Below are 118,800 nucleotides of genomic sequence, written 5' to 3' on the forward strand. Positions count from 1 at the left end.
TCACAAATCAATGTCAAGCGCATGTTTTGGACTACGAGTAAAAATCTGAGAAAATCCACACATAACAGCACATTCAGACTCTACAGAGAAAGGTGGCTTCACCAATTCTTGAATGACAGATATTCTCGCTCTCCATCAATGTGTGGACTATGGAGAGTGTATTTAATACAGGCAGATTTATTTGCTGGCAGATTAATGGCTGGTTTTACTGTGTGTTTGATACTTGGTTATAATTCAACAAACTACTCATGCTATATTGAAAGAGCTCAAAAAGCTAAAGACTAAATGTCAGCTGTGTTTAAATTACACCCAATTCTTCAATATGCAGCATCATCAGTTTTTAGTGACTATTTCAAAACTTTGAAATAGCTTTTGTTTTTGAAAAAACTTTCAAAAGTTTGAGATTGGGCAAAAGATAAGTCTTTTGGTAATACGGCTTGTAAAAATCCGCAGTGTAAAGCATGTTTTTCTCATACTTTTTTGCATTTTGAACTGTAAGTTGTGCTTGATTGCTTGGCTAACTTCAAAAGTGGACTGGAAAAAAAGTGAGTGCGCGTTATTCCCTGTCGGAGAGCTGAAAGCGGCGCAGCAGCGGTGCAGCCATCGGCTCGAAGTGTGAAGAAGCGGCGGTGCCGTGCGAAGCTGCAAAGCCATCCATCACATCCACAAACCTGTTGAGTGTCTGTCTGTCTGTCTGTTTGACGCTTCTATGGTGTTTTCCACCCTTTTCCCCCTCCCCGGGAGACTAAAGTGGGGGAAAGAGAGCCTGTGCTTGCCTCCCTCGACAGCTCCCCTCTGCCTTGCAGTTGAGCCATCAGCTGACTGTAAAACTATCCTGCTGAATAACAGGTTAACACTGACTGCGCCGATTCTGGAGCCATGGCTCATGTCAAAGAGTCTCCTATATCACCCAGGTCGCCTTCGCCGAAAGAAAACGGGGACACGCTTTCCGGCTAAAAATACCTGTCTACGACTATATTTGGCTTGGCTGGATCACAATCGCGGGGCTAAAATAGCCGGGCCCGCCCCGGCACAATGAATGGGCTCTCTCTGCTATCTCACTCTGCCTCGGTCCAGGGGCTAAATTTAGCAACAAGGCTTGCGTCAATCACGAGCCTCAGTGCGTCAAGGCTTTCCCCGCCCCCCAGGGCTCGTCATTGGACAGAATTAGGACGTTGGCTGAAAAAAACGCGCCTCGTGATTGGCCGGAGAGGATTATTGTGCTCGGCAATGGCAGCGGCGCAATTTAACTTTGAGGTTGCTGAGTCCGCAGGCGGGATGGCCGACATCCTTTTAAAATCTGAATTACCACGTTGTTTACCTTATTTCCTCAGGCGACAATGTTTATTTAGATTTATTTCAAAGCCACTTTCGGGCCTCGAGCCAAGAAAAATTAACTCTGGCATACATTCAATAGGTTTGAGGGTGTTGACTGATGAGCCTATATGCTGTTTACATAATAGATGAAATATATAAACATAAAATTACTGTTTACAATAAAATAGGCATTTTTCAAAAGGACAGTTAAACACCAGCCCTATGACCTCTCTGTAGTTACCCCATTTATAACTACTGAAGTATCATTTTTAACAAATCCTGGACACATGCCACTGTTTTGACATAAGACTGGTAACAACATTTTAATCTACTTGACAATTATTTTTGAATAAGCTTTAAAGAAGCCTATTTGTAATGAAAATAATTAGATCATTTATTAGTATAATTACAGTTATTGCAAAGTTATCATAGAATCCGATAACTATTATAATTATTAGTTACATTGATGTCGCTTGGCAAGCTGATTTGACACTTAAATACGATGACCTTAATGTGCTGGGTCTGTACGAACGCTTTAAATATGCACTGCCAGTCTCAAAAACTCCTTTCAGCAGCATTATAAAGTGTTCAGCTTCAGGTACCAGGAAGGAAATGCATCATTAAACATGCAAACCCTTTAATTGGAGGTTAATGCACTATATCTACAAGTGGGTTTAAAAAAATGGCTTCAGTTTTCTTTTCTGAGTGAGATCACAAAAGAAACATTCAATCTTGTGGCATCTGAAGTTTTGCTTGAGTAGATAACTTATGTATGTGAGGAAATTCAATGTAGATATTTAGTTTTGATGTCAGGTTCGATTTAGGCCGGTTTTATTCATACGACCACAAAAATAATTTCACATTCCCTGATTAGTCCGAAAAGGCTGGAGGAGAAAATAAGATTAGAACAGGATAAACTTTCTTTTCCTAGGAGTGACCTTCAGTAGAAGCAGACTCATGGCTCCACCTACCTTAACTAGCTGGATCAGTGCAGTCAAATTTCTCTGTTTATAAGCATCCACTGTAAAACATTTCTAGTAATATGGCGAATAATCTGTTTTATTTTTATTCAGTGTGGATGGAAGATATCACAATAAGCGTTTTGTTCAATAAATAGTCAAAATAATGAGTCACACTTTGTGGTCTATAAAAGGTGTTCAACTGGATAGCCGTGTGCCACTAATGAAAATCCTATTTAATGCACCACCCTCATGTTATTGCAATATTCTTTCTGTGGAGGTATTGTGCATTCATATTTTAATGTTTATACTTTCCATTATTTCTCTATAGTTCTTATTTTTGATTTGTTCTTAAATGAACACTACTTTACACAATGTGACAGTATGGACACAATAATCTGGCCCAAATCCAAAACATGCTGAGCATTAAAACATTTGATTGGCTTTCGGAGGTTTGTCGAATCCCTTTAAAGATATGTTTTTATTTTAAATTTTAATATTTGCTTTAAGTAATGAAAGTTATTTCCTTGTAACTAGTAAAAGCAAACAGTGTATTCTCTGGAGTCAGTAGCGCGTGAGCTCGCCCGCCTGCTGGATCCCCCTCGGCTTCCTGCGCCGCAACCATCAAACCAACTCGCTCTCTCTCTCGCTGTGTGCGATACTCTCTCCACCAGCCTCCCTCTCTCGTTCACTCTGGCACGGCGCGCGGGGCTTATGTGTCCAGTACTGTACGGAGGGAGAGAGAGCGAGGGGCGGTGACGTCACCTCTCCCATGGCGTCACATTGACGTAGCGGCATACCAGGCGCTCTACGTGGAGGCAGAGCCACATAAATGCTCTATTTGACTTTCTCCCCTCAGACGGCGCACATAAACAAACCCGCGTTACAACCTCACACTTTGCAAAGCACCCATCAGCACTGACACGCTCGGTGCACGGGGACGGACGCAGACACGCTCCTCGCACTCGGGAGTTTCATTTTTATTTTTTAAATTTCATTTTTTTCTACTTTTTTATACTTTTAGAAAAAAAGTAAGAGGAAGAACGCGAAACTTTTTATTCCGATGCCTCTCTAAAATAACTAAGATTATTTTTTACATTTTTATATCACTTCAACTCTTGGTGATATTCTGGATGGAAATAGGATATTTCATACGAGGTTCTTACCACATGTAAAGACGGAACCGCTACAGCAATCCAGTAAGTCAACTGAATGAATGAATGAATGAATGGATGGCTGAACGGTGGACTGTCAGACTCGTGCAGAACATGAGTACCGTAATGTGCGCGTGAGCTTAACAGTTTTAGAAACTGAACGATGTTTCGTGCTGAAGGTGTACTCCATCTTCGATGCTCGCGGAGTCCAACTTTGAGCGCCTATAACCTGTTGATATGTCAGCCTCCACAGGCAGCGCGCACAGCTGCTCATACTGTCTGTGTGTGTGTCTGTAAGAGCAAACGAGGCTGGAGTTGAATTTAATTTGCGCAGGGAAGGTATCATATCCTTTCCGGTTGTCATGGAAATGAGATGTCTCTCATTCACACAATGAATAGTGGAGTCAGACACACAAATGGTCTGAGTGGTCTAACCTACATTTAGACAGGAGCCCAGAGAGAAGAGTTAATGCTCTTTGATTCCATGCCATGTGTGTGTTTTTCCAGGGCAATATGGGTTTTCAGTGGCGATCTGGACCTAAATGAGTGATTTATGTACAGTATGCGATGTGTTCTGCTCGTGTGTGTGTGTGGAAAAGTGGGTGTGTTTGTGTTGATAAAGCATGCCGCTGATAACTCCCTTTATGAGTAGCTTATCACAGAACACCTTTGATAAGCTAAACCTGCAGCTTTTTAAGGATTAAGATTCCAGTGCCAGCTTTAATTCATATATGTATACAATCTTCAAAGCAGGTCAGTCTGTCAGCTGACTCCACGGCCACTGCCTTCCATGTGATGACACCATGAACAATAAAGTCCCATCAAATCTGTGAAGCCCAGATATTTCCTGGACTGATCAAGAGAAAATACACATTCAACTACTCCAACAGTCAGTATAGTTCATGACAAGATACTCCCATTGCTGAGTTGAGGTACTTGAGTAACTTGCTGATATTACCTTTTTTTTCCCTCTCTCACATCCTGAAGTTTACGCACGCACGCACGCACGCAGCCACGCACACACACAGGCACTTCTGACAGTCTCCCTCTCAGAGCTGATTTACAGTACTCACATATTTCCCTGGTCACTCCTTTATGTCCTCTCCTTTCTCTGTCTCTGTTTGCTGGAAGCCTTGCGCTGTCCGGGGTTATTGGTGCGAGGGGCTACCGGGGGCTACCGGCGCTCCGGGGCGCGTGCTTTGCAGCTCTTCTGTGGTTCTCTTGGTTACCGGTGCGCGCGGGGCCAGAGCCCCGGCGGCCAGCTCGGTCTGAGGAGGAATCGAGAGGTGGATCCATTTGTTCAGTACAGAAAACATACTTGAATGCGTCCCTTTACATTAGATTTGATTTTATTTTTTCATACATTCTCAATTCACGGCTAAGATCACACACGAGTTCACGAGTTCGTGCAAAAATAGAGCCACTGACTTTTCTCTGAGATTATTTGATTTCTTCTGTTACTGTGACAAATTCATTTTTCAGGCGCAGAGATTTTTTTGTAGTCAAGTGGCTCCATGCAAAATTAAATAATGGCTTAACTGTATTAAATCAGAGCTAATAAAATACATTTTAGCTTCACTTGTTTGTTTACTCTCGTTGGTCTTCATAGTTTTTCAAAAAACACTTTTGAGGCACATCAGATCTGTCATTTATAAAAAAAAAACAAAACAAAAAAAAAAAATACATATCTGACCAAGAAACCATCAGAGGAGGTCACTGAGGTCTTGGCGTTTTTTTTGTTTGTTTTTGTTTTCTTCTTCTGAGAACTGACCTGTAAATTGAGAGTTCAGAGAAAAGTGGTTGTGCTGGATTAGTGTGATCTGTTAACACAAAGCTAAACAGCACAGCCGGCTGCAGGTGCCTGGAGTCTTCAGAGGCGATCAGGAGACGCGCACTGGAGTGGTCTCTCAAGAAGAGAGAGAGAGAGAGAGAGAGAGAGAGAGAGAGAGAGAGAGAGAGAGAGAGAGAGAGAGAGAGAGAGAGAGAGAGGGAGAGGGAGAGAGAGAGAGGGGAGTGCGTCTTTATAACAAGAGTGTGTGTGACAGAAAGGGGGCGCTCTGGGCCTTGAAATCCGACCGCCACGGTGAGCCCTTCTGCAGTGAGAGAGGGGAGTTGGAGGCGCGCGGCGCACAGGAGTCCGTTCGTTTAGTTTCAGGTCCGACTCTCCAAAATTCCTGGGTCTGCGTCTCTCTTCTGGATGAACCCTGAGCAGGCGAATACGGTGTTTATCAGAGGCAAGAGAAGCGATGGCTTGGAGGCGCTGGCACAGACTGCTTTCATAAAAGTTGTCACTTTTGTAGGTCTGTATTTTTTTTTCTAAGTACATCGTTTGGCTGATTGAATTTATGCTTTGCATTAAGTAAAAAAAAAAAATAATAATAACATCGCACACTTTAAAGTTAGAATGAAACCTGTCGCCCACGTCAGTCAGTTTTGAGATGAGCCCAAAGGCTTCAGTTGTGGGTTTTCTTTTTTTTTTTTCTGTACTTTCTTTGCAGCATAGATTCAATGACATATCTAATGCCAATTTTGGTCGCTGTTAAATGCAAATGTGTAAATATCAACTTTTCCTTGAGATTCAATATGCACGAGCAGCCTGATTCTAATAATCTATAGATGACTGTTTCGACGAGTCCTGTCTTGTTTTGACATGCGCTCAGTTTATGTCCACTTTCATCTCTCCCTCTCCTTTTTTCACTCATCTGCTGACTTTATCCGGTAGGCAGTGGAGAACTTTTTTTTTTCTTTTCTTTTTAAAAGTCGCTTATTTTCAGGTAAATGTGCTCTTTGGTCGATATCGTTAAAAACTGCTGCCTTTGCATAATTTTTGGGTTAGGAACGCTTTCTCACCTCACCTGTACTTGCAAAGCAAAGTCAGTAAAAGCAAAAGAAAGGTGAGCTTTCTTGTCTGGAAAAAAAAAATCATAAAAAGATCGTTTATCCTCCAGAAACTTTGGGCATTGATGACTGTCTTATGTGTTGCATATGTCTGTTTGGTTTTTGTGTTTTTTTTTTTTTTGTTTTTTTTTTTTCCAGAATCAAACCCGGATTTAACCCCAGAAATCTCTCCCTCCCGCGTGCAGGCACAGGTTCGGAAGAGCGCGCCCGGCCGAGCTCGGAGCCCCAGCGATCCGACACTCCCTCTGCGACGCCCGCCGAGTCCTCCCTGCTCCAGGAGCCCTGTCCCGGCCGCAGCCACGCCACCCCTAAACCCCGGACACCCAGCACCATTCAGCGCGAGGCTCTTTCACCAGGTACTCCCTCACTCCTCACACTTCAGCTTTGCTTTTTAATCATTTTTCTCTCTTTCTGTTTCCCTCTCTTCTTCTCTTCCTCTTTTCATTTTCTCCCCTTTTCTCTTTCTTTCTCAGTTTCATCTAATATTTTTTTTGGAGAAACTTAAAATTCGAGTATCCCCAGTTACTCTGGCGGGTTTGGTGATAATTTATTCTACAAAAACGAGCAATAATTCACAGAAAAATATACAGTTTTTTTTTTTTAAATCAATCAACCTGTAGTGGTTTTATTTTTATTTAGCTTTTTTTTGGCATTATTCCGTCATAATATCAAATTTCAGCAGAGAATGAGCTGGGATTATTTTTCTTTTGGTTTCCGGTTCTTCAGTCCGTGTGCGTTTGTGCGTGTTGGCGTTTCAGCTGGCAAGTGCGGACTCAGTTGACATTTTATTTTGACCTTTTACTCACTAAGATGAGATACTTCTGACACTATGCACACCTAAATCCATAATCGGCGGACTATTACCACAAACCAGACATCGATACTCTTTGTGACTCAACAAGGCTTTCGAAAGTAATAATGAGAATTGAAAAATTATAAATTATATTTATATAGCTATGTAAATTGCAACATTTTTGAAAAATTTGTAACTGTAGCCTATATTTATATGTGGATGAAGAATTTACGCATAATTTTGGTCCTTGATAAATTTAGAAAATCCTGTTTCAATATAAATTGCCCAAATCCTCACAGGTGATGTGATCTTTGTTGTGCGTGCATATGAATGAAACTGCTTCACTTGCTTATCAGAGAACACTGATTTCAACAATCTGCCTTATCAAATCACTGAAAGAGAAATGCATTTTTTTTTTCTATATTTATGTCTGCTACTGTTTTCATTTGTTAGATCTATGGCATTCTGACAATGAACAAGCGCACTCAGTTATTGGAACAGCTGCAGTTTGTCCAGTTGAAATGCACACCTCGAGGTTAGAGACTGTTTCCCTTCACCTCACTATGCTGATCCACCTGTGTTGCTTGGGTTGTCTGTCCCCCTGCTCTCTCTCTCTCTCTCTCTCTCTCACACACACACACACACACACACACACACACACACACACACACACACCTTGCATGCAATCTGATGGTGGTGTTGGAGTCAAGAAGGTTTGGTGACATATAGGAAGAAACATACTCTAACTTGAATGTGTGCTACATGATGCAAACCTGTGAGTGTGTGTGTGTGTGTGTGTGTGTGTGCTATTGAGCGGAGGTTAGAGTCGTCACCCGATGTAAAGGGTGAGACAGTAGTAGATGCAAGTGGTTCTACAGGTTCCTTTCAGGATAAGGGTGACTGTTTTTAAGCAGGAGCAGAACATACAGGCCTGTGTTTACATCTGGAACATCATTAAGTGTGGAAACTTCTGTCCATGACACAGTCTCTTCTCTCTCTCTCTCTCTCTCTCACACACACACACACACACACACACACACACACACACACACACACACACACACTTCAACACACCACCCAAAGAAAAAACTAAAAAAAAAAGAATTGAGTTGCACAATAGTTGCAGGTGAAATACCCTATAAGACAGGTGCTTGAACACATGCGCTAACACACTGAAGCCTGGTGATCTGTGGCCTGACCCACTGACATAACACACTGAGCCACAGAGTTCACCACTGTAGTCTCTCTGTCTCTCTCTCTCCCTGTCTGTCTGTATCTCTCTCATAGCTGATTAGCTGAGAAAGTTTTTTAGGTAACCCACAGCCCAAAGAGGCCCCATGACGCCACGTGCCACTTCATGCATGTATTCTTTCCACGTGGGCTGAAGAGGTGGTCACTTGAAGACAAAAAAAAAAAAAAAAAAAAAACAGGTTGATGGCGTCAAATCTACGTAGGCCCACGGTCTGACTCACATCCTTAGTTTGAAATAAACCGGAATTACCATTAAACTTGTTGATAAATTTTAAAGTAAATAATATATACACTTTATTTATTTTTGAAATGTTTATTGATGGGGGTTGTGCACTTATTGTTAAACTCAATTTATTTTTGTATAGCCCAGTATCACAACAACAGTTGACTCAGAGGGCTTCAAGATGTTACATTGGTCGGTAAAAATAAAAACAGTGAATAAGCATAATGGTAATATGTCAATATAAACTGAAAGCTTAGATTAAGATTTCAACCTTATTCTTTTCATTTCAGACGCCCAAATTCAATTCAGAAATAAATGGGTGAGAAGATTAAAAAAGTTAAGTAAGTGAATATGCTGAATTGGATTTTTTTTTTGACTTAATCAACCCTTAGACGTTTGTTTCCCAGCCCCCAGAGCTGAACCCCCCCCCCCCCACACACCCCCACCTCAAACTATTTAACAGTGTAATTGTGTGAGAGAGGATAAATAAATGTGTCACTCTGCATGCGTCCTCGGTTATTAAGAATACATGACCTCATGCTGAAGGTTCCGGCCTGTCTCCAACATTTCACGTGCATGCAAATTACAATTTAAGCCGATAAATGAAGTTTGGGGTGGATAAGTACACACTTTCATTTTTCTAAAAATCCAGTAAAGGGTGCAAATGCATGAAACAAGTGTTTCACTCCCCCCTCCGGGCCGAGGCGAGTCCGCTCGGATGGAGGTATTCGTGAGTGCTTTAACAACAGTCGGACCGATGTGTCCCGTATTTGACTAGACAAACATGACGCGCGGGGAATCGGGGCGATTACGGCAGAGCGCGCGCACGCTGGGCGTCAATGGGAGCAGCGCCGTGTTGACAGTTCCCTGCTCGAGAGCGACGAGCAAACACCACAAAACCCCGGCCGCGCTGACACTCATGACTGATTAAAGCCCGCACACACTCAGCGTGCGCAACGCGACGCGCGCACACACGCTCGGGAGGACGCAAGCAAACGCAGGTGTTGTGTATTATGTAAGAGGTTTGATAAGAGGAGGCCGTACAGTATGAACACACACACACACACACACGCACACGCGCGCGCACACGCGCACACACACACACACACACACACACACACACACGGATGATGGGATGCTTGCCTGTTGCTGGTAGTACAGCAGAATTAAATCAAGGAGGTTGAAACTCAAGACGTGCCGACTGGCGTCTGCAGCAGTTAGAGGAAATATCTGTGTCTGTCTGAGTATAAGTTGTCACTGTGTGTGTGTGTGTGTGTGTGTGTGTGTGTGTGTGTGTGTGTGTGTGTGTAGGAAGCATCCAGCACCACCATGGGGTTCCATTATTTTTTAATGTTATCTCATCTGCTTTGCCATCTGACTAACCAGAGTGCACCCACACACGTGCAAACACACACACACCACATACACACACACACACACACACATACACTCTTGGCTCTTTGCTTCAACCGCTTTAACTCAGCATCGTGCACCGATGAACCACAGCTTCTCTAACCAAACTAACTGTGGGAGAATTAGCCGTGTTTGGGGATTGTGTGTGTGTGTGTCGGTGTATGTGCCTGTGTGCTCCCAACAGTTCTTCTACGCTTTTTCAGTGTAAGTGCAAGGACTGTTAAAGCAGAAAAGTGAGGTAAACACATGGAAAGAGTTGTTCAAAACTTGTCGCTGAAAGGTGCATTCAGAAAAACATTAATAGCATTGTGCAATCTGTCACTAAGCAGAAAAAAAACTGCCTGTTCCAATAGAGCTGTGCAGAATTTTTTAATCATTGACTGTTTGAATGATGCCACTGATTCAAACTACTTTTGTTTGCATGTGCCTGTTATAGAGTCTGCATATACCCTGCAGTTTTACAGTCAAATCTTCTCTGTACTCTGCTTCTACCAGTCAACTTTTTGTGAGAGTCCTGCGTCTGTGTTTATAATAGTTTGTATTTTAATGAAAACCTCTCTCTGGCTAATGACTGTTGTGTCTTCACTAACATCAGAACGGTCGCGTCTGAATGAAAAGTCCGTGGCCTGATGTGCCACGCAGCTCTAACCGGTGCGTGTGCTCTGTTTCCCGGCAGACATGCCCTGTGTGCAGGCTCAGTACGGGCCCGCCCCTCCAGGCTCAGCCTACTCTGGCCAGTCCTTCAGTTACCAGGGTGACAGCTACGGCTCTGACCTCATGACCTCCGACTACACCAAGCTGGACTTGGGTGGGGGCGAGATCTCCGCCGCCGCCACCACCTCCCTCCCGAGCTTTAATGTCTTCGTGGAGGGGAGCTACGAGCCCAAGTCCTCATGCCTCTACCAGATGCCCACACACAGGCCCACCATCAAGAAGGAGGAGGAGAGTTACCCGACCGCTCCCCCTCTGGAGTCCATGCCCTCCTCCTCTATGTACTTTAAACAGTCCCCCCCTTCGACCCCCACCACCCCGTCTCTGCCACCCCAGCCTGGCTCATCCTTCCTGTGGGAGGAGCACTCGCTGGTCCCTCCGTCGCACCCCCACTCCCTGGGCTCCAGCCTGGACACGGGAGCCCTCAAGTCTCCTCGCTTTCCGCATTTCTACCAGCACTCGCCGCCTCACAGCGGGGGCAGCATCGGCGGCTACGAGAGCCTGGGAGGGGGACTGGTCCGCACCTCCTCTTCCTCCTCGTCCTCCTCCTCGTCGGTCTCCCACCCTCACGGTCCTCCTCTGGAGCAGCCCATGTACCAGCTGCACCGCGGTGCAGGTGGCAGCAGCCTCGCCTTCCGCTCCTTGGCTCTCGGGCCTTGCGGTCCTCTATTAGGAGACACCCTGCCCTCGCCTCCCCCGCGCGGCCCCCAGGGAGAGGGGACCTGCGCGGTGTGTGGGGACAACGCAGCCTGCCAGCATTATGGCGTTCGCACCTGTGAGGGCTGCAAAGGCTTCTTCAAGGTAAATCTCTTTAAAAGATAGAAAGTCACATAAAAGGCGCTGACACAGACTTCAAATTTGTAGTTATTTAAAACAACCAAACCTTATAATCCGGCTCATGTCTGTGTCCTTTTTCTTTTTCTGTCTGAATTGGGTCGTTTGCATGATCCGATTTCCTTTCCTATCCTTGTTTTCATTCTGAAATGTCTGGCCAAACTTCTGACCTTTGTAGAAACAAATGCACTCGCCGCAGACATAAACACCTCAAAATATCCCACAGTATATGTGACTTCACTGCACGCCGACTGATGTGACTATCTGAAACAGCTTTCCTGCATTCACCTTTGCACCCACACTACATTTTCTGCATTGTGTAAAATCATCTTTGGAGTCACTGCAAAAGGTCGCCTCTGCGAAAGGTGCGACAAGAGAACGCGCAATGACGAAAACTCATTTTGTTTGTCAGATTGCTGTGTTTGACGCTCCAAACTGAATCGCGGTGAGAACTCATCATGAAAGGAATCCTCCTTGAAATCAAAGCTTCCCTTTCAGCATGTTTGTTGTGAATCAGTGGCCACAAAATTGACCACATTTCACTGACAGCATGTTGGGACTGATATGAGTCAGTTTCAAACTCAGGCCTTCAAATTAGTTAATCAAACGCCTCTGAGCTTGATGCATCCCTCTCCTTGTTATTGTGCACATGCAAAATGCATATTTGCCATTTTTAGTCATTTATTTTTCCTTTTTCTTTTGCAAGTCATGACGCTGAACATGCAACATAAAACCAATCATGAATTTTTTTTCTATTACAGTAAAGTCATACTTACTCACATTCCCACTGTCAAGTAATTCTTTTTGCAGATTCCCTTTTTTTTTTTTTTCTTTTTTTTTAATTATAACAATTTCCAGCACACTTGCACACTTGCTAAGCATTCTACTGGTTGCATGGGACATAAGAGCACAAATTAAGAGACAGCAAGAAGGAGGGTGCAAACGCGGAGGTAATTGAATAATGCCTCTGGTCGGTGGAAATGAATTATCCTTCTTTTCAATTAGTTTCACAATTTGTTTTTATTTGGTAATTAATGAAAACATCGTCTGGTGGCAGCAGGCTGCGGGCTGTCTGCTTTCTGCAGCGCTCTGCAGCCACAACGCCTGTCAAACCTCGCCATGTTTCCTCTATGCACACATGCAAATGCAACCAACCATGCACGCACAACATATGCACACAACCGCACACATAGGAAAACATACAACATGATTCGATTTTTCAGTCTGTTACACAGTCAACCCAGGATGCAACAGCAGAAACTAAAACACGCTATTCACACACCTGCTGTTTTTCATAAATTCTCAGGTACATTACCACCATTATCCTGATGGTCTTATTGTTCCCTAAAAATATTGTCCTGATTATATTTAATTATCCGTGAATAGTTATTCCACATTAAACTATAGTAGAAGCCTGCTGTGAATTATTGTTATTTCATTAATACAATTTGATGCACATTTTCCTTGTGAATTAATTTTAGCTCTTTAACAAGTGGTGTTTCCTGTGTTTGTATTATTTTGACCGAATAATGTGTTCCATTCACCAGTTTCCATTAATTTAGAGGACCTATTCAGAATTTGAATTTTTTAAAATTAAGTACTATCTTAGCTGCCAGTATAATTTTGCTACAAACAGAGAGGACAATGAAGTCACCTGTTTTTATGCGTCCACTACCAACCAGTGACTTACTTTAGCTGCTCTTTCATCAGTCAAAATACACATTCAGCTCAACCCCCTCAGCTCAGTTCTTCTTTGTCGTTGCTTGCATGGCACGCCAGTCACAAAAAAGCAGGAGAGTAGTTTGTCTAGTTTTGAAAGGAAAACAAGTTGGAATACGCACATTTTCATCACTTGAATGCACATATAGGACGAGCACATTAATATACATGCTGCACATGCTGTATGTGCGTGCGAGTGCGTGTCTTAACACTTTAAATGAAAGTTATTACTGTAAAAGAATTTTGGCCCACAGACTCTTACTTATGTTGTTTTTATTTATTTTTTTGCTTCGAACTGCTGTTTTTGCTAAGAGAGATACGGAAAGAGAGAAACAGAAGTCCCAGGCAAGGGAGGGGATGGGATTTGGGGTGAGGGTGGGCAAAGCCCCTGAGGGCATTTAATTTAAGCCGGGGCTATTAGCACATGTTACATGTCAAGAATATGTCTCTGCATGCCTCCATCCAGCCCCTGCAACACCCACAGCATGCTTGCCTCTGGTAGCACCGTGTGTTTATTTGTTCATGTGCTCTAAGCGCACATAACTCATTCCTGTATTCTGACTCTGAGCATTTTACTCAGTTTTTGGCATCGTTTGGTGAACACACATTTAGGTGAAACAGAGGACAGATGAATTTGTAATTTTAATACAGCAAGGCACACTTTGCACTGACTCATTCATAAACTGCAATAGATGAGCATGCAACTTTCAAAGTTGAAGAATTATCTGCTGTCTGATGATCACAGTGAAATGGCCTCTGTTTACCTCACATATGGAAGAAGCACAGAATAATCTCTAGCCTGCCCTGTTGTATTTGGTCAGGCAGGTTGTTTCCCCGATGTGACTCCAGTCATATACCAGTCTGCTTTCAAAGTCCGGAGAAGTCACAAGAATTCAAGGCAACATGCGCGCACACATGCACAGGAGAGATAAAGACAGTAAACAGCAGGAGACAGACCGGCACTAACTCATGAGAGCTCAATTTATCAAAGTTGCAATCAGGCATTTTCTAGGAACCGTCTATCTTATAAATTAAGCCCTGGGATCCGCAGGAGGAACAACTTCGCCCTCAAACAAGAACCACAACTCAACTATATCCCTTTGACCTGTGACCCCTACACTCGGTGCACAGAAACACATGTTTTTTGAGGCTTAAAAACAACATTCCACCCTGTAATCCATTTAAAAAGATTTCCAGTATATTGCATTGAATAAAAACTTAGACGAATCTTAAAATAAATGCCTGTCATTTCACTCAGTTATAAAGGCGTACTTGACTACTGTAGCTTTGTCCACATTTCACTCCGATTCCAGCAAAATAGATTCAATTTTCCCTTGACCACATTAATGACCATAACTAACTTATCCCCGCTTGCATGGGTCGCTGACCATTGAGGGGATGAGAGGGAGACACTCAGCGATCTGCAGTGCCATGACAACGACTCCCATCCGGTGCTTGCGCCTATTACTCGTTAGTTCCGCACTGGCGTTGGAGCATATGGAATAATTGGTGTCTTATTGGTCTCCCGGGGGCACCAGCATGTGTGGCGCAAGGGGTTCCTAATTGGATTTATTTTGATGTGTTTTAGAGGCGTTAAAGAAAAGAGGAAGCTGTAGCAATTTCCGCGCGTGTCGTTTGTTTAAATTACAGTTTGTTTTGTTACTCCAGGACTGGAGAGTCACAGCTTGACAGCATATGCAATGTAAACACTCTGCAAATGACTGTATTTGCAGTGCAAGTGTGAGTTGCCTATGTAATCGGTTAGTCACAGATTTGCACCCCAGGTAAACGCTTGGAGATGTAATCTTGTGTTTAGTCACTGTAATCAATTACACTACTCTAAGGCAGTTATTGTGAAGTCAAACCGGCAAAGTTTGGTACAAAGTTTTGGCTGGTGAAGGCATCTTGAACATGGAGCCGCAGCATGCACCAGAGACAGAGCCAGACCAGAAGAGACAACAAAAGTACGAGATACAAAGGTTGGACAGTCATTGAGGAAGGGCACAATCAAGGAAAGGGATCAGCGGATATATGAAGAACAAAGCAACAAGCAGCCTGAAACACTAAAATTTGCACTGGTCACAATACTAAAACACTGATCATGAACCAAAGTGGACTTGGCCTAAAAAAGGAAAAAAAAACATTATACTGACACCAAGACCAGGACTTTAAAAGACAAGGAGTCAAACAAGAAGTGTTAAAACACAGAAAAGTGAAGACAACACACACCTGACAGGTCTCACTTCCTTAAATGATCTAAAGACACCATCTGACCATACTGGTTTGTGGTTTCACATTAAGAACAATCAACTGCTTCAGCAAAGGGCAGTCCTGTTTTTCCCGCCACACCATGACAGAAAACCGTACAGATCTACTCATTCCATTCCTAAAGCTGCTTACTTCTGTCTTGCCTCCATCAAACTTTGGAAGCGCACTAACGGTCCAGGCGTTTACTACTATCTGGGTTCTTATTGTCTTTCATTCACGCAGTGCACTCACCCCCACGTGGCCCGTTTCTGATTTCATTTTAATAAGGTCAGTAATAATCGCGCGAGCCAGCCAAGGAGAAAACAGCTCCCACGGGGCCCGCGGATGGAGGCGCGCGGCGCGAGGCCCCGGAGGTGCCACGAGCTGACCCGCGAGCTTCACAAACAATCTGATCACGCAGCTCTCGCGGCCGCTGTCCCCCTCCCCATCTCGCGGGACCCGCCTCGGCACGCCACGCGCTCGATCCCCATTGTCAGCTCTGGCGCTAATAAAATTGTCCCTCCTGCAGGCGAGGCTTGTTGGAAAATTAATTTTATCTAATTATACTGATGTCACCGCCGCCTTTCAGCGCGTAATTAAAATCTGACCTGCGAGCTTCTGCTTTCATTCTTTGATGGGAAAGAAGGGAGGGAGGCGAAAAAAAAAAACGAAATTGAATTAAACAAATCAAATATTAGGTGTTGATTGTGTTTGGAGGCTGATTATCTGCGTGCCTGTTTCTTGTTTCTCCAGCGCACCGTGCAGAAAAACGCCAAGTATGTGTGTCTGGCCAGTAAGAACTGTCCTGTGGACAAGAGGAGACGCAACCGCTGCCAGTACTGCCGCTTTCAGAAGTGCCTGAGTGTGGGCATGGTGAAGGAAGGTAAGAGCTCACACACCTGGCAGACACACGCAGACATGCACACGCACGCGCATATCCTGATCATGCAACACAACCCTGACCTCCTCCACCATCATCACAACTTGCGCCTTTGCAATCAGGGTTTAATAGGCCGGTAATGATATGGCCTGTGGTAACATCACACACACAGCCGTGCAGAAAGTCCATCCTCTCTCCGGTGAGGAGGAAAATAGGAAATGCAGCCCACCTATTAGTTCCCATCACGATTTAACCTCCTTAACCCAAGATGAGATTATTTGTACCAAAGCAGAGAGACTGGCCACGGCAATGCAGAAGCTGGCATTCAGTGTGTGGAGTTTGCACTTTATACCTGTGTGTGGGTCTTCTTGACCTGAATGTGACTGTGTGATGCCCAGGCATCCCCTCCCTTTATCTGCTGTTGATGCTCTCTCTTCCCATCTGTGCTGGCTGTTGCTTCACAGCAGAGATGCTCTGTCGGTGTGTAACATCAGACTGTCCTTGTTTCCCTGAGGTTCTCACCTGTCTCACACATCCTGTAATACTCCTCACCCACCTACAAACGTGAACGTAAAACGCAAATAAGCCCACACAGCAGCGCACATGTTGAGTGTGCAGAGTGTGGAACAGCTCCACTGCCATCTGCTGGCATGCTGCCTCCTGTGTTGGGACAGAGGTGCTGCTGGAAAACTGAGATGGGAAAAAAAAAGGGATTTTCTTGTTTTCACTCATAGTTCCACTACTACAAAATACTGATATCAAGTCAATCAGATGAGAGAGAGAGAAGTCTATTGGGCATGAAGCACTGATATTATCTCATTCAGCTGGAATAAGAAGTTTCATTGTTGCCTCTTCTTTCTTTCTTTCTCCGTTCTCAGTGGTGCGTACTGATAGCTTGAAGGGGCGCCGAGGCCGTCTGCCCTCCAAACCAAAGAGCCCCCTGCAGACAGAGGCGTCTCCTCCCTCACCGCCTCTCAGTCTGCTCTCCGCTCTGCTCAGGGCTTATTCCCACTGCACACCTCGAGACCTTGACTACAGCCAGGTATCACCCAACACGCAGTTACCATCAGAGAAACGCCCACTTTTTGTTTTGCTTGTTTAGGTTTCTGAATTGAATGACTCTTTTTTTGCTCTCCTCGTGTCACAGTTCAGTGCTGCAGATCCTCCATCCTCTTCATCAGATGCGGAGCACATTCAGCTCTTCTACAGGCTGCTCACCATCTCGATGGAGACCACACGGTGCTGGGCCGACCGGCTGCCCGGCTTCTCCGAACTCCAGCGTGACGATCAGAACCTGCTCATCGACTCGGCCTTCCTGGAGCTGTTTGTCCTGCGATTGGCTCATAGGTAAGAAGGCGAATGTGAAACCGTCACGACGTCATGGACAAAAAACACAAGTGACATCCTGCTAGGTATTCTCTAATCAGCTCGTATCATTTTGCACGTTATTTCAAGAACGAGAAGCGTCTGATATCCCTTACAGTACAGTGTGTTACTGTGCTGGAAACACTGTGTGCTGCTGTGTTGGTGTATCTCCAGAGTAGGCGGAGTGGAGCTGAGTAATCGCCATATGAACCAAATTATGAATGGAGTCTGTAGCTATGACAGCAGCTACACCCACCAAGTTCCGCTCCTCTCGTCTGATATCTGACGCACAGAGAGCTCTGTGTGTGTGTTCAGCGGGCTAAAACTGTGCTAACATTGTGAACTGTGAATTGACAGGATCAATTCCATCTAAGAGCTAGTCAGCTGAGAAGCTGAAAAGGGCTGTTATGGCGAAGCGAGATACATATTCAGGTCAGCTGACTGAGACGGAGAAGGAAGTCGTGAGTGTGTGTGTGTGTGTGTGTGTGTGTGTGTGTGTGTGTGTGTGTCCTCGTGGATACCTGTGGTGCCATTATGACTGCCCCGGCCCGTCTTTGCCTCAGGATTACCCCGGGTTACCAGTCTGCTCTTGTAAGGCATGCGGCTGGTTAAATTTATGGGGAGCAGGGGGGCCGGGCTACAAGCTCATCCTTTTGTCTGCGCTGTCGTCTAGGGCAGAAGACCAACACGGTCAGACATACAAGCACACTTACTCACACACACTGATGATGTAGAATCCCAGCCGTCCTCCGGCCTGTGTAAGTCCAGGTGCATGGTGGGTAGAGAGGATGGGCGGTGGCATCACAGGCTCAGCAGGAGGAAGGGGGAGGTTTAGGCTGGGACTCTGACTCACTGATAATACTGAACTCATGAGGGCCTCAGTCAGTGCGCGCGCACACACACACACACACACACACACACACACACACACACACACACACACACACACACACACACACACACACACAATGCTCACCTTTCCATCAGCCAAACTCCCACTGCAGAGGAGCAACACACAAACGCAGCACTGTCTTCCATTCTGTGTCTTCCATGAGAGCGAAGGAAGCAGTCCACACTCTGGGCTCATTGTTGCCGCGGCCCTGCTTTGACCCCGCGTTGAACTGAGATGCCTCGCGGACCCCTCCCCACGCGAGCGTGTGCCTGTATGCTTGTGAGTGAGTGTGTATGTTCAGCGTGCAAAGAGTAAATTTGCCTCGCTCCTCAGGGCCGACAATGCCGTAAGTGCCCCGTTACCAAACAGTTTCTGTGGTTATTGGTCGAATGCCGTGGTGACGGAGTCGTCAGGGGTGAGAGGAATGTGTGGCAGACATCCAGCTGTTCGGCTGTGTGCGTGCATCTGCCTCGCCGCTTATCTCACAGTCTGTCTGGGGAGGTTGGCTCATGTGCTACTATCAGACTGACGCCAAATGCTAGTATGAAAAAAATAAAAAGAAATTAACCAGGTCAACCTATTTGTAAGTTACTTGCTCACTTGCAAAAAAGCAGACTTTGTTCGCGGGGTGGAACAGATACTTGTGACTTTCCATTTTAGATGTAATCTCTTGAACTCTGTGGGACCACCTGGCAGTCAGTCAGTGAAATACGGTATATTGAGTCCGCAGAGTTTTTTTTAACACAGCAAAAGCAGTTTTATAAATGTTTTAAGTTGTACTCCATTCATGGGGGTGTAATGCAGCAAACCTTTAAAATCGGCAGAGTTTATGCTACTATAATAAGTAATGGGAATATGCATAAAAGTTGCAAGACAGCGGACTTTTGATTCAACATTCCTGATTTGAACATCTTTTTATGAACAGTCAGAACTGCGGTCGCACCGTAGCATGGGATTTTGCATTTGTTTTTGCTCTGCTTCATCTCCCAGCACATGGCCCTCAGTCATTTCCTCTGAGCTTCCCGTCTTTATATGTCGTAGACAAAAAAAAAATTTAACTGCGATAACTACTGTTAATGGCTTTTGTTTGTGTGGATAACAGAGAAAATATGTTTTTTATAAATGCTTGACAGAGTTAATGAAGTGCGAGCCTCTTTATGCCGGCGTCTGGCTGAGAGTGGGTGGAGTCCCTCTTTTAAACTGTAGTAACGATAATTAGACACAAATGGCATTACATCTTAAGCTCATGACTGCTAAAACCAATGTTTGTACAGGGTGTAATTTGAGGCTTTCCCCCCCCCCTTTTCCCAGTCTCTCTCTGTTCTCACCATCATCTGTTTTCCAACATCACACTTTCTCCTCCTGTGCCGCATCCTGCCGCTCCTTTAGCTGACTCTGACCCCTCGCCTTCCTCATGTAATAAACACTGCGCCAGAGAAGACAATGCATGTCTTGTAATCACTAATAAAGACCAGTCATCACTGTGCGCTCTCTCTCTCTCTCCCTCTCTGCTTGATGATGAAGAAGTGGGATGTTGTGTGTCGTGAGTAAGTGATGGTTAAATACATCTGAGAAGCCTTTTCATTTCCTCATTAAAGCTCTGCGTTTCCACTGCACACCGCAGTCTGGGCACATTAAAGCCATAACTGTTACCTATCTACAAATACACACACGCACGCACGTGCAAACACGCACACACATGCACCCGGAGCAGCCCTCTGCCCTCGCCCTTCAACCCACCCCACCATACGGAAACACAGGAATGTTTTAAAATGCTGTAATTTGGAAAACACAGCGTTAATCAGCTGCATGCTTGTGTTTGATGTGTGTCCCATTTGTGTGTGAGTGCGCACACTGCCAGGTTTTCTCATTGTTTTTATTGTAATTGTTTCCTTGCCCCAGTATCTTAAGCGATATTTACAATACATGAGGGAAAATACAGACTTCCACTGGAATGGAGATTTAACCCGCTCCCCGTGTCTCTCTCTCTCTCTCTCTCTCTCTCTCTCTCTCTCTCTCTCTCTCTCTCTCTCTCTCTCTCTCTCTCTCTCTCTCTCTCTCTCTCCCGTTTCCCAGGTCGATGCTTTCGGAGGATAAGCTCGTGTTCTGTAACGGCTTGGTGCTGCACAGGTTTCAGTGCCTTCGTGGGTTCGGAGAGTGGCTGGACTCCATCCGGGACTTCTCCACCCACCTCCAGAGCCTAAACCTGGATGCCTCTGCCTTCGCCTGCCTGGCCGCCCTCGTACTGCTCACAGGTACCAACACATTCCTCATCAAAAATTATCCTGCGTGTAAAAATAACACTCCAGGATTCGAAACCTCAAAAATAAAACCGGCAAGCTTTTTTTTTCAATTTCTCTATCAGAATCTGAAAAAATCTTATTGCCAGGAATTTGTTTTGGGTTAAAAAAAGACAAGAACGCTTAAACTTACATGTAGTCGCATAACATTTAGTTTTATACATATTCACCTAAAGCCACAATAAAGTATATTAATAATAACATTGCAGTGGACACACAAATTGCAACATCTTTAAAACATACATACATGCTGCTTTGGATACATGTACAGCCTGCTTCCTCCCACATGCACACTGTGAAAACATAAATACACAAATGGACACCTCATCTTTGCTTTTGTTCGGAGCTTTTTTTTTTTTTTTTTCATCGCGACGGTTAGCAGGTGGATGCATCCACTAACGTCACACATACACCCAGAGACACACATGTGCGCTCACACATCTCCGCCTCAAAGTAGAACTCGATACCCAGAAGCACCTGCTGCACCTGCCACACACCTGGTTCCTCTAATCAGAGCTCATGTGTGAAAAATGGAGGGAGAATCGGCGTGCTCCCTGTGAACACACCTCTGAAATGCAACAGAGGTGACGAGGATAGAGTTGTCAATAAAATGCAAAAGAAATGGAACCCGGGGTTGACAGAGGAGATATTGTAATTAGTTTTCACGTTTCGTTTTTCATTTACTTTGACATCATGGTTAGAATCGGTACATTATTAGGCAATGGGTAACCCCCACCCCTGGCTGCCCTCAGCTTCCTCGCTTCACCCTGCCCCCACCGCCTCCTCTCCCTCCACCTCTTTTTCTGTCTGAGCCCTCCAACCCCATCCTCACTCTCTGGGGGAGCACTTAACTCTGTGCCTGATCGACCTGCTCGCCGTGGAGCGCGGCTCTGGAATGGCATCTGGAGCGTTCGCAGTGGCGCTCTGCCACCTCGGCAAAGCACACAGCACAGAACCGCGGCCGAAGCCGCCGGAGCCGCCGGGCGATCGACCACTTCAGAGTGGCCTGTGCAGAAAGGCTGTCATCGATCCCTCCGCGGGAGCTCACACACATAGAGAAAGGAGGGACAGCGAGAGTGGGAAGAAAGACAGGGAAGCAAAAAGTGTGTGAGAGGTCTGAAAGCCGCGGTGAAAGGAGGGCTGGAGTGACTCTGCACCGGCAAACACAACAAACAAAAGAGTCACATAAACAAACAATAAATAAGCTTCAGATAATGGATACCTCAAAGTGAGACTGGTCTCAGTGGCAGCCTCCCTGCAGCACAGACCAGCTGTGTGTGTGTGTGTGTGTGTGTGTGTGTGTGTGTGTGTGTGTGTGTGTCTGTGCGTGCGCGTGCGCGTGCATGCGTGCATGTGTGTGTGTGTGTGTGTTTTGGGGGGTTGGACACCCTGTACTCTGCCGAATGAGTTAGTGTCACATTAAGCCTGGTACGAGTGCCACTGGAGTTGCTATGGGCAGCAGTGTGTGTGTGTGTCTGTATGTGTGTGTGTGTGTGTGTGTGTGTGTGTGTGTGTGTGTGTGTGTGTGTGTGTTCACGCGTGTGCATGCGTTTCTAATTTCATTTGGCTGCTCACAGAGCAAATAATCGGCTAATTGTTGGGCACTTGTGTTTCCGTCACAGTTCGAAATTCTTGAATTGCAAAGATTCTGTGTAAAAAAAATTGTGTTTGTGCGCACACACGTGTATGTATGTGCGCACGTGCGTGTGTTTGCATGTGTGTATGTGTCTGAGTGTGTGTGTATGTGTGTGTGTGCAGTGTGCTGGGGGCTTATTAGGTTAGACTGGGTATTGATCTGTACTGAATGAGACAGGTTAAGGCCTGTTAAGAACATGAGCCATACAGGCTAATGAGGTGGAATTCAATATAAAAGAAGATGTAGCTAATGTTCTTTCAGCTGAATGAGGCCTGATACATCTGTATTTGCGTGTACTTCTTTCTATTTTCTTCCGACTTAATCTTCGGCGTTTAATTAATTATCCCTGTCTTCTTGTCTGTCCACAGAACAAGTCCCAGGTCTAAAGGACTCGAAGCGGGTCGAGGAGCTGCAGAATAAAGTGATTTGTTGTCTTAGAGACCACTTGGGCTGCGGCCCTTCTTCCTCCTCGTCCAAGGCCGCTCCCCCGCTGAGCCGCATACTTGGTTTAAGGGCAGAGCTGCGCTCCCAGAGGACCCAGGGCCTTCAACGAATCTTCTACCTGAAGCTGGAGGACCTGGTACCGCCTCCTCCGTTGATTGACAGGTTCCTGGACACTCTGCCCTACTGACGGACCGGGGAGAATTCACAGAGATAAACCTACGTTATGTCCTGTTCAGGCGCCCACCCCGCTACCCCACCCTGCAAAGGAGCATGCACACACACTCAGAAGAGAAACACACTCCCTTCTGGCCGATGCAAAACAGAGAGAACCAATCATACGCTTCTCCTCAACAGGATAATCAAGCAAGAGCGCCTGTCACTCGAACGGACAACCACATAACGCTTTTCACCTGTATAGAAGACATTTATTCCAACGCTTTACCACTTTTTATTTGATTCTCCTGTTTTTCTCACATGGGAGGGGCGAGGATGATGACGCTGAGATGGACACAAGAGGAATGACTTTTCGCCGTCCTCTCTGTCAGGGCGGCAGATCAATTGGCAAAAAAAAAAAAGGAGCAGGATTTATAAGTCCTGCTTATCTGTGTTTTCACCCTGATCATTCAGTCTCGGCGCATCTTTCTAGAAAGTAGGAAAGGAGGGACGTCGGAGTGGAAGAATGTTTTAGAGCTGTCGATGTTGAACTGAAACACAGGTCACCTCCTGCTGAAAGGAGGAAGGTGGCATTTTCATACTGAGATGGAAGTGTCAGAGGTCAAACACCACATGCCTAGATGGAGAGAGAAAAAAAAAACACATTGCAACGCAGCGCAGATATTTTATAGACACATGGAAGTGACTGTTGAGGTGGGCTCTTAATTACAAGTGCAATTTCTTAAGTGCTATCTCACCGCAGGTGGAAGAGAAGGGGAAGGAATGGGCTAACGTCAAACTCTAAATTATTTTAATACAAAGACTTGTCGTGTACTGTCAGTAGGTAAAAAGAAAGAGCCAGTCTCCATCTGGCTTTAGACAGCAGAGGAGATACTGTGCATTAACGATCGATGACTGAGTCACCCAGACTTGAACTTACTCTACTTTTATTTTATGTTTTTTTTTTTTTTTTTATTAACTCATTTTGCATTTTGAAATCATAGGTCAAGTAGGAGTACAGAGGAGCAAACATGGAAAGATTCAGCTCTTGAAGCACTTAACCCTGAAAAAAGGGCTTAGAAGCACAGACACACACCCGGCCGGCTCGTCCGGAGGATGGCGGCGAGTCAGTGAGAGGAGGGTGCTCGACAGATAGCTGTACGTCCAGGGGGTGAAAACATTCCACATTCATGCTCTTTTTTTCTTTTTCATTTCTATTGCGGAGGCTGTGTGAGAGTTCGGACGACACGGCTGCATACCGTCTTTGTGTGTACGCTTAGAGAAAGCCAGGATCATATGCATGGTGTGTTATAAGCTGTCAAAAGCTGCCATAGCCTGTCGGAACAGCTTGACCTGTGTTTGTGTCTCAGACTGCAGCTCTACGGGGTTTTCCCTGGGCCTCCATCACCCACTCACACACACGGCAGCAGTTTTAAAAAAGAAAGAATTCTATAGATATGAATATAAATATATATATATATAAATATAAATATATATATATATGTATACAAAACTAATATTTTGAAGTGTTTTTAGCTTTTTCAAATATTGTGGTACGAGTTGTGCATTGTTTTTTGAAAAAGAAAAACAAAAAAGAAAAAAAGTTGCTGTTTTTTCAATGTCCCTCTTTGGTTAGAGTTTCATGTTCATTTTTTTTTTCTTTCTCTTTGGTTCACTGGATTTTCTGTTCAGCACTTTGAAATCATAAACTAGTTCTGATTATTCCGACCCACTGCCTCTTGTGTTTTGATTCTTTAACATAGCATTTCTACTTAATATAAAAAATTAACGGTGTTAAAAAAAAAAAAAAAAAAAAAAAAAAAAGACGAAATAGGAACTAATTTAAGACATTTTTCAGAATACATGAGAGTACAGTATGAGGGTCTTGTCAGACACAAAAGCCTCTTGACAAGGCCCTGTATCTCTCCCGAGGAACCCTTGGGCTCTCACAAAAGTAGAGGGGGGATTAGAGGAGGGGAGGAGGGGGAGGAAGAGGGAGGAGGAGAGAGCGTCATGTTAGCATGAGGTCCAGATCAGCCTCCAGCCTCGTTAAACACCATCGATCGCCACGGTGACATTTCACAGCACATGCCGTCTATACTGTCACTGCCATCACTCACTCGCTGTCCTGCACAACAGCGCGAACACACACACACACACACACACACACACACACACACACACACACACTCTCTCTCTCTCTCTCTCTCTCTTCTCTCTTACTTCTCTCTCTCTCGCACTCTTACAGCCAGGTGTGGTGATGAAATTGTGAACAGTTCTGTTCGTCCGTGAGAAAAGAAAAGAGAAAGATGCGCACAAAAGTTACATCCACAGCAAGAGATGAAACAGTGAGCCATATGTAACCGCGCTGCGAGAGCGGATCATCTGTCCAATGATTCAGTAACCTTTTAGATTAGTAAAGTTTTAGAGAGGCAGATTACTGGTCCAGAAAGGTCCAATATGAATGCATTTTCATGTCTGTTAGATGACACAAAAATCTGTCCAGCACACCGAGCATCTTTCAGGGATTGTTACATCTCAGTGTTTGATTAGTATGCAGCAGAAGACCATTCACACCTCGTTTTAAAAGTGATCCCAGCCTGTATGTGTTGAGATGAGTACATGTTAAACACCCTTCTTTGAAAATAACATTTCACAGCTAGAAGTAACATAACGTGACATGAAGCAGAGGGACAGAGGAACAAAATCCACACTTCCAACACGCACGCGCACACGCACACACACACAGACACACGCTTATACACACACACACACAGCTAGCTGTCAGTCTACAAGCCAATCGATCAGTGCTGACAGATAGCAGATACCCAGAGTCTTAATTAGAGGTCCCATTAGAACATACAAATGCACAAATACTTAAACAGTCACACACACACACACACACACACACACACACACACACACACACACACACACACACACACACACTCAAATCAAGTATGTTTATGTATGTGTTGTTCCCACAATTTCAGATCTGATCAGAATTGTAAAAACACAAATTAAGACTAAAAATATATGTCGAAAAATCTCATAGAATAGAAAAGAAATAAACTGACTGTATGTTAAAAGAACTGCAGAGTGAACTGTTGTCATGCAACTGAAGTATGTACTCTCAGAAACATAGTTTTGGTTTTGCAAAGGCGCAGGTGTAAATGAAAAGACTGACGCCGGTTGATGGTTCATGCGTCTGCTCCAGGTTGTTGGTTCATTCTCGAAACGCCACAGCTCTCTGGGTCACCTGTGCAGGAACGTCTGAGCATTACTGTTATTGCTCGTACATGTGCTTCACCAACAACGACGTGTCAGGCTGTCTGCTGAGAAAAGGGCCTGTATCCACAGAGGCATCAGGATGTGCTAATCACACCTGCTTTAAAAACAGTTAGATTCAGGGGGTAAGACGGAGCTCCCACTGGTTTCCTCTCCTGCAGAGAAACTTCCCGGATTAGACTGAAACAAATGGCACCTGACTCATCCTGGGCTCGATGCACACAAGCACTACAGTCACTTTACAGCCGTGGTTCCCAACCTGTGGTCCGGGTCCAGCTTGGACGATAACATGCAAACTTGGGGTAGATGTAAAAATGTCAGAGAAAGACAGAATATGACTTTTTTCCAGGATCTTGAGCAGACCTGAGAAACTGCCCACAGCTATCATTTTGACAGCTTCTGCTTTTGGTTGTTTGTGAAGGTTGGCTTCACTGTAACGTTTTGGAGAATCAGAAATCAGCAGCCTTTCTCAACAGCAACCTGCAGGGGAGGACACGACAGTAGAGGAAACAGATAACAAAAGTTTTCTTACAAATAATACAAAGTTCTTATTGAAGATTAAAACCAATGAAACCACAAAATACAGAAGCAGGAACATGAGGGCAGATATTTTTTGATGATTTGCTGTCTTCTTTCGAAGTTTGCAACTCCAGGGGGTTCCCTGAAGGTGGACAGACACACATGCACATCTGAAAGCACACACTTACACACACAATCACATCATGTGCACAGCAGCAGGGAAAATCCCCTGTAGCTGGGGGTTGTGTGTTTTACTGTGGCCTCTTGCATGAAGCATCCGCTGAGGGAAGAGTGTGTGGGGGTTTGGCCTAAATGTCAAAGGTAAAAGGTGCTGAAGAAGAGAAGTGGAAACATGCAATAGACCCACTCACACTTGGCTGATGTCAGAGTAGAGGAGGGGGAACCCCTCTGTCTCTGTTTTTCTTCTTCTTAAAAAAAAAAAAAAAAAAACAGTGACAAAACATCAAAAATGTTTCTTTCCACAAGAGTGATATTGTTTATACAAGAACACTGAAAAGTCCCACAGAGATGACAACCCATGTGTTGTGCTAAACAGGTACATTTAAAACAGCTCAGTTATATGTTCACTAAAAACAATTCTAACTTTTATTTGTCGTTCAATGGTGAATACAAACTGTTGCCTGTATCATCATTTATTAATACATTGTAATATTCACAGAATCTTGTTTTGCTGTGATCATCGATCAACACATACTTTTAAAGGTCAACCATCCTCAAAAAAAAACAAACAATAAAGATAAAAATAGGTTCACAAACACTGATCAAATCCCCCACCCACCAAAGAAATATCACCCTGCTTTTTAATTGCTTGTTTGCCTCTCTGTTTATTAATATTCATGATGGTTATGTCGCCTGTTTTTGTTGTTATTGTCTGTGTGTTTGTTTGCTTGTTTTTGTTTTTTAATCAGGAACAGGCTACAAAATGTCATTTTTGTATTTTCTGTGTTGGTTTTAAAATGAATTTTTGAGTTTGATACTTGAAAATGAAAGGTTTTTTTCTTCTCTCTCTCTCTCTCCCTCTCTCCTTCTCTCTCTCTCTCTTTCTCTCTCTAGATCAGAGAGTGACAAAATGAATTAATACGTTTTAATAAATATCTGAACAATTAGAAGTGTTTTTGTTTTACTTTGTACCTCTTCTGAAATCATGAATGTTATGATTTCCAAAAAAAAAAAAAAAAAAAAATCCTGTGGTAGCAAGTACCAAATAATTCACCTTATGAAATTATACATTTACAACCATGTAATGAGGGCACAGTGATAGTTATAGACTACAGCTGTCCTCTCTTTGAAAAAAAAGCATAAACTACCTTTTTCCACTGTTCCAGCTTTGAAAGTACACATATTTGGTCAAAAGATTTTAAGTTTTAAATCAACAGGAAAAATGTGTGAGCAGTGTAAACTATTTTGGGATTAGATTTTTTAATAGCAATGTCATGAAGCTTAAGCTGAAATGGTACACTCGATAATAAAAGATGTGACAAATAAACGGAGCAATTTAATAATAAAAAATGAACTAAAAATGTATATAAACTATAATTATTACTACATACTTATTGCCACATGTGTAATTGAAAACATGGTGATAATGTGTCAATATATGCATCCATGCATATTTTATAAAGGTTTATTTATTCGTGTTTTTTTTTTTTCTTTTTTTCGCTACTTCCTCCAGGGTAAAGGGTCACATTGACCAGGAACATTCTTCTGGGTGATGGTTTAGGTCGGAACCTATTCAGTGACGCACTCTGGAACTAGTTGTTGACAAACAAGAAATTGTCAGAAACGAGACGAAATATTGTCTCCGTTCATCTAAATGTAGCAAAACGCTGATTTTTACACCGCGATGGAGTTCCACGGCAGTGTTTGGAGAACATAGACGTCCGTTTCCCGCGGTATTTTCACTGGTGAGTGGATGTGTGTGTAAAGTTTGGCGTTTCAGCAGCTGTTTCAGTTTTATCTTGTGACTCAGGGATCATTTGATTTACACACACGCACGCACGCACACACGTACATGGTCTCGTGAGATAATGACCTCAAAATGAAAGTAAGCAGGGATCGTATTCATTCTGCAGCGTTTAAGCCTCCCATTTACCTCAAAAATTGGCTTTTCGAACAACTTTTACAGTGAAGCATACCATTGCTAGTATCACCTTCTAAATGTGAGCTTTTCGTACCTGCCAAGATTCTACCTCCTCCACATTGTCCAGTGTAAGACGTGGCACAAGTAAGTATCTACACAATGTCCAATGTACACAATGTACAATGTCTTGCAAATGTGAGCAAACCTGTTAAGAAACAAAAGCCACTGAACAGCATGTTAGAAGTTTCCCAGCTGATTTTTATTAAATAGCCTTGAATATGATGGATAGTGTATTAAAAAACAAAGTGACTTGATGAACTCAACAGTGAAAATATGTGTTATTTACTTTAGCTTGTCTGTTATGTATGCGTGTCATGTAGTCCTAAGTCCTTTCAAAAGCCAGATAAAGGTGTCTCTGCTTGATTTTGACTATCCCTTGTGTTAAATATTGTAATATTCTTCTTGGAAACTAAGCAAGTAAATAAAGATCTTTTTTCTTTGAAAGTAGTGTGTGGAATCAAAGTCCACAAAGCCTCGGCTTGCACATCACTGGCTGATATCTGATCAAACATGTTTGTGTATGCTGATGTGTGTCATTATGGCCCATGATGTTGTGTCTGTTGCAGCATCATCTTTCTCTTTATTTTATTTATTTACACAATATAAGAATATCACACCAAAATTACAAGAAAATAAATCAAACTGTGCTGAAGCCCAAGGGGGCTTGTATGAATTTTTCCCCATCAATAACCAAGAAGGTAAAAATAAAAAAGTAGGTAATGAAAATAGTCTCCTAAACCACAAAACATATCAACCTGGAACCAGTAGTATGCTATTTGGAGAGCAGATAAATCATTTAACCTTCAAAAGAGCCAAAGAGGAAAGTGGTTAGTATTAGTAAAAAGAGTTCCAGAGTTGGGGCCCACATGCTTGGAGGCACAGCAAAGTGGGAACTGGCAGCCTTTGGCTTTCTAGTGAATGTCTGAAGACAAGAAGAAAAAGTTGTTAATTCTGTCTGGAAGAGCTTGTTTATTATCGATGAATTAGCACATAAATATTCTTGTTTTTATCATTTATTAGCCAGATCAAACCTTTAGAGCTTTTATTCAATGGAGTCATTAAAGGTCTTATAATTTTAAAGGGTTCCTTATGTCATTGAATTCTTCACATTATGAGAACACATAGTTCTCCCCTCAACCTGTCCCCGCACTGCCAGTGTTCTGTGCTTTTCTTTTTTGATTCTGAGCTTGTATATCCTTATGATCTGACTCAAGCATATATGCAAAAATCTAATAAAGATCTTAAGTACAGCTTTCATACAGGATCAAGGAAGTCTTTATTACCCCTGTGGGACAGTTTCTGCTCCAATCAGCAATAAGACCGAACAATACAGACAATAATAGTCAATAAAACAAACCTCAAAATCCCTATTTAATTACAGTGGGCAGAATAAAGGACCGTTAGCAATAAATCCAACATTGTATAGAGTCATTTAAGAGGCTGTTTGGGATCTGGGACAAATTAGTCACCTTCTCTCACATTTTGGCAGATTGCATCTGCAGCCAGACGGAAACAATTTGAACTCCTTAAATCGGAGCCGTCCATGATCAGCCAATATGGACTGGGATGGACACCTTACTGATTCAACTAACAGTCGTATTTTAGATAAATGAATATGATGATGTGGAAAAGAGCTCTAAGATAATATAAAACAGAGGTAAGCTCCTAAAAACAGTGTTTTGGTGTTTACGTTCAACAAATATCAGTTTTTCATCATCTTAATTGGTAATTTTTTTATTAGTTTCTCAGTTTTAGTATAGACGTTTGACCATACCGTATTTCACTTATTCTTTTCACCGAAAGCATGTTGGAAAGAAAGAAATATTCAGTGACTGCGCTGCCAGTTTTAGATGTGTGGGCTGACTCGCATGTGTCACCAAGTTTATTAATTTGATTTATGTATTTATTAACATCATACTCTGCTGTATTTACACTGTGTGTGGGCGCAGTGAGATAAAGCTGAGCAGGTGCAGCGTCCAAGTTACACAGAGGTGTCGGCTGTGGGCAGTCAGCGGGACACATGGCAGAGGAAGGCAACAAGCTGACACTGAGGCGCCTCGAAGCACCCCTCCACAAGTTCATTAAGGTGGCTCTACCCACGGACCTGGAGAGGCTGCAGAAACACCACAATAACATACTGAAGGTGACGGTTGAAATCTGTCTGTGCATGGGATCACAGTAACCACCAGTCCACTGATGAATAAGTAACACTTGGTTTATTTTTTGCGTGTTGACAGTACCAACACAGCCAGCAATGGGACCGCCTTCATCAGGAGCACATTAACGCCAGCCGGACCGTTCAGGTAGGATGCGATGCTCTCGGAACACAACGGTTCAGCCGGGGAGTGTCTGTTGTCAGTGAATGTGAGGATTGTTTGCAGCTTATTGTAGCTCAGCACCTCTTCAGATTCCTGAAGGCGCGTGACTCTGAATGTGCACCGTATGTTTTTGTGTCCCATACGGTCTGGACTTTCTGAATGCGGCCTCAGGATTATGTTGACATTTGTTGTCAGTTCTCAAATTCATGTTTGAAAATCCAAATTTTACAAAACACTGCAGTATTTGCAAAGGTTAGGTCTTTTATTTACCATTCCGTCATCAGTGCTGTCCTCTTTGGCCTTTGTCCTTAAAGCCTGACTTGATTGACTTTATGTTGTATTGTAGAGACTGAAAGCACCACTCCAGCTCAGTTTAAAGCTCTTTAAATGCTTCTTAGTCTAAACTCACTGGACTCTTTTCACATTTAAGACTGTTCTATCATCAAAAAAGGTGCAATGAACGAGTGCTTCTGCCTTCTTCACAAGGATAGCTTCACCTTTGAATATCTGGCTCTGCTTCAGTGTTACTGTGTGTTCTTGATGGTACTGAGACTGTCATGTTACAGCTGTGTGGATGCTGACTCTTGCATTTGATTGGACAGTTGTATTGAGGAAGTCCTGGGAGAGGCTGTAATGACTAGTATTTGAGCACAAATCTCTATTTTCTGTTATCTTTCAGTGGTCAAGATTATGAGAAGCACGCATGACAAATTCCGCCAATGTTAAAAGGATAGAAGGATAGAGATTAAATGACTTCTATTGATTTTTTTTCTTTATTTTTGCACAACCTGCACGCCCCTTTTCAGGCTTCCTTTGATCCACACCCAGACAGTATTATGGCAACGAACTGTCTTAATAACTGTTGATACTGTACTTCTACTCTTAAAAACAGGAGTATCTGTCCTAAGTTTCCTAAGTTGAGATGAGAGACACTACAATATGCAGGCATATTGTAGAATGTGGATCAAAAGTCAACTTAATGAAATTGAAACAGACAACGAAATACTCAAAAAGTACACCTGATATTTCTAAAGCTTTCAAACAAACATTCATCTGGAGATTGAATTGTGGAGGCAGAAATGATAGCACATGCTTTCACATTTTGCATGGAAACTCAATTTTTCAAAGGAAAAAGAAGAAATCAGGGCATGAAAAGACTGACTGCTAAACCTCAAATGCACATCACTCTGTCTGCGGCGCGTGCGCGTGTGTGTGTGTGTGTGTGTCTACTTGTTCACATGGTGGGTGTGAAATGCCTCGGGGGATGTTGTTGCCTGGAAGCCACCATGTCTCTGAAGGTGAAATAACTCCAAACAGCCACACACCTATCCTCTCACCATTACCCTACAAACCCCCCTGGGCACACGAAGAGTGCTTTCCCATGTCTTCACGGCGTTAATCCAGAGTAGGGGTTTGTCTGCCCTGCTTTAGATGTGGGTGAATGTGTGTGTTTGGGCTCGAAGATGAAAATAATGTTTGGCAGGAACATAGTTAATAGGTGGCGTTTTTTGTGTTTTGATTATATTTTTATCCATTAACCATGCTGGCGCTGAGTGTTACTTATCCACATTGGTCCTTGCTCCCTCTTTTTAACCTCTCCTCGTACTTGTTGACTGGCACGTACCCCGTCTAGCGTGCACCAGGCTAACCCCCGAGAGATGCAGAGGCAGCTCCAGCAAACTGTGAGACGGAAGTGGAGTCTGTCCTGTTTTATCATGAATATCGGTCTCTGTGTGTGTGTGTGTGTGTGTGTGTGTGTGTGTGTGTGTGTGTGTGTGTGTGTGGATGACTCGCCTGTATTGGAGTCACTCAGTGGTTAAGATTAGCTGGTCGGTGTCTGAACTGACTGCGTTGATCACATCAAAGCACTTGTCCACGAGAATACAGATGTTTATTCATGTTCGGTAATGAGCAGGATGTGTTATCAGCTGCACCTTGACCCCCTGAGCACGGGGTCATGATGCAGCCCGGAGGGCTGATGGCTGCGTCCGTCCTGCTCTCGCCCCCTGGGCATTTTGAGTGTTTCCAAGCCTCTTATTTTCATTTTATGAAGCTGAACGAGGCTGAAGCTGTCAGCACCTTGTTTCATGTGAACGTTTCAGAAGAGGGTTATTTCATTCATAGTTCACTTGGATGGTTAGTATAGTGTATTGGAGACACTTATGGTCATGGTAGATGATGGAGTTTGCTTCTTTTTTGCCTTTAATCAAGCATTATTCTGTACTTCTACTCTTTCGTTCTGTCTACCTTGACTGGTCTGAAATCCAAAAAACTGAGAAATCTGCTTTTTCTGTGCCTCTCTGCAGCAACTGAGAGCAAATATGAGAGAGATGGAGAAGCTGTGCGCTCGGGTTCGCCCCGAAGACGCCGCCGCTCTGGAAGCGCTCGTCAAGCCGGTCAGGGACAGAGCGTCCGAAGCTGCACGAGATTTCCTGCTTTTGCACTCCAACCCTTTGGAGACGCCGCCATCCTCGCCCGCCACTCGGCCGTCCAGCGGCGGATCCAGCGATCCGGGCGAGGAACCGGTGTCTGGCCAGCAAATTCAGCTCCAGCTACCAGAAATCCCTCCTGATCAGAGTGCAGCGGAGTCCTGGGATAACCTGGAGGAGGTTTGTTCTTCCGTCTTCTCCCCTGATCGACATGAGCACCTCCAGAGACAGAATCATACATGTGACTATACAAACACTGATAGGCATACAGTGATTGACGTAGATAGATGGATGGATAGTGATCAAAAACAAAAATGAGGGTCATTGTCTTTCAGACCTGCAGATTTAGGATCTTTGAACCTGGTTTTCTCACAGGAATCCACAAATCTGTGCACGTGTATGAATTGTAAGCTGAGTGCAGAGGGAGTGAAACAAATGAGGCGTACAACAGGTCTTCCCCTCGGCACACATTTTGACTTGTCACAGGAGGAATATGGCAGGGACTGCTCATGCCACAGTGCTGTCTCTGTGTCCTAATTAACTCGTACGAATGTAAACAAGGAAATCCCAAAACCGAAGCTGCTGATTAAGATTCCTTCAATATTGTTTATTGCATTATATCCCACTTTGGCTCAGCAAACGTGGAGAAAAGGTTTGTGCTGAAGCAGTTAAAATCATGTACAATAGTGTAGTTTCCATTCTGTAGCAGGAGCTTTCAAAGTGGTGGGTGGGCACCCTCTGCGAAGAACCTGAGAGATCCAGCAGCATCAGAAAAAAAAAAGCTTCTGGGGTATTTCTTTTACTGAAAAGAAAAAAATCTCCTTAAAAGTAGTTTTTAGCGCAAAAAAAAAAATAAAAAAATGGGGTCTTATTCGTTTTCTAGACATATATTATAAACACAGGTCATGTGTAATGAAATCATATTCCAAAAACTATTATTCCAACCACTGTGTGGCCTCCATTAACAGCGGAAGTTTCTACTTTATCGAAAGGATATTTTAATCATAGAAGAATAGATGTTGATGTTATTGATTAAAATCTGGCACTCATATTCCACTGAATTTCTTTAGTCGATACAGTCGAAGTCGCTGACCGTATGGGCACCTTGACTGGTGAATGTGAAATAAAAGCTGTTGGGTTGTTTTTTTTTTTTTTTTTTTTTTTTTGTGCCTCCCAGGATCTGAAGGCGCTGAGTGGTTTGGTGATGGAGTTCTCTCTGCTCGTTCATGTGAGTTCCTCTCATGCGGCTCTGCCGTGTACGTCCCAGCTACCGCATTCATGCTGCAATGCTGGACGCAGCTCTCTCTCTACATGTGAGCACAGCGAGCCCTGCGCACGAAAACAGTGTGACAGTGCCTGTTCGCCTATAGCGTTTCCAGGAAGCGGCGTGTGTGTGTGGATGTGTGTGTGTGTGTGTGTGTGTGTGTGTTTGACCAGTGTGTGCTTGTGTTGCCTGGCAAGGCTCCTCCGAGACGGGGGTTACAGAGATCTGCTCAGGAGTACTGCCGGGGCCCCAGAGGCCCTTCAGCGGGGCGGGAGGAGGGAGAGGGTGGATTTGGGGAGGGGGGGGGAGGACAGCCGGTTGTCACAGGGGGAGGAGAGGGCAGCGAGGGATCCATCAGAGCAGGTGGAGAACAGACGGTTCAGATTATCATGCTATCCTCGGGGATGGAGGGAGCGGAGCGGAGAGGCCGAGCGGAGAGATTAACAGCGGAAGAGAGAAAGACTGACGATGTAGTTAGGGAGGGAGGAAAGGAAAAAAAAAACCCGACGGAGGTATGGGAGGGAGGTGGCAGAAAGAGCATAGACATGTTGTGGCGTCTCAGGAGTGAAAGAGGCTGTTGAGGGAGCAATATTCCAACGCTCAGCCCCTGTGGAAACACTGAGTGAGAGCGTGGTCGTATCGCCGTCTTTGTCATCTCGTCTGTCTGCTTTCTGCTTTTATCTGAAGGCTTCCGTTCTCTTCTTAGGGTTTCTATGAAGGTTAACGCAGAACACAGGTTAATCAGAAGAAATGTCAGACGCGCAGACGGCGCCAAGTTGTCATGGATTTTGAAATATTTATGTTGTTTATATTGTATTCAAATCTGTTATAAAAGAAGTTTTGTGAACCAGACTTTTTTTTTCAGAATTTCAACAGTGCCTCATGTTCATGTTCAGGTGAACCTAGAAACGAGAGAGAAGTAGGTCTCTCATGATCCAAGATTTGACCAAATGACAATGATGGTAAAAATGTAAACTATATAAAATGACTTTTGGCTCCATGTGAGGAGGCCAAAGCAAAAGATGCCGTTTTTAGGAGGAGGAGGGGAAGAAAAACATGCTGGTTGTTGTTTGGTCACTATGTCCATCCAACCCTCACATGGAGAGAGACAGCTGCCACTCTGAATATTTCATGAGACACACACACACACACATACACACCACACACACCTTTACGACCCCACCCTCAGTGAAATTTCCATTGAATATACCTCCAGTCTCCACACACACTCCCCTCTGGTGTTGTGTGTGGCGCCCAACTAGATTTGGCCAAGTGAGATATAAAAACTTTGAGCACAACAGGTGGTTGCTCTTTCCTCTGTATGTGTGTGTGTGTGTGTGTGTGTGTGTGTGTGTGTGTGTGTGTGTGTGTCTCAATATGCTTGCTGGAATATGTGCTCGTGTTAATATGCGCTGGTCTGTGTGTAACCCCCGTGCATCCCAGTCCCAGCAGGAGAAGATTGACAGCATAGAGGACAACGTCAACAGAGCCGCTGCCAACGTGGAGGAGGGGACCAGGAGCCTGGGGAAGGTATGTATAAATGTGTGTGTGTGTGTGTGTGTGTGTGTGTCCTGATGATCCGATGTGTGTGTGTGGTGTTTGGGAGATGAGGAGATCGATGGCACTTTGCCTCCCAGCCATTCCACAGCGTTTGTCCCTATTGATCCGTTCGAATACGGAGGAAAGCTGCAATTAAGGAAATAGAGAGAGGAGAGGGATAGAGGAGTGGAGGGGAGGGAAAGTGATCGAGGGGTGGGATGAGAGCGCCGACGAGAGCCGGCGTGCGCAGCGCCGAGGAGAGGTTTAAATGACTGCTTAATAGTTTTTCAGAAGCAGCATTGTCAATTCAGCGCGGCCGTCCACTGATGTGGAACCGGTGCAAGTCACAAGACGACTCAGTGGCCTTCACACCCACTACACACTCCAAATGTTGAACTTTTTGTCTCCAGAATGAATCACCTGTTTTTCTCAAGCCGCCACACATCAGCGCAGACACACACACACACACACACACACACACCATTTATTTGCCAACAGTAAATAATATTTCTCAGCTGTCGGTGGTGTTTTTGGGGATTAAAGAGAAATGAAAATGTGCTCATCTGTGAGCGGCTGTCTGCTCAGTTGTGAATTTTGATTTTTGTTTAGCTCACATTTTAGGAACATAATGGAAGTGTGAAGTAATTAGGCTGCAATTACCGGCATCCAGAGATAGTGTCAAACCTGTCAGTGTTAAGAGTGAACTGAAAATAAACACACATGAAAGGCTGTGGGGTTTTTTTTTTTTTTTTTTGGTTGTTGTTGTTTTGTTTAGATTTTTTTTTTTTTTTTTCACAGCTGTTGATAGAGTCATCTGCCAACGCTGCCGCTTCCAAATTACAAAAACACCACAAGAGCAGCATCAGCTCATATGAATACCGGGCTGAAGTGGCGCCTGAGATTTCTGTACAGGGATGGAGAGTTTCACCGCCTTGACCACATCCTGCACGCTCGCACACCTCTTCTTTCCCTATGTATCTGAAATTATCTCTTGCAGTTATATATTTTAATAGATATCAAAAAAGTATCTTATTAATGCTAATTATATTCTTTTTTTTGTTGTTTAACCTGAATTTTTATTGATATATGACAATGAGAAGACTCTAGTTGAAACAATAGATCAGTTCTTTTAAACTTGTTGGTTCATTTCATGAATCTCAAACAGTCATTCACAAGAAAATCATTCACATTGTTCTTGAATTTTTCTTTGATTTGTTACATTATTATTTTAACCAAATGTCACTTGAGGGTCAGGTGGCCACAGTGTGGTTACAGTTATTTGAAAGGAGGCTTATCCTCCCACACAATCTCATCTTTTCTCTCAGGGTTACACCATCGATGCCAGAAGTGATGGACAAAAACCAAGTGTGCTTAAACTCCACTGAAATATTTGTAATAAAATTACATTTCATTTTAATGTGTTTATTCACTCTGACTGGGAAGACAGGGAGAGGCTGACCCCTCTGTCAGGTCTCCGGTGGACGTAGTGGGCCGCGCCACGGATGGGGGGGGGGGGGGGGCGGAGAGATGAATCAGATGAGAAGGATGTCAGATGTTTTAACGTGTTTGAAAGCCTGTAATCTGTCATCAGGTCAAACTGCCTCACACACACACACACACACACACACACACACACACACACACACACACACACACACACACACAGAGTCGCAGTTTCCTCCATCCTCCACAACCTGAACCCAGAGTCCTTTTTAACTCGGCTCAGATGAAATTAAAATTCCCTTAACTGCCACAGGGGTTGGGACCAGCAATGCTAGCTTTTGAACTAGATTAATTTAATGGTGAAGTGTTAATCAAGTGACTGTCCGTGTGTGTGTGTGTGTGTGTGTGTGTGTGTCTGTGTGAGGCCGGTCAGAGAATCAGTCATTAATTGCCATCAGCAAAGAGCACCTTCCAGTCTGATGATAACGCTGTAATAACACACAGGCCACATCTTTCTGATTTCTCGCAAATGAAGATAATGAAAAGGCTTTGATGCGGCCATGGAAGTGTCGGTTTACATTTACACATGCAGGCTTGTTTACAGCTTCTTCTTTTTTTTTTTTTTTTTCATTCCCTGCTTCTGTGGGTTGATGTGTGATCATGAAAGGATAGACACATCCAAACTATCGCAGACTGTCTTGAAGCCACAAAGTGCTAATGCCTCCAAAGGTGTGTGCGCTTGTGTGTGCTTGTGTGTGCGTGTGTGTGCGTGTGTGTGTGTGTGTGTTAAATTAAACTTGAACATATCTCTTCCTCCTGTCTCTCCAGGCGGTGGGCTACAAGTTGGCGGTGCTGCCGGTTGCCGGGGCGATCCTGGGCGGTGTGGTAGGAGGTCCTCTCGGCCTGCTGGCTGGGTTTAAAGCTGCAGGGGTGGCCGCGGCTCTCGGGGGGGGCGCGCTCGGGTTCGCAGGCGGCAACCTGGTGCAGAAACACCGCCGAGCTCAAGTGGACCTGCAGATGAAACAACTGACGGCACCACCACCACCGCCACCGGCAGCAAATGAACCGGAGCCGAGAAAAGAGAAGTGACCTGGTGAATAAATGAGGCTGCTGTGATGAGCGGCTGATCACAAGCACAAACTACTCCTCTGGTGGCCCGAGCCTTTTAAAGAGACTCCACGTTAAACTGCAACACCAAGTGTTAAAGCGTTGACGTGAAACTGATCTGTTAACAGCAGCCTTATTTCTGGAGTCTTGCCGTGACATTAACGTGCGTTTACAGGCAGAGAACTTCGTATTTACACTACAGCTTTCTGTGTGTAGAGAGCGTGACGTCACTGTGAGCTCAAGCCTTTTCTAAAAAGAAACTAATAACTCGTCCTGCTCGTTGCTGGTTACTAACAAGAGCGCCCTTCTGTTCCTTAGAAATAACACCCAAAAGGATATTCTGCTGCTTTATAGATTTGTGGATATTTCAGATGTGATTGACAATTAATGTAACAGTATCGGTGATTATTAGTGAACGCTCTGAAATGCAGGGTTATAGTCAGAAAATAGGAGAACTTGATGTTTTGGTCTTGTATGACAACATGGACAGTTCCCGTAGATGAGATGTATTTTTAATTTCAATCTCTATGCCAACATTGGTTTTTTTTTTTTTTTGGGGGGGGGGGGGGTTAATGTCAGGTTTAACAGTGTTTTCTGTTTCTTCATGGAGAAAATCCTGTGACTCACTGTAACAGTTACATGCTCATTGAATTATACTGTATCCAAATTGCACTAAAAGAGCCAAAGTGCCATAGTCCACAAGTGACTTGACTGTGTAAACCTGCTCTGTATTTATCACACAGCTCCTGCCAAATAAAATGTTTTTCATTGTCGCTCATTGAATAAGTGGAATCATAACCGACACACAAACCACCAGACAACACAGCGTTCTGTAAAATGGTTTTTAATTTACGTTTTCATATTTACTTTTTCCTCCCCTCTGAGATGACTGATTTAGAAATGGCGTCGCACTCCCACCCTCTTTGTTGATCAGTGTGTGGGCTGATATGTCGCTATGCAGGTATCTGTTGGCCTCTACGGAAGGGCGGGATGCGCGGTACGAATGTGTCCCCACGCTCATTGTTTGAGCGCTCCACTTTTTCCACTCTCAGGAATCTAAAACTTGTACCAAAACCTCAAAGACATATAAAGAGACAAAACCGGTTTTAAGAGAACTCGTATAAAGTGGCAGACAAAATTTCCACCATTCATCGCAAGGGCTTCCACCTTTTCTCTTGTTCATCCTTTTTTTTTTTTAAACATTGGAAAAGACGCAGCTGTTTGTCTCCCAGCGTGACGACACATTTGAAAACAAGGAACAGCAAAAACAGCCATTTCATAAATCCGTGATCGTGTTGAGATACACCATCTCAAACATGTTTTCCCCCTATTTTGATTCACATGAACACAACCTGGCCTTTTTAATGGAAATACCGTGGCTACGAAAAGTACCCAGCACACATTTGATCTCTTTAATATTTTACCATTTTACAGCTGTGGATTTAATTAGAATTTGTCTTATTTAATTGACATACTTTGTGCAGAAATAGCAAAAAAAAAAAAAAAACCCTCAAACGTTTATCCATTAGTTGCATCTTAAAAATGCTTGAGAGCGGTTTTCAGCGATTCGGCCTTCATCTCACTTCTAGATCGATGTTTTTAATAGCATGTCAGAATTCTTTTTAAAATGACAGCTGCTGTTGGGATCCATTAGAACTTCTCTCAAGCTCAGTCGATGCATAAATTTGAAGTCTTCATATATAGTCTGGAACTGTGGTAGCTGTTCCGTCTACATAAATCCAGTGGTCACAATGCGTTTTAACATCCACTGGGTTAATCGAGAGCTGCGGACATTAAAGAGGTGGCGGTCAACCACAGTGTTCATGTCAATAAGATCATTCTTATTTTGGCAGCCGCATGAGGATCGGCCTGTCACCACCCACCCTCTCACATCTCTTTGCTTGATCGGATTACAGAAGAAAAACCATCATTCTGCCAGATTCAGGTTTAAATTTAAGTCGGTTTTTTTCACAATGCAGGAAAAAGGGTTTGTTTCCATTTCCCTCCTCCTCCGCTGCTCATTTGGCTTCTAATTTGATGCTCAGATTTTCCCTCTGTGCTACTGAACCCGTCGCTGACTGTCACAAAGCGTCCGGGGCAGGCTGCAGCGAGCCTTCACACAGCATGATGCTGCCACCACCAGGCTTCATGCTGGGGATGGTGTGTTTTTGCGGAGCTTACCAGAATTTTGAGTTACTTTGTATGGGGGGAAAAAAAATAAATAAATAAAAAGAAGCTCCAATTGTCTTTTGTGGTGACTGGTGCCAGAAAAAAAAAAAAAAACTATATCCACTAATTATATCCATATATTGTAAAAAAGTAAAACATAAAAAGTAAAGCACTGTAAAAAGACATCATAATCTAGAACCATGGTACCAAACATACCCAGGAGAGGAGACAGGTGGGGGGAGGGAGTGGGGGCAGCATCTCAGCAGCACTGTCTTTTTATCTTCACTTCACTCATGAGCAATGATTTAAAAATAATGCTACTCCTATCAAGTGTTTCATCTAGGCGGTGTGTGGAAGATAATGGAGATGAAGCTACTTCAAACAGACACATCCATCATGACTTGTGCTGTACAAATGAATTAGACAAATGAATCAGACAGGAGTCGGTCATATTGAGATGCAGCCATGAGGTCAGAAAAAAAAAACTAACGAAGCATCTCCTGTCGGACAGGCTGGACTGGACTACCCACAGATAAGAACCATACAACTGGAGTGAGGAAACTGCTCTTGTTCTCTCCCTCTTTCTCTTCTACAAAAAGCAGGGTGATGGAAAAAGAAAATTAATAAAATAAAGAAAACTCTGCATTTAATTTAGACCAACATTGAGATTCCAATGCAGCACAAACATATTTACAACCTCCAAAAAAAAAAAAAAGATAAAGAAAAAAAAAAGTAAAAAGACTCGGTGTCCTAAAGCCTCTACTCCACCCTCCCCTCCCCCCGTCCACACGTTTCCTTCTTTAGCCCCCTCCCTTTTAATTCAAAATAAAATATTACAGGATAGAGTTATGAAAATATAGGTTATTCCAAGATGGCTGTGTCATGGACTGCACTCTCCACCACCTCCCGTTGTTCTTCCCTCCTCTTCATCCGTCTTCCTCCTTCACTCTCTCTCTCTCCGATGCTCTTTCTTCAGTAAGGGTTGTTGGGTGTTGCTGTTCTGTCCCGCTGGCCTGTCCCAACCCAACCCCCCCCCCTTGACCCTGGGGCGTGGCATTCAGTCACAGGACCGCTGGAAGGCCGCTGGGGTCACAGCTCGTCGCGGTCCCGTCCCAGGATGGTGTAGCGGGTCTCGCTGGGCGCCAGCTTCTGGAACGAGCTCTCTGGAGGACTGCTGGCTGCGACGCCGCCCAAATCCTCCTGCTGCAGAGGGGGGGAGGCGTCAAAACAACAATCAAGCAAACAAAAACAAGAACAACCATCAGAGCCCCTCAGAACGAGCCGTCGCTGCTGACTGACCTGTCCGGGCGTGCTGTCTGTGGGGTCAGGGCCGTGGTGGAACTCTCTGTGAAGTTTACCAGAGTGGAGGTCCAAAACAAACTGTCTCAGTTTGCCAGGGATGCTACAAAAAAAAAAAAAAAAACCCAGAAAATATGTTTGTAATTTCATCAAAATCTTGCAGTGTTTTCCTGTGAAAGTCTTCCTTGATAAAAATGGATTTTACTACATTTTCTGAACAATGTCGACTTGTCAGAAGTTCTCAGCTGAGATGAACTCTGGCTTCAGTTCTTAAGTTCAACAGATTCCTCAAACAGTTTTTACAGAGTTACATTCACTACTGTGTTATTAAAGCAGAGGTGAGCGTTACTTTTCCTGAGGGGCCACGTGAAAAAATTAGGACTGCTGTGGATGCTGACTTCACTTTTACCTCAAATAAATATTTCTCTCTGACAAGCTGCCGTTCCCACTCTGCATCAGCCTTGAATTTCTGATTGAGCTCTCTGCTAATGGGGACTCAGATTTTATTGAACACGGCAATCTGTGTTTATCAAGTTCCCCTTTGCGTTTTGATAGAAACTTTTTTAACTTTACTTTTTTACTAAATAAATTGAACACCTTTAAAACTAAATGTAGCTTAAACTGTATTAGATCAACATGAAGGAGCGCATGCGGCCCGCGAGCTTCATGATGCCCACAGTTCGGAGTGGACATTCATTCATAACATTCCTACACATAAATCCGAAGTCAGCTCGGACTACAGAGCAAAGCTAAATTAAGCGGAGATATGAGACCAAACAGCTCGTGGCAGCGGCGGCGGCGGGCATTAGTCCCGGTGGACGTGTCACCGAGCAGCATTAATCCACATCAGCGTCGTCCTGTGAAGTGTTCTTATTAACGGCGGGTCATGAAGCCGTTGTGTTATCACACTCGCCGCGCCGGTCCGCGCTCACAGCGAAGCTGGTGTGTCAGAACAACGCATGTATGGACGTATATATGGATAACATAGACTGCTAATGTAATTACAAGCTGTGTGCCACATGCAGTGGTTATGTGATGTAATTAGGCTGCGCGAGGCTAGTCAGTCCTCGGGGCTTCTGTCTATCTGATCAGACTCTGATTGGGGATGGGGGAGGTGGGGAGGGGAGGTGGGGGGGTGAAGCGGAGTAGTGGGGGGCAGAATAAATAAGGTTAAATTAGATTAGACTGGATTAGTTTAGCACTTATTGCTCGTGCCAAATCATGTCACATTAGCTCCAGTGTCCTGGCCCATTCATAAAGGACAGATTTTAGGAGGCGTGACATTTGTCTGCTGTTGAGAGCTCAGTGGATTATTGTGTGCATCGCGTGTGCGTGAACCAAACGTACTTTGTTTGATAAAAAGCTGATCACATTAGGGATAATTACGCATACAGGAAAATGAAACACATTTAGCCCGTCAGCTTTGAGCAATGTTTCCTGAAAAACACATATTTCAAAAGGACTGAAGGTTATTATTTTGACATGAGATTGATTAATTTTAAATTACAAATAAATCTCTGAAAACGTTCATGGAGTTTTGTTTTGCCTCCGTGAAATTAAAAGCCTGTATTTTCTTTCATAAAAATGTTTTTATGTTTCTACGAGGTTGATGTCGCGAAGGAAACACATTTATCGGTATTGTTTGAAAAGACCATGCAGGTAATCAATAGCACACAGTTAATACTGTCAGTCTTGAAACTAATTGAAACTTCTTTTGGAGAGCAAACGTGGCACTTACTTGACGTCTTTGAAGTCTGGGAAGACATACATGTGTCGGAATGAGTCTATGGCGATGACGGGACAGTCGGCTGGTGTTTTCTGAATGTGCAGCAGAGGATGGCGGAACTTGTCGCAGTCCGCGTGAAGAAAGTTTATCGAGCCTGAGGAGGACAAACCCCTCTCGTGAACAATGTTTCCTCTCAACATCCCCGAGTTGGACAGAGGGGTTTGCAGGTTTACCTTTCTCGCTGATGAGCTGGCGAGCTACTTCTTGCTGGAACTTCTCTAAACTCTCTGTGTCTTCTTTAATATGGAACAAAATGAGGAAAGGGATCCCTTCTTCTGTCAGCTCCTGTTAAAGGCACACAAACACAAAATGTATCAGAGACGGGTTGAGCCGCAGTGTTTTTGCAGCTCAGCAGATGGCCACAAGCTTCAGAACTGTTTTTAAAGCTATCTACAGTACAGTGCTTCGGTCCTAGGCTTATGTAATACAATACTACTCATCCATCATGTAATGTATGCAGGAAGGCACCTGATTGGCTGGAAGTGATGCTGCAGCCTCCACAGAGAGACGGATCTTAACATAATCAAGTCTGTCTGGATTTACATGGAGACAGAAGGATCTGAACCAGACTACATTCACAGAAGATCTGTACTTAACCCTCCACGTCTGAAGAACTGATTCTGTTCTAAGGGAAAATGGTCACGGTAAGTAGTAATTAACAGTAAATTTAGTCTTGAGAGTTAAAAATAAACTATTAAGACCTCATTTTTGAATGGACTCCTGCAGCATTTCCCCAACAACAGTCTGAAACTTTCCTGCACCAATCAAGGTAAATCTAACTTCTAATGTTGCACATGTCACAAGTATAAGTAAAGTCAAGCTCATTTTTTGCAAACTCTGGTAACTAACCTCTCCATTTTCGAAGGTGATCTCCCTAACCAGAGGCACACACTTGTCCTGGGCCCAGGCGTACGTCAGGTCGAAGTTGGTGAGTGAGCCGAGGTAGACCATGTCAGGAATGTTTTCGCCCAGAGGTTTGTAAATCACATTGTCTCCACTGAAGCGCTCAGACTCAGAGACGGCACTGCAAGAGGAGAGACCGAGAAAACGCTGGTGATACCCGGAGCAACAGCCAGCGAACAATCAGCATGCTGATTTTGAAGATAAGCGTTGCGTCTCACCCGAAGGCAGCCAGGAACGTGCAGTCGTCTCGAAGGATGTTGGCAACTTTTTCATACGTGTGATAGCTTTCAGAGTCCTTCTTATCAAAGTAACCAATGATGTTTCTTTTGCCCCTCTAATGGACGAGAAAAGAAAATGTTAAAACGCAAATAGGTGCAATAGACGATCAAAAATAGCTGAGTAGATTGAACTGTGAAGTTCAAAAAAAAAAAAAGAAAACCAGGCAATCCATAACTGAATACAAACTATGAAACTAGCATATATTTTAAATTTATAGCACATCAACTGAAATATATTATTATTCTACTCTGTTCCAGGTTAGCCCCAGTGGATTCATGCAATCGACATGTTTGAACAGACAGATTGTATGCCGTTTTTAACTCAACCTGAGCAGTGGAGGGTTTAGTGCCTTGCTCAGGGACAAGTCCACAGTGGGATTCAAACAAGCTTGCTTATAGCCACCACTAAGCCAGTTTAGCTTGTAAATCGAACAATCATGAGACCGGATGTTTTACCCGGAAGTCATGTGTTAGGAGTGTAGAAATCACTGACAGAACAGTTCAGTACTGTTAAATTGCCACTGTGCCCGTCGGCCTCTTACATCCAGGGCGTTGAGCTCCTCCAACGAGTGCATCTCTTTCACTGGGTCGACCTGCTGCTGGCGGATGAATTCGGCGATGGCTGTCACCGACCTCTGGCCTCTGTACTCCCTCTTCATCATCATCCCGTTGCGGAACAGCTTCAGTGTGGGATACTTGGTGATGCGGTATCGCTGGGCTATGTCCGCTGTGCACAGCGGCAGAGGAGAAGTTAAGCAAAGAAAAGACAAATCAATTGATGAAGAGCGAGAGGCTGAGTTAAAAACACATGGGGATGGGAGGATGAGGAGCGGCGCGGTGACACAGACAGCAGTTAAACCTCAGTCTGAAAACACTGCCTTCAGTCGGCCCTGAGCTCTGATCTCCCACATGAAAGCGGCCCCCCGCCAAGGGTAAATATTCTCTGAGCACACAGTGAATGAGTGTGTGCGTGCATGTGTGGCAGGTGTCAATCTCCCAGCGGGGGGTCTCTAAGCCTCCAGTCTTCACAGGAAGCAGCAGTTTTGTCATTAGTCTTCAAACAGTTTGCAGGTCATCAATAATTCCCTTTAATTTGCTTTATCTCAAAAGGCTGAGGCTGCTGGTTTATGTGTCTGTGCTTTGGTGTGCCGGGCATCTATGTGTACATATGTGCATCAAATATACGTAGGAGTATGTGTGTGGGCCTTTGTTTGTTTTCCTATATGTAGGAGGAGGCTGATGGTTTGCAGCATTCAAGCAAGCAACAGCCACCTCATGTTTCAATTCCAACAGTAAAATAACGGAAATGTAATAACTGTCATCCTTTTATGTGGGCTCGAAAATACAATTTGTCAAATTCAGACATCAATAAAAATTGAATTTCTACGAGTATATAGTATAAATCAACAAACAGAAATTAACACTAAAATGATATTAGCTGCAGAATAATTATTATTTACAAATGAATGTGCTGCCTTTTGAGCCATTTGCTCAGCGTATAAATATATATTAAAAAAAAAAGGGATGAGTAAATATAGTTGATACTCACAATGCTGGTCACAGTCGACTCGAGCAAACACCACCTGCTTGGTGTCCGGAAACTCCTCCCTGACTATGTTAGACGCCTCCTCAAAAATTGGATGGAGCATCTGACTGAATCTGCACCTGGAGGAAGGTGGAGGCGGAAGGAAAACCTCAGAGGGACTTCTGTGCTTTCAGGAAATACTCAACATAACATTCAGAATTTTACTGATCTGTGAAGTTACTACAACTTGCAACATGTTAGCTGTGCACTCATTAACAGGAAGCATATTAAGTGGTGACACAGATAAAATCAATAAAAATCTTTGCAGACGAGATACAGATGGGGTGAAGAAAGTATTTTTATGGCATCACGTGGCATGTGAAGGGAGAAGCTTAATGAGTGGCTGCGTGACTGTGTGCGGCAGTGGGTGTGGACAATCACACACTTACCAGTCTGCATAAAAGTTAACTAATGCCACCCCAGCATTATCTGCAAGGAAAACATCCAAAAACAGAGGAGAGATCAGACACACTATATAGCTTCTACACTCAGGACAATAATCTAAACAACTTACGAGTGCTATTTAGACATACATATGAAAATAACAAAACCCAACTTGAAAGCATCATATTGTATCGATACAAACAAAACCACAGATATTTGACCGAATAGATCAATATGGATCAATGCTGCTTTACTGTTGTGGGAATAATCACTGACTCTTTCAAAAATACTTGAAGATCTTTATGGAAGATGGATAGAATATCACACCACTTGTCTAATGTAATCTTTAATCCCAGGAAATATATTTTATGGCATCCAAAATTAAACACGTTATCAACTCTCAGACCATGATATTGAGATAACAAATAACCTTCTGTTTTTTAGTAAAACATTAAACCAAAGACCAAGGACTGCCAACATGGCCACACCTGCTGTTGAGCATTTCTTTCTAGATTATTCCTTCTGTTCCTCATGGAAAAAGAGATAAAACAACTTGTCGACCTCCCCAAATTCATGGACTTTTTGAATTTCCCTAACTCGTCGAGCCCTTTCTGGAGAACACAGTGGGAAGTCTTACTTAGGATGTCATCAATGTTGCCCGAGTCTAAACTGGTGATCTCTGCTTGTCCAGGAGTAGAGAGGCCCATCACCTGGAGGCACACAGAGCAGAGAAACATGAGTGGAAGAACCAAGACGCTTAACACACACTATTCAAACATGAAGTGGTTCTTCTTGACGTGTCTGGCTGGAGAAACTGGCTTTTCTCTTCAGTATTTGTCTTTGTGCAAACAGAATGGGCTTTGCATTAAAAAATTTAAAAAAAAGGAACATCAGATGTTTTCCTTTGTGATTTTGAATTAAAGAGTCAAGGAAGATAAATACTTCGGGGACAACTACGGCCACAAAGGATCTTGAGTTGTCAATAAAGTAACCAAATCTTCCTTCTCTCAGGGATCTTTCTTAGTCTGTGACGACGCCGTCGGTTATATGTTACGTATAAAATAGATAAATATAGTAATCGAGGTTAGGTGAGAAACATTCACTGAAATATCTACAGACAGAATGAACTGAGCACGAACCGCAAACTGAAGTGCTTGTACCACGAAATGACTGCTTCACATGACGGCCCTATCAGGTGAAACTACAGTGGAAACAAGTTTTCTTTTTGCAGGCCTGTGCAATCTGCATGTGTGTTATGGAGAGCATTTGAGCTGAGCTAAGCAACTCTGCAGAACATCCTTTTCCGACTCCTTTGGTGGTCCAGAAAAGCTGTCATCTCTCCCGTTTCTGGTACCGAGTTAAATATACGGCGATCAGCATCTCCTTCACCCCTACACTACATAACCTGACACTACTGCAGCTTTTTCAAATATCCGTTATTATTTTTTTGTCTTTCAGAAGTATGTATGCACCTCTTTGGGAAGAAACTAGAGTACCTACAGGTATACAATGCAAACTCTGGACAGAAAGGCTCCAAGCCCAACGATGAACTGGAGATACTGCTGAACACTACAACACCGTGCAAGCCAACCAACATGTTTGAACAGACATTATTTTTAGTTTTGACAGGATATTAAACACCCCAGAAAGGTGCAGCATGTTCTCAAATATCTCTAAAACATATCATTTGTAATAATGGCACTTTTTTTTAACACACCCTGTCAGTCTGCTTTCTCGAGGAACTTATCTGCTTAGAAAGCTTCTACAATGTGTGCAATGCTGCAGAACAAAGACAGCGACATTCCAATGAACAGTCATCACGCACACAACTTGAGACTTTATGGAATTCTAAGACTTTTTTCATGTCAGTTCATCAAAATTTTCAAATTACACCAATTCTTTAAACAACAAATGACTCTGAAACAGAATGTGTGGCCAGCTTTTAAAGACTCAAACTGTGCAGTAACCGAGCCCACTGCAGTCGCTATCCTTATCAAGTGTCATTGATACAATCGCAGCCTGAGGAGATTTATTGTGTCTTTGAGAGACGGGGAAAAAAATCTTCCCAGCCTTCACTTTCTTTAATGTAGCTTTTTAAACAGAACACGGATCAAGAAAATGGTTCTAACTGTGATACACTAACTGGGAATTTCTGAATCTCAATTGAGATTTAAACAGTAAAAGAAGTGATCAACAGAGAGAAAACTGAAAGGGATTAATGACAATTAATGGAGAGCAAAACAAGAAAGAGAACACTAGTGTTGAAGCAGTTCACCAAAAAAAGAAGAAGTAAATCTAACAAACAAATAGCGTTTTTGCATCTTGACAGCGCACACTGTCACAGTCACTGCTTTAAGAAGTAGCTTGACAAACGCCTTGTGCTATCTATCAAATCTTCAAACAGGATGTGTGACAAGTCATCCTCCTCGCCCCAAAGTCAGAAATCAACATGGGCTCAAGGGCAGACTGCAAATCATTACATTAATTTTTGCTTACATTGAAGTTGACATCTTATGTTATTGGTGGTATTATTTTCTTTTTTTAGGTTAAACATCATCCTTAGCTTAAAAAAAAGTACTGTCAAATTAATTACTAATGCTCTTCTATCAAACCACCTTATATCATTAATACTCAGGTGAATATATCTCATCAATTTAGCGAAGAAGTTAAGAGTAAGATGTTTAAAAGTGAAAGTTGAATACTCCTGTAAAACAATAAGAGCAAAGCTGCCAATGATAAATTGCTTCTTGCGTTTTTGAAACTCAATTCTCTAATTCCATCTTCTTGAGCACCATGTTTTTTTTTGTGACCTGTTTGCCCAATCACATTACTATAATAGATTTGCTATAATTATGAAGTACTTTAAGGGATGTTTTTTAGTGAAGCACATTATATCTGTAATACAAGGCAAATGTACAGCATAATACAACTTGGGACTTTTTAGAATCCAATTTAAAGAATAACCCAAGCATTCACTCATACCTAGTTGCAAGTATGAGAATAATTTCTCCTCCAGTAAATTAAACAATGTGGAAATCTAGAGCATTATTATTACTAGCAGCAGTCATGCTTCTGCTCAGATTGTCAAAAATATTTTTTTTTTCACAATTTCAACACTCATTTTTTAATTTATCTTTCGTCCATGTGTGTCACAGTGCAGTTATAGTTTTAACTTTGACGCAGGTGCAGATAGATATGAAATACCACGGTGTCTGTGGTGTAAAGAATTAAAACACCTTGCACTGCAGCTAACAAAACAAGTCTAAAGTTTTCCTCCCATGCAAAACTGCTCTACAGCTAGTTCCGGGTTCTCAGCCAATAAGAATGAGCCACAACAGAGGAATTCACCAACTGGTCAGCATCATTTCAGACACATGAAAAACAAAAATCAAGCTTTCATCTTCAACTATTTACTAGAGTTACATATACTGAGCCTGATCTAATACGAAAGCATTTAATTCAACAGCAGTGATTCACAAACCGAGTTAGCAATTAGCAACCGTGTGACTACTATCATTATGTAGTAGCAAGTGATGCTAACCGGTTCTCCTCTCAACAAAGTTGGCGTCGCTCCAACTTTTTCCTGTAGTTTAAAACTTCACTGCATACACTGTGTGGTGTGAGTAATGCGTTGATTATATAAGGTGGATTGTGGCAAGTTGTAACACTCTAGCTAGCATTACTCGACACTGCCGGCTAAGTTGACATTGCAGCAGGATAACTTGATTAGTTCTGGGAGTTTCCAGGTGAAACAGCTGAACGGCCTTCTCCGTGAACCCGCTGCACATTCTGCACTCCCCGCAGCCACTGACCCGGCTCCCGGTCACATTTAATCAGCCACGTCTCACGCCAACAGAGCCCAGTCGGGTTAGCTAGCGGCTAACTCTCGGCTAACATTAGCACGCTGTGGTCGCTAAAAGCGGCTGCGTCGCGAGGCTGAAAGACGCATGCTTACCAGCAGTACAACTGTGACGAAGCAGATATCGAGAGAGGGAGATATTGCTAACAGTTTCATTGTATAGTGTAGTTATAGTGGGAGGTGGTGCTCAGTCTTCCCGGTCTGTCTCGACGCCGCTCTTCTCTCTGCAGCAGGAAACCGACGGAGAACCGATCTCACGGTAACCACGGAAGCGCGGCGACACTTCCTTGTATGCAGCGGGGATTTGTGGGTAATGTAGTTTTTCACGCCAACGCGCGAGGCGTTTGAATTACCGGGGAAAACTGCAACCATGGCGGCGGGCTGCGTCGTCGCAGTAACGGGAGATGTAGTATTTTATCGCCCAGACTGTGGCGATTCAACGGGACGTCTTGGAAGAAAACTTCCCAAAGATTTTCTGGGAGACAAAGTAAAGTAAACGGTAAATAAAACCCCGACGAAGAGAGGCGGCTAATAGCAGCTTTTAAAATGCTACAGCATGAACATTGTACTGGGTAGATTCATCATTGTCACACGTTTGTTTCCTCTATCTTAGCTGCTGCGGTCATGAATAACAGATTTCTCTCAACACGGGATAGTTGCATCATTTTCCCTCAGTGTTTGAAATCGTATTTGCAGCCTTTTTCCCGTCGACATGCCCTACAATGCAGTGTGCGGTGTGATTTCGTGAGTAGAAGCTTGTTTAAAGTAAAAATAAACTTCTGATAGCCAAATACAAAATTCTCCAAAAGCAGTAAACAAAAATCCACATCCAATTCAGAAAAAAACCCAAAACAAAACAAAAATGTTTCTTTATTTACTTTTAGTCATTAAAAGACCATCACTTAAAGTAAAAATGTATCTGTAACTTCCCATTTATTACTGAGGAATTTGAGTGAGACATTGTATGCCAATTATGAAATGCTTGAAAAGGTCACAAACAATACTTTATAAAAGAAAGAATGCAATTAAAATCATTTCCTTCCACTTTTTCCCTGAGTTAAGGCACTCAAGCTAATTGAAAGATCTTCTTTGGATTAGTGAGAAAGCATCTGAATAAAAGAAACAGAAACAACCTGTGAGAGATCCTGTCCCCTCGTCTATAATAAGTACATGAGCTGTGATATGCTGGCAGTTATTTGTGTGAACAGGTGGGCTTGTCTCAGTGTGTGGGTGAGCATCTTTCTCTGCCCTGCCAGGAGCCGGGATCAGGGCGAGTAGGGGACCTGGACGTGCATTCACACCCACTGAGGATGCACTGAACTGAGAAACATCTGCTGAAGTGTCCCCCCTCAACGCAGATATGGTAAGAATCCAATGCACAGGGAGCAGCTCATCAGGCTGACTTTGGCATTTAAATTCCAGAAGTGGCATTTGTTCCACTACTATTTATATTCAATTGTTGTCCTGTTAAGTGATTGTCCCCCTGAACCTCCGGGTTTGCGATGCTCTCGGGAGGCCAGACTTTTGAGACTGAGTAACAAAGCTCACCGTGTATGTGGCAACAACCTAATTGTTAAGGAGATTAAGGTGGAATGTTGAATTGAATCCCAGCATTAATATTTAATGGGCTAAATCTGTCCATAGGGGGTTCACAGTGTGTGAGCCGCTCACAGATGGAGTCAGGAAGATTTCTCTCTGGTGAGGAGAAGAAGGAGCAGGATGTACATGTTTAGTTATGAGTGCAGGTATTAATATGTAATGATTTCTCTTTCAAACAACAGTTTTTTAAATTTTCATCAATATGTAGTGTGTGTTTGCTTGAGGCGTCGTGGTAAACATTTTTCTAATAGTTTTCTTTATTGAGAGTTGCTAAAAATGCTCGCTGATAGTGTACTGTCTATACTTTTTGGATTTAAAAAGAGTTGTTGTTGTTTTTTTGTGTAAAAACAAGCGCCTTCTACTGAGGTCAAACCCAAATCAATGAATTAACCTTTTTTTGTATGGCACCTATCCTACATAAAAATGATTTATAAACACATAGAAAACCCACACACAAATGACAAAATGACACACGTGTTTACATCCATGCTGTTTGAACTGGATAGGCCGTAGATGCTTATAAAAACTGATTTTTATAGCCAGTCAGGGTGTGACAACAAATGAACAAAATTCCAAGCAAATGCTTTGAATGCATATATGTATATCCTAAATGCACCTGCATCAGCTTTATTCACATCGTGGTTGCAGCCCATTGAAGATAATTGGAAGAAAATAGAATAGAATGTGTTTTCCCAGCTACACTGAAACTAAAAAAGGAATGCAGAGTACAACTTCAACAGTTTGCTTTTTCATACATTAGAGCATATTTAGATTATGGAAGGAGGCCAGATGAAAACCCCACATATGCACAGTGAAAACACGCAAACTCCACACAGAGAAACTCCAGTCCAGAATTAAACTAACCATTTCTTAAGTGGTTGTTATTTCTAAAATCCAAAATTGAAGATTAAATAAAAGAGGTCATAAGTTTTCCAGAGATGTATTTCATTATGAGTACCATTGTTCACAAGTCATTATCACTGGATTGCTGAATGATGTCACGATGTCTAACTTTTCCTACCTCAGTGATATCCAGAAAGATTAGCAGATATGTTTCACAAATTAAAAACGAACCAAATGTTACTTTTCAAGAATTTTGTTCAGTGAAAGCATTATAAAATTCTTGAATCCTCTTTTCTTATGTTTCTCTGCTCCAAAACATCATGCAAATCTGTACATAACAAGCCACATCTCCCATTTTCTCCAAAATATGCAGGATGGTGACCCTCATTTACCGAGATTCAACATTACTGAGTGAACATTCCATTAATGTTTGGGTCCTACTTACTGCCTTTATGAGTTGTATAGCTTGTCAATAAGTAAAGTACAGCATGTCTTCTCCCTTCACTTATATCTACACCAGTGGTCTTGGGTCATTAAAAATTTAGAAATTTGAACTTTATTTTTAGCATTTATGTTGTGATAACAGTCAGAATAGTTTCTACACTAACATAAAATATAGTGTAGCAAAGTGCAAATTGTTTTTTGTTTTTGTTTTTGTTTTTTGTTTTGCTTTTTCTGAAGAGCCTTTTCTTAACATATATGTAACAGTAGTTATAACACTACAGTGTAATGTGATACACACCCACCCCACTCTCCCTGCACTGATTGCATCTGCCCATCCTCTCTCCATTTTCCCCTGTTTTCCCTTTTCTGTTAGCTCCATCTTTTTCCATTTCGCATTGCTCCCATTGATTTTTTTGTTTGTTTTTCCAGCTGATTATGTCCCTCTACTCTGATTCGCCGGTGGGCACGCTGCTCCCTGCACTTTAATTGGACATTTAATTAGATCACAGTTTTAGTCCAATTAGACTCAGAGATGTGGGGAAAAGGGGATGGGTGGGGGGTGGAGGGGAGGAAAAAGTCCCCGAGCTGGTGTCTCCGTCTCCCTTCCCCCTTCTCATTCTCGCCCCTCTCTTCGCTCTTTTTCTTCATCTGCCTTTTTCTGTCTGCCTCCCTGTCCCTCCCTCCTGAGGGTGGCTCATTAGTGATATAATGGGATGACACAAAACACACAGCTCCACTTACTCTCAGAATGTCTTCAGCAGTACATGAACTGCACAGGCAAGGTGACAGCAACTCCAGATGCTCATTGCTGTAGAAGTTGTGTGATTTATTTATTTATTAAATTTTGGGATTGTTTCAGTTCCTTCTTCTTCTTTCGAGCCTTAAAAAGGGTGTTTATAGTCCACCAGTCAGAGCAGCATTGATCAGTCCACACACACACACACACAAACACACGTTAATGACTTGCCGGGCCGAACCCTATCGACGCAGTGAAGTGCTCCAGTATGATATCACAACACCTAATGAAACTAAGATAACCCTTATTACCAGCAGTGCTCCATTGCATGCCAGTCAAATACAGACCAGTTTTAGCTGCTCTCTGCTTCCACCATATTCCCCTTTTAGTTGTAGTCGTCTGTGCACTGAGCTCAGACTCTGAGCACAACAGTCCTCCCCAATAGGTTAAAACACATGGGCAAGTGTAAACACACACAAACATACACCTCGATGTATTCAGATATGCACACACTTAGGCTCAGGTGTGAGTCCTCCGAGGACACAAGCCAATCTCCCAGTCCCCCGAGCAGTAGCACACACCACCTCCGTTTCTGACTCCTACCTCCCCTCCACCCTCAGGAGGACGATAGATAACCAGCCTGTAATGTGTGTCTGCACACACACACAAATCCCACACTTCATATCTGCATGTCTAATCTGCAGATATACATATATGTGTGTGCACGTATAGGTGCTGTGTGAACGACAAGCGGCAGGCAGGGGTGTTTTAGCCACAGGCATCGCTACCTGACCCCTGTGGCTGTGAGATTGACAGCTGTGGTCCCGCCTAATTGCATTACTCTCCCAGGTGATTGGCTCACACCCTGGGGGCTCATTTGTCAGGATGCATTGTGGTAATGATGTAAATTAGCAGATCTATGTGTCACTCAGCCTTCTCCCCTCCTGCTGATTGGACCCGCTGTGCCCCAGGGTTCGGCCCCCAGCTGAGGGAGACGGCTCATTGGTCCTTGGGGAAACAGGACGTCCCCCAGAAATAGGGCTTTACAGATAGGGCATCCCTGAGGGTTGATATTATCCTTCCTTCTACGCCTTCACCTGTCAGTCAAAACCCAGGTGCCGATCCCCGCAGCTTCTATCTTCTATCTGAGACATAGATACCCTCACACACAGAGACATGTAGCCTGTATGGACCCTCGTACTTGCCAAGGAACCTGAACACACAGTCTAAACTGTTGAAAAAGTAGCATGCTTGTACAAATGTGTGGCAGGCGGGGTGTGTGTGTGTGTGTGTGTGTGTGTGTGTGTGTGTGTGTGTGTGTGTGTGTGTGTGTGTGTGTGTGTGTGTGTGTACTTGTCGAGAATTGAAATAAAGGCCACAGGCTCAGGCTCTGTTCCCCACTGCTTACCCAGCATGCCTTAGCTGTGTCCCCTATCAAAAGCAGACACCTTCACAGACAGCTCGAGAACCATGCAGACAGACACACTGCGCACAAACACACACTCTGACTCCCCGGCTTCTTCGCCTGTTTGTCTCAATAGCGTCTATTGAAGTGCGAGTTACACTACGCGTGTGTGCGTCAGGATTCAGCAGTATTTAAGTGTGCAGCTCTCCTGTAGTGTTGCTGAAAGGTTTCGTGGGAGTGTCTAGATTCTTTGTTAAAATCGCTGCAGTTATATGAGGCCGAATATGAATAAAGACTAAATAATGTCAGCATCAGCATGAATCAATACTCATACAGATGCACAATCACTTGGTCTGGACCTCAGCCTTTGATCAATAGTTTACTCTGAGTTATTGTCTTCATATTAACAAGTGGAGTGCTCCCTGAGGAACTGGTATGAATGGGTAAATGAGACCACTCCAAACCTCTCAACGGGACCTTGTGTTGTTTTTACCCCCTCCTTTGTTTGACTTCAGACACTGCATTGCAAAATCCTTTTTAGCCAAATTTGGATGCACTGTAGGTGTTTCCAAAACACTCAGGTCCTCATGAAACTCTAATTGCCTGCTCATGGTGATATGAATGTCCCTCACATAGATTTGGATATTGACTCTTGTCCCTCATGTCAATGTTTGGCCAAATTATAACTTTTTTTCTCCCTGCATCTAAGATTATCAAGATCAATTCATACTTTTTATCGTAGCAGCTGGAAGCTTTTAGATTGACTTGGAAATGCAGAAAAAGGTTCAAAATAAAACACCTGAAGTAAACAAAAGTTTGGAATAAGTTCATGACTGAACAGAGGCGCAGTGAATGTCAGATCGTCCTCTTTAGGAGCATGACATGATTCAGCTATGGCATCTCTGCTATTTCTGCATGTGTTAAATATTAGTAATTACAGACTGCATGTGTGTATGTGCATTTTCATGTGCGCTGCCGACTGCGTAATCGTTGTAAATTAAAGTTGTTTAGAGAAGTTTGTGGTTGATTTTGGTAAAGCCCCTGTAAAAACTCTCTCTCACGGAAAATCACTTCCCATGACGTGGCACATGTGCCAAACACGCACACACACACTCACCAACGCACTCACGCACACCTCTTTAGGTGCCGCCCGACCCACCGCCCCCCTCCACCCTTCTTTTGCACATGCATTAACTTACTTCGCAGTAAATGTGGTAACTAACCTGTGTTAAGTGTCTGCCTCTATTTGGCAGAGCGTGAGAAAGCAGCGAGCATGATGGGTAATTGCCGCGCTGCACGCAGTGCCGACAGGAGCGCTCTTTATGAGGTGACCAGGGGGAGGAAGAAGAGGATGAGAGGAAAAGGATGGAGGACATGAGCACGATCCTTCCTTCCTTCGTATCCCGCGCCAGAGTTTTAAAGTTTTTCAGAATGAAAATGAAGTGTTCAAACGTAATCGTTTCTCCTCCGCTGTGTTGTGCAAAACGCCTTTATGCAATGATGTTCAGCCGTCACCACTTCGCTTCTTTCCTCCGCTGATGAAAACATCTTGGAGGAATCTCTGATTGTGGCATGAGTTTCTGCCTCCAGCATTTATGTGTTTAGGGGCAATAATTGATTTCTGTGTTGTGCCCCGCAGGGCTTGTCCCACATCTCCGAACCCAACACACATATGCGTGCACACACACAACCACAGCAAGGCGTGCTGCAGTTTTAATGACACATGAATAAGACATGAAGAGAGACCCCCCTCTTACACGCTCACACAGGGTCTCCCCCTCCCCAGCTGCTTCCTGTCTGCAGATTACCCAGCTTTCACTGGGCTCTGGTTAAGTGGGGCCAGGAAGAGATTTAACCCCCTCAGCAGGAGCAGAAACAAGCATACACACAAGCACATACACACCAGTGTGCACACGCGCCCTACAGTCAGCATATATTAGCTCTGTTATTATGTTATCGGAAAGTATGTGTTTTATTGTGTGATTGACTGCTAACAGAGCTTCAGGTTTTTACAATTTGCCTCAAATTGGATGCATGTTTAAGTCTGAAAGTAGAATTCTGTGCCCCTTTGTGGCTCTGATCTGTTCGCTTAGGCAGCAGAAAAAAATTAGCTTGAGCCTTGTGGCTTACACGTAATCAAGAGGACTTGTTTGGCACAACCAAAATCTGTGGAATTGGCAGTTGGTTAACATTTCTTTTATGATTCCGTGATTCCCCGTGGCTTCCTGTAGTTCATTTAGCACATATTTTAAAATTTCTATCACTGCCAATAAAATAGTGCTACTTCATTGTAGCTGTATCCAGTAGCAAAGTGAGCTCGAAACCAAGAAAATAAAAGGAGGCTGTATAAACTCAGCTTATCATTGCACTAAACATTGATAACTAAGCTGAGTGTGTGTCGCTGCAGGCTGAGCCGTGACCTTCCATCTGTATTTATTACAGGCCTCGGTGACGTCCAGTCCAGGACCTGCCTCTCTGAGCTCCCAGGTGCATGCAGCAGCTGTCAATGGTGACAGGAGCGCGCTGCTCAAGCTCATCGCAGGTACGAAGCACACCAGCAGTCAGCCAGTGTGTTTAAGAATCCACAGACTGCATACGGTCTGGCAATCACTCGATTGATTTCTATAAGAAATCTTTACTGCAGCAGCGTCAACCTGCAGTCCGAGCAAAGGGTCAGTAACTGTTTTTTAAGGCTTCACAATTAGTTTGCTATTTTATTATGTTGCTGCCGTGATAGTCTCATGTCAAATATAATGTTTGATAGGAAAAAGAAAGCAATAGAAACATGTTCAGCAATAGTTAACAGCATGATCGTTCACTCAGTATTTCACTAAATCTTTCCAAATGTTGTATTATATTTTTTAAGTAACCTTTTTTTTTTTTTTTTTTTTAGCTGAATCACATTTTGTGTACCACAAGCTACCTTTTGATGGGAATTGATCCCATGGAGCAAGCCACAAACTGTTACTTTCTCACGATATGTTACCCTGAAAATCCAACATCTGTTGCCGCAAATGTTGGCTTCGTTGACGTTGGCTTGTCATTTAGGTTGCATTGATGTACACATGTGTGCATGTATTTGTGTGTGCAGCGGAGCCCTCGCTGAGAGACCGGGAGGACCAGTTCGGACGGACCCCTTTGATGTACTGCGTGCTGGCCGACCGCCTGGACTGTGCAGAGATTCTGCTGAAGACGGGAGCCTCGGTCAACAAGACCGACCACAGCCAGAGAACTGCTCTGCACCTCGCCGCTCAGAAGGTTCACAGTCACACATACACACAGTGGCAGACGTGCACAAAAATGTGAAAAAAGTTGAACATTTTTCCATTCTTTAAATGAAATAAGAATATAATAAGTTTTGACAGTCCTGAAGCTTTGATGGCCATGTAGTGCCCTCTAGTGGCGTCAGTATGGCCATAGCTTTTATGTCTTTATGAAGTTTTTATCAGCTGATTTTTTTTTTTTTTTATCCTTATGCATCAGCTTTGTAGTTAATCATTTCAAATACAGACGTTCACATCGATAATTAACTTACATGAAGGAATTTACATTTCACATTATTTTCCCCATTAAAACTCTGCAGTAGATGACGTACTGTCCTCTTTCACTTCAGTCTCGACTTGCGGACAGTCAGAAGAATATCTCTGCAAATCTGTTGTGAGAGAGCGGAGGGACCTGGAGTCAATATTACACATACTTTACATGTTATTTATTTATTGAAGGTTTGATTTAATGGCAGTGTCCTGATACAGGATATTCATATCACTGACGGGGGGAGTGGGGTAATAGTTTATTGGGATCCGTCTCACAGATGGGGAGTGTTGGTGTGTGTGTTGGGAGGTGCTAGTGATGGGAAGCCTTGTCTCTTTGACACCTGATCAATAAGTGGCTGAGACAGCGAAAGAGGCCAGGGATTACTGATCTAATTGGACTGAGAATAGAGACGACAGGAACACGCACACACACTAACACACATTCTCCCTCACAGTCTAGATGCATGCTCACACGCAAGATAGATCTGTCAGACGGTGGCTTTGTGGCCACAGAAAGGCAAATATACAAAACACACTCACACGTGTATGCTGTCATGTCTTAGTGGACACGCACATGCTGCCGTCATGTCACCGCTGCTACAAGAAACATCACCCAGTGGCCTGGTGGTGTGAGACCGAAACTGGGGACGGTGATGAAAATGATGGTGATGATAATGACGATCTGAAGGGAATGACAGGAAGAGACTGGCTGCTCTGTCAGACCACCGAGATTCTTTTTACTGTTTAACAGCTCATCACAGGCAGTGAGGAGTGAGGCAGGAGGAGGGAACGAAGATGGATGACCTGCGGATTGAACCAGACGCCGCTAAAAGCCTGGGGAGTCTGTGTGTGGGAGTGTGTGTGACATCGCTGCTGGTTCATGACTAATGTTGAAGAGAATTGATGATTTCTGAGCTTCTTCTCAGCACAGTTTGTCCCGTGTATCTGCGTTGCAGGGAAATGTGCGTTTCCTGAAGCTGCTGCTGTCCAGGCGCGCTAACTGGCTGCAGAAGGACTTAGAAGAAATGACCCCGCTTCACCTTGCCACCAGACACCCCTCACCGAAAGCCCTCGCCCTGCTCCTCAAATACATCGGACCCGGAGAGGTCGACACACAGGACAAGAACAAGGTTGGCTCACATGCTCACACAAAAGTCTTTAGCATTTTTTTTTTATTATTATCTTTAATCAATCTGAAAGTGGACAGTCTGGACGTCTGACCAATAATCTGCACAGAGACTGACTGGTTTGTAAGAAGCAGTAGGAATTTAACACAGAGATTCACTCACACAGCAGTTCATAGTTTAACAATCTGTGGCTTTGTCCTGATTTCTGCAGATACAACCACAAACACACAATTCCCTCTGTCTCTCGGAGCTGATGTCTATCTGACATCAGTAGTTAGTTTTGTAATAATCCAATATGCATCATCGTGTCAGATGACAGTGGTTCCAGCAAAACTCAGAATAGCTCAGCAGCCGTCATGGAGGCCATATCTGAGTCAGAATCTAAGTCTGCTGGTGCATCTTCAATGCGAGCTTTGTGCGGCACATTCTTTCATATTTCCTAACCGTGTTATTGTGGAGTGATTTTTTTGAACGTAAATGGAAACCTCAAACCTGCCACTGCAACAACCCTCTCTCCTTTTTTTTCAAGCTTCATTCATTGATTTGTGTGTTTTCATATTTATCTCCCTCTGTTGTCGTTGTTGTTGTTTTTTTGTTTTTTTTTTAATCCAACAGCAAACTGCTCTCCACTGGTCAGCGTTTTATAACCGACCGGAGCACGTACGCCTCCTCATCAAACATGACTCCAACATCGGCATCCCAGACAGCGAGGGCAAGATCCCGCTGCACTGGGCCGCTCACAGTCAAGAGCCCAGCGCCACACAGACCGTCCGCTGCATCCTGGTACACGCCACAGAGCACGTAACACACAGCCGTCATGATCTCACAGGCTCACCCGCGTCTGTGTGTGTGTGTGTGTGTGTGTGTGTGTGTGTGTGTGTGTGTGTGTGAAGGAAGCAGCACCCACAGAGTCACTGTTGAACTGGCAGGACTACGAGGGTCGCACACCCCTGCACTTTGCCGTGGCCGACGGTAACGAGGCGGTCGTGGAGGTGCTGACATCGTACGAGGGCTGTAATGTCACAGCGTATGATAACCTGTTCAGGACGCCGCTGCACTGGGCAGCTCTGCTGGGTGAGTGCACACACACACACACACACACGCTCAGTCTTGTATTTCTATCCTTGTGGGGACCGTCCATTGACTCCCATTCATGTCTAGCCCCTAACCCTGACCCTTACCCTAACCCTAACCCACACCACAACAAAGCCTAACCCTAAAGAAATGTTTTTGCACTTTTACTTTTTTCAGTAACAACAACATGGTCAAGAAAACACTGTTTCTCCTACTTAGGACCGGAAAAAGGTCCCCACAAGGCACGTCGTTCCACGTTTTGCTATCCTTGTGGGGACATTTGGCCCCGACAAGGATAGAAATACAAGAACACACACACACACACACACACACACACACACACACACACACACACACACACTGGAGGTGATCCACCACACAGAGATCAGACTGGTCGAAAACAATATTTTCTTTCCCAAATAACACATTTTCATTGGAATTTTTTTTTTTTTTTTTTTTTTTTTTTTTTTTTTTTTTTTTTAGTAGTTGATGAGCAACATTTTTTCACCATTTTTAGTAAATGTTTGATGAATTTTCCCAGATATTTACATCTTTGTCTGCCTCACATTTATTTTCCAGGCCACGCTAAAATCGTCCACCTGCTGTTGGAAAGAAACACATCAGGCACGATTCCCTCAGACAGCCAGGGAGCGACACCGCTGCACTACGGAGCCCAGAGCAACAATGCCGTGAGTCAGATACACTGAAAAAGTCCTAAAACTTGATGCGTTGGTGAGAATTATGTGTATAATCTGTTTGCTCGTTCTTGTGCATGTTACTGTTGACACATTTTTATGACGTCTTGAAAGACGACCATCACAGTAGGCACACGTCCACTCAGTGAATGATGAAATTAATATTAATAAGCAAAGGTCATTTTGACCATGAGAAACTCTTGTAATTGATAATACCTTTTCCTGAATTGTCCACAATTTAATGCCTGTCCTGTTCCTGTGACCTTTCATTGTCTCTCTGTTATCTCTACAGTTCCTTCAGTCTGAAGTTCAAGTTGTTGTTTTTTTATTGTTGATGTACAAATACAGATATGTTTGTTCAAGAGTCTTCACTGTCTCTACATCCATGAACCAAATCAAGTTAGACATCTAATTTGTTCATTCTTTGTCATAATTAATTAAACAAAAATGATGCGCCTCTCTGTGCGTGAAGGAGACAGTCGGGGTGTTTCTCTCCCATCCGTCAGTGAAGGACGAATCGGACCTGGAGGGGCGAACCGCCTTCATGTGGGCTGCTGGGAAAGGCAGCGACGATGTGATCCGCACCATGCTCTCCCTCAATCCTCACATCGACATCAACATGGCAGACAAGTACGGCGGCACTGGTGAGCGTTTGAGAAACATCGGGAAGCTCCTCCGAGCTGCTTCCTCATGATCAGTGGTTTCCAGTCTGTGGTCTGAAATCCCTTTTGGCGGGGGGTACCCAAGACATCACAGGGAGCGCTCGTAGCTGTACTTGCTTTGAGGTTATCAAAATTAGATTTGCCTACGTGAAAGGTTTCTCGAATCCAGAGTTGGGAAACTGCCCCATTGCTTTAACTTAGAAGCCTTATGCTTTTTGCACATTCCTGAAGGTGGTGGTTGTGTCTGCCCGTGTTTGGCTCCAGAGTTATGTTTAGTTCTTTGAGGCAGTCTGGCGGTGGGCAAAATAGTGCTTCAGTAAAAAAAGGTTGGTTGCCATCACTGTAGACAGACAAACACACCCTCACCAGACTCTTTGTTTGTTCACTGCATGGCCCGATCTCCGTTTTGGATTGGGGTTTGTTGACGACATCAGAAGGAATTCCCCCTGAGGTGCCGAGCGGTTAAGGAAGACAAGGAGCTGATACTGTCAGCAAAATTAGTGATGGAATAATGAACAGACTTCACTACTGCCAGTGTGGGTCTTTGACGCGCGCACGCACGTACACACACACACGCAAGCAACTTCACCTCCACGATGGGACCCCCGGGGCTGTTTGGACATATAATCTCCATGGCCCCTCTGCTCAACCATGCGGTCATTGTTTATGCATGGATAACATGCAACGGTTGAGTCATTCTAATGAGAGTGTGTGAAGGGCAGTGGAACTGACTGGTGCCCCGATCACTTCCATGCACTGTCTGGGGACGGGACCGAGGGGAGGGACGGGGGTGCCCTCGACATGGAATGAGTGCAGCGCTCCTCATTAAATTTCACTGTCTATTTAACCATCCATTGACCAGGATTTCGCCACAATCCAGAGAGGAGCCAGGGGGATGAAGGAACAAAGACGGGTCAGGCAGCGGAGGAACAATTGTCTCGAGGGTGTTTATTGTCCAGTTAGACTCAGGATTTGGATCTTTATTTTGTGTGTGTGTGTGTGTGTGTGTGTGTGTGTGTGTGTGTGTGTGTGTGTGTGTGTGTGTGTGTGTGTGTGTGTGTGTGTGTGTGTGTGTGTGTGTGTGTTTCGACAGCCCTGCACGCGGCCTCCCTGTCAGGCCATGTGAGCACCGTGAAGCTGCTGCTGGAGAAGGGAGCGATGGTCGACTCGCTGGATGTTATGAAACACACGCCACTGTTTCGCGCCTGCGAGATGGGATACAGAGATGTCATACTCACACTCATCAAGGGTGCCAATGCCAGCAGCAATAACATATTCTCTGGTTTTTGGGTCCCATATTTCTTGAGGAATAATGATTGTTTGTGGTTGTTTCTTGTGTGAAGGCTCGGCCCGCGTCGACCTGGTAGATGTGGACGGCCACACCGCGCTGCACTGGGCGGCTCTCGGAGGGAATGCCGAGGTCTGCCAGATACTGATGGAGAACGGGATTAGTCCCAATGTGCAGGTATACAATAATAATGAACTAAACATGCAGTAGTGAAATTCTGATTGTGCATTCCTGGTCAGAACACAAAAGGTCACGGGTTCAAGTTGCTGCCGCGAACGTTAGATGGCCTGAGTTGTGTCCTTCAGCAAGAGGGCATTCTAGGGAAGTCTCACTTTGGATTAAAGAATCTGCTAAATAAGATTATAGAAAACATCATTCATTTATTACACAACCAGGCTCTGTTTACTGGGTTATCATTTACTTCATGTTTCTTTTTCTTTAAACAAGTGACTGTAGCAATTCACCCACAAGTCCTGATCATGGTGTTAAGAGCAATAACATTTGATAAAAGTTAATACGATACTGCAAGAGCACGTCAGAAAAAAATCAGCTTTAATCTCCCAAAACATTCAGTCTTAGGTTTTGCAAAACAATTTTTTTTTTTTTTAATCTTTTTATGTGGACTCCTCTCATGCGCTATTTCCTCATTTGTACATTTCAGTTCAACAAAAGCTCAATTTAAAAAGTATAAACTGTGAAAGCTTTATTGTGTAATCTGAGAAACACTTTATGCTGTTGGCAAAGCCATAATTTTGAGTGATCTTTTCTTAACACACTGAGCATAAACTGGTTTCGCCTGCAGTAAGTAAAAAAAAAAAGAATGGGTCCTGAAAATACAGTTTGAATCAAAAAACACACTTTGTGAATTGTTACCAACACAAAGTGATGATTTTGCCATCTACCTTGTTGGCAAAACAAGCAAAATCCAGCCTCTTGTTAGACTGCCGTCCTCGGCTTCGATCTCACTGTGGCGGAGAAAGTGTAGCAGCGGAGTGGAGGTCCAGTCTGCCTGATTCATCGATCTCTTGTCTGACTGAGGTTTCTGCGAGTTCGAATCCATGGCCTCAACAATGCCTCTGAAATAGCAGCGGGCCGACTGTGCTGTGTATAGATAAGTTATATTTAATTGATGAAAGCTCCCATTCACTTCGCTTTAACAAAGATCACCCACTGCCAGTAAGTATATAATCAGGACCGACCCGCTGCAAAGTTCCTGAGCTCCAGTCTGCAACTTTTTGAACAGGATCAGGCTGGACGGACGCCCCTGCAGTGCGCCGCTTACGGCGGCTACATCACCTGCATGGCCGTGCTCATGGAGAACAACGCTGACCCAAACATACAGGACAAGGAGGTGAGCGGCTTGCTTGCGACCGCCCAGTGCTCGGACTGTTACACACAAGCACACAGTGTTTGAAACGCGATCCTTCTTTTCCGTCGCTCAGGGGCGGACTGCTCTCCACTGGTCGTGTAACAACGGCTATCTGGACGCGGTGAAGCTGCTGCTGGGCTACAACGCCTTTCCCAATCAAATGGAGCACACTGAGGAGAGGTGGGCATGGAGGCTGTCGTGAAGGCAGCAGACGTACTCGTGGGGGGATAGCAGTGTGTGAGTGACATGCTGCTCTGTGCAGATACACCCCTCTGGATTATGCTCTGCTGGGGGGGCACAGTGAGGTGACGCAGTTCATGCTGGAGCACGGCGCTCTGTCCATCGCGGCCATCCAGGACATCGCCGCAGCCTCTATCCAGGCCGTCTACAAGGGCTACACCGTCCGCAAAGCATTCAGGGAGCGGAAACAGCTCCTCATGCGACACGAGCAACTGCGCAAGGATGCAGCCAAGTGAGAGACGAGCACATAGACACACAAAGACACCAAGGATGAAGAAGCTTTAACATTTTATTTCACTAGTATTTAATCCATTTTCCTTTGAATCAGCATTGATTTTCCCTTCATCAGACATTGTATGTTTGCACTTTTTTCCACATGTGTAATTTTAGTTTTACTCGTTATGCAGACACCATGCCTCATTAACGCCCCACTGAGTTTCACACAGTGCCTTCTATCTTTTTTTTTACATCCACATGCTTTAAAACAATCTCTTATTCTTGCTTCCATCTTCATTACCTGCCTCTGTCTTGTGTTTCTCCCCCAGATAAGAACAGTCACACTCAATCCGTATCTATCTTTTTTTCTGTCATCCCAGCACACACATACATCTTCCCTCTGTCCTGCTCTTCTCTTCCGTTGTCATTTGCTTACCAGTCTCACCTCACACAATGCTTTGATGGGTAAATTTGTTTTAAAGAGGCCACACCAACCCCCGTTCTTTCCATGAAAGTTTTACAGTCTTATGTGATGTTACACTTACAAAGTCAGAGACATATTGTGACATCTTTGGTCTGAACTCATGCTTCTCATCAAAAAAACAGTAAAATTTTACCTGTAAAACCGTTAAAGTTACTGGGAAAAATGAAAGATATTGTCTTAATTAAAGTTTGCTAATGTTGGAAAACGTTTCAGATGTAAAAGATTGATTAGATCCTACTCAGTATTCAAAGATACGACCCTTTCTCATTTCATCAGCTGATGCTTTGGATATTTGTGTGGTTTACTACACATACAATAATATGCCGCTTTAGCTCTCACTTTTCTCCATTCTCAGGAAACGAGAGGAAGAACAGCGGCGGAGAGAAGCTGTGCAGAAAGTGTCAGCGCCCGCTGCTGAGAAACGGAAAGTTTCACAGATGAAAGTGGAGCAAGAAAAGCTCTCCTTAGTGAACATTATAGGGAATTTATCCATTAATGATGCGCCGGTGGAAACTCAGAAAGCGTCCAAAACTGAACGCACAAAGAGCAAAGAAGAAAGACACAAAGGTACTAAATGTTTGAGGTTGTTTTTACCAGGGAGAAATGTTTATCTCTACATGCATGAAGCCCAACTAGGCAGTAAAACTGATGATTTGCATGACGTGTGGCATATTCTCACGTACGGTAATTCAGAGCCTTTTAACTTTTTTTCCCCACCAGCCCACAAAAGCAGGTCCTCAAGAAGAAGTAAAGTGTCTGAACCGCAGGAGGCTCCCGAAGCTCTGAGCCGCAGTCATGAGAGCGGCGACTCTGCACCTGGTGCTCCTCAGACCACCAGGTTGAAGGAACTCCTGTCTCCAGGCAGCAGCAGCCAGCCACCCAGCCTGAAACCCACGTCCCCCTCCACACCCAAAACAAGGGACCAACCACCCCCGAGCGCATGCACACCCTCCACCCCTGCCTCCGCTGCAGACCAGAGCGAGGCCAGGACCGGAGAGCGCATCCCCCTGAAAAAGACAGACAATCCCGCCAGTGTGCAGACCGTCATTGCCAAAGCCGATTCCCACACCTCTCCGAGAAAGCACAGAAAACACAAGCAGCAGAATTCACCGAGGGACAGAGCTCCTGTCGTCTCATTAGGGAGTAGTTCATCTTTAGATCACAAAAGCCCTTCGAGAAAGACTCACTCGGCTTCACGCGCGTCCCTGTCAGCGCGCACACACAGGGAGCACAGCAGAGAGCAGCGCAGGAGGAGGAACGAGGCCGCACGCACCATCCAGCGAGCCTGGAGAAGGTGAGCGATCGCACCTGGAGAGGCGTTCAGGAACTCGGCGTTCTCCGACTACGAGAAATCTAACCGTACCATGTGGTGCCCACATGTGTCCTCACCCACATACATGCCAGTGGGTTCTCATCTCTTCTGCACCGTTTGGTCTGGTTGCCATCAACACTGGAGTGGGTGGGGGTGAGCGTGGGAGAGGGGTGAGACAAGGAGACGGGGGACAGCAAGGCTGTAATCTAAAACTTTCATACGACTTTAACAAGAGGCGAAAAGTTCAATGGGGCTGCTTTAATAGCTACCAGCAGCTTCTCTTTGCCTTCTGCTCCCTTTTACATACCCCGCGTTTCTCTTAGAGGCTGCCAATCCACAGCAGGAGGCCCTCTGTTCCTCCTCAGTTTCACATTTATATTGTGTATATGCGGCCTATTAACTACCTTGAGTAAACTGTTTATTTTGTTTACGCTCAGTGAGCATTAGTGTGAGGACTCGCTGGGCTTTCGGAGCTTTGATGCCTGTCTGAGATGCTTAATTGAACGGCGTGTGTCTCCGCAGGTTCTGTGCGAGCCGACGGGGAGAGGTACACGCCCACCGAGAGGTTGAGTCAGGTGATTCAAACTACGCCCCTCACACACGGAGGGTGGACATCAGATCTCAGCTGGCTAAATCTGCACAGAGTAAGACCTCTGTGCTACAAAGCATCTATGGTAAGACGTTCATTCTGATATTGATAACATTGCAAACAAACTTCTTCAATTATTTGTTTGAAACCAGTCTTTTAAAACACAACCCATCTTAAAGTCAGTTCATTTTTTTCATTGAAAAATTGGATTTCTTTTAAACAACATCCAAAACATGTTGTCAATGTATTAATCAAGTTCCCAAACTTAGCATTTGAATGTTTTTGTTTGATGAAATGAGCTGTGACCAGTGAGTGTACAACAGGAAGCTCGTTGTGTCTCAAGAGCTCCCAGGAACCATCAATCTGATGGCAAACAGTGAACTATTTTCTGCTCACTTGACCATAGAATGACAACTGGAGATTAATGAATAAAGTAGAGCAGTGACGCAAACTGAAGTGCTTTGATCCGAGTCAAATCGGGAACCTTACAGCTCATAGTTAGTGCTTTGTATCGCCGAGCCAGAGACATCCCATAACTCCTTGTGTTTACACAACAGTCAAAACAACACGACAGTGCATCTGCTAATAATACAAGGAAACAACAGTGGTTTAACTCCCTTCCATTGTTCTTCATAATGACTGTGCGGGCAACCTCACCCGCACAGCAGCGGTTAGACGCGAGAAATGTGTCGTATTGATTGAGTGAATCTTGACTTCATATCCAGCCTCAGTCTTTTCAATCATTGATATTGAACCTGGGGTGTAAAGGAGGCGCTGTGACGCCTGACAGGATGTTCAGCTGCATCTGGAGCGCCCTGCTCAGAGAGCAGAGCAGCTTCAGGTCTTCTTCTCCAACCTTCACTGGAAAAAACAGCCCAGAAGAAGTGCCGGTTATCGATCACATTTCAGCACCGAGTCCAAACAAACCCTTCACAGTTTACAGCTTGCATCAGGAGTAGTGGGCTGCTGCAGGGGATCAGATCCTGTCCCTGCTCCAAGGCTCACTGTGGTGGTGGTGAAGATTAGAAGCAGAAGCTTTTATTTCCCTTCCCTGAAGCTCGTCGCTTTAGGGATCTGAATCAGCCAACTTCCGGTCACAAGTTTTTGCTTCTCTAACCATTCGGCCTCCTTTCCTTTGAAGTCAATTGAAGGAATTTATGCTCTGGCCAATATTTATTCAGTGTGTTTTTGTAATTGCTCGTGGTGTTAGCTACAAGTTACACTTCAGGCTCTCAGTTAATTTGGTGTCTCATGTGCAGCTTTACACATGTCACTGTATGAACTTCAAGATATTCCTCATTTTCATAACTCCCTGTCAAATCAGAGTCAGTGTTACGGCTGATAACAGAGCTGGGAGAGCCAGGAAATCACGATCACTGTTTTCAAACACACTCAACGAGCCGTACGCGAGCAGATGTGGTGACAGGAACCCACGTAAATGTCTGGGTGACGCCTCAATCCACATACCTGGACAGTATCAGCCTGGTTTCACGTGTGGAGCCTCGGCTCGGTTTCGCTCCGCGGACAGGACTGACCTTCATAACACATCACCAGGTGATGATGGGAGGACGGGCAGGAACCACGTCGCGCCAAAACATACAAGCACACATGCCCTCGCCGGTCGCGGGGAGGGGGGACAGATAGACTCCGCGGTCCAGCCCCAACCTTCGGACGTGGTTTTCCCCTCCCCCTTCTCACCTCCTCCCGCTCCCTCTTTCTCCGCTTCTCCCTATCTGACAGTCCTGGCACTGTGAAAAGTTCAGAGCTGTCAGGGGGAATGTCAGACGACTGCGTAGAGCTATCTGCTGAACACACACGCACACACACCGAGCCCCTCTCCCCACCCATATGATACCCCACGCAGACATGCATAAGACGTATTTTCTCGCTCGCTCGTCATTCATTTCCAAGAAGTCGGCAGACATTTGACACAGCTGTAACCTGGGTCAGATCAACATTTTTTTTTTTTTTAAACAGGCCTTTTAACCGTGTAATTACCAATATATATGTCCGTCCACCTGCACAGGTAGCGGAAAGTAAATTCCTTACTCAAATAGAACAGATAGTACACATTCTGTACACATTTCTGTAAAAGAAATTTTATAAGCTTAAAGGCCCCATAACTTTGAAGTTTGATTCAAGCTAGATCAAAGATAGATACATTATAAAGTTCTTTTGAAATCTTTCAGAGGGAAGGACAGAGAGGCTGCATCTCTCCTGCTGTTTTCACCTGTGAAGGAAGCAACGAGTAATGAACACACTGACGTTTTATTGTGGTAGATCAGCAGGGAGGTAAAGAACAGATAAATGCTTATTTTATTCACCCAAAAAATTATATAATCCTCCCAAACAACCTGATATCACAACTAAAGCAGCATACATGTTTGTAAGCAGTAAAAAGTTCTGACATTTGTGGCAAGCAGTGTTGTAGAAATGAAATACACGCTCCTGATTCAGAGTAACAGGGTGGTTATTCAGTCTTCAGCAATACAGCGATCACACTGCTGGAATATTGCTGATAAGAATCATTTGTTTTTGCATCACAGATTTTTTTTTTAAAAAAAACCATATAAAGTACAAAGAAGCACTGTGAGAAAGTTTAATTGACCTTGATATAAAACAACATAAATTCTGTCACTGATTGTGTAAAGATCTGTGTGACGCGATCAGCCTCTTTTACAGCTTTCTATGCCGCAATTGGTGTTTTTATCTATTCACGATGATCTTTATTAACTGATGGTCTTTTTCACCAGACACCCCGGTCCTGTTCTAACATCTGCAGCAAATTATTATGAATCATGTTTCTTAAAAACAGTGATGAATCCTATTTCTTAAAAACATTGTAGCCAAGGCCCCAGCGAGATTTGAACTCGCGACCCCTGGTTTACAAGACCAGTGCTCTAACCACTGAGCTATAGGGCCTACATATTGGTGATCACACGTATCATATCTCGAGAATAGCGCGTCTTACCTGAACAATAAAGCCTGGGTGTGGCGCCTGACCAGATGAACCAGTTAAAGGAGCGGCCCAACCCTCTCGTGCAGTACTCGGCTCAACGCTGGGATCGTTTACATGATTTTACTGGACGTCTTGTTTACAAGGGTCACCTCAAGCATGTGAAAGAAAACTGTGGTTTACGTCTGGCTAGAAAACAGAAGCAAGCAGCAGTGAAGAGAGCCTGGAACGAGACGCCGGCACCACCAGCGGCTCCTGAATCTGAACCTTTTCTTGCTGTCCTTCAGGCAACTCCATGGCCCGGCGAGGGCGTCCGCTTCGGGGGTCTCAGTCTCTGCTGCTCTCGGAGACCCCTCTACACACACAGAGCCAGCGTGAGTTCACGTGCACAGAATAAACACGGCATTTTCATTCAGCGAAACTTTTTGAGAATTTTTTTTTTTTTTTTTTTTTTTTAATGCTTTTTCCATTTCAGTGAGCGGCATAGACTGTGTGCACCTGCCCGACGCCGTGAACCAAGCCAGGCAATACTCGTACCACCTGAGACCACAGAGCGCCGGACAGGGGACGAGAGGCCGGGGAAAACACTGAACACACACACACACACACACACACCTCGTGCTCTTTGATGTTTTCTCAGCTGGCTGGCAGTCTTACCTCCATAGAATTACTCTACGTATTGTTCCCTCGATGTGCTAAGCTTTCTAAAATTAAGCTGTATGACATCAGAGCCATGACCTCACAGGGAGGGGTTAAGTCTACAGAAATGGTGTGTGTAAAAGATAACCTTTCATCCATTGTGGAGGGATCACATACACACTCCGTCTCCCTCGTTCTCCATAGCGCTCGCACACACACTGAGATAACCTTTCCTCCCGTTGTGGAGAATGAGGCAGTCTATCAACAGCCGGTCATACAGATAGCCCACCTGCAGCCACTGACACACACACACGGACATGCACACACACACGGACATGCACACACACACACACACACACACACACACACACACACACAAACACACAGTCTGCTTTAAGTTCTGTCCCTCTGAATAGAAACGTGCATTTTGAATTTTTTTTAAGCTTTTATTTGTACATGAATAATTTGTATGGTGTTATTTTTTGAAAATATATACCTCAGTGTTTTTTCTTTTTATAATATCTGATATAAAATTAAAAAAATAATAAATCCAGGAAGTGCATTTTTATTGGATTTTATTTTTCCTCATTTTTTTCCAAAGTCATCACTGACCCCAGAAAACACTGGGTCAGCTTTCATCACCAACAAAAGTCAGACAAGAAGGCAGAAAGAGATGAAAACAGGCCAGGATACGAGCGAAGCTGGAAGTTTAAGACACGGAAAATGAAGCTCCTAACACAACAGCGTCTCCGTTAGAAAGGGGTTTCAGTCTGTGGGTTTTGTCCTGTGTGTTCTCCGCTGTTACGCCTGGTGTTTTGTGAACCGTGAGGTGTTTGAACAGGTGAACTGAGAAACACACCGGGTACTTGTTTGTTGTTGCGTCCCTTAGTACATGTCTCGAAGGCCCAGATTTCCACGGTGAGCGGAGGAGCCGTGAGCCACGGTGACGCTGTAAGAGTAGAGCAGGTCTCGCAGCCACTGCTCCCTGGTGGCGCCTCGGGAATACCTCTGAAAGACACACGCAGAGCGCAGCCACGTGACTTCTCTCTTCGTCCACATGCAGAAAGACTAAAGTCTGAGCGCTCACCGTGAGGTGCTGGATGATCTCCTGAAGCAGGGCGGCGTTGGCCAGGAGGTGGTTGTTGAGCGGCGTGTGCTGCAGCAGCATGGAGAGGATCTGTCCGAGCTGCGGCAGCTCCTCCTCGTGCAGGTTGCCGACGCGCAGCAACTGCAGGACCATCCGCAGCATCCGGGGAACCGTGCTGAGCGCCGTGACGCAGGCGCCCCAGATCGCCTCCCTGTCAAAGATTAAAAAAAAAAAGAGTTGGTGGGAACTTTCTAATTCAGGATGCAATTGGCCACTTCACAGCTTGATCTGAATGTCAGTCGGCACACAGACTCTTTTATCAGTGGGCCTCAGTAATCAGTGCATTTGTCATCTGGTCTGTTGTCTTCATCACAAATGGACAAGCAGAAAATTAAAGGAATGACATTATTACGGGGAGCACTGAGCGTTGAGTGAAGGGTGCCTGAAGTCTGAAGAACAAATTCTTCAACCTCACAAACGAAAAATGCAAAGAAAGCCAAACGCAGATGAAGTCGAAAAGTTGCGGCCATACCTCTTGTGGTTGGTTTCAGCCGGCGCCTCCTGCTGCAGGGCGACGAGCAGAGCGAGCAAACTGAGGCAGCAGTGAGACAGGAAGCGCAGCACCGGCTCCAAAGGCAGGGCGGACAGATCCAGCAGTCTGGACACGGCTCTGAGCAGTCCGGCTGCCATACTGTCAGGAACCACTGCCAGCTTCATCTGACACACACAGACACACAGACACACAGACACACAGACACACACACACACACACACACACACAGGTTTCAAAGTAGCGTAGAAACACGATTTTAAAAAACAAAGAATTAAAAAACACTAGTATAAAATGTTCATTGTGATATTTTTGTTTCATAAAAACAGCTTCTTACCAAATACTTGCAAATGCCATTTTGCAGGATATCGAAGCACTGAGACTTTGAACCCAGAGTCTCCAGACAGTGGCACACCTCCTGCAAATCAAATCAATCACTTTTTTTTTTTTTTGGTTGAATGTCTTTGTTGCTGCTCGCTCTCAGAAATGTGAGCGAACAGAGTGTGAAAACACAACTGCTTGGCTGGACACCTGAATATTGCCTCAACACTATAGTTATTGCGGAACATGTGTTTCTGCCTGAACACAAAAATATCTACAACACCGATAAGCTCTGTTGTGTCTGAATAGATGCATATGAAATAATTCTTTGTTTCTGCTTGAATAAAGCAGGAACTTCATTTAACCGCGTCTCAAACAGAAATGACGTTCTGATGCTGACAGCAGGCCAGAACCAGCATCACGCCGTCAACTTTTTAAAAGTGAAAAAAAAGAGGCCCAGCTTTTTCTCATTAACTTGAAATCCAAATCAAATTTCTCATTAGCTTTTATCAAATTGAGGCTTGTGTGTGTGTGTGTGTGTGTGTGTGTGTGTGTGTGTGTGTGTGTGTGTGTGTGTGTGTGTGTGTGTGTGTGTGTGTAGTGCCGTGAGTGCGGGCGGCTGTGTGTCTGAACAGTGCACCTGTTGGCATTCTCCCCGTCATTAAAAACAATCCTGTCTCATTAGTCCAACCAGAGCTGACACAGTCCGTCCCTTAATGCCCCCCACCCGTCCCCCGTCCCCTGTCACCACGCCTCCCCTCCCTGCTCCTTCCCGCCACTTGCTTGTGATTGACTCAGACAGGGAGATGAGAGAGGCAGGATCTGAGGCCTTAATTGAGGAGCTGAATTAGTGATTATAAGCCCCCCACTTGCTCACACACTCGCACACATTTGCCCCAGGGCACGGCTATGTTAACGGTAATTTCTGTGCAGAAATGTCACACTCCCATCATGCCATGGGCTCTCATTAGCATTTGTCCATATCCGCCATGCCCGATAACCACGCATCTCAACCTGCGCAACGCGATAAAGGTTCCCCTCTCAGCCGGAGTGCCACGATAAAGCTTCCACCCTCTGAGCTCTATCCGAGAGACGGAGAGCGACCAGGAGGGACGGAAAGACCACGGCTGTGTCCAGAATATCAATCCTCGACTCGTCAAACGACGGCGCCCACCTCCTCACGAATCTTCTATCCTTTTTTTAAATCCTTCTCTAACCTTGTGTCACAGAGCTTGATGAGCGGCGGAGGATTCACGTGAGCTCTGTGGAGGGAAGACGCACCTCGACGATGTCCCAGTGGTGGGTGAACTGCTCCAGCGGGGTGGGGTAGAGGTGGAGGGGCGAGAGAGGGGAGGGGCTTGTGGCGTCCTCGGCCTCCTGCAGGTTGGCCAGGCTTTCGGAGGAGAAGCCCGCCAGCGTGGAGAACAGGAAGCTGATGTAGTCCACATCCTGCAGAGCGGGTTCCTGGCTCCCGACCGACCAGCCACTCAGGGACGACCTGGAGGACAGGTGACGGGAAGAATCAGCCAAACGCTGGGCAGCAAGGTCGTCCTGCACACTAAATATTTTCAGTTTTTAGAAACAACCTGATAAAACTCCAAATTGGAACTGAAGTTGTGTTTTGTAATATCGTGGCGTTGAGGGAAAAAAAAAAAAAAAAAAGAGCACGCTAATATGGTTATGAAAACTTCTTCCTTTTCCTGAGGTGAGGATATATTAGTAACAGTGGCAAATGTGTGCGAGTGTGTTTTGTGAAGCCCGCAGGGCACATGCAGACCCTTCTCTCAATGCTCCATGACGATGCTGCATTCCCGCCTCCCAAAGAGCTCTTTGTATCACATCCATTACACGCGCGCGCGCGCACGCGCGCACACACACACACACACACACACACACACACACACACACACACACACACACACACACACACACACACACACACACACACACACACACACACACACACACACACACACACACACACACACACACACACACACACATCCCATCCCTTATGAACCCAGCACTCCCTCCACTCAAAATTTGTATAACATTGCCCCAGTGACACAAGGCGAAGGTCAGAGACGTCTGCATAGTTGCAAATGCGTAAAAACTTGTGTGCAAATCACAAGATAACGTAAGCTGCGGGTGAGTAATAGGGGTGGGATAAAGACTCATGCTGTCATCAGTAAGCTGAATATCAAATATACACAGCGCTCACATCAGCAGCCATCAAGCAGGCCAGTAATTAGATGAAACATTAAGGATCCGTCTGTTGAAGTGCAATACTGCCACCTGATGGTGATCAGGGTACTTATTGTCTTTTGAGGGGGCCTGATTGAAAGCTGTCAAGGGAAATGCAAGGGGCAAAGATGCAAACTCCACACAGGAAGGTGTTCCAAGACCTCCAATCAAGGATATTCTTACTGTGAGGAAAGAGGAGCTCACCTAAGCTGTATGATACGAATCACAGAGGCAGCGAGGCCGGCAGAGATCCGTCCGGCGCTGCAGCAGCAGCTCAGGTTGGCCAGAAGAGGCTGGGGCATCTCGGGGAGGAAGTAGAGCAGCTGCACCATTCGCTGCTGGGACTCGGCGGGCAGCAGCACCACGACCCCTTCCTGTGGGTCTGAGCACAGCGAACACCGGGATCAATGAGCCGCACCTCTGGGATCACATAGGACACAATCAGCAGCGTGACGGCCATACTGTGAAAATGTGGCAAACTAGGAAAAAATATGAGAAAGGCAGAAGTGTAACAGTAAGTGCTCAGATAATGTGTCTGTGTGTGGTATTCTGTCCATCTCTGACGCACATGCTGATGTCAGAAGCCGACAGACAAAAGAGGTCTTGTGATGGTGAATTGCTGGCTCTGTGGCAGTTTCTGTCAAAGCCCCCCCCCCCCCTCCTCCACTCCGGCCCCCGCTGTCACACGCCAGTCTAACTATCTGACCGTCCTCTGAGCTACGTATGTAGACTTGGCCTCCAGGCGTGTCTTATAACTGCATTCCACCAGTTTGAAGTTCAGCTTGACAAAGTTGTCTTGAGCGAATACATGGAGTTATACTGCCTCCTAGGGGCAAAATGGGTTATTCTCACAGCTTATCTGGCATGCTGTACTCCTCTGTGTACTTTATGTACAAAGATTTCATGATGTGCTTTGAACATGATTCATTTCTTGTTCCTTTCTTCCATTTTGAAAATAAAATCTAGCCTTCAAATCAAGTTTTTCCTTTCTCTTTCTACAAACCTGCTCTTCACGTGTCTCCTAAATGAACATGCTCACCGTAGAGCTTGCAGGCGTGGGCTTGGAGGCTGCAGAGCAGGTCCTTGTTGCCTCGAGAAGCTGCAGCCTGGATGGAAATGATGAGCTTTGCAGAGAGAGACGGGTTTCGGTGGCCCAGCTGAGACAACTGGACCGGAAGAGAGGCCAGCCAGCGGCACAGCACCTTGCTCCTGTTGGTAGTTGTTGGGTGGAGAAATGTGCAGAAAGGGGAAAGTTAAAACAATGAAACAATTTAACTCAATTATTCTTAAAGGCAACTCTGAGGTAGCAATTAGAGCTGTGGTGGCGCAAGTAAGTCTTCCATTCTAGACAAGCGCTGAGGATACCTTGCTATGTGAGCATGTCCCTGCTCCTGCAGGTACAGTTTGCTATAAAAAGACAGCAGCAGAGATCGTGTCTGCAGAGGCAGGTTCTTCTGCTTGTAGTAGATATACACCGCTGCCAGCAGGTCCTCCGTCATTGCTGCACACAAAACGGACAGAGAATTACACTCAGGGAGCTGAAATACAATCTCAGATTAACCAATAACCACGACCACATTTCAACTCAACAGTGACTCAATCCACCAACGTATTTCATTTATGGCCATGTTCTACGATCCACATTCAGCGCTCGGCTACTTTGAGGTTCAAATGGTTTTGTTTCCCAGAAGAAACGTTTGTTTTGGATAGAAAGGAATGCGGCATAGACAACACAAAGAGGAAAAAAAAAAACTGACATCATGAAAACAATTTCAGAAGACATACGGTCCGAAAAAAGCAAGTGAAGAACAATTAAGTTAGGAAAATGAATGTGCACAATCAAAGCTAGAAAAGAATCAAAGTATTTCTACCAGTTGTCATCTGTACTGATTCCATGATTCTTATGTTTATAACATCAGATAAAGTTTAAAAAAAAAAAAAAAAAAAAAAAAGCTAAATGAACTTGCTTACTTTTGCTCTTCTGAGTGAGCACTATCTTCCACACGGTGCCCAGGAGCATGTGCAGCTGCCTGTAGCTCAGTTTCACCCCGTTTCCCAGCGTGTCTCGGACAAATGTCCTCAGTGGTGTCAGCCAGTCTCCGTCCGCCTCTCGACTGGCTCCCTGCTTCTGGCACAGCGACACCATGACCTGGCAGAGCGTGATGTTCAGGGCCAGGGGCTCCACGGCCGCAGTGGGGATGGTTGCCGTCTGCTTACTCCTGAGGGAGGAGAGGAGTCCATACAGATATCTGTCAGTTTTGAAATAGAGCTCAAAAGAAATTCGGCTCAAGAGCAATTTATCTGAGAGCTCCTGGCAAGTTAAACATGAGAAAAATACAACCAAGAAGTGTAGCATTGCTGAAAAATTAAGCATGCACAGACACCTTTGCCTGGCACTTTTGTTTTCCTTCAGAATATTAAATATATGACTTTCATGTCTTCACCAGAGCAGCTGAAGCCAGTTGGGGTGGGGGTGTCTGACTGATGAGTGATGGGAGGAAGTATCGTGAGATTGGGAACACATCTGGACAGGCAGCTGCAGCAATGCAGTCACGGTACCGGACAGTTGTGGTGAAGACGGAGCTGAGCATGAAGGCAAACCTCTCTGTTTACCGGTCGGTCTACATTCCTACCCTTACCTATGGTCAACACCGAAAGAACAGGATTGTCGACAAAACAGGGCGAAATGAGTTTTCGCCACAGGGTGGCGGGCGTCACTCTTCGAGATAGAAGAATTCAGCAATATGGGAGAGACTCAAAGTAGAGCCGCTACTCCTCCACACTGAAAGGAGTCAGTTGAGGTAGTTCAGGCATCTGCTTGGGATACCACCTGCTCTAGTTTGGCCCAGGACAAACTTATTTATATACGTGTAATTCTTACCTTTTCAGTTCAATTTTCTTTTTATGTTTGGGTGTGTCCCGAGCATCATAAGGAAAGTTCTTCATGAAGTGCTGTTTAAAGTCACCTAGGTATTCTTTGCGGAACCATGCGTCCTAAACAAGGATGACATGAATTTATATTCAATCGAGCATTTGGCTTGAGATAAAAAAAAAAAAAAAACAACAACAGATAAATCAAACACATAGATTTCTGAATGCTTCCTCTCACCAGTGCATCCTGGTTCTCCTGCTGTGGTGCCAGTTTTCTCAACAGCTGCAGGATGGAGAGGACCTGGAACATGACGGACATGGCATCTGGGGAGAGCAGGTGAGCACCGTCTGTGTTTTTCCAGGGGCAGTCAGTGGTGCTGGCCTCAACCCACACTTCCAACAGCAGAGGCACAAGAGTGGCCGCAAAGCTCATGACCGTCTCCACCGAGTCCAGACCCCCACTCACAGCAGTTTCTTGGTCGACCTCAGATCTATGCATTCAAGAGAAAGTAATTACATATACTGTTGATGCAAAGTGTGTCTTGGATTCTGATTTTTGGATATCCCTGGTCTAATACCTTAGTTTGAAAGTGGAACGTTGAGTTGGTTTGGCCCCAGAATTTTCATATAACCTAACTCCAACTTTGCTGTACATAACCTCTTCCCAGTTGAGATATATTGTTGATAGTCTTCCATTTCCACTTGAATCAAAGACACCTTCACCTGAGGCAAATATATCACTTTCCTTGACTGGTCTTTCTTCAACAACTGCCTGAAGAAAGCGTCCAAGCCTGGGGCACAGCAAAGATGGAGGTCAGCAGGAAGCACTGGGATGTAAAATTTGACAGGTTTTATAAGCATATAGTCTTTGTACCTGAGGAGCACAGAGAGCCTCCACTGCTGACTCGTCATGCTCCTGTCAGGGTTGACCGACAGTGCCCATGTCCGCCCCTTGGCCTCCTGAGCCTTTTTGGACCCACCTCGGCCCTGTCTGTGAGAGATCAGCTCCAGAAAGTTTGTGAGGAGTACTGCAGGCCGTGCGGCGAGCAGGGCAGGATAGTGCTCCAGGAACACATCGAGGACATTCATGGCATCCTCCTGGATGCCTGCCTCAATGTGGGTCATGGCACAAGACAGGTGAGCACTGAGCAGGGGGAAAAACGGGGCCACGCGCTCTGCAGGAACAGACTGTGCAAGAAACCTGGGAAAAGTTTGAGACAAAGTGTTATTTGAAATTGAAACAGACTTCACTATATAGCAATGTATGTTAGACTGTACGTATAAATGCAGAAGAGTATCTAAATTTAGATCAAGACACGAAAGAAGAAATATCAGATTAATTCCCACAAACGATTAACTTTAATATCCTTTTTTTTTTTTCAAAATGTTTTTATTGTTTTAAGAGAGAAATAAAGATACATCGACCAATGCACATTTGTTTTTAATAGGTGAACAGTATCAGAAAAGGAAATTGTATTCGTAGTATGTACCTTTTTGGCACCCTAGGATGGTATCCAAAATATATTATATCAACTGTACAAGTATAATAGAAACAAGATTCAAGCAAATAAAAAAAGATATCAAAGAGGGAGAAAGAAAGAAAAAGAGAGAAGAAAAGAGAGAGAAAAAAAAGACAGGAATTAAAAATAAAGACAGCAGAGGAGAGAAGTTACACATCCAAGGATTGTGCATCAAAAACATTATCATAATAGTCCAGGAAAGGGTGCCATATACTCTGAATTTTTTCCAATGAAGTTTGAACTGTGGTTCTAATCTTTTCAAGCTGAAGGAAAGACATAACTTCACTCACCCAACGTGAGTGTTTTGGAGGTAAGGGCAGCTTCCAGTTGATAAGAATTTAACAACGAGCTAGTAAGGTGGAGAATGCTATTAATTGTGATTGCCCTTTTGTAGCTCCAACATTAGTCTGTACGATTCCAAAAACTGCAGTTAAAGGGTCTGGAGCAATTCGTATCCTACAAATGTAGGAGAATGTGTTAAATATTTCTGACCAAAAAGTACGCAGTTTTGGACATGTCCAGAACATATGTGCCAAAGTAGCAGGAGCTTGATGACAGCGGCCACAAATGGGGTCCACATTAGGATATATTTTGGCTAATTTGGTCCGGGACAGATGCAAACGATTAAAAATTTTAAACCGTATTACTCTGTGTCTGACACATATGGACGACGTATAGATTCTATTTATACTTCTTTGCCAGTAGTCTTCGGATATAATAATATTTAGATCTTCCTCCCATTGATTTTTAAGAGGCAAAAGTGATGGACATTTTATTCCTTGAATGATGGAATAAAGTTGAGACACAGTACCTCATCTATTAATCTTAAGCGTCAAACATTCATCAAAAGGACCAATGTCTGGCCTTAAAGGAAATGATGGAAATTCTGTACAAACAAAATCCCGGGCTTGGAAGATACCTAAAAAAGTGTGATTTTGGTAGGTTGAATTTAGTAGACAATTGCTCGAAGGAAGCAAAGTCTCCTTCCACAAAAAGATCGCCCACATTTTTAATATCTTTTCTAGCCCATGTTAGGAAAACTGAGTCGATCAATGAAGGTTTAAAAAGATCATTTTGAGTCAACGGCATAGATACCAGAGCTTGTTTACATCCAAAATGTTTACGAAACTGAATCCAAATACGTAGGCTGGCTTTAACAATACTGTTCTTTGAGTGTGCACCCACTGCCAAAGGCAAAGGTGCGCACAGTAAAGAGGCCAAAGAAGCAGGAGAGCATGTATACTGTTCCATTGGAGCCCAATCTGGGCCCGTCCCATTCACACAAGTATTATATCAAATAGTTAACTTGTGTATATTTGCAGCCCAATAATAGTGCAAAAAATTTGGTAGACCTAGTCCACCATTTGCTTTACGTCTCTCTAAGACCGCCTTTCGCACACGAGGTATTGTTTTATTCCAAATAAATGTGCTAATATACTTGTCGTGTTCTTTAAAAAATGACTTGGGTAAAAAAAAATCGGGACCGTTTGGAATAGGTATAGAATTCTAGGTAGAATTACCATTTTCATAGAGTTAATACGACCAGCCAAAGATAAGGGAAGAGTGGCCCAACGATTTAGATCTTCTTTGATTTGAACTAAAATATTTTTAAAGTTGTTTTGAAACAGATCTTTGTAGGAGCTTGTCACATTTACACCTAAATAAAGCAAAGGACCCGTTTCTATTTTAAATGGATGTGAGTGAAGGGTTGAATTTTGAGCTAAATTGTTAACCGGGAATAAAACACTTTTGGTAAAATTCATTTTATAACCAGATGATTTACCAAATTGAGAAATAATTTCTAAGCATTTCGGGATTGAGATTTCTGGATCAGTTATGACCAAGAGTAGGTCATCTGCATATAATGACACTTTGTGAACGAGACCGCCCCTTGAAATACCATGTATGTCCTTGTTGAGCCGCAAAGCAATGGCTAGCGGCTCAATTGCTAAATCAAAAAGGAGAGGGGACAACGGGCAACCCTGTCAGGTGCCCCGATGAAGACGAAATAAGATGAATTTAAATTATTAGTTCTCACTCTCGTCTGAGGTTTTGCGTACAGAGTCTCAATCCAAGAAACAAAGACTGGGCCAAAGCCAAATTTCCGTAGAGAGTTAAAAAGGTGTGAATACTCAATTTGATCAAACGCTTTGAATGCATCCAATGAAATCACAAACTCTGATGACTGGGTGGAGTGTTTTGAATATAATATGTTGAATAGTCGCCGAAGATTTTGAAAGGATTGCCTCCCCTTTATAAAACCCGTTTGGTCCGAATTTACTATCGATTCCAATCTAAAGGACAAAATCTTTGTAAGTATTTTGTAGTCGCATGTAAGAAGGCTTATTGGACGATATGACTCGCATTTAGCGGGATCTTTACCTTTCTTAAGAATCACAGAGATTGTAGCTTGAGTCATAGACTCAGGGAGGTTCTTTTGTTTAAGTGATTCAGTGTAAACAGAGGACAATAGAGGTATTAACTTGTTTGCGAAAGCGTTATAGAACTCAATTGAATATCCATCCGGTCCAGGTGCTTTTCTGTTTTTCATAGATTTTATAGCCTGTCTAATCTCAATTTCAGATACTGGCTGCTCTAAAGAAGCCCCGTCTTTGTCAGCTATGGTTGGAAGAGAAATATTATCCAGAAAGTCTTCATCTTGAGAGCATTCAGAAGAATATGATGATGAATAGAAACATTTGAATTAATCATTAATATCTTTAGGATCAGACTTCATTCCTCCTTCTGCAGATTGTATTTCTGTTATAAAATTTGAAGCAGAGTACTGACACAGTTGATGGGATAGTAATCTACCTGCTCTATCCCCATATTCATAATAACTTTGTCTGGATTTCAAAAATTTTTCACTGGCTTCCTTTGATACGAGGAGATCAAGCTCTGTTTGTAACTCTTCTCTTTTTGCGGAGATTAGCTGAGGGGTTAGAGGAGTGTCGCCTTTCCACATCTTGAATTCATTTAATTAATTCATTAAATCTTTTAGTTTGGTTCTTGTTTATGCGGGCAGTGTATTCTATTATATGACCTCTAATTAATGTTTTCAAAGTTTCCCAAAGGGTCAAAATGTTGGTATCGGGTAAGTGATTGGTTTCAAGGAAGAAATCAATCTGTGAAGCAATGTGTTCAACAAAATTTTCATCTGCCAATAAACAAGGATTAAATCGCCAATTCCACTGAAATTCTATACTATTTTGGAGAAAAAGTTCTAATACAACTGGCGAATGATCAGAAATAACTATGCTTTCATAATTACATGACTTCATAAATTGAAGCATATTTTGATCCAATAAAAAAAAAAAAAATCGATTCTTGAGTATGTTTGATGGACTGCAGAGAGAAACGAGAACATTTTAGAGGTAGGATACTTAAAACTCCATGGATCTACAATACCACTAAACTGACAAAAATGATTTATGGTCGTAGCAGATTTAGACAGGGTTGTTGTGCCACTGGACCGGTCAAGTGAGGGCTGAAGAACTGTATAAAATCCCCCCCAAGAATTAAGTGGTGTGTACCAAGCTCTGGTAAACGGCCAAACAACTCTTTGAAAAAATTTGCATTGTCCCAGTTGGGAGCATATACACTAACTAAAACTACTGGAAAATTATAAAGCCTGCCTTGCACGATAACGAAACGTCCATTTTTATCCCCTACAGTTGTGGTCAGAGTGAATTGTACATTTCTACCTATCAAAATAGCTGTGTCTACCTATCAAAATAGCTGTGTACTTTAATATCCTTGACTGAAGGGAGGCAGTCGTCTATAGAAATTAGCAATTGCCAGGTTCAGAACTAGTTGGTCAGTGTGGATCTCATGTGTAAAATCCATCACTTAAAGTTAATTTGGACATCTTTGAATAAGGGATGACTTGTTTGGAACAAACTTGCCATGTGTGGGTGTGTCACTGACTGTTAACTCACCTGAGAACACGTGTAGCTGCCGTCCGAACATTACCATCCTTGTCTGTGAAAACAGCTGCCACTTCAGAAAGCATGCGTGACAGATGCTGCTCTAACAGAGAGGGGCTGGTGGACAGCAGCTCTCTCAAACCCAACAAGGCACTGTGTTTCACATTGGCATTGTAATGATGAAGCTGAGACAGAAGATCCTGCAACAGATATATTGCAGAGAAAATTGGTGATTTACCAATTGCAATGTTTAAGTGCACAAATATCTGTTATAATTTTCTTATTGTGGAACGAATAAAGGCATTAACTCAACACTTCAACGGCTTACATTGATTCCCAGATGTCTGTGTGTGGTGGGGCCGCTTGTGTCTCTCCTCAGCTGTTCAGGTAGATTTATTCCCTTGGTGCGGAAGTTTGTGTTGGTGGCATTATCTGCTTTGGGCTTCTTCTTTCCCACTTTCAGCTTGACCTTCTGGAAGTCATCCTGTCTCTTCTTCTTCTTGGCCTTCATCTCTGAAGACTACACGGCTGCCGTGGGTCGTCACCACATGTGAAGACAACAAGGCTGAATGAATGCACTTACGTAACCACAAATACAAAGTCATTGATCGCATAAACCACTCTAAACCATTATAAACTTTACATTTTAGGAAGCATGTGTTCTATCTCCAGTCCAAAAAGAGAAACACTAATGCATTGCACCCAATATACGTTGGTTAGCTTGTGGCTAATATGTGTCTCTGTGCAGCATCACTCACGAGACATGTTTCATTTACTCACCTAAGTGAGACGGCTCAGTAACTCCTTCCAAAGATTCGCACCGCATGCAAAATCCACCCTGTATCTTCAGTTGGAGAGTTTCAAAGTCAAGTAGCAAAAAGAGAAAATAACGTTTATTCTTTCTCGTGTTAATGCGTTGGGTCCTTCAGTTTTGCGTTCGTTTGTTCGCCCCACCACGTCCAACAGCTGCGGGGTTCTGATTAAAAATATCTACACTAGAAAGTTTTTACCGGCCTGAACCATGACTTACGCAATAAATATTGTTCTGAAAATGAATTAATGAAATTGCACACCGGAATATCTTACAAGTTAAAATATTTTTAAATATGTTATTGTTGTTACTTCCAAAGGTACAAGAAACAAACGCACTATATAGGTGTCCCCATTGCTGCCTGTAAAATATTAAGTGTTTATCAAGCTTTTGAAAAATCTTTTCAAAAATAATATTTGGGTATTCCACTTATTGTTTGATTCATCTATGTAAATCATGAGAATAAATTGTTGCAAATATTTTTTCTTTCTTTCTTTTTTTTTTTTACACTGGCATCCTGTTGTCCTACTAGCTTGTCTGCTTTCTTTGGGCTTCTCACAGTGCGGCTCACCGACCTTGTGTATCCGAGAAATTCGTAGCATTTGTCTAACTATCTCAGGTAAGACTGAACATTTTATTGAATCTTTTGGAGTAGATAAGATATCTTTAATATGGTGAGTTTGAATGCCCCGCATAACTTTTTAAAATCAGCCGATATTGATCTAAAAAGTCGATTGGGCCTTCTCGGTATCTAACGTAGTGCGTGTTGGCCTACAGTCAGCTCACATAAGTAGTCATTTTGTTTCTAACAATTGATATGAAACTGATATTTCGACCATCTATTGTTGCTCTGGACTTAAATATTAACTTACGTCTAATCTTGCAATATTGATGGAAATATGCGTAAAAGTATATAGTTAAGGTTTCAGTTCAAATGCTAACATGCTAATCTCAAATTGAAGCTGCTTGAACCGACTGAAACCCATTTAAAACAGGCTTAATACAATCCAGTCATTTCAAGGAGCATATAAAGAGGAAAGACACAACAATTGCGCAAGTATATGTGACTATATATCCGAAACCTTCAGAAGTGGTGGCTAGGGGATAAAAGAGAGAAAATGGTGGAACAAAGAGAAACAGGCATAAATCCACTTGTAGCGTACAGACGGGGGCACAAAGCTGATCAAAAACTTCCAGTTCCAAAGATCCTGCAGGAAATGATCCAGGGTGGTTTGATTCAGCATGAATTATAAACTATACTATATGAAAAAGTCTTGTCTTCAACTGAGATTGCAATATACCCCCTAAATGGGACTAGGAACCGGTTCTACACGAGAGGAGCATGATAGCGCAAAGCTCTTCCTCCCGTTCTACTTTCAGAATTTTTTGTGTTGCTTAACCATGCTCACTGTGAATTTTGTTTTGAAAACGATAACCAAAAAGCAGGCACACCTTCTATTAACTTGAAGAAAAATTTGCATCATTTATCACTGATCAGCCAAAATTGTTTAAATCGTATTAATGCTTGAGGTCAGAACTGGGAATTTTGATCCAGTATAACCAGAGAAAGCAGCAATGAAGAATTTCTGAAGTGATTTTTACTCTCTTTTTCTTCCACAGCAAATAACCTAAGGAAATGGAGGCTCAGGCTTCAGCACCCCAACCTCCAGCAAAACGTGGACCCCCCCATCAAAAGAAGTTCCCAAAAGTAAGACGGCAAAGTGCATGGTGGCTGTACTTTAACACCACGTGCAGCTTAACTTTGCTAACCTCAGAGGTGTAAAGGTACATCTGTTACCTTACCCATGTGAAACTGGGTACTCATGAAGGAATCATGATTTCTTCTTGATGTGTTTTTGTTGAAATTCTTTTTGTAAATTGGCGTTGCGGTGGTGTTCCCTGGTCTGTGTGCTTGGTGGAGAGCCAGGTGGCGGGACGTGGACTTGTCACCTGTACGTGCACTCTCAGGCCTAATGGTTCTTGGAGCTCTCAGTCAGTGATTTGGCCTCAGATCTGAGGTCGGCCATCACTGATTTGGTTCACCAGATTTTTTTTTTTGTTTTTTTTTTTTTTGTCTTCACTGTGGAAGCACGCCTTTGATGTTCTGAGATAGCCATTCATGTGCTGGCATGGAATCTAGTCCCTAAATGGCTTGTTTTCTTGCACACAGCTCAAAGATAAGTATGTATTTGGCAGACATGTTGCTTTGGATCCAGTGTCTTGTTCTTAAGCCATGTTTAACAAGACGTATTTCATTCAAGTCGTTGATTACACTGACATCACTCTCACTAAGGGAGTGGGCATTTAGCTGTTTTCAGATATTTTATGATTGTTGTCTGTCAGGCTGAAATTAGGCTCTGTCTAACTTTGCACACTGGCAAGAGTGCAAGGTGTTATTTCATGGTGTCGTTCGCTTTTGGGTCTTTGACTCCGTGGTAGCAGCTGTTGACAAGATTTTACAATTATTTTTTGGTTTTGTTCATTGTAGCAACTAATATACTTCCCTGGTAAATGAGTTGCAATGTGTTGTGTTGTCCTGTATTCTCATTTCATGAGAAACTTTCACCGGACAACACAAGTTAGATAACTGATGGACGTTTCTGTGACTGCCTCTGCTTCATGCAGGGGGTCATGGGGCAGCAAACGCTCTTTGGAAGACATGAATGAGGAGTTCAGTCTTCTGTGTCATCCTGTTACTAATTCCTCTGTGTGTCTCTCTCCTCCTCGTGGGTTTATTCCCTCTGCTGACAGAGAAAGCAGCCGCAGCATTCTGCTGACATAGGTAAGTCTCCTCACACACGGTGCCACATGCAGTGCAGAGAGTTGAAGCATGAGACCTTGGTTTCCTTGCTTCATGTCATCAATGGTGGCATGTTCACCCCTCTGCGACCTACACTCTGATATGGGTGGGGCTGTTGTGGTGCCATCTATGGTTTTGGTCTTTGGAGATCATTGCTGAAATAGTTTTGCAGACATGCTTTCCAAGATCTTTTCACAAGATTTCAGTTCAGAAAAAAATGTTTTTACAGTTTTAGTGGACTGTTCTGAACTGCTTTAGCAACATTTCTATTGTTGTTTAATTGAAGGTCAGCGCCATGCGCTCCCATTAGCAAAAACACTGTTTTAATCACAACCATGTATCTGCAGTGGTTGCTCATGAAGTTTTATTGCACTTTTTGTGCTATGATAGTTGTGCAAATGTTTTGGCACTGCTGCATGCAGTTTTCTGTTTTTGAACCAGTCGCCTGTTTTGCACTGGTTTGAATGTAAATGTGATGGATTTCCTGTTTTGTCGTATTGTGTAGAAGCCTTCCCTGCTGGCCAGAGGATTTTAAATCATGGAGGGTGTTTTATGGTGCACTTGCAGCATGTCTGCATCATTAGTGCAATACTGAAGCAGTGAAGCTACTGTGGCTGAGCAGGGATCTGCTGTTCCCGCTGTTCTCTCAGGCTTCAACAGCTCACGTGGGCTTCGGGTGGCTGAGTTGCTCAGCGAGTATAAGCAGAATAAAACTGAACACCGGGTGCTGCTGTCAGTGTGACAAAATAGCACGCGGTCTTTATTGTGGTAACAGTTTGCAAGTTTCTAACCAGAAATTTGCTTTATAGTGTATTTGTATTTGTTTGCTGGACCTTGTTTGTTTATGCTGCATCATTATATGGCCTTGACTCGGGGCTGACCGCTGTTGTTCTTTGCCAGTGTTCACAAAAGGATCTACCATCCATACAATGCCCTGTCTTAGCAAACAGTTGAAGGGAATGACAGACCACTGCATCATCGGTAAGTAGAAGGGCCTCATACACATCTACGTTTCTTCACCCGTTCGTCTACACGAGTGACTAACCTCTGATCCTTACTTGTGTGCGCAGGCCTTCAGTACATATGGGAATATCGCAGCCCAAGTAAATCTGTCCCTCCACACTACCAGTGCAAACTCTGCTCCTTGATCCGCTTGCAGCATGACATGCTCGATCACATCAAAGGCTGGAAACATGGCTTCCGATACATGGTGAGTGATGTTGGGTTTTTTTGCCAGTCTTCTTCAAAAGCACTACGACACAGAATTTTTTGGGTGATGTTTTTGCACATCTCATTGAACAGAAAAAGGCCCACCCTGACAAGGTTACGTGTGAAGAAGAGGATGCCATCAAGGACCCTGTCATCAGAAAGGCTGTTAAAGACGCTGCTGCCGAGGTGGAGCAGACAGAGGGCCGAGGACAGATCAGGGTAAAAAGCAGCAGTGTACAAATAGCCACTGCTTTATTGTGTTGTTTTTGTCTCCTGTTTGACATTTGAAAGTTTATATCTAACGACAGATGTATTTTCAGTGATATTTTGCTACTAGCTTAAAAAAAATCTTAAATGCTTCATGAGAGCTCTAGTTTAATAATATCTATCAATTAAAGGTATCTGGAAAAAAGAAATTAATTTTCTACAAAACTCTTTGTAGGTGATATTGAAGGAGCCATGTGATGTGCCAGCTTTCAAAGGACTCCGTAAGTTGCTGTGGTTATATTCCATTATGGGGAAACTCTGAGCCTCCCATTTCATGAAGTGCTGGTTTAATGTTTTGATAGAGTTGTGTGTTTGCTGCAGCTGTTGTGTTCCCCCATACTTCATATTGATATAAGACAAAGTTGTTTTCTACAAATCACTCTGAAACAGTGAGGTTGACTTATATCTGAGGTTCTACAAAAAGAGACATCAGCTCTTCTTTGTCTTTAATGTCAGTAAATTTAATCTGTCGGTTTTCATTTTGGAAAAACATCTGGATAACACCCAGATAATCTTAACCTGCACCTTAAATAAAAAGAAAAAGAGCAATACAGTGATTGCGTGGAGAAAAGTGGCTCAAAAGTAAATCAAATTAAGCAGCTACACAGAAGGAGTTATGAAGTTAAGATGATTGTCAAGTGCAGCTAAAACTTATTTTAACTGTCAGGCTGCTAAAAACCATGTCACTAAGTGAAATATAAGAGGATGGAGAGCATGAAAAGAAAGTCCCAAACCCAGTCACAGGTGGTCCTCAAAGTGGTTTACAGACATGGATAGGAGAAGAAATGATGACGTGACCAAGACAGAATGCTGAAGGCTCAGGAAGTCTCCAGAGAGCCCAACTCCCCTGTCTTCACTGACAAAAATAGCTGCGATCCGGCCTGAACGGAGTTTATACCGAGAATCTGCTGTCTTTTTAGTGTTTTATCATTCTAAGAGAGAAAAAAAAAACACCCTAGACCAGGGGAGTCAAACTGAGATCCTGGAGGGCCGCAGCTCTGCATGCTTTCCATGTCTTCCTGCTTCAACACACCTGAAGGTGCAATCGAGTTCAGCAGAGAGTCTGATAACGCGCCAATAATTGCCATCAGCTGTGTTGGAGCAGGGCGATATGAAAACCCTGCAGAGCTGCGATCCTCCAGGATCTGAGTTTGACACCCCAGCCCTAGACCCCCTGAAGAGTGACGTCTAGGAGTAATGAAAAGAATAGATCTCAGTGATCCTGCATGTCTCACTGACAGAACTACTGCGCCAAAACAGGCTGGCAGGCATCATTCATGCAGGGAAAGAGCAACATGGAGCTTGTGTCTCATTATAGATATTATGAAATTTTAAAGCGTTGATACATTCAGTATGTTTCAGTTGTCCATGTAAAAAAAATCTAACATTATTTGTTCTATAAACCTTTTTTTCCCCAAATATGAGCCTTACAAAGGATCATGTCATCTTACACAGTACAGTTGGGGTTATATCATATTCTGACGTCGTCCCAAAGAATAAGACACTCTCATCTTTCATCTCTGAACAGGTTCGGCTGTTCCGAGACCTGGACCTTCACCAGGATTAGGATTAATGGGACCCCCACCTTTCGGTGAGTTAGTTTTAAACAGCAGAAGGATTTTCAGTGTCAACAGTATTTGTAGTTAGTTTAATGAACTGAAATGAAATTCAACTTTGACTTGTAGGCCCAAGGTTTCCTGGAGACTTTCCTCATGGTGGTCCCCCCGGTGAATATCCACTTGGTGAATACAGAGAGCCCGGCTTTGGAGGCTATGCAAACAGACCAGATTTCTCTGAATCCGGTTTGAATCGAAGACCTTTCCCTGAAGGCACAGGCCGGCACCCAGGTGTTGGGGGAAATGGATTTGGTCCAGGTGGGGGAAGAGATGGCTTCGGAAGGAGTGGACTACTGGACGACAGTCCGGGCAAAATGTATCCTGATGAATACAGAGGTGGCCCAATGGGAAAAGGCTTATTGAACAAACCAATGGACAAGCCACTGGACCGGCCAGGATTAATGGGGGCAGCGCCAGATTCACATAACCTCCAAAATACACTTCTCACGTACCTGGTAAGGAAAACATCTTGTCAAATTAGCAGAAACACAGATGCCATTGTATGGAATGTGTTTGTTGTCATTCAGTAGCTTTTTGCTGTGTTTTCAGGACACTTTCCGGATTGAGAATGAAAGTGACGCACAGCTGGTACTGAAGGTGACACAGAAGCTAACAGATGTGCTGATGGAGTACAGACTGAGGACTGTGTCTGCTGTATGATGCCTTTTTATTCTTTTCCACATATACACGCTTTCAAATCTTGTATGTGTGTAAAGATCTTGTTGGTCCATGGTGGCAAAAAGGATTAAAGCTTTGCTTCGTGCTTCATTTTCTCAGGGTTCCAGTTTTAGCAGCCTGTCAATGACCCCCCCTACCTTCCAATCCACACCCCCCAGACTGTCTGGAGGTACCAGCCGTTACTCAAATAGCTTCTCAGGTACAGAAGTTATAAGCCTCCACTTTGATTTTTGGGTCTGACTGACCCTAAATGATTTAGCTCTGAATGTGAGTGAAATCATTTGACATCCTTTAACATGTTTGTCTCATCTTCTTGCAGGCCCATCCAAATACTCTGATAGTCCAGCCAAGTATTACAAATGACCATCAGAAGTGACACCTGTTTCCACATCCCAGTCTTACGCTCGCATTGTGAAAACACATGGTTTTTAGTTTTTTGTAATTATATACATACTTTTTGATGCACCATTCTTTTGCTACCTTGTAGTTTTCTTCTGTAGACTTCTAAATATGTGTAACTGAAAGAGAGACTATCCCTGTGTTGAACAATTTAAACTTATCATTTCCTTGATGGATTTTTTTGTTCATTTCCAAAAATGAAATAAAAATGTATGGAGAATGTGGCATGTTTTGAAATATGATTACTCAACGCCTTGGTAATCTACACACCCACCTTGAGGGTGTTGATTTAGATCCCAGTTGACAGAGTGCACCCTTGGTAGGTCCGTATTTGGCGTTTCATTTGTAGCAGTGCTTTCAGTAGACGCTATCGAAGCGCCTCACATGCAATGAATATAATTTTCCTAGTGGTAGAGTTGAGGATATTTCCTTATTTAGACTACTGCACCAAGATTAGACCTTGCTGGTTTTTGGTGTTGACAAATGGAGCACACAATTTATTCTACAAAGGTTTATTTTGAATTTAACAAAAAAACAGAAAAAAACATGCAATGTTTTCAGAACAACCTATTAACAATTCAACTAAGATTAGTGCAAACAAGTGGCAGAGCTGTCATTAAAAGAAAGACAACCAAATATTTGACCCGCAGCCAAGGTGCCACTGAAAATTTAATTTCCTTTGTGCGATTCCAGGCTTTCCTCCATCTTATTCACAGTTACAAGTGTCAGTAGCAGGTTGAAACCCAGAAAGCCTTTGCCGTGGACCCTCTGAGCCAGCGGTGTAAGGCATGCTGATTCAAAACTGAACCACAGTTTCGCCGATCCCATTCCCATCAATGTCACACAGAATGGTGATGTTGTCTTTGGTCACTTTGTATTTGGAGAAAAGACTGCTTATTTGACTTTTCTGTACATCAGCAGGCATGTTTCTGATGAAGAGGCAACTCTGATCTGTTGAGTCCAGTTTCGTACTCTCAGTGGCACTTAAGCATCTGAACAACTGTTTTCAACAATCATTCTGTCCATTTTAGAAAAATGCCTTTGAGACCTAATGCGGTATTTGGCGATCATTTGTCTCATTGCAATTTTAGTGATTGATGAAACCTTGATAGCAGCAGCACCCACATGGCAGCCTGACAGATTCAAAGCATATTCGTAATCTTCTGAACGGTGAAAAATAAGGAAGGCCGTGTCTGTTCTGTTGCTGTCTTTGTCAAGCAGATGAAGCACATTTTTGTGTGGAATATCTGTACATTCAAACAACTCCTTAATTTCAGTCTTGGTCATAGTTTTGGGCAGATTGTTGACCATGACAACTTGTTCCACACCTGGGGAAAAAGGTGATTTTGAATCGTCAAGTTTATGTGTTTTTGGTGGCTTACAAGGCAGCTCGCTGGCAGATTTCCTCTTGATTTGATGTGCAAATGTAGGTTTTTGTTTGTGGTTGATACTTCCGCTGCAAGGGTTCCGCTGGGGTATTTCTCTTCCTACATTGGTACATTCTTCCAGCACACTGTTCCACAGCTTCTCAGTCGCACCTCGAACCTCCACACAGACTGTGCCCAACAGCCGCTGGTTGAAGTGGAGAGCTTCACATGCATCCTGGGTGCTGGCAAATTTCACAAGGCAGCCATGACTGAGGCCCAATTTCACATTTACCATAGCTTCTTGTACAGTCAACCCCTTGAAAAATGTACAGATGTCCTCTTTTGTAGTTGTTGGTGGCAATCCAAACAGCCTGATGTAGCCTGGCTTTGCAGCCATTGTTTGCTCCGGCTTCTTGACCATATCAGGCTCAATAGATGGGCTGCTCACCTGGAGATTGAGTTTTGGCAGTAGATTGCTGATTTCAGATTGTTGGGAGGACTTGAGACCTTGCAGCACAGAACACACTCCAAGAATAAATGCAGTACTGGAATCAAGGTGACGTCCATCTGAGGTTTGTACATTTATGTTAGAACAGCCATCCTGCGCATTTAAATGTGGAATATTTGCAATACCAGGGTCAACAGAAGATGCGGGAGAAGGTGACAAATTTACAACGTTGCCATCCTGAGGTGGTGATTTTAATAATGGCGGAGTCGCGGCTGGCTGTGGCTGGGGTCTCTTCACAGAAAGCGAGTTCTTCTTCTTTGTTCTCAAAAAAGTCTCCAGTTTGTGCTCTACTTCCTGCATGCTGCTAATATACAGACTCACTGCAGATCCTCTGAGGTAACCACCAGTCTGGCGCAGGGCAAGCTGGGCATCTTTTTCTGAGCCGAATGCTATAAAAGCCTCTTGCAGACTTCCTCCAAGAATGTACACTCCTCCATCCGGTATGTGCAGATTCTCAAAGAATGTACGAACATCTTCAATGCCTGCTTTGGCATCCAGGCCGGTCAGCCTCAGGACTATGGTCATTTTGTCACACCAGGCCAAGTGTCTGTAAGAAAAACTGCTGGAAAAGGCAAAAGAGAAACGCCTACTAAATGAAAGGCCGACAGACAATGAAACTCCAGCGTCATGCTGCCCTAAAAGCTTAAGGAGGGACAAAAAAAAACAAGTTTCCTGATTCTGTGAATGCTCTCATATACTCACATAGGCTGTGCACAACAGGCAAGCAGTTTACGGCGGTTTTGAGCGTTTTCTGCCGCTGTTTTGTCTCAACTTAGTCACGGGGACTCGCTGAAGGAGGAAACGTGGTGGCCTCGCCGCGCCTTTTGAAGAAATGAGCCCAGTTTTTTTTCCCTCCTTCAACAGTCATTTGCTCCTTCCCGAGACTCAGATGAGATTTACTGCCCCCTACCGGAGAGGAGTGTGATCTGCACGCCAGCGCCTGACACTCAAATGTCTTCTTCTGTCATGGAATGAAAAAAACAACTAGTAAATAAGCTGAAACAAATGCATGCATTGAAAATCAAAATGTTTTGGGTATTTAAAATGCTGTATGTTTATTTAAACATTAACTAATGTATGTACATCGTCGCATTTCTTTATGTACATTTTAGATTTAGTAGTAGAATATGAAACATCAAGAACCCTGTGGTATTCAGGAAGCAGTTTACTCAGTGTTCCCAGAGCCAGAAGCAAACAAGATGAAGCAGCTTTCCTCACCTGTGGATCAAACTTCTTGCACACCTGAGAACTACTCACGAACTCACTTGTAAATCAGACCTCAAAACACTTATCCTTTACTCAGGCTTTGTATTAAACAACAGATTTTGCTTATTTTATTACCTTTAATATAGTTTTTACTTTATTTATTCTCTATTTTATGCCTTTTTAAATCACCTTGTTTTAACTTTTTTTTATTTCCTTGTAAAGCATTGTGAATTATATTGTGTCTGAAGCAACACACCAAACCACATGCATTTTATTCTTCATTGAAGTAATTTATTTCAAAACGTTTGTAATTGTACATCGATTAAAAACAGCCATTACATTTTTTTTCTATATTTATTCAAGCTTTTATTTATTCCTTTTAGTATTTGTTGTCACACATTAATTTTCATCAATATATCTAAGACCATGAACAGTAAGATGTAACAGTCACCTTCACTAGACAAATATTTTTCATAATTCACTTTGTCTTATTCTTTCCCTTCTTTATGTTTCTATTTGTTATATATATAAAAACCACACACACACACACACACTTTGTCTTGATCCTATTTCTGATTAACTGTTTTTCAGGAGAATCCATAAAATTTAAGTTTTTACTCACTTGATCTTTTCAGATTGTGTATTTCGTCTTTTCTTGACTGCAGAATCACATCACATGGCTCAGTAGGTCAAATGAAGATGGGGTAGCTCTATCTACATGGCGCCACCTCATATACTTCCTGTCAAAAGTCCACTATGACTCAGTCATCATGTGATAAATGACTCGCAATACTAAAGTAGATCAAACCAGTATCATTCTCTTTACAATGTCTGTATTTGTCAGAAAATTCAATCACTCAAAAAAAAACACACGTCTGTCAAATTTAATATACTGGCTGTCTCCCCACTTTCTTATATAATGTGCATTTTCTTCTGTTGGTCAAGTTATTGGGAATTTTTGATTCTACACAGTGTTATCTTCTCCCACATACTCATTCAAATTAAGGTATTGTCAGAAAGCTCAGCAGGGGTCTTACATTTACACATTCATTTGAATCTGGTGTGTAGGAGTACAAATTCAAAATGTGATAGCATAGTAAGCTCCCTGTTTTAGCATTGATGGTGTTCTACCAAACGGGTTTACTCATTTTATTCACTCACATCAAGTCCACTGTCATTTTAAATACAATTCCATCTTAACTATAATGGTCCAATTATATTATGACATCATTCAGATCAACATGGTGGAGTGTGTGTGAAAGAAACGTATGCGTATGACCAGCAGTTCATGTTGGCCACGTCGCCACAAAGTCTGTTGATATCACTAAGACTTCATGAGCTTCCCGTTAAAGTTTTTACTACTGGAAGACTGTCGAAAGCAAGGCAACATGAGGAATTATACCAGTCTGAAGTCACTCCAAGCCAGTGATAAGACACAGAAAGGTTGATGATTGCCAATGACACAAACCACCAACACCTAAACTAATGTTGGCAAATGTCCGGCCTCTTCACAACAAATGTAATAAATATATCAAGCCGTGGAGGACCTCTTAACGTAGGAGGAACCTGTTGCCACACAGAACACACTTTGGGACAGATTCAAAAGCAACATCTAATACAACACCAACAACCTTGCAGAGTTCAACATCAACAAATACACCAAGGACATAACAGTGATATACCAAATATGAAATTTTTATCACATGATGGCAGAGAAACGTTTAGAGTGACTGGTTCTGAAGGACATTGAAAACTGCTTTCTTGTAGCTACTACAGAAGGATATAAAAGGAAAAAGAAAAATACTGTAAAACAAGGGTGTGAAACATGAGGCATGTGGGTCAAAACCAACCTGCAAGACACTCAGATCCGGCCCACCAGAGAAAATTGTAAAAAATGTTTAAGAGAACACATTTTCAAAATAAATATCTTAACAACCACAGACAAGACACAACACTGAGACCAGCTGATATGGCTATAAACGATAGCTACCTCACTGCTAAAAAACCAGCATCAATCTCAGCGCCATGCTGTCAGGGTGAGTTTGTTAAACCATGCAACAGCAACAGGAGAAGTTTATTTTTTTCACATTTTACTGTATTTTGCACCAGAAAGTATCATAAAAATTACCGTTATGTTGGGATTGTAGTCATTTTCTGCAGTAATTGTTTGTTTGTTTGTTTTTAAATACAGGCATTTTCATCATGCAAACTCTGCCCCAACAGAAAACCCTTCAAGTTTCAATTTAAAAGTTCGGTTGGTTCTATTTTACCAGTCAGGCCCATATAAGATGACACTGGGTTGTGCGTGGCCCCTGAATTAAAATGTGTTTGACACCCTTCCATTATCAAAGAGAGCTTTTCCAGCCTTTAGGTGAGCCCTTTCAGCTGCAACCTAATTGTTTATTTACTTAGGCCTCGCGTGCGTAAATTTGGAAAACGTCATCACGCTCCGAAAGGGATTATGGGTAAACAGACAGTCAGTTTACCATGGCGACGGGAACGCTCCGGCTGGCCATCGTCACACACAAAGTGCCTCTTGCTTTATTTCTTCTGATATGCGTGGATGTTCTTGACGGCCAGCAGTACATCATCCCCCTGAAAACCCCCCTCGACTGTCAGGCGGACGAGTTCTTCGATATCTCCAGCTTGTCGTGCGCGCGCTGCGGCGCGAACCAGCGAAGGAGCACAACAGGTCGGTTCATGTCCTCACAATGTGGCGCTGGCGCCGATTTAAGGGAGTTAAGCTGCTCCGGCGTCCAGAAAGTTGAACCCCTCGTTTTCCAAAACAATGGTTTTACTCTAGAAAGGAGCTAACAGCATTACGGGCATTATTAATGAGGTCGACGTTTAACGGAAGATTTGAAGTGGTTATTAGCAGATAACAATAGGTTTGGGCAGTGTTCCTGCAGGAAATGTTAGATTAAACGTTCTATCTATTTATCTAGCGTTATCTTATTACGAATCTGCTGATTTTTTTTTTCTTTCTCGTGTTATTAATCCCATCACAGCTCAACCCATTCTTTAGAGTCAGAGTTCTTTCCATGATCATGATGTGGTTCTGGTTCATGGCTGCTCTCCTCCGACTTGGACTGTCTTGACCTGGTTTCATTTGCTTTGCAGGGCTGAGCTGCGTTTGTCAAAACGGGTATCAAACCCTCACCACTGATAAAGTGTCCATTGATTGCCAGCAGTGTCCCACTGACAAGCCTGTGCGTCCGGTTTGCCTTGAATATTTGAGCATTTATTCCGAGTGAAGAAGCACAATATTGATAATATTTATTTATGTATTATTTTTGTTGTCATGCTGTTCTCTATAGGGAGTAACAAAAGACGGGTTTGGCTGCATTCGCTGTCCAGGGAGTCTCAGCGATGATGGAAAGTGCCAGTGTCCTGATGGGAATGTGCTTGGTGAGCCTGTTTCAAGAAATCATTTAAACAATCTTAAATGCTCATTCAGACTAACATGTAAACAGTTGTTAGGTTAATTGTGTAATTTATAACAGAATAACTGAGTGTGACCCTTTCCCTGTAGTGGAAAGGGATATCAATGGAACGTTTTTGGATGAGGCCAGGTGTGAAGCATGCATTGGAGCCAGCCCTGCTTTCTCTGTACCAAGCAGCAGTGGAAACAGGTGTGTATCATTTCACATATTCATCAATTTCACAATTATTTATATCCAGACATTAGTATACTGCATCAACACTTAGACAATTGTAATACCTTATGATAAAAACATTCATTTTATAGTTTGGTGATTCTATTTGCACCATCAGCTTTTGCTGCTGGTGTTGTATTTTCACAAAACATACCTTGTCTTGGCCATATTCATTCATTTTAAATAAGGCTAAGGTAAGTCATCAGATTCACCGGATATTATTTCATGTCAAAGTGTGCACGTCATCTAACTGATAACAGCTCTAACAGAGCAAATCCAGTTTTAAAGAACTGCAGAATCCATGGGTAAATATCAGCAGCAGTTTTAATAATATGAGATTGAAAGAAGGGGATTTAGGCTCTTCTGTATGAAAATGTGGCAGTGTTTTTGTCTCATGCCTTTTCTTTCTTTTCATCTTGTGCTCTGCATGTGTGTGTGTGAGCCATGTTTTATATCAGCAAAGTTTTCTTTTCATTGTGGTTTTCTGTAGTACAAAATTGTGCAGGTTTTTATTTAAGCACTAGGAATGTAATGTTATGTACCCAACCAAAAAAAAAAATCAGAGCTCCAAGGGTTTTGGGTTATTTTACTATAGCTAAACTGAGGCCTCACGTAAACTGTAGGTTAAAAATTTTACGTCTATTTAAGTTTGAAGTAAACTATGGGTAAGATGAACATTAACCCCTCTTGCAAGCACAGATAATATTCTGTTCATGGTACAGATATTTGTACTTATACACAGGATATTTACCCTAACAAGTGACTTACTCACAGTTTCTGTTTATTGTGCCCACAGTCTTAATTTAGTGCTTTCAGAGAAGGATTGACTTAAGTCCAGCTTTTCTTGGTAGATAATGTGAGAGGTGTGTCAGTCGTAAAAAAGGCTTGTCTTTCAGGTGTGAGAGGTGTCAGGCTTCCTTCATTGATACTTCCTGCATGTGCAACTCTCCTCACATCTTGGTGAGTTCAGTTATCTGCATCCTCTGAAACTTATCACACACTCAACTGTTGTCAAAAGAAAAACTGTTTTAATTGAGATTTCATCACTGTTTATTGTGTTTTTTAGGCAGGGGGTTTATGCATCCCTCCAGGCAGCCTCCCCACTAATGTAAATCCCAGTGTCAACTTTGCTCAGTTGGTAAGTCTCCATTTTTTTACAGATATATGTATATTTATGGTGATTACTGATACTTTATGTTCTAAATTGATATGCTGACTTGTTCTTCTCCTTGGTTTCTGTTGTAGAAGTTCAGTGTCCTGTCTGCCTGGTTTGTGGAAAACCTCTACTCTTCCTCAGCCGCCTGTCTTGTGAGTCCAAGATCATTTTCTTTCAGAAAAGTTAATCACTACTAGTGTGAAAAACACGTTCAAACATTAAGATTTCACTGAAGAGCATCACATCTATCTAAATGTTCATGTTTTGCAGACGTTCTCCAACCTGACAGCGTGTCAGGCTCTTGGGAATATGTGTGTGATGAACATGCACTCCTTCAGCAGTGTGTCCACCGACGCTTGTGGACTTTTCAACACAATTTTCAGATCGAGGGCTGCTCTGAGCTCAACCCAAGACATTTCATACTGGTAACCGGCCTTAATCTTGCTTCATTTTGTGTTACAAAAAGAAAACACTAAAATGGCATCAGCTGTAACTCAGTTTCACCCAGACTGAACTTTCAAAACTTTGACAATTCTGTTTTCAGGAGAGCGACTCTGCCGTGGCTTTATTACGGAGACGAACCAGGACTCGCCAGTCGAGTGCTTCAGACTGAGCCCGTTCCCATCAGGTTCAGTTTCCGAGGAGAAAAGAAGGTGAAGAATTTCACAAATAATGTTTACAACAGCCAAAAGTATTAATATTTTAAAAACGTTTTTGCATGTTTAGAGTCACGTCATAGTTATGTTTCCACACATTTTACAGCTGACAGAAAAATGTGATTTCTTTTACACTCTTTGTTGTGTTTGTGTCAGAACACCGACATTACTCTGCTGGCTGCTGTCTATAATGTCAGAGGAGAGTTCCTCAGATGGGAACCGGTAGGAGAAAGTAATCTGCAGGTAAGAAGCCAAACAATAAAATCTGATACTTAGTCCTCATCAGTTCTATTTATAGAGCATCGATAAAACAACATGTTAGAAAAGCACCTTAAACAAACAAATAAGACACAAAATTCCATAAATAATATTATTATCAGTGTTGGTAGGTGGGTATATCAAACTGTCTTCAGTTAAACGCGAGTCTGTAAAAGTGAAGAAGCTTGATTTACCATATTTGGAAAGGTTGATGGTAGAACCATTCTTATTGTGAGTATTTTGCACTCTCACCGAGACACATGTACCTGTCCTTTTGACGCATACAGAATATACAGTATTGTTAGTAAATCCTCCATACACCCTGCTTTCTTTCAGCTTTGCCCAAAACCAGCCACCAAACAGGCAGCAGCCTTCAGCTTTGGAACTGCTTACCAAGAAAGTGTAAGTATGAATATTTATTTATAGTTATGAACTTCCTGTTCTGCTTTGCTTGGAAAAAGGAGTAACAAACGGTCCATTTGTAAGACAACTGTGTTTGTTCAGTGTGATCTTTCAGTAGAAGAGCTGTTTGATTCCCACCCCGAGCCTCTGTTCTATGATGTGTTTTTGGACCTTGGTGGAGAGGAAACCAGACAACTGCTTCCCCTCCCCACACTCGTGAGAAACCAGCAATACAGTGGACGGCTCATCAACCAAGGTGGGAACACACAACACAGATATACACATTTTTTTAAATTTGTGTTTATTTATTTATTTTTCTTGTTGTTGTTGCTTTTCTAGAGAGCATCCGAAACTGGTACCTGTCTCGGCGAATGTTTCTCATCGACATGCTGAGTGGAAGAGAGAAAAGCATAAGTTCTCAGCCTAAAGTCATTCGTGTAGCCAGCAGGATCACAATAAAGTAGGTTCTCAATGTGCACAAAATCCCCCCCCCCCCCAACAATAAATACATTTTTAAAAAAGTGTAGCTTTTCTTAAACAGGCGTGTGTTTTTTGTAGGTTCCAGCTGGTTCCACGAACACAGGAAGGACAAGTGTTTCCCCCTCTGATGATTGTGACCTACACAGATGTTCCCATCACAGACCTCAAAACCCAGACGGTGTCGGTGAGTTGGTCTCACATACACAACCATCCAGTCACATGTTATTGTTGATTTTGACTATTTCAACCCGATGCACTGATGAGTTCATGTTGTGTTTTTCTCTGTCAGTAAACAATACGCCTCCAGATTTTTCCGTTCATTCCACCCAGAAATTCATGTATTTGTTCCCAGGTAACCTTCGCAGTGGAGTATGAGATGGATCAGAAAGAAGCACAAATAAAGACAGACGTAAGTGTGGAATGATGACAGTTTGATGAGAAAGAATTGCACAGAACCGCTCTCACAACAAGAATAACTGCATTTTCCCATGTGTCTCTTCCTCTGGATGTGCAGACAGCTCTGGGAGTGATGGGCGGGGTGGCTGTGCTCTACGCCCTGCTGAAGACCGTCAGCTGGAAGAGGAGGATCGCCTCTCCACTCATCGATGCAACCGTAAGATATCTTTAGCTAGGCATCAGTGAAACCATAGACCTTTTGATGGTAATGTTTTGTTCTCCTTCCCTCGGCCTCAGACCCTGTTCAAGTTTCTCTTGTTTTACGCTGGAGATCTGGCCAACGTTTTCTTCGCCGTCACCGTTGGAACTGGACTTTACTGGCTCATCTTTTACAAGGTGTCACTCATTCCATTCCACTTTAGATTTGTTCTTTTTTTTTGCATGCTGCAGCTGTAATCTTCATACTTTCTGGGGCTTCTTTCTTAAATATCTTTTAAAATAAAATTTCCTTGCAGACTGTTTCTTTTGTCTTTGCATGAACCTTTACCTGTTTTTTTCTTTCTTTTCTGCACTCTGCAGACATTAAAGGCAAGTCTTATTGCTTCCCTGATCTGTTTTTGATTTAAGATGAGTGTTCTGTATATATCCTTGAGTGCGAGTGTGTGTGTAATATTGAACAGCCTAATTTATCTGTTTAGGCCCAAAAGTTTGTGTCGGTGCTGCTGCCGCTGCCTGCTCAGGAGGAGCGGTTCGTGACATACATTGGCTGCGCGTTCGCTCTCAAGGTGAGATTCCTCCTTTGTACGCGGCCTGTATCATTGTTTTTACAACTCAATGCTCAGTTTCCAGCAGATGTATTGAAACTACTGTTCTGTGCGTTTTTATTCAGGCGATCCAGTTCCTCCATAAATTCTTCCTCCAGGTGTCAGTTGACATATTTCTGATCGACTGGGAGAGGCCTCGAAGTAAATCCAGCAGAACCGTACACGGTACAAACACTTAAGTCTTGAGTTTGAGTTTTTCAGTCTTGTGATGAGTGTGATCAAGCCGTTTCATTCTGCACACCATACTTGCTGTTGTTTCAGCTGCCGGTGAGTCGAAACGGGAAACTTCTCCGGTCAGCATCTGGAGAACCTACTTTGTAGCCAATGAATGGAACGAGATTCAAACCATCCGGAAGATCAGCCCTTCATTTCAGATCATGGCGGTGCTCTTCTTTCTCGAAGTACATACAAGGACTTGGTATTTTCCGCAGCTATTTCACATTCACAACTTGCCAGTCTTGACCTCATACCCACTGTTGTTCAGGTACTGGGTTTCTCGAACCTGGCCCTGAGGGACCCCCTGGGGACTTTACAGCGCTCCTCACAGGCGTACACCCCTTCATACAGCCTGATACTGCGGCACGGCGTGGCAGCCTCGCTGTGGCTCTGCATTGGGGCTCTGCAGGTAAATATTCACCCTTTCCCTTCATTTGTTCTTATTCTTCACTTCTTTATTTGATCACGATTCTTCGCTCCCTCAGGTAATTTTCTTCACTGTGTTTCATGAGCACTTTGTGGAGGACAAAATCCGCCAGTTTGTAGATCTCTGCTCCATCAGCAATGTGAGTAGCAATACATATGTTGTTGTAAAATGTGTTCTAAAGAAATTCTTTTTTACTCATTTTTGTTACTTATCTTTTTTCTTTGCAGATTTCTGTGCTGCTTTTATCCCACCGCTGTTACGGTTACTACATCCACGGCCGCTCAGTGCACGGACACGCAGATACAAACATGGAGGAAATGAACAACAATCTGAAGAGAGAAGCTGTATGTACAAAAGTTAGTTGTTTAAGTGCAACTTATTATTATTTCACGATATGCTTATCCTGGTTGCTTCCGTCTCTATTCTCTGACTCTAGGAGTCACTTTGCGGTCAAAGGGGGTTACTTCCAAACACAGAAATCCAGACGTTTCAGGTGTCTCTCACCAACCGTCTCAGGTCGCAGTATGACAGCATCCGGGATTCGATCGTCAGGGTTTGTGCTTGCCTCAGTAATGACTGTTTCTCCTTTGCGACTTCCACAAAGCTTTGTTTACATATGTTACTTTCTTCTGCACTCCAGAGGAACAGGCCATCGCGGCTGATTGATGCATCCGCAGCCAATTTGTCTGAGCCACACTTCAGAGCGTACCACACCATGAACCACTTCCTGGGATCCATCATAGACCACGTCAGTAGGAGCACAGATTCAGATTGCATATCCCTATGTTGAGTACATGTTATTAATTACTGCATAAGACCGTCTCTCCTGTACTGTTTTGTTTACCGTAGGCCCACCCTGACATGGACTACATAGTGAAGGACAAACTGATGTTTGAGAGACTGATCGGGATGGAGTTCCTTGAACCCAGTGACAAAAGCATATTTTACAATGGTAACAAAATCCTGATGTTTCAATATTTTAGCCAGTTACTGTGTGTAATTGCGACTGTATGACGTCTGTTTGTCTCTCTCACTGCAGACGAGGCCCACTCCTTCAGCGATGTGTTGTTCTATGGAAACGAGGCTACGCTGTTGATCTTTGACACTTTGTTCTTCTGCGTCGTTGACCTTGGATCTCAGAGCTTTGTACTCGCAGCTGTGCTCACTTACCTACAGCAGACGGTATGTGGTCAGTATTAAGTGTGTGCACAGTGTGTTTTACCTGCAGTGTAATGTGACACGTCGATGTGCTGAAACCATCTTCTTCATTACAGGTATTTCGCATTCTCCGTAACAGCCTTGGAAGAAAGAACCTTGTTAGCAAGACTCTGGTCGATGAGAGATTTCTAATATAAAATCCACTGTTAAGTATTTGATAGTTTCACTGTTTTTAGTGCAATTTTTATCAAAGACAGTTTACTGTTCACAACTTGTGCATTCTTTTTTATAAAATATTGACACATATGCTGCATTTTTACTGCTGTTTTATGATGTACATATATTTTTTGAAGTACTTGAATGTTTCTATTGATTAAATTGTTTTTTTTAATATCAAAATGATCTTATTTTGAGTTTTTTTTTGGAGTAGAAAAAAATTGTAGTTTCTTTAAATATCATATTGTAATCATAACTTTAACATGATACCCTAAAGAAAACAATTTTCGGTATAGTACAACTTAATGAATTTATTATATCTTTCATGTTTTGGGGCGTTTTGGGCTATTGTGGACAAAGTTTATAGTGAGCAAAGTTCTCTCTGGATTTGTTAGTGTCTGTTTATTGACTAGACTTTTCTCATTTACTTTGCAAACATCTGTTGTGATGAGAAATCAATATCATAAAGAAAAAAATCAATATGTAAACATGCATACTTTGATAGCTAAATATTTTTAAGAAGCTGCACAGTGATATGAAAATGCTTTTCTTGTGTTATTCTTGCTGAAAAACAGTGTTTACAGAAATTAACAAAAGTGAAAAGTGGAAGAAGAGAATCGTTTGAAAGAAAAAGGCAACAAAACAAATACATTAATCGTTATTGTAAAAGCATGTCCATATCAGTTAGAATAAGACAACAATGGACTTTTATATATAACCACATGCATATATTGTAACTTCAATGCTTCCTTATATTTCTTTCATACTAGTAAGTGAGACAGTGCAGGAGAATATAAGGCTACATATTGATTTAGATTCTGCTTGTGCAGGATTTCAGGAATTAGTGACAATGCTGACAGCTCTCAACACTTCATTTTTACTCCCGTGATGGTGAAATATACAGTGCACATCTTCCTTCCATTTGGTGCACCTGGGAGATATATTTATCCTCAATATGTGTGTACAAATATGAAGAATTAGAACCTTTAATCTTGTCAAGTCACCTCAAAGTATGGGGCCACAAGCAGAGCAGTGGTGTTCTCACCTCACAGTGAGGAGGTTATGGGTCAGGCCAGGTCTTTCTGTGTGGAGTTTGAATTTTATGAGGTTAATCGGTAATAGTTTAAGTGTGTGTGGTTGTCTGTGTTTGTCCTGAGATGGACTGGCGGCTTTTCCAGGTGCCCATGACCCCACACAGTGTAAAGTAGTATAGAAGAATTATGTGTACATTTTTTTACTGGTCTTACATTTGTTTGATGAGTGGAGCTCTAAAGATAACTATTATAATAATTATTATTACTTTTAATAGGAGTAATAATAGCAGTGGTACTAAAGTTAATGTAAAAGCTTTTGGTCAATTTGCACAGACGATTGCTGTGCAAATAATGAATCTATTATTTGCTCAAGATCCCTCGATCGCGCTGCGCATTTAATCAATACAAATTGGATGCAATGGTCGCGAACCATAATCCAATGTGTGCGCTAAGGTAGCACAACGTAATCGGTCGGTCTCGCGGATCGTGGTACATGAAAGCGTTTGGAGATATGATAAATGAGAATCTTCTCCGTGCTGTGGATCACAGATAAGCTTAATTGCAGCTTAACGGGCACTTTAACACCGCGTGTTATCTCTCTGAACTCGTGCTGCCGAAACCCTAAAAGATTAAACGTGTGATTATAAATAAAAAGCACTTTCCGAGCGTGGGGCGTCATCGTGACGTCATCGCGCTGTCAGTGCTCGTCCAATCGGCGTGCAGCCTCGCCGCAGCGCTACGCTCGGGTGGGATAGTGGAGGGATCGGTGGCCCGAAGCCATGAACTTAGATAACTTCTCCACATCCTGCCTTTGAGGTGAGTCCCGGCTCCTGCTCCTTATTCTCTCCTGCTCACACTGTTTTCTTTTAGCTGAGCTTTAAGACTTCAGTAAAGTGTCGCTCTGTGTTGCGCTAGCAAACGTTGCCAGTTTGACATTATTTGATGGGTGTAACCGAGACACCACTAGCCACCGTTAGCATGGTTTGGGTTGCATTACCTCCGTATTCGTCACATCTTATTTCCCTCCATCTCCTCATGCTACATGTCGAGGTTCCGCTTGTTCCGACTTCCTCGGCTCTCAGACTGGTCAATGTTATTGCGAGTTAGGATTTGCCTGCGTTGGCATTGCGGGTTTGCTGCTAGCAGAGGAAAGCTAGAGATGTCAATAAACATGGCAACTTGTAAAGCAGCGCTCGCGGTGGGTTTTGTGACTCATGCATAGTTTGGGTTTTGGAGGATTTTCTTATTTCGGCACACTCCAGTCCCACACACCATGGACCGCCACTGAGGCTGTGCATTTCTCCACCAGATTAGACTGACGGGTGGCTTTGAGTGGCTCTAGATTGGCTTAAATTAGGTAATGCGGAAACAGTATACGGAGAGTTCCCAGAGCGAAGATCTAGTTCACTAGGCCATCCCCATTCAGAACATTTCTCGAGAACCAAATGTCAGGGCTGAATTGTTGCCCCGTCTATTTTTAAAAGGTCTTCTGACCCGCAGTTGGAGCAGAGAGGAGAGCTGTAAGTCAAGGCAGAGATCAGCTCCAGCGCTACTTTCTCTGGGGAAAGTTGTGTTAACATTTCAGGCTGAACACAACTGTCTGGAATATTTTGTACAAAAGTCAGTCATTGTAGTCTTTTTTGCGTATTACACTTTAATGCTTCCCTGCCTGAAGCGAGAACACGCCAGCATTCAACAGTTGCAATATTTGCCAGTCTGTCTATCACAAAATATTAATAATTAAAAAAAAAAAAGTTTTTCCATGATGTACATGCAGATGTGTGTGGGCAACAATGTAAGGAGTTGCTAGATTTTCAGATACACCACATAGTTGCATAGTGTTCATGCTGTTGTGACACTATTTGACATTGTTGGACTCATGCAAATATCACAATTTCTTTTGTTTTACTTCAGACTATTTAGTTGTCTTTTCCATGTTATATCCAAAACTTCAGAAATAAGCTGCAAAGGACAAGCAGGTCTTTTATATGACAGTGAAGCAGTTGAAATACCTGGAGGGATTTGAATACTTTAAGTTGAACAAAGTGGAAGCGGGATGGTCACAGATCTGCTCTTTTCTCTTGCAGAGTTGAAGATGTTAAGTCATATCAAATAAGAGTAATCAGAAATTCAAGTTTGTTTGCTTTTTTAACGAAAGTATGAAGTGCTGTTTACAGTCTGGTGGAGCTTTAGATCTGCTGAGATGTAAGTATTCAGATGGATGTGGTCAAAGAGTATTCAAAGTTTATCCTTCACTCTCAAGGTTGTGGCACAAACTGTTCTTTTGTGGTATTTTGTGCATCAACTTTAGCTGCTTGTCATATTTTGCTTCATATGTTACAACTTTTCAACCTCATCACACAGTCTCACTCCTTTTTGCGTTTGTTTTCTAAATGCCGTTCAAGGAGAACATCTAGTTTTTGTTGAAAGATCATCCAGCCGTTGTTCTCTGAACACATTACCGTGATCTCTGCTGTGTCTCTCGGTTAGGTGCGTCAGTGGTGCAGTGTCTGTGTGGCTGCCGTGCACCGTCCGCTATGCCCGTGACTTCTCAGCTGCTCAGGGGTTTGCCCCGTGCCAAGGTCCTCGCCTCTGGTCTGCTGCCGTGCCCACAGCATCAGCCCCAGTTCGCGGCCGCTGTTAGCCGACCGGCGGCGAGACCGCCATGCCACATGTGGCGGAGTGTCCAGCCGTCCAGGAGTTACCAGACGACCTCGGGACTCCACAGTTACATCCTCACACCTCCGCAGGTCAACTCCATCCTCAAAGCCAACGAGTACAGCTTCAAGGTTTGTGGGCTCGTACTCGGAAAGCAGCACGTCATGAACGTTGTGCTAATCAGTTCTCACCTGTTTATTTTGTCTTGTGTTTTCAGGTGCCCGAGTTTGATGGGAAGAATGTGTCGTCGGTTATGGGTTTTGAAAGTAATCAGCTGCCAGCCAACGCTCCTATAGAAGATCGGCGCAGTGCAGCGACTTGCCTCCAGACGCGGGGAATGCTGTTTGGTGTGTTTGACGGCCACGCTGGCTGCGCGTGTGCTCAGGTAATGCTCGCACAGTTTCTCGACATTCTGATCTATTTATTTTGCTTATTAAACAGAGTATTCTCTATTGTGGTTGTCAAAATGTGTTCAGAAAGTGATTTTTTTTTTTTTTGTCTTTGTTGTAATTTGTCACCAAACTGTATTTATTAATAATGACTTTATTTTGTAATTGCTGTACGCTGTCAGATTGCGTTTCTTCACATTAGCTTGTCTCTTGCGTCTTTCCTCTCCTTCACAGGCGCTGAGTGAGAGGCTGTTTTACTACATAGCCGTGTCGCTCCTGCCCCACGACACGCTGTGCGAGCTGGAGGCCGCCGTGGAGAACGGCAGGGCCCTCAGTCCCATCCTGCAGTGGCACAAACACCCGAATGACTACTTCAGCAGGGAGGCGCAGACTCTTTACTTTAACAGCCTTCGGACGTACTGGCAGGAGTTAATAGATCTGACCAGGTGAGGAACGTGCACAGGCATTGGCACAGCTAAAATTAATCGCCCTTCAGAACAGTGACGGCACTTTGTGAAGCTACCTCGGTCCATTTATTTAAAAACCAACCAGAAGTGACACAGCATTAAAGCTCTTTTGATTCGATGAACATTTCACACCGGATTTCCTGGTTTCTTATTTCATCTTCCTGTGCAGCTTGTGGCTTCATGCCCACATCAACATGAACTTGGCCCTCACTTGTTTTGACAATAGTGTTTTTGACGTCTCTTTCTCCATTTTGCTCTCTCGCGCTCTTTCTCTCTCTCTCTCTCTCTCTCTCTCTCTCTCTCTCTCTCTCTCGGTTGACAGCCCGGGTGAAGTTCCAGACACTCGTGAGGCCTTACTGAACGCCTTCAAGAGGCTGGACAACGACATTTCTCTGGAGGCTCAGGTGACAGCTGCTGATTTAACCCTTCAAGCCCCGAGGCAATATTTCCATTTGTCTCTTAAACACACAGTACAACATTTTGTTGGGAACTTTGCTGTTTGCCATTTACTTGTACATCTTCAAACATTCATGGAAGGAAGTAAAACAAAATATGTATAATCTGTAACTGGATCACATTACATTCAGCTTTTGAAAAATAATAGATGTGCTGTTTAAGTGAAGCAGTCCTGTGTTTTTTGTCCATAAAAAAATTGTCATTAAGACCCTTCACGTTGCTTTTTGATTCATTTGAGATGTCTGAGATTTATTGGAGATATTATATTTAACCAACACAGCTGATGACAGCTGACTACGAGCAAAGGCAGAGTTCAGGACAGGAAAGGTCAAAACAGTCCATCACAGTGTGAAGACTGAGAGGCAGACTCTTTCAAGTTCACATTCAAATCACAAATTAACCTCCAGTGTGTGATTTTAGACAGTGGAAAGACGTCAGAGGAGCATGTAACCTAGGAACAGAAAGGCCTGCAAGCCTAATCCAGACTCGAATTACGGACATTCTTGCGATGAGGCGAGAGTTTTATCTGCCACGGCACTGTGTGACAGAAAATCATCCAAACTCATCAAACAATTCATTTATAGAAGAAAAGAAAATTAAACTTTGTTTTGTTTGTTTGTTTTCTTACGGCAGTTTGACTTGACATTTTAAACTTGCGGCAGACCAACAGCTTTCTGTGCCGACAGTGCTGCAGTGCAGTGCACGTCCACGTGCGCTGCAATGCATTCCTAGTGTCAATTTTTCCCACTGACCCAGGAGTTGGAGTCACCGATATTTAAGCCTGCATCAAACCGCATACCATTAAATTTGTTCCAGTCATCAACTCGAATGGAATTTCATAGAGTAGATGACATATTGAATATCATTATCTCTCCTAGTTAGCAGTTTAAGAAACATGCAGGCTTCCAAATTTGAACTTTTATGATTTTAAAGAGGAGCTCTGGTGTCGGGGCCCCTCCGCATTATATAAATCTTGCACCGTTTCCTCCTTGAGTATTAATGTGGTCTGTTGTCACGTAGGTTGGAGACCCGAATGCTTTCCTGCACTACTGGGTTCTGAGAGTGGCCTTTTCTGGAGCCACCGCCTGCGTGGCTCACGTTGATGGATCTGACCTGTATGTAGAATGAATACGAAACATTGAATTTTGACTGACATTTTGTTACACTGCTTCTTCATTCACCGTCTTTTGTGTCTCTGTTGAAAAAGCTTTATAGCAAACGCAGGAGATGCCCGGGCGGTGCTGGGAGTGCAGGAGGAGGACGGCTCGTTCAGCGCTCACACGCTCTCCAACGACCACTGTGCCCAGAACGACGACGAGGTGGCTCGGATCCGGCGCGAACACCCTCCGTCAGAGAGGAAGACGGTCATCCGCCAGGTACTTCATGTTCTGATCTGCTCGGGGTCTTCGCTCTGACAGCGCGCCTTAAAAGACCTGCTCTCCGTCTAATTTGCTGCCAGGACCGCCTGCTCGGGCTGCTCATGCCATTCCGTGCATTCGGGGACGTGAAGTTCAAGTGGAGCATCGAGCTGCAGAAGCGCGTGTTGGAGTCCGGGCCCGATCAGCTGCACGAAAACGAGCACACAAAGTTCATCCCCCCCAACTACCACACGCCCCCCTACCTGACAGCCGAGCCCGAGATCACGCACCACAAACTCCGACCGCAGGACCGCTTCATGGTGAGAGATGGAGATGACGATCTCAGCTCACGAACACAAGATTTAGACAAAGTTGTGAACAACATTTGAGAGAAAAAGTCTCCGGCCTTTGAGTTCATGAAAATGAGAACCAAAAAAAAAATGTTTATAGTTTTGTTCCCTTCATGTGTCACATCTTCAGAAAGCCGACTAATTCTATCAGCTGGTAAAGCAGCAGCCCACACTCGACACCACTGAAGCTTTGTGAGCTTCCGAGAACATCAGAGATTTCGGCATTGATTCAACAGTCTGAACCCCCGGGGTTTAGAACCATCCAAGTCGAAATAAAAGGAATACATGTAATGGATGTGATGCGGCACTTTTGCAGGGGAGGTTAACAATAACCATCACCAGAGTGGATGAGTCAGCTAATTACTTCTCAGAATCCATAGAAAAAAAGCTCTTCATTGTGAAGTTTGTGTCCTTCTGCTGATCAGTGTGGTTTTTATCCTCCAGATAGATTTTTTTTTCCCCCATCTTTTCTGTGCACAAAAGAGAAAAAAGAAAAACAACCTTCATAATAAAAGACAGCCTCCTAATAAAAATTAGCTGGCTTCTTTATTGTATCACATATTCTGGAAGAACAGACCTTTCAAGACCAAGGCTCTATTTTTAATGAATGAGTTTCTCATAAAATGAACATGAGCATTTTTTTTTTTAATGAACTTCGTCTCTTCAGAGCAGCTTCAATGGATACGAAGGAGAAGGGTCAGTGTTCACCGAGCCTGCAGTTTGGTTCAAACTCTCCAGACAAATCTCTGGGTTTTATCGCATATAGAATACGACTACTTTCCTGTACAGGAGTATTTTTGTAAACCCATTTTTTTTTTTTAGTTAATGCCATTTAGATGCAATAATAAATTGAAATGATAATAAATTAAAATCATGAATTAAGCTCAAGTGAACAGTGCAATGGTTGCAGCTTCGAGTTTATGTGAAAAAGACCCTAACCCAGTGTTTTCCAGGCAGAAATAATCAAACCTCATAAACGGATATTTCACTTTAAGTGTCCCTCCTGTGTGCAGGTGATCGGCTCCGACGGGCTCTGGGAGACCCTCCACAGGCAGGAGGTGGTGCGCATCGTGGGGGAGTATTTAACGGGAGTGCACCAGCGTCAGCCGCTCACTGTCGGAGGTTACAAGGTCACTTTGGGACAGATGCAGGGACTGCTGGAGGAGAGGAAAGCCCGTGTGTCTTCGGCTTTCGAGGACCAGAACTCGGCGACCCACCTGATGCGTCACGCAGTGGGGAACAACGAGTTCGGCACGGTGGACCACGAGAGACTCTCGAAGATGCTGTCGCTGCCGGAGGAGCTGGCCCGCATGTACCGGGACGACATCACCATCATCATCACTCAGTTCAACCCGCACGTGATCGGGACGCAGAGGCCAGACGGCCAGTCCTGAGGCGTTCCGGGAGCCGCTCGCCACTTTCCCCACTGTACTGCAGAGTGCAGCCAAGCACAGTCTGGAAAAACATTCAATGTCAAAAAAAAACAAAAAAAAACTCTGTCCAACAGTGTGGCCACTACTATTTTAGCAATATTTATGTCAGTTTGTCTGTTTGTATGCAGTGTTGCAGGAATGTCTCTCTCTCTTATAAGGATTGATCTGTACCTCTTGTATAAGTTATTTATGTTGCCAGTGTGGTCTGGCGCTTCACTCACAGCTGATAAGACACTGTTACAAAATGACTGAGACTTCCGTGCCAAAACGTTCGACCTCTTCTTTGGATGAAACGATTGAATCGAAGGACTTTCCAAAGAGGCTGAAAATGTACACTCTCGATATCCGTTTTTTTTTTTCCAAAAGGGACTTTGAAGTACCAGTGTGAACATTCTGTTCGCTTTTTTTTTTTTTTTTTAAATACAGAAATACAAATGATAATGAATCCACCAGTGTATAATGTCCTCAAACTAATCCTTGCGTTGTCACGGCAGAAAAACAAATAGCAGGATGTTCAACGAGTGGGACAATGCAGAAGGAAAGTCTAATGGCTGCAGGAATTCAGTGTGGTCCAAGCTCTTCAGAGGAGAGGCGGGTTGGTCTTCCAACGCTACAAACACCCTTTCTTTGTAAGAACACGAGCAGGTGGTTTTCCACCGCGCCTGCTGATCAATCACTGACTCTACAGAGGACCGTCAGTAGGGTTTGCCTCCTTGTCTTTGATGCATTTATTGAGAACTATATTCAGCTTGGTGCAATGCACAGTTCTACCTGTAGATGGCACTAAATACCTCACACTGGTCCTTTAACATTGCCATAGATTTGAAGTAAGACACAATTTGCCTCGTGTGTATGTGGGATCCAAAACACAAACAGTCACTTTCCTGATTGCCTTCGAAGAACTGTCATCACGGCTGTCTGCTCGTCGCTCTGTGTGTGTGTGTGTCTGTGTGTTGTAGTGTGAATGGGGGGGAAAAAGAGTATTTTGTTTCTATTTGAGCACACTGGAGTGAAGTGTCGTCGTGGCAATCAGAGCAGGTTTCAATGCTGGTTTTGAGTTTCAAGGTGTCCATGTTATGACTCTTTACCGTCCTGCTGCCGTGCTTTCTTCTGCCATCAATCACCAGTCAATTCCAACATTTGTCTGAAGATCACATGCGTGCACTCAGTAGGATAAAACACTTGTTACATGTGTGAAAGCTCAGCTGTGAGTTCAATGCTCGGGTCTTGTTGTGATGACATTGTTTTTTTTTTCCCATCTCAAGAAGACGGTCAGTGTTCTCAGGTGAACTGTTCCTGTCTTTTTTTTAATGACACACAACTTTGATACACTGCTTTAAGAAGCACATATTGAACCATTCACTGCCCATTTCCCACAGAATATATAACACTACCTTGCTATACTGACGGTGGTTCCTCAGAACCTCTTTATTCATGAAGACACGGACTGAACCACAGCTGCTTCTCAGCCATTTCTAAAGCATGTTTTGTTTTAAAGGTCATTAACAGCCCGGGTTTGTTATCTCATGGGATTTTCTCATTAACAGTGGTGAAAGCAGACCTTTAAATTGTATTTAAGTCCAGATGAATGAGCAGAACGCACATGAGAAGGAGGCGACATGAACAGTTAATCATACATTCACATGTTACACCTCTATGTATAAACTATAACTTATATGGGATAGCTTTTATATATGGAATGGTTTAATAAATTGCTCAATATACACATCCTGGCCTTTCTGTTGTTCTTGGAAGTTTTATTCTAATCCTTTGAACACATGAAAATATCTGGTTTAATTTGTAAAAGCAACGAAAATCTCTCTTATTTCAGAATTTAAAACAAAAAATGTTGTGCCATGCATGTAATGTATGTGCGTGTTTTTTAAAACGTTATTGTGACTCAACATAATTTGAATTTCTTTAATGTATTGTAGGACTTCAGTGCCATAAATCCTGAAAAACATTGCATAAAGTGAATCTGAAGAACTATTTCACAGGAAATCACTGCTGATCATTTGAAGTGAATGTGAAGATATGAAACTGGGTAGTTACCATGTATGAATTAAAACCATGTTTGGGTTAAAACAACGTCAGATGGGATATTTAGAACTGATAGTGTATCAGCAAGAGTGAGTAACAGTGAGACCGCTAAACAATCCACAACAGTAACCTGACAAAGTTACAGGTTTAACTATCTCATGAGGCTTCTGTATGTAGGTTGTGATCTTCATGTTTTCCTCAGAGCACCATGACCCCTATTTCAAGGCCACAACCATCGCCCCCGCTCCCCAGTGGAGCCCACCCTCCTGCCTGAGACTGCAAGCCAGTGTTTCTCACTGCAGTCATCACGAAGTGGTGTTGGCCCACGTCCAGAGCGGCATACCGGACAGTCTGAACCCCCTGCAGAGCGCCGACCAGCCCAGGAGGTCCACCTCAGACGACCTCGCCCTCCGCTACTCCCTCTGCTTCCTCGAAAACAAAGACTCCCACTGTAGAGCCCTCCATCCTCAAAGACCCCCACCCACCATCAGCACGAGCTGTTCCTGTTCCATGTTCGGTTGAGAATCTCGATGTAAAAGCTGTCACGTCATCAGTAAAATCTACATTGTTACAATATTAAAAGCCTTTTGCCAGATTATATGCTTATAGGATGCACTCAGATCGTCTCCAGAGATTAAATGCATTTAAAATGTGTTATAAAACAGATTAGATAAAACCTTACTTGTTCCGTTTTGTAACTTCTTTACATGACAAAGCCTGTTTAATATGTTCATCCTCCCATCACAGCCGTTGTGGAGGAAGAATTTACTATTTGCTGACGAAGTGGTCAGAATATCTGCCTGTTAATGAAAAATGTTGTAGATTCAAGGCTTTCAGTGTAGAGTTCACATGCACTGCCTGGCTCATAGCCACAGTTCAAGAAGAGTTTAATCAGTGATCCTAAATTGTATTTGTAGTAAATGCATGTTAATTATCTTCATTCCATTTCCAGAACAATTAGCTGCATTTAGGTAGCATTTCGTCAGCTTACTAGAACAAAACACCTCTTACTTTAGTCACTTACGTGCCTCATTTCCTCTCAAGTGTGGGCGTTTGTCCTGGAAAACCTCTTGAAAGCAACCTGAGTGATGGTTTTTTTTGCTGGAATATATTTTCAAACTTGTGCTTTACCCCGTAGGCGTAAGACAAAGTGTGTGTTATAAAAAATCCCCTTGCGTCTTGAGGCTGACTCACTGGCTGTTCAATAGCTTACACTCCATCCACAGTTTCACAACAGAGAGCTGTGCATGCAGTCACGGTTCTGTTCTGTGATCCTTTTGTTAAAGTAATAAATTCAATTGAGATAATATCCTGTTGCTTATTTGAAAGTTTTTTCAAACATATATTTTATCATTATTTTTTTAGCAGTATTTTTAAGTTGTAGGCTTGGAAATCACTACTTGTTACTATTATGTCTACTGGTATTGTGGATGAGATATATCGAATGATACTGAGGTTGAATTCACTTTGACAATTTCATTTAAAAATTGTTTCAACATAAGAAAATTCAAAGTTTTGAGGAAGTGTGTTTCCTAAAATGGCTTCAGCCGAACTCTTTAACTCTTCAGCAGTGTGTGTAAGATCAGTGTAGTACTTCTATATTAGGGTAAGAAGATTCTCTTCGACTTGGGTAAAAACAGACCACAGTCGCGTGAGTGTGTGTGAGTGTGTGTGGTGATGACGAGGTTCGACATCCAGACAGAGATTGTCATCCATCACATTGTTTGCACTAAAGTGTCATCCCCACCTCTGCTCCTCTGTCCCCCAGCTGTTCAGAGGAAGGCTCAGTGTGTATGCATGTGTGTGTGTGTGTGTGTGTGTGTGTGTGTGTGTGTGTGTGAGTGTGTTGCTTTGGAAAGCGTTGCTGGGACACAGTCAGAGAAAGAGTCCAGACCTGAGCGGGGGACAGACAACATGTTGAGCCCGTCGCTGTGAGGCTGACGCTCAGCCCTCCTCTCACTCCGCTCTACGTTTGGCTTTTGGAAGTTGCAACTGACTGTTTGATGATTCATCTCCCCCCCCCCCCCCCCCCCACACACACACACACACACACACACACCTCAGTGTTGCCGTACATGTTTCATGCTCTCGATTGTTATGACATGTGCTTTCCACAGTTCGCTCTCACATGTGTGTATATGTGATGTTTTTTGTTTGTTTTTTTCCTTTTCCTTGTTTGTGTGTTCGAGGCTCTTTATGTTGCATAAAAGCATAAAAGCCGACAATCAAGCCTTCCTCCTTTCAGCACCACTAACAATCTGTGTCCTGTCTCCCACTGTCAAAGCGATGACTCAGAGCTGGACTGTGCAGCAGCAGCCGAGCGGCTTTGACTGCTCAGCGACGCACCAGCAGTGAGCAGGAGATGGCACCGACTGTAAATGCAGAGTGCATGTTGTGAAATTATCCAGACAGAAGGCGTCCTGAAGGAAGGGACAGTGGAGAGAAGTTGTCCGTCCCCCCACCTGGGGCGGGAGTCGTCTTATGTCAGCCATCACCTGCGGCACCACGGGCCCACGCCGACATGTGAACCAACAAAGACGACGCTGAAAAGCCAAAGTGGCTCCCAGTTCCTTTGTTTATTGACGAACAGAGTCGTAAATACCGCTTTACAAAAACTCTCAATTGCTGCTTCTCTGAGTTGACAAGTTGTCTTGCAGTT

General features: G+C 43.5%; 9 protein-coding genes and 1 non-coding gene across 18 annotated transcripts; 6 read left to right on the top strand and 4 right to left on the bottom strand.

Annotated features, from left to right (window-relative positions):
* Positions 1–3,145: 3,145 nt before the first annotated feature.
* Positions 3,146–25,206, top strand: nr4a3 (nuclear receptor subfamily 4, group A, member 3). Of its 3 annotated transcripts, none has more exons than XM_030103221.1 (9): positions 3,146–3,475; positions 6,514–6,684; positions 7,575–7,656; positions 10,685–11,520; positions 16,273–16,402; positions 17,278–17,441; positions 17,547–17,746; positions 20,733–20,911; positions 22,961–24,917. In XM_030103221.1, exons 3-9 carry the CDS (start codon positions 7,593–7,595, stop codon positions 23,221–23,223), a joined length of 1,836 nt encoding a protein of 611 aa, XP_029959081.1. In that variant the 5' UTR covers positions 3,146–3,475; positions 6,514–6,684; positions 7,575–7,592; the 3' UTR covers positions 23,224–24,917. The 3 variants fall into 3 exon arrangements, 2 of the variants coding, with proteins under 2 accessions (XP_029959081.1, XP_029959080.1); XR_003932425.1 differs by lacking the exons at positions 3,146–3,475; positions 7,575–7,656 and adding exons at positions 5,505–5,730; positions 25,195–25,206 and having other exon boundaries at positions 22,961–24,108; XM_030103220.1 differs by lacking the exons at positions 3,146–3,475; positions 7,575–7,656 and adding an exon at positions 5,505–5,730.
* Positions 25,207–28,762: 3,556 nt separating this feature from the next.
* Positions 28,763–40,030, top strand: stx17 (syntaxin 17). 2 transcript variants are annotated; one of them, XM_030102110.1, is made up of 7 exons: positions 28,763–28,921; positions 31,107–31,300; positions 31,395–31,460; positions 33,782–34,084; positions 35,082–35,132; positions 36,612–36,698; positions 38,979–40,030. In XM_030102110.1, exons 2-7 carry the CDS (start codon positions 31,178–31,180, stop codon positions 39,237–39,239), a joined length of 891 nt encoding a protein of 296 aa, XP_029957970.1. In that variant the 5' UTR covers positions 28,763–28,921; positions 31,107–31,177; the 3' UTR covers positions 39,240–40,030. The 2 variants fall into 2 exon arrangements, with proteins under 2 accessions (XP_029957970.1, XP_029957971.1); XM_030102111.1 differs by lacking the exon at positions 38,979–40,030 and adding an exon at positions 37,506–38,194.
* Positions 40,031–40,294: 264 nt separating this feature from the next.
* erp44 (endoplasmic reticulum protein 44) lies at positions 40,295–51,757 on the bottom strand. 2 transcript variants are annotated; one of them, XM_030102109.1, is made up of 11 exons: positions 51,617–51,757; positions 48,299–48,371; positions 47,667–47,706; positions 47,242–47,357; positions 46,235–46,419; positions 45,633–45,748; positions 45,361–45,535; positions 44,685–44,796; positions 44,464–44,605; positions 42,726–42,828; positions 40,295–42,626 (listed from the first exon to the last, which is right to left on the bottom strand). In XM_030102109.1, the coding sequence occupies exons 1-11, from the start codon at positions 51,674–51,676 to the stop codon at positions 42,516–42,518; spliced, it is 1,233 nt and encodes a 410-aa protein (XP_029957969.1). In that variant the 5' UTR covers positions 51,677–51,757; the 3' UTR covers positions 40,295–42,515. The 2 variants fall into 2 exon arrangements, with proteins under 2 accessions (XP_029957969.1, XP_029957968.1); XM_030102108.1 differs by having other exon boundaries at positions 40,295–42,629.
* Positions 51,758–51,947: 190 nt separating this feature from the next.
* Positions 51,948–73,531, top strand: invs (inversin). 2 transcript variants are annotated; one of them, XM_030102105.1, is made up of 19 exons: positions 51,948–52,019; positions 52,777–52,883; positions 58,990–59,089; positions 59,639–59,805; positions 61,037–61,210; positions 61,823–61,990; positions 62,101–62,281; positions 62,861–62,970; positions 63,449–63,620; positions 64,732–64,887; positions 64,982–65,103; positions 66,170–66,277; positions 66,369–66,475; positions 66,558–66,767; positions 67,591–67,802; positions 67,956–68,529; positions 69,070–69,221; positions 72,380–72,466; positions 72,568–73,531. In XM_030102105.1, the coding sequence occupies exons 2-19, from the start codon at positions 52,881–52,883 to the stop codon at positions 72,681–72,683; spliced, it is 2,919 nt and encodes a 972-aa protein (XP_029957965.1). In that variant the 5' UTR covers positions 51,948–52,019; positions 52,777–52,880; the 3' UTR covers positions 72,684–73,531. The 2 variants fall into 2 exon arrangements, with proteins under 2 accessions (XP_029957965.1, XP_029957966.1); XM_030102106.1 differs by lacking the exons at positions 51,948–52,019; positions 52,777–52,883; positions 58,990–59,089; positions 59,639–59,805 and adding an exon at positions 60,903–60,935.
* On the bottom strand, positions 71,986–72,058 carry trnat-ugu (transfer RNA threonine (anticodon UGU)). The gene has a single exon. It is a non-coding gene; the product is annotated as a tRNA-Thr (tRNA).
* A 36-nt stretch (positions 73,532–73,567) lies between the features above and the next one.
* tex10 (testis expressed 10) lies at positions 73,568–86,264 on the bottom strand. Its single transcript, XM_030102107.1, has 16 exons — positions 86,031–86,264; positions 85,579–85,778; positions 85,263–85,450; positions 80,679–81,005; positions 80,383–80,595; positions 80,043–80,295; positions 79,815–79,927; positions 78,905–79,152; positions 78,299–78,434; positions 77,973–78,142; positions 77,138–77,315; positions 75,971–76,187; positions 74,706–74,786; positions 74,351–74,535; positions 73,819–74,029; positions 73,568–73,739 (listed from the first exon to the last, which is right to left on the bottom strand). The coding sequence occupies exons 2-16, from the start codon at positions 85,759–85,761 to the stop codon at positions 73,617–73,619; spliced, it is 2,826 nt and encodes a 941-aa protein (XP_029957967.1). The 5' UTR covers positions 85,762–85,778; positions 86,031–86,264; the 3' UTR covers positions 73,568–73,616.
* Positions 86,265–86,605: 341 nt separating this feature from the next.
* LOC115397407 (uncharacterized) lies at positions 86,606–93,254 on the top strand. Of its 2 annotated transcripts, XM_030103692.1 has the most exons (12): positions 86,606–86,680; positions 87,682–87,769; positions 88,813–88,843; positions 89,762–89,842; positions 89,932–90,071; positions 90,164–90,289; positions 90,513–90,558; positions 91,866–91,928; positions 92,023–92,408; positions 92,503–92,607; positions 92,731–92,830; positions 92,951–93,254. In XM_030103692.1, exons 2-12 carry the CDS (start codon positions 87,698–87,700, stop codon positions 92,992–92,994), a joined length of 1,194 nt encoding a protein of 397 aa, XP_029959552.1. In that variant the 5' UTR covers positions 86,606–86,680; positions 87,682–87,697; the 3' UTR covers positions 92,995–93,254. The 2 variants fall into 2 exon arrangements, with proteins under 2 accessions (XP_029959552.1, XP_029959553.1); XM_030103693.1 differs by lacking the exon at positions 88,813–88,843 and having other exon boundaries at positions 86,627–86,680.
* A 278-nt stretch (positions 93,255–93,532) lies between these two features.
* Positions 93,533–95,727, bottom strand: rbm12ba (RNA binding motif protein 12Ba). 2 transcript variants are annotated; one of them, XM_030102934.1, is made up of 2 exons: positions 95,608–95,727; positions 93,533–95,467 (listed from the first exon to the last, which is right to left on the bottom strand). In XM_030102934.1, the coding sequence occupies exon 2, from the start codon at positions 95,428–95,430 to the stop codon at positions 94,015–94,017; it is 1,416 nt and encodes a 471-aa protein (XP_029958794.1). In that variant the 5' UTR covers positions 95,431–95,467; positions 95,608–95,727; the 3' UTR covers positions 93,533–94,014. The 2 variants fall into 2 exon arrangements, with proteins under 2 accessions (XP_029958794.1, XP_029958795.1); XM_030102935.1 differs by having other exon boundaries at positions 93,533–95,464; positions 95,608–95,723.
* Positions 95,728–98,587: 2,860 nt separating this feature from the next.
* tmem67 (transmembrane protein 67) lies at positions 98,588–106,130 on the top strand. Its single transcript, XM_030102941.1, has 28 exons — positions 98,588–98,803; positions 99,232–99,320; positions 99,429–99,519; positions 99,644–99,743; positions 100,664–100,727; positions 100,834–100,905; positions 101,013–101,075; positions 101,194–101,348; positions 101,468–101,576; positions 101,736–101,822; positions 102,174–102,239; positions 102,342–102,495; positions 102,579–102,699; positions 102,798–102,903; positions 103,072–103,128; positions 103,234–103,332; positions 103,413–103,511; positions 103,814–103,900; positions 104,005–104,104; positions 104,201–104,340; positions 104,424–104,564; positions 104,641–104,721; positions 104,810–104,926; positions 105,019–105,135; positions 105,223–105,330; positions 105,432–105,534; positions 105,622–105,764; positions 105,857–106,130. Exons 1-28 carry the CDS (start codon positions 98,599–98,601, stop codon positions 105,935–105,937), a joined length of 2,955 nt encoding a protein of 984 aa, XP_029958801.1. The 5' UTR covers positions 98,588–98,598; the 3' UTR covers positions 105,938–106,130.
* Positions 106,131–107,726: 1,596 nt separating this feature from the next.
* On the top strand, positions 107,727–114,548 carry pdp1 (pyruvate dehydrogenase phosphatase catalytic subunit 1). Of its 2 annotated transcripts, XM_030102942.1 has the most exons (9): positions 107,727–107,806; positions 109,481–109,779; positions 109,866–110,033; positions 110,272–110,483; positions 110,827–110,908; positions 111,981–112,075; positions 112,168–112,336; positions 112,420–112,638; positions 113,682–114,062. In XM_030102942.1, the coding sequence occupies exons 2-9, from the start codon at positions 109,528–109,530 to the stop codon at positions 114,060–114,062; spliced, it is 1,578 nt and encodes a 525-aa protein (XP_029958802.1). In that variant the 5' UTR covers positions 107,727–107,806; positions 109,481–109,527. The 2 variants fall into 2 exon arrangements, with proteins under 2 accessions (XP_029958802.1, XP_029958804.1); XM_030102944.1 differs by lacking the exon at positions 107,727–107,806 and having other exon boundaries at positions 109,528–109,779; positions 113,682–114,548.
* The last annotated feature ends 4,252 nt before the right edge of the window (positions 114,549–118,800 follow it).

This window comes from Salarias fasciatus, chromosome 11 (assembly GCF_902148845.1).
Source record: "Salarias fasciatus chromosome 11, fSalaFa1.1, whole genome shotgun sequence".
In the NCBI taxonomy this organism is placed as follows: domain Eukaryota; kingdom Metazoa; phylum Chordata; class Actinopteri; order Blenniiformes; family Blenniidae; genus Salarias; species Salarias fasciatus.

Bases quoted from the DNA above. Each gene is read 5' to 3' on its own strand.
- tex10 (XM_030102107.1), bottom strand. From the start codon at position 85,761: ATGAAGGCCAAGAAGAAGAAGAGACAGGATGACTTCCAGAAGGTCAAG. The intron at 76,188-77,137 runs GTGAGCTCCTCT...CCTGTCCTCCAG, and splicing joins ATTCGTATCATACAGCTTAG to GTCGTCCCTGAGTGGCTGGT. The intron at 74,536-74,705 runs GTAAGAAGCTGT...TGTGTGTGTCAG, and splicing joins ATGGCATTTGCAAGTATTTG to ATGAAGCTGGCAGTGGTTCC.
- LOC115397407 (XM_030103692.1), top strand. From the start codon at position 87,698: ATGGAGGCTCAGGCTTCAGCACCCCAACCTCCAGCAAAACGTGGACCC. The intron at 87,770-88,812 runs GTAAGACGGCAA...CTCTGCTGACAG, and splicing joins ATCAAAAGAAGTTCCCAAAA to AGAAAGCAGCCGCAGCATTC. The intron at 89,843-89,931 runs GTAAGTAGAAGG...TTGTGTGCGCAG, and splicing joins GACAGACCACTGCATCATCG to GCCTTCAGTACATATGGGAA.
- tmem67 (XM_030102941.1), top strand. From the start codon at position 98,599: ATGGCGACGGGAACGCTCCGGCTGGCCATCGTCACACACAAAGTGCCT. The intron at 100,906-101,012 runs GTAAGTCTCCAT...TTTCTGTTGTAG, and splicing joins GTGTCAACTTTGCTCAGTTG to AAGTTCAGTGTCCTGTCTGC. The intron at 104,722-104,809 runs GTGAGTAGCAAT...TTTTCTTTGCAG, and splicing joins ATCTCTGCTCCATCAGCAAT to ATTTCTGTGCTGCTTTTATC.
- stx17 (XM_030102110.1), top strand. From the start codon at position 31,178: ATGGCAGAGGAAGGCAACAAGCTGACACTGAGGCGCCTCGAAGCACCC. The intron at 31,461-33,781 runs GTAGGATGCGAT...GCCTCTCTGCAG, and splicing joins ACGCCAGCCGGACCGTTCAG to CAACTGAGAGCAAATATGAG. The intron at 35,133-36,611 runs GTGAGTTCCTCT...CGTGCATCCCAG, and splicing joins AGTTCTCTCTGCTCGTTCAT to TCCCAGCAGGAGAAGATTGA.
- rbm12ba (XM_030102934.1), bottom strand. From the start codon at position 95,430: ATGACCATAGTCCTGAGGCTGACCGGCCTGGATGCCAAAGCAGGCATT.
- pdp1 (XM_030102942.1), top strand. From the start codon at position 109,528: ATGCCCGTGACTTCTCAGCTGCTCAGGGGTTTGCCCCGTGCCAAGGTC. The intron at 110,484-110,826 runs GTGAGGAACGTG...CTCGGTTGACAG, and splicing joins GAGTTAATAGATCTGACCAG to CCCGGGTGAAGTTCCAGACA. The intron at 112,337-112,419 runs GTACTTCATGTT...ATTTGCTGCCAG, and splicing joins GGAAGACGGTCATCCGCCAG to GACCGCCTGCTCGGGCTGCT.
- erp44 (XM_030102108.1), bottom strand. From the start codon at position 51,676: ATGAAACTGTTAGCAATATCTCCCTCTCTCGATATCTGCTTCGTCACA. The intron at 47,707-48,298 runs GTAAGACTTCCC...TTTTCCTTGCAG, and splicing joins CAACATTGATGACATCCTAA to ATAATGCTGGGGTGGCATTA. The intron at 44,797-45,360 runs GTTAGTTACCAG...TGCCTTTAACAG, and splicing joins TCACCTTCGAAAATGGAGAG to GAGCTGACAGAAGAAGGGAT.
- invs (XM_030102105.1), top strand. The intron at 61,211-61,822 runs GTTGGCTCACAT...TTAATCCAACAG, and splicing joins ACACACAGGACAAGAACAAG to CAAACTGCTCTCCACTGGTC. The intron at 66,476-66,557 runs GTGGGCATGGAG...TGCTCTGTGCAG, and splicing joins ATGGAGCACACTGAGGAGAG to ATACACCCCTCTGGATTATG.
- nr4a3 (XM_030103220.1), top strand. From the start codon at position 5,628: ATGAACCCTGAGCAGGCGAATACGGTGTTTATCAGAGGCAAGAGAAGC. The intron at 16,403-17,277 runs GTAAGAGCTCAC...CTCCGTTCTCAG, and splicing joins TGTGGGCATGGTGAAGGAAG to TGGTGCGTACTGATAGCTTG. The intron at 17,747-20,732 runs GTAAGAAGGCGA...CCCGTTTCCCAG, and splicing joins GTCCTGCGATTGGCTCATAG to GTCGATGCTTTCGGAGGATA.